This window comes from Lissotriton vulgaris, chromosome 5 (genome assembly GCF_964263255.1).
Source record: "Lissotriton vulgaris chromosome 5, aLisVul1.2, whole genome shotgun sequence".
Taxonomy (NCBI): Eukaryota; Metazoa; Chordata; class Amphibia; order Caudata; family Salamandridae; genus Lissotriton; species Lissotriton vulgaris.
Window position 1 is genome coordinate 1,112,858,664 of NC_141693.1, and position 144,179 is coordinate 1,113,002,842.

The following is a 144,179-nucleotide window of genomic DNA, read 5'->3' on the forward strand; positions in this document are numbered from 1 at the left end:
TTTCGGCTGGAGCCCTCATCAGGATGCCATGTACATATATGATTAGAAACCTTGTTTTCTCATGTTGGGTCATTTGGCTTCTTAGATATTTCTACAGGAACCTGTCATTCCATTTCTAAGGGAAATTTTGTAGACTTAAGACTGGACGTGATGGATCACCCATGTATAAATATAAATGACTGTTGTGGTGTTCAGAGCTGCCTATTCCTTTTATCGGCAGTTTCAATCTGAATGATAAAAATCGGAGCCTCACTGAACAAAAAGTTTGTCAAGGGATCTCGTGTTTGGCGTGGGCTATTTTAACGCTATGGACAGCAACACCGTTTATACGAAAATAAATTTCCAGACTCCTGAAATTTAATTACCAGGTACTCAATGTCCGAAGGGTCTATGTTCCGATTATACGCCTCCCGAGTGCGGACTGATGTAATCCGATGCGTGTCATCTGCCGTTAAATAAAATCCGAAATGCGGGCGTCTGACAAGCTAGACGCCATCCATTAGAATGTCCGTCCTCACAAAGACGGACATTCTAACGGATGGCGTCTAGCTGGTGAGACGCCCGGATTTCAGGATTTTGGAATTTCTGGTGACAGCGGACTTGAATGATTATATCATGGTGGAAACACCTAATACTAGGGTAAGAGTCCCACATAAGTTAATTGAGATAACTCTCCAGATGGAAGGGGACAAGCCCAGGAATGTTAGAAGTCTCTTTTTGGAGAACTTGAAGTTCAGCTATGACATTCAATTAGCGAAACAAGATTGGCCACCCGTACTCGTTATGGATTGCCCTGGCGGGGGGGAACAGTAATTTTGCCAGCCTTTTCCAACCTTGTTCCCAAGTATCTAACATACACAAATGCACAGGAGTGGGCCATGGCCCTAGCCCCTGGCATATATGGAAACCATGTTGAATGGAATGAGGATTCAACCCATCACATAATACCATTGAAAACTACTCCGACTCCATAGATTCTAAGGATTCAAAACATTAATGCTATTGAAAAATACTCCATTGGTCTTGTTCCTGTAAGGTGAAATATGGAAACCAATGAACATTATAATTCCTTATATTAGACACCTTCATTTTGTTATTAAATCACTTCATTATTCTACACAAGCAGGCAGGTTCTAGCTTCATTAGTCACCCAAATTATGTCATCATCCATGTGAAGATGGCTATCAGCTGTCGTATATGTGACACACCAATAAGATCTAAAGAGTTCATTATTGTCAATATGAATATGATAGCTAACTGCTCAAAAGCCTTGCATTGATACAGCATATTGCTAATGGTCAGGAATTGTTTTTAAATGATACTGCCCAGATTAGCCTTCTTCAATACCAGGTAATAATTCTCACATTGACTAAAATGGAAATAACCCAAATGGTAGAGTCAGGACAGTAAATAATGAGTACGTTTAAAGAGGATCTCCTTGCAGTCTCTGACTGGATGGTGGCAAACTGTTTACAGTTGAACACGAGCAAATCAGAGATTTTGCTGTTCGGGAGCAGTGCTGGCCGGATCGTCTCAAACCCACCCCAATCCCAAAGGAGGTTGTGAAGAACTTGGGCGTTTATGAGTAGTAAATGCCCTTTGTAAATACCGAAAGTCTAACTTTTTGTCTTTCAATATTCACAAAAGGCATTTACGAGTATTAAATGCCCTTTGTGAATACTGACAGTCTTAAAGTTAGACTCTCGCCTCACTTTACCTTAATGAATCAGCCCCATTGTTCTCAAGGAATGAAATAAACAAGTACTTTGACTTTCAATGGCTATGGGCCATATGTATCAAGATACCAATTAGCGATTCTGTAATAGCGATTTTTTAAGAAATCGCTATTTCAGAATCGCTAATTGGTATGTATCAAGAAAATCGCAATTTCTTGATATTCCTGAATTCGCAATTAAGGAATACTTTCCCATTCATTTCTATGGGCCTCCTGGCCCATAGGAAGGTATGGGAATTTATTCTCAATTTGCGATTCGCAATTTGCGAATCACAAATAGAGAATAATTTCAAGGGTGCAGGGGTTGCACCCCTGAAATTAGTATGGGTGCACATGTGGTGCACATACATGCCCTAAGGGCATGTATGTGCGTCACATGGCACTTAGAAAAAGGCAAAAATTGGCATTTTTCAAGAAATTCGCACATTAACACCAACTTGAAGTTGGCGGTAATTTGCGATTCCTTAGGGACAATTAGCAATTTTTTTTAGCTTCATACAATGCATTTAAGGAATCGTAAAATTTGCGAATCCTTAAATGCAATTGCTGGATAAGGAATCGCACATTTTTTGCGATTCCTTATTTTGCACTGAATTTTCATTCATACAATTCCATTTCGGCCTTTGCGAATGCGAATTTGCTTCATACTATGTTATTAAACTTAAAATGTACTAAACAATGGCATCCTGTAATCCAATCAGTAGTGAGACCTGAAAGGCATGGGTGTATCCATGGGCACAGCATGCATGATGCTAGAAATGTAATACATGTCTCCACTAGATTTGATCTTCTCTTGTCATTCAGCATAGTTGATCAGTAAAAGGCTTTTGATTGGATCCAGCTGGCATTGTCTTTGGTCTTCTATGACGGTAGGGTGCTGTTCCATAAAATATCATTACGAATATCAGAGTTCTGAATCAACCATCATCATCTACCTTATGTTATTCTCAATATGTATTGAAAATGTGTTTTTGATCTATTGTATGATATGATTTTTAAATGTGTACAGTTTGCAAATACCCCGAAATATGTCCTGGTGATAGAAAAAGGAAAATATGCACTATTCACAGCAGAAATAGATGAGTCTTTAATGTCTATGGAAAATCAGAATGTTGAGTTCTGCATGAGTGGCTGTCAGAAGATTGTTCCAAGTATGATTGGTCAAAACAGAAATCTCGTCGTCCTCGCTGCATTTGACTGAATTTAGGAATATTCACTAAGTGCAGCAAATTAAGGCAAAGAGGTTTAGTAGAAGAGTGAAGAGAGAAAGGAGATTTCATTTAGCTTTGTTCACCAAGCCATGTATGGCTCTGTCATAGAAAGAAAGTGTCAGAAAGAGGCAACATTTGCACACAAGTAGTCAATGAAAATCAAAAAGATCAGAAGAAATGTTATTACATTTACTAAAACCTAAATTCAGGCGAACTGCCACTTTTTGAATCAGTTGCAGCCTGAAAAAAAGGGAGACTAGAAAGTCTATTGTAAAGGGAATTACATTAGGCCAGTCTGCTAGTGATAAGGGACTGAAAAAATAATTTCCTAGATGATCGAGGAATCAGAGTGATAATTTTCTCAAAACCTTCATCATAAAACAACAGATAACCAATAGTTTGCTGATGAAATATTGTTTGGTATCTAAAAAGATGACTAAGCTGCACACATTAGAAGAGGGTGTGGGGAAGGCATCTAAAAAATCATGCCACCAATTGGAGGCCCAGATGGAAGAATTACTAAAAATCAACACCTCAGTTTTGTCTGTTATAAAAGTGAGAGACACTGAACACAGACAGCGTCTGAACATGTCCTTAAAAAGTTCACATTCACCATCTAGTGGCTGGATGGTTTGAGTAGTGTACATGTAAGAATGAATTTGAAGACTAAAAGATGCTACAAGGTCATCACGGGGAGGCACATAAAGATCAAAGAGTTTAGGGCTCAACAGGGAGCCTTGGGACACCTCACAATTTACTGTCCTAAATGCAGACCAAGAATGGAAAACAGAGACTGCCAACGTATGTACCTTCAAGAAATATGTAAACTACCTAAGCATGTTGACGTATAAATCAACAGCAGTTAGAACACCTGTTTAGAGTGTCACAAGAATCTGTGTAGAAAGCCATAGAAAGGTCAAGGAGAATTAGGGCGACTGAACCCCTGGCATCCATAATCAACCAGATGCCATTGCTGGTGGCTGTCAATACAGGTTAATTCCAGAGACTAGGATGGAAGCCAGATTGGTAAGTATTTAGATTACATCTATCTTCTATATACTTTAACAGTTAACAAAGTTTTAGACGTCAGGGTTAGTAAAAATATTGGACAATAGCTGGATAATATTGCAGGGTTTAGAGTGTTTTTATTTCAAAAGTGGAATAATAAGCACTGTTTTCCACATAACAGGCATGGCAAATAGATGTTGTTCCAAGAGCTTCATATAAAGCAAAGCTTTTTATAACCTTTTCCAGCCAGGTATCAAGAGGGGAGCATAAAAAATCTGGGAGATCTTAGGTCCTGATTACCAGTCTGACAGTCCGAGGACCACCAGACTTGCAGGGGCTCGAGAGTGGCGGTCCAGCCACCGCTGCAGCAACAAACCAACAGCCATATTACAACTTTGCCTGTTGGACCACCATTGCACCGCTGCAACCAGCAGGGGAACGTGTTCCATGGTGGCTCCACTGCTGCACTGCCGGGCATATTACGAGTTTCAGGACTGCCAGCCGTGTCATTGAGGTTCTTCCCCCATTAGACTGCTGGCAGCATTGGGGTGCATGCAGGTGGGCCTGTATGCACCCGGAGCTCCAGCACAATATGGACTTCACAGTCCATGCCATGCTGGAATGCGCTGTGGCGGTCCTGCAGTGGTGCCTTTCTAAGGCATATGTCGGTGCCTTTGACAGACACCGACAAGCCAAACTGCTTGCCCACCCGACCAATAATACCATGTAATCTGGGGGGTGGTTGGCAGCCCTGCTTGGCAAATAGTACTTCGGTGCAATTTGACCTATTGCATTGAAGTTAATGAGGCAGGACAGTATGACGTGCTGCCATTACAGTGATGTTAGCCTACTGGAGTCAGCAGGCTGCCATATCTGTGACTACTTTTAAATAAAGTAATCTTTTTTTAAATGGATCTTATGCCATCACAGTGATGATATCCTTTTGGGTCTGCAGACCAACATATCTGTGATTGCTTTTAAATAAAGCAGTTTCTCTTTTTAATACATCCTATTTTCTGTCAAGGAAAACTGGGTGCATTTAGAAAGACCAGTCACCTATTGGTATCGCTGGACTAAAATCAAAACATCCAGTGATTATACCAATTTTAATGTGAAACAACTGGCCCCGAATAAAGTCTGTTGAGGCACGGTTGTGATCTTTTATCCACACACTTTTTGCACTGATCACCACTTTCAGACACACCTGCTCCGCTGCACTTGCAGGCGTGGTAGCACACAGGAGGGGATAGTCAGCCCCCCTGTGAACAAACCCAATGATGAAGCATGTCACCTCTAGGGTGAGTGAGGGTTCTTTTAGAAAATAATTAATTTTCCCCTTTTTCCTTCACATATGCATAGATTTATGCACCATCTGACCACTCACTTTTAGGATAGGTTTTCCACCTTGTTTACACAGAAGAATAGGGTTCTTCATGGTTATAATGTCCGGGGCGCTCTTTTGTTGATTACAATGCATTTAGAAAGAAAAATGTATTTTGTGTGCATTTAATGGGAGCTAGTGGTCCTCCTTTTAAACATATAGGGCCTCGGCGGAGGGGAACACTCCGACATAAACATGACGTATATCGTGCCCGCCGTAATGTCATCACATTCTATTTGATGGGATTGTAATATGGTGGACGGAATATCCGCCACGTTTGTTACAAAGTATTCTCTCCGCTGACTTCTAAATCAGGCTGAAATCAGGCCTATAGTTTTTTACATTCACAAAGTGGAAGGGGTCTCAAAGGGACTCCTTCCCTTTTGCAAGTGGGTAACCACCTCCTTTGAGATTTTGGTAAAATATGATTGTTTTGCAACCGTATTTCGGTCACAGATTATTGATTCATAGCATATCAATTCAGCATTTGGAAGGGATGCCTAAAACACAGCCCATTCAAATACCAAATTGGTGTCCATTTCTAAAAACATTGAGCGATTTGACTTTTCCGAATTGCTAAATGCAACTAGCACATAGAAAATGTGGTTTTAGCATTCACAAACCTTTTGATCTACTGAACTACTAAAACCCTGCTCTTCTAATTGGGACCTTGGACCTTGGACACGCTCAACTCATCTCACCGCCTTGTGCTGCTGGCGCTGGACGAGGGACGCTTTCCTCTGCCTCACGAGTCCCCCCGCTGCTGCTTTCTTCACAACTGTGGCCGCTGAGCGGGAGACTCAACTTACCAGGATCCTTGGCGGCGGCGCTGCCTGATGGCATCATACCTGCACCCGGAGGCGCTTTAAACTTCGCGCAGCCCCAGTGAAGCGGGCACTGCTCTTCTAATTGGGACCTTGGACACGCTACACTCCTCTCACCGCTTTGTGTTGCTGGCGCTGGACGCCGGATGCTTTCCTCTGCCTCACGAGTCCCCCCACTGCCGCTTTCTTCACAACTGCGGCCGCTGAGCGGGGGACTCAACTTACCAGGATCCTTGGCGGCGGCACTGCCTGACGGTGTCATACCTGCGCCCGGAGGCGCTTTAAACTTTGCGCAGCCCCGGTGAAGCGGGCACTTCTCTTCTAATTGGGACCTTGGACACGCTACACTCCTCTCACCGCCTTGTGCTGCTGGCGCTGGATGCAGGACGCTTTTCTCTGCCTCACGAGTCCCCCACTGCCGCTTTCTTCACAACTGCGGCCGACTCAACTTACTAGGATACTTGGCAGCGGCGCTGCCTGACGGCGTCATACCTGCGCCCGGATGGGCTTTAAAGTTTGCACAGCCCCGGTGAAGCGGGCGCTGCTCTTCTAATTGGGACCTTGGACCTTGGACACACTACACTCCTCTAACCACCTTGTGCTGCTGGCGCTGGACGCGGGACGCTTTCCTCTGCCTCATGAGTCCCCCCGCTGCTGCTTTCTTCACAACTGTAGCCGCTGAGCGGGGGACTCAATTTACCAGGATCCTTGGCGGCGGCGCTGCCTGACGGCATCATACCTGCGCCCGGAGGCGCTTTAAAGTTCGCGCAGCCCCCGCATCGCGGGATCGCGCGCGGGCTGCGCCGGGCGAAGCCCGGGCAAAGGGCGGACCGTCTGTGGCCGTCCGGGGCAGGAGGAGGCAGGGCGGGGCCACCTCCCTGACATCGGATTCTGGATTAACAGCTCCTCACATGTAAGGACTTTGACACTGACTCTTGCTTATGGTCTTTTACTGAGAACCTATTGGCTGATAAATATTAGTAGTACATTGTCACTTTTACAGACCTCACTTCGGAAAACCGACCAATAAGGGATATGAATCGTCGTATAAGTGGTGGTAGGAAATCCCTGGTGGGTGGGTCCGTCCAAGGGACTCTTAACCAGTTCATTACAAGGGCAGCAAATGTATTGGAAAAAGAAAAAGCCTTAACCGAGAGGAAGTTATCCTTAGAACTACTACAAAATATTACAAAATAAACTCTCCTTCCTGGGTCTTATCTAACTCGCCACTAACCCCGATTCTAGGGAAACAGAAAGGGATGTAGATAGAGAGATTGGTATTCCATTGCAACTACAATATCAGTACATACTCTTCTGATTCTAGCAAGGAGTATGAAACTGACCCCTCTCCTATTGAACCGCCAACAATAACTATTACTGAGGGGGCAAGCCAACCCAAAACTGTTGCTCCCATGAAGGTGGACAATTCACTAAAGCCAGGACAGGGAGACAAAAGGAAGCGCCTGGGGACTTGTCAAGCGGGTAGGCGTGCAAAAACTACTAAAACTACCCTAGGTGTTACGAAGGCACCAAACCCAAATAATGAAGGTAGAGAAACTCCGCCCTATTGTCCACCTTCAGCTACACCCTCTAACTCATATCTAGAATTAATGGGAGCCATGGAACAGCTATTGAAATCCCTCCTGCTTCCCTTAGTAGAGAGAGTGAAATGGGTCAGTGACCAATTGGAGTCCCTTAAAGAAGTTATTAAAACCAATACTAACCGGCTTAATGTCTCGACCGCTCCCTTTTTAAATCCGATATCATCAGGGCAACCGATAGAGGATAAAATGACCACACCACTGGTTGCCAAAGATGGAATCACCAGTAGTTCACAAACAAACAAACAGGGGAGGCCCAGTAGGTTCACTAATTCCTAAGCCCATACAAGCTGTGAGGGAATACCTTTTGAATAAATCCACATATGGTACCTTACAACATATAGACCTCCCACCAGAAGCAGCACCATATGTTATAGCCCTGACTGGGGTTCCTGAATTAGCAGCAGGAAAGAAGGAAACTTACCCCGAACTTAAAAATAAGGTGATTTATTGGCTCCGCAACAACCGGCCCCTACCACCCAACCTAAATGGTGAGATACTGCATGTAAGACGACTGGGTTGGGTGGGTCAGAGACCAAAGGATAACAAAGAAGATGTCATCATAATAAATTTAAGGAACCATAGGGTCACTGCACACATGAGGGATTGGTATCTAAGTGGGGAGGGAGAAATATCAACGTATGATCTTAGTTATTTTAACCCTGTATCCCTGGTGGCAAAACCGCAAAGACCCTGGAACTTATACACAAGAAATCCAGCCGACAAAGGTTTCAATATCTCAATGTCCAATCGCTTTTCACTCCTGTCAGGATTAGAGGGGGTAGACTGACTTTCCAAGAGATTAAATGGCGAGCCCCTTCCTATAACCGAGGTAGCCATAGTAGAGGTCAGTTTAGATGAAGGGGAAGGAGATAAGGGAGATGGTAAGAGCCCACCCGCTCTAAGTGAACAACATCCCGACATTCAGGTGTTAGAATTACCGAGGGATCACAGGCTTGACGCACGCTGTATCGATCAGTGCAGTGTACTAATCACCGAAATAAGGAATAGAAACACGCTTCTTAATACCCCCACTCCCACCCTTTTGTAGGATACTGAGTGTCTATTAAATAAAATGCCAGCTCACTCAATAGTTTCCTGGAATATAGCAGGTATAAATAGTAAACTATCATCTCTAGACTGGATAGCATTTATTGACCATTATACGGTCATTTTATTCCAGGAAACCTGGCAGGTGGACCATCAGTTTAAGCAGGGCTACTTAAACTTTTTTGTTCCTGCAATTCGAACTACAAGAGGGAGGCCAATGGGGGGCTTAACTACTTGAGTCAAGCAGGATAACAGTTATATGGTTACTCAGATAGATTCTGGTTGTAATGATATTCTCATTATAAGGTTAGAATGCCCAAATGCCAGAGAACTGTATATTATTAACCCCTGGTCATGTGCTTATGACGAGCTGAGCTCGTCATGAACAATGGAAATCTGAAGCCTTCAGCACCGAGCGGGAATTGCTGTAGCAGTCAAGGTGTAAATGTATACGCGAGGGGAAAACCGGGTGACAAACAGTCAGAGGTGGTCTCTAAGCTGGGATTCCATTTGGATAAACTCAATGGCAAAGAACATCTGTTAATAGCGGGAGATTTTAATTGTTGCTTTGAGCCCCTTGATCAAAATGACATTAATTTAGCTAAGGAGGAAGATAGTGCATGGGATATTCCGCAACTAACTATTCCCCCAATAAAGCGCTGGACCCAGGCCGCACTTCAGCTCAAAGCTCTATGCCTAGAACAGGGGCTGCGTGCAGTTAATGGTAGAACCAGCGCAGACAAAGAAAGAGCACCAACGTTTGATAATGGGGTGCGTACCAGCAGAATAGATTATATATTGGTTTATCTAGAATTTTGGGAATCTATTCATGATATGTCTATCATAAAAAGAGCGGAGATTGACCAAAATCCCCTTAGTTTAACTTTGGACCTGAACGGTGTACCGCAGGTTGATTCCAAAATAACAACCATTGACCTATTTCAAACAAATGATCAACAGAGGGTGAAATGGTCCGAATGTCTAATGAAAGAGGATCACATCCTAGCTATGGGGGAACTAGCCGAAAGGGCATCCATGGAGTTCCAGGAATGTTTATTAAATCAAGCCTCAAGGCTGCCCCCATTCATTTAACAGCCTTAAAAGATTTTTTATTAAGGAAGTGACAGGATCTAGACATAACACTAAAAACCACAAACCAGTTCATTGGTATGATAAGAGTTGTAGGGTCACCTATAAAATACTTGCTGCAGCAGTAAAATCGAAAAATAGGGATGTAATCCGAGATGCTAGGCACAAGTATAAGAATGCTCAGCGAGAAGCAAAAATATTGGCAGGAACTATATGAGGCTAGTAGATCTAAAAATATGGTAGGATTTTGGGTCCTGGTAAAATGGGGTAAGGGTTGCCCTAGAGCCCAACCATAAAATAATGTCTCTCCTGAATTATGGGTGAAGCATTTCAAGAAGCAGTTTGCTTGCCAGGACTTGGATATGGGGATATCCCCTACCATTGTCCCTGCCAATTCTTCACAAACTCCCTTACAATTTAGTCAAAAGGAGGTAGAGTATGTCTTAAAAACTGTCCCGAAAAGCAGAGCGCCAGGTCTGGATACCATACCAGCGGACCTTTTCATTCACGGGAAAGACGTATGGGCAAAATATATAATGCAACTTGCAAACGCGATTGCTAAAGGTTCCCCAATACGAGATACCTGGAAGGGAGCCGAGATAATTCCCATATTTACGAAAGGCGATCGTTCTGACCCCCCTAACTATAGGCCAATCAGCCTAATAGACTGTATTCAAAAGGTGGTGGCCAGGCTAGTCCTATCAAGGATCCAATGCTGGATTGATGATGTAGATGCCTTGTCACCTCTACAAGCCGGGTTCCGTGCCACACAAGCACGGTGCACCAGGTTTTTAGATTTGTCACTATTTATTGGAGGTGGGTAGTTCTTGGTAGAGGCTTACTATATGCCGCATTTGTCGACCTAAAATCGGCTTTTGATTTAGTGCCCCGAAAGAAGTTGTGGCAAGTCCTTCAGGAACAAGGCATGCCACCTGAACTACTTGAGTTTTTAGTTAAACTTCATGACAATAACTATGCCCAGGTCCGGTGGGGACAACAAGGACAGGCAACAGACAGGTTCCCAATTCTGAAAGGCCTAAGACAAGGATGTGTCTTAGCTCCTACACTGTTTTCTCTGTACATCAACAGGGTTATCGACTACTACAAGGACTTTCCAACTGATGCTCCTAAGCTTAGTGGTGTGTCGATACCCCTGCTGATGTTTGCAGACGACACCCTTTTGATTTCCAAGACCCAGCAGGGCCTTCAGAGAGCAATTGGGCGTTTTAAGACCTTCTGTAATGACTATTGACTAATGACTAGTCCCCCAGCTAGACACCAACCCTATAAATAAGTGGACCGAGACTGCAATTCAACTGAAAGGCCTATGTTTGGGGCATCAGTTGAGGGCAGCCAATGGCCGCACACCATCGGATAGAATGAGTAAAGTAATGTTTGATAATGGCATTAGAGCAAGCCGTATAGATTATCTACTTGTTCCACTCAAGCTGTGGTACACCCTTCTTGATATGGAGGTAGTGGACCGCATCGAGAGTGACCATAACCCCATCTCCGCGGTGTTTAATTTGGGTCTAAAGATGGTGGATGAAACGACTAGGGGTCCCTTTAAGTCAAACCTAGTTTTAGCTAATGATGAGCGCCGCTTAAAGTGGTGTCAGATGGTTGAACACCAGGATACCATTACAGAAATTGAGGAGGGATTGGAAGGTGTCCTGGCAGCTATGGAGGTTGAACCTAAACATGGGCTCCCCTATAGAGCTTTTATGGAGGCCCACAATATTTATTTTACTAGTCTGAAAAGCTACTTCTGCTGGACTCGTAAAGGAAAAAGTGTGCAAATTTGAAGATCTGAGAGTTGGTATGATGGCTCCTGTCGTAAAGCCAGGGGGAGGCTATCTAAAGCACTAAAATCAAAGGACCCAAGGGAAGTAAGGGCGGCTAGAGCCAACTATAGGCACAAACAGTTTGTTGCTAAAAAAGCATGGGAAGAGTCTAGTTGGCAGGACCTTAAAGAAGCTTGTGAAGCAAAAAACACAAAAGCTTTTTGGGACTTCTTTAAATAGGGTAGGGATGGGCAACATGAGTCTCCTCAAAATAATGTAGCCCAAAGCGCCTGGGTTGAGTACTTCAAACCACAATACGCCGCTAATGAATCGGGGGGCACAGAGGGAGCACAAGTCCACATTTTCTACACTGAAGCAGTATTTACAGTAAGAGATGTGGACAGAGCGTTAGATCTGGTGACCGCGGGCCGCGCACCTGGAATGGATTGTGTCCCCGCCGATTTGTTTTTACACAATAAGGGAAGATGGCGACTGTATATCATGCATTTGGCAAATGCCATTGCCCAGGGGATGGAAGTTCCATTTTCATGGAAATGCGCGGAAATAGTTCCGGTGTTTAAGAAAGGGGACAAGTCGTTAGCAGGTAATTACAGGCCCATCAGCCTGATCGACTCTGTCCAAAAAATCATGGGACGGCTGGTTTTGGGAAAAATCCAGACGTGGATGGATGATAATAACATCTTGAGTCACCTCCAGGCTGGGTTTAGACCCAAGACCAGCACTATAGATCAGGTCTTCCGATTCATTATTTTATTTTGGTGCACTGTGGTTTTGGACAAAGGTACTCTTTACGCCGTCTTTGTAGACTTAAGGGCGGCTTTTGACTTGGTGCCCCGCAATAAATTGTGGCAAGTGCTGGAGGAATTAGGGATGCCCCCTGAGCTGCTGAGTTTGGTCCGGTTACATGAAGGTACGTTTGCTCGGGTACGGTGGGGGGGCCAGGGAGATGTTACGGAATCCTTCCCCGTTGGGCGAGGGGTGAGGCAGGGTTGCGTCTTGGCACCTACCCTGTTCTCGCTCTTTGTGAACGGGGTAGCGAGTTTTCTCTCCCTGGTCCCGACCGATGCCCCTGTGATGTGCGGTGAGCGAGTCCCGATCCTCATGTTCGCGGACGACACCTTATTAATTTCGAAAACTCCTAGTGGCCTGCAGCGTGCTCTTAAGCGCTTTGAGGACTTCTGCCTAGAACGGGGTTTGGAAATAAATATAGCCAAAACCAAGTATATGGTTCTTACTAACCGTAAATCAACTGGGTGCACCAAACCTTATAGAGGGAGGATATACATGAACAATTGCCCGCTTGAATAGGTTGAAGCCTTTACCTACCTGGGGGTTACCCTTCAGAAAGATCTGGGTTGGACTAGCCAATTAGAACTAGCAGCCCTTAAGAATCGCCAACAGACAGGTATCCTTCTCAAAAGGTTTAAATCTTCAGTAACAAAACCCATCAGTCCACTGTTAGAAATATATGGGATGAAGGTACTTAGTTCGGCTCTTTATGGAGCTGAACAATGGGGTTTTGAAAAACTAGGGAGCCTGACCCAAGCAGAAAATGAATTCCTAAGAAAAGCGACTAGCGTCCCGATAAGTACCCCGTTGCTACCCTAAATGTAGGATCTAGGGAAAAAAACTGTCCAAGATCTTGCTTTCCTGCGCCCGCTTTTGTATTGTCGCAGGATATGGACCACAGAAGAGCTTCAGCATTATGCAGAGGGCCTAAAAGAAATAATAGCCAAAGACTCCTCCCAAAAAATTCGTTGGCTAAAAGCCATAAAGGCTCTGCTAATTAGTTTAGGGATGAGGGAACTTTGGGATGACCCGTCTAATGCGGTTTTCCCCTCTAAAAAAGATTTAAAGATAAAATATTGGGAGATGACTACAGCAAATGCAAGAACGAAGGGCCTCTCCCTGCACCTTACAGGTCGCTTCCTTGATTTCAAGGGATACCCTAAGCTGGAATTGTTTTGGGATGCCATTAAAAAGCAGCTGGACCGTAAACTTTATTTTCAAACTAGAGTAGGCTCCCTTCCAACAAGGTCAGCCAATTGGGCAGGCAAAAATCATCATGGAAAATGCCCGAGGTGTATAGAAGAACTGGAGACGACAAGTCATCTCCTTTTTTTCTGTCCTCTCTATGTGGCCCCTAGAAAGATGTGGATCAAACCAATATGTAAATTAATAGGTATCCGCCGACATGAGGAGGCGCTACGAATCTTGTGTACAGACCCCAATCCCCCAATTGCCATAGCAGTGGCAACATTTTTAAAAATGGGCATGGATAATCCGGGCAAGAGCTCTATTAAATTAGACTGAGAATACCATCTAAACTGTTTATTTACATTGTAAATGCTGGGATGTAGCTGGGACATGAGCCTTGCTATATAGCACCTGACCCACACAACTGATGAGTTTTATAAATTGTAAGGATGTGTTTTTAGTTATGTGATATTCGACAACTGTCTCTTGGAGTTTAATTCTTTTTTAAATCTATTTATTGTATAATCTTTTTAATGATTTTCTAATTAATGGAAAATGTGATTTTATGTCTCGCTTTTATGACTTAATTGTCGAATAAAGTTTATTTGAATTTGACTATGGCCTTTTTATCAATGTGTCTAAAACCAAATTTATGGTGATGCATAGGCATAAACATGTGACAGGGAGAGTAACAATGAATGGGGAGCTACTTGAGCAAACCTAATCATTTACATATTTGGGCATTACACTAGGCTCAAGACTTGAATGGAAACCTAATATCAACCAATTGGTAACTAGACACGCCCAGTTGGCGGGAATGCTCTTAAGGGAATTGCGCTCCTCGGCCACCCAAACCCATAGCTCCAGCGCTAAAAATTTATGACACAAAAATCCGGGCATCGGTGCTGTATGGGGCAGAACTATGGGGGTCATGTAATATTTCAGCTCTGGCAATTGCCCAAAACAAATTTATTAGAGGCCTAGCGAGGTTACCTCCATCAACCCCACTTTTATCTCTATATTTAGACTTGGGCTGTCAGAGGATAGAGCATGTTGCGCAATTTAGACCCATAGCATACTGGCGGAGGATTTGGGTTACCCCTGAACTCAGCCACTATGCTCAGGCACTCCTTGAGGTCAGAGACATGGACACAGCCAATGGAATAAAATGGTTCGGAGACTAAGATGTACTGTGCCCTCATTACAATGTGAGTTTCTTGAGCTTAAACATCTACCAGCCTATGAACCCTACTGGGACCTTATTACAATCCCTGAGGATAGGAAACGGTTCCACCAATATAGGGTGGGCACTCTGCCAATTAATACCTTTACAGGCAAATGGGCCACTTGTGGGGGTGTTATGTGCCCCATTTGCATTAGAGCCTCGCCCACATCTTGTTTATCTGCATGGTCTATAAAATTCCACGACTAAGGTGGATCAGGCCGATTTGTCTCCAGAAAGGCATACAAAAAGGTACAGAGGCCCTTAGGGTCTTCAAAACGGACAGTTCTGAAAGTTTAATAATTGCTGTGTCTAAGTTCCTTAGCTGGATGTGGGCAATTCGTAGGAATAAACTGAATTCAGCAGTCGTCACCACCTTCTAGATAACTCCTACGTTTCATGAAATAATGTTTTTTAATCATATAAGGTTTCTTTTTAGATAAATTGTTTTAAATATTGTTCCTTTTAAATGTTTTTTAATCTATTTTAATGTATTTACGATCCTAAGTGGAAATTTTATTCAATCAAATATAAGGTATAGCCAGAGGATAGAACTGTATGCATTATAAGGTATAGCCAGAGGACATAACTGGATGCTCTTGATGTACTATCCGGGCATGAAAATGCTTACTTGTCCCGCTAAATTTCTTTTAAAACTCCTGTTGTGTTTTTTTTAATATGTTTGTCTTTCATGACATAAAGTCGAAATAGAGACTAATTGAAATTGAAATTGAATACTAAAACCCTTTGTACATTTGGCCCTAAATATGGTAAAAAATACTAGAGCAGGGTTTTTGCAGGGAAAATGTGTTTGCGAAAAAACTTGGCCCTGGCAGTTTAAATTAACTTTGTGTAGCCTTAAAGTGAACACTTGTACAATTGTTTATCCATGAAGTGATAGCTGCAGCACCATAGTCCTTTTGTACTTCTTTTTACCAAAGAAAGTTCTTAGATATGCCAAGGGTCAAATGAAGACATTCTGTGGGAGAATTAAGGTTTCAAATGAAGAGTAGTGCCCGGAAGTCCGTAACCTAGTCATCAAAAAGATCTAGAGACCTATTTACATCATAATGAAAGATAGAGTGCATTTTGTCAAGGTGAGAGACTAGTTTGGTACGCTGAGCTTGTACCATGGGTAAAGCAGTAGTTTGTACTGTTGAAGACTACTGGCTTTGTTATGATTTACATTATTGATAATGAACAAAATGGCCTTGTGATTAGTCCATGCCATCTCTAATGAAGAAAGAGAATGCAATTGACCATGTCAGAAATAAATCAGGTCAAGTGTGTAACCACTTGAAAAATTGGGAGAGAATGAAAATTGAACAAACATTTGTTTAGAAGCCACATTGTCATTCTTAACATCAACATGAAGGTTGAAATCACCAATAAGGCTGTTGGTGTTCAGATGGGAAGTAGAAATAAAGTTTTTCAGAGAAAACAAAATGTTTCAAAGGAAGTTGGGAAATCACATGGATGCTGTAGAAAGAGTGAGAGCCAAAATAACAGTATCACAAAGCTGATCTGTTGCCCATGCGGAAGGAATACTAGTGGCTAGATAAATCCAACACCAAAACCAGAAGATCTTAAATGATTAACTAGCTTAATGTGGTAGTTTGGTGGACTGGTTAGAGCAATGTCTGGAGCAGAGTCCTCATTAAGCCAGGTTCCAGCATTTAAAGGGCATGTCAAAGTTAGAATGGAGCAGGATATTTCTGTTCTGCAGGGCATGTTTCAGCATTGAGCGTGTTTTATATAAAATGCACTAAAGCTTACAAAGAATGATGGATGGAACGCTTGAATTAGTCTCAGCACTAATAATTACTAATTGCATCCCAAGTCTTTGTCATTTTGCACACCATGCCACCTTAGTTTGACCTAGTCATATGCAAATTATTATTGACCCTGCTCCAATGGGAATAGTCTGGACCAAACTGCCATGGCAGCTCCTCCCTGAATCGGACCGGTATTACCCTAGTTAGGGCTCATCTGCCAGGTATAGCTTGGTTCCAGTGACACAGCGTGTATGGGACCCTTGTCTGGGCATACCCATCCCTTTTAGGGCAACACACTAAAGCATACAAAAGGTGATGGATTGGATGCTTGGATTCATTTTAGCCACTAGTAATTAATCTGGCCGCATGCCAATCCACTGGTATTTTGCGCACCTTGCCACTGGAGTTTGGACACAGCCTTATGCAAATCAGTCTTGCCCCTGCTCCAATGCGAACAGTCCAAACAAAACTGTCAGGCCAGGACTGATTTCACCCTAGTTAGAGCTCATCAGCCAGGTATAGCTTGGTTCCAGTTACACAGTGTGCACGAGACCCATGTCTAGTCATACTCAGCCACTTAAGGTGAACCACCGTTAAAAATATTATGTGACTGATCATGCAGAACTGAGAATGTACCTAAAGAATTTGGAAATTAAACACAACATTTTAAATCCACTGTACATTAGACTGAAAACCGCAGGAACAGAGAAGGAGAAAATCAATGGGGCCTTACACAGCCTAAGGGCTACCTTAAGCGCATCCACTAGCAGATAAACCTCGAATGGTGCATAAAGAGGAGGGATGCCCTGAAAAGCCCTCTTGAAGAACACCAAGATGACAACATTATATGGACAATCAAGTCCCCTAGTGGCTCCAAAGGTGAAGGACGAAATGGACAGATTTTCCAACTCTGTCTCTTGAGAGAATGCCACTAACAAAACCCCTTACTAGAATCTGAGGGTGTAAGAAAATGCTTATTTGTGTTTGATTTCCCCCTTGTTTTGGACAGATACAGCTTGTTTTCTGACTCTGTGACTGCTAACCAGGCCCCAGTGCATGTGCTCTGACCCCTACCTACATGTTGAAATTGGCTATACTCCAAATGGGCATATTTAGCTTACCTATAATTCCCTAGAATATGTGGTACATATTGTACTCAGGACCTGTAAGATAAATGTCACTATTGCCCTGCAGCACATATTGTGCCACCTCTAAAGAGACAATGAAAACAAGACTGCAGACCTCTCAAAATAACCCCTTTTGATAGGCCTATACCCTGTTTTTAAATAATAATAAGTCACCCCTAAGTAGGCCCATAAGGCAGAATGCATGATATGTAAAAGAAGGACATATAAAAGTTTAATGTTAAACATGTAATTACAGTGACAATGCCCTAAAATCTATTTCCACTGTAGCAGGGTTAGCTGTTCCATGGGAAAACATTGGGATGCATTATTAAAGCTAATAGAGGTATCTCTGAATAGGAACCAGATAACAATTTAACTTTTGGAATTGTTAAAAATATTTATTACAAAATAAAGTCATTGGCAAAGTTGTAGGTGTAACATATAACAACATGTAGTTTAAAAAAATCACCTAAAACATGTCTACAGCCTCTAGAAGACCATTTGCATAAATTTCCAACTGTCACCCAGGGACTGAAGACCTTGATGAGGAGTGAAAAGAGACAAAGGGCTTGGGTGTGGGGAGGTATTCTGTTCCTCTGACAGAATGTCCATCTTGGCAATGATCAGGAACTTAAGTATCTTTAAAGGGGCATGCTCTGTCACAGGCAGATGTAGCTAACACCTGGGTTTACCTCACTATGTCCTTCTAACTATCCAGGCATTAATCACAGTGGAAGAGAAGCTGATCCCAGAACCGGTTTTTAGTGACAACAGGGAAGGCTTTACTCATTTCCTTGGCAGCACCTCTAGGGTCGACACAGTAGCTCTGCACAGGGGAAGAAATTGAATGCCATCCTGTTTTTTGGAAGAGAGGGGAACTGTGAGAATGTATGCAGTAGAGCACACAGGAACTGCAACAAAAGTGGGTAGGTTACCCATGGAAAATATGTCCCTATGGGTCACGGAGAGGCCAGGAGTCACCTTCACCCACAGGCTAATGCTAGGAGCAAATGGGACACACCAAGCCACCCTCTTCAAAACACTACTGGAACTGTAAAAGACAAAAAAAGGACTGGCCCTGTTGCTGACACGTCTGAAGAAAACCCTAAGGCCTGACTCTGCTCCAACTTGTACCAAGGAAAAAGAAGTAGGCTCCAATGGTCAGTTGGCTGACCTCCTGTTAGGCTACAGTGACACAAGAAGCAGAGTTTCCTGGAGGAGCCCAACTGACTAGTTTCAAATGTAACTGCCCGTGATTCTGCTGGTAGCTTTTGTTGGAGTAAGTCCTTACCCTTCAGTCCTGTTTATGAGTTTATGGAACCCTTGGCTGGTGTCAGACTGTAATCTTTCTGCTGAAACCTAAAACCCGAATACTGGGATCAATCTGCCATACTGATCCACTGCGGATGCATCACAGGTGTGCCTGATTTCGCTGTAGCTTCTGCTACGCTGTCGGTGGCAGTAAATCCATTTAGCGTCATCCTACGACAGCAAACCCTCTTCAGCTACAGCCTGCATCCTTGCCCCACTGAGGAAACTTTACTTATGGAAAAGAGCCAAAGTCTGAAAGAAGAAATGTTAACCAGGTCTAATGCCAAGCAACATCCAATTGACATTGACAGCTTCCTGTGAGTGAATTTTCCTGGTCTGAGCTTTTGCTGATTTCCCTCTGTTCTTCGCCAACCCATTGATGACAAGCCCATCTTTAGATCTAGCCTGCAGCATAGCTTCACTAAGGACTCTACCTCCCCAGAGATGTATTAGTCCAAAGGTAATTCTATTACCAGGACCAACCTGGTCCTTGTATCCAACTTGTGTCCCATTGTGGTGTCTTTTTGCTCACTAAAATATTCTTTATTTTTGGTATTTGGCCAAAAATATCAGAAACACAAATATCGTGGGACAGAATATTGTGTCAAAGTTATTGAGGACAAAAATGTTGTATAGGTCATTTCCTATGGGTAAGGAAAGTTTTACTATATATAACTCCACATATAAGCACCTTGATGATATATATATATATATCTTGAAGGTATGTAGATCTGGAGTTAATAATAGCAAATGTATACTTAGCTCATTGCATTTGCCTTCTCTATATTCTTGTCTTCAATATTTTTGACCCATTATTCTGTCCACATGATATTTGTGTTTCTGATGTTCTGTCATCGATCCCTATTTTTATAAACTGGAGTATGATTTTAATTGTGTTGTATTTTCACCTTTTTTAAGCCTGTCTACTCTGTGCCAAAGCTAACAGAGGTATAGCTCAGGTTTAAATTACTGTAACCTTTACTGGACTTAAGAAGAATAGGCATGGTATTACCTGTGATGGATTACCATCCAATTTCTGTTCAAAATATTTAAATATTAAAGACGAATCCCTCTTAAACAGATTATGGCCAGGGGCCAAAATGTAGCACGCAGATTTTTGAAGTGGTTGTCGGTTGATGGAGCGACTGCAGGAGCAGAGATCGACGGTGAGCGGGGCTACCAACTGAAAAAGCAGCAGGGGGAAAGCTGAGAAGGGAGGGCTGAGGACCCCGCCCAACCTTTATTTCTCTTGTGCCTACCTCCTCGTCTACTCCAAACAAACCATGCATACTGCACAATTGGTGAGATGCGGGTAGCAGAGACTGAGGCTAGAGCCATGGTGCCAACCGACCACATGGAGCTCGCTGGCGTTAGGCTGGTGTGGCTTGCGATTTGGTGTGGGCATCCGCCCGCAATCCCTCTGATTCTTACTCTACTGTGCTGTGCTTGCATTCGCCCCCTCCACCTGCCATCACCCCCTCCCCTGCGTGCGTAGCGCAGGTAGGGGGCTGATTGGGGTGAGTAAAGCAGCTAGGAGCTGGGGGACTGCAGCCGGAGCTGTACGCTGACTGGGTTCCACCCATCCCAACTGCCTACTTACCTGACCAATCCTTGCAGTCCATCAAGGTCTAAACCAAGGTCAACTAAGGACAACTGAAGTTCCAATTCTGGAGTAAGGTGAGAGAATGCAGCTAGTGCAGTGCACCCAGGAGTCCAGTGCTTGTCTGCCCTATCTGCAATAACCGCACAATCAGCAAGAGCAAGGGTAAGGGTAAGGGTAGAGTAAGGATAAGAATAACAGCAACTGTCAACTGCTGAAGCTATACTTTCACTTTTATAAAGTCTTGAAATAGTCCTGATTCAGTGCGATAATCACAATTATCACAGATAAGGAAGCAAAAAGCTACTAAAGCTGTGTTCATTCAAATATCTCGGCTGAACAGTCCTTAATTCCAACGACAAGAAGTGATTGTGTATCAAATGAGAAAATTTAGCAAGGAAAAAAAATGAGGTCGGGAAGAACTAGAAAACACAAATAACAAAAGTCACCAGGAAGTCCTAGGAGGTTCTGGATACATCGACAAACAGTCCAAGCCTCAACTTGCCCGTTAATATACCTTTCTAAAGGGTTAAACAACAGTTATCTACTCAGAAACAAGAGAAACAGAGGGTTTGCCGAACCCATCGATACCACAAAAGATGGCAACAGTCAAAATCCATGATTCCAATACCAACAATGACAATAAACAAAATAATAGCCAGCATATGGAAAAGGACCACTCAAGTAGTAGTCGGCTCCTGATTCAGGCACAGGTACATGCCACAGACTGCCCACATTCTACATCAAAATTCGTATAAAATTCTGGACTTCTTAAAATAATGTCAAAAGATGAGGACACAAAAGGAGTTGCCTTAAATACCTCTCAGAGCCAAAACGAGGATTACAATAGTTCATGGTCCATTCAATATCAATAACAAGCAATACAGACCTCTTACAGGCATTAGAAGTTAAAACTATTAATCAATCGGATAATTGGATGGAAAATGGAAGGAATGCAACAATACAAGTGTGAAAACAATAAGGAGGACCCCACTCTACATAGTAGAGGACGGTGGGGAAAATGTCATTAAAGAAAGAACAGACGTCCGGGTTCGTGGGACAAGATGTTGTCTCTTGGTATGGAACCAATGGGTATCACTTTTTATGAATGAGGGTATTTTTTACCCTGGGGAAGGCAAATTGAGTACACCCTTATTTCAACATTTACATTCAGTATTGAGAGAAATTCTGCTGTATAAAAATATTTATGTTTAAAATAATTTTAGGAAAATTGCACGTACGTGGGTTTCGAAAGGCAGGTCTAGGACATTGACAATGTTATGGGCTATTAGTTCTAATATATGTAATCAAACTAGTACATTCACTTATTAAGTGCACACATATATGGGAAACTCTTAGATTAAAAGCATATCAACACAAACGTTTGGTCACAGTATTAAATTTTATTACACATTGCACAATGTAAAAAACACATTAAAAACATTTATCCATAAATATGATCATCACAATGTTAAAAAATCAAAGAATCAAAAGGTCGACGCGGCGTTTCGGCTTTTTTCTAGTATGCCTTCATCAGGACTGATTCTAGACAATTAAAATCATAAAACACAAAGTTACCAAACGAGTAAAATACGTATTCACTGGGGGTCCCCGACAGTGGGGTACATAGGTCCAAGGGGAAGGCAAAAAGAGATAGTAGGAGATATATGAAAAATCTGTTAATTGCACTGTTTGAAAAACATAAAGAGAAAAAAATGCTTAATGGATTGCACTGATAATATGTATGTAAAGTAAGAAAAACTGATTATTTTAAATCAAGGGGCTTAGGATGTAAGAGTGCTCACTGAAAAAATGTATTGTACGTATTTTACTCGTTTGGTAACTTTGTGTTTTATGATTTTAATTGTCTAGAATCAGTCCTGATGAAGGCATACTAGAAAAAAGCCGAAACGCCGCGTCGACCTTTTGATTCTTTGATTTTTTAACATTGTGATGATCATATTTATGGATAAATGTTTTTAATGTGTTTTTTACATTGTGCAATGTGTAATAAAATTTAATACTGTGACCAAACGTTTGTGTTGATATGCTTTTAATCTAAGAGTTTCCCATATATGTGTGCACTTAATAAGTGAATGTACTAGTTTGATTACATATATTAGAACTAATAGCCCATAACATTGTCAATGTCCTAGACCTGCCTTTCGAAACCCACGTACGTGCAATTTTCCTAAAATTATTTTAAACATAAATATTTTTATACAGCAGAATTTCTCTCAATACTGAATTGTTGCAACAATACAAGGCCATTCACAGCCGGTAATTAAAATATCCAGCACGCTGAAACATTTCCCTCAAATTGAGACTAGGAAAAGGTTTAACTAGGAGGGAAATGAATTAAAAACTTTTAAAACAAACCCACGCAAGTCCTAAGGAAACAAGAACAATAGGATAAAAGATAATGATAAAAGTGAACAAGCAAGACGTAATCATGCAGGATCACACGGAGGAAGATGCTACAATAATTACAAAAGGGGAGAAACATCCAGTAGTGGTTGCTTCATTGTTAAAAGTTTTAGAAACATCAAAAACTGCACTTAATATGCAGTCGGATCAGCTTGATATACAGATCAATCTGATGAATATAATAGCTACAAACATTGATGGAATAGATACAAAGTTGGATAAACTGACAGATTTAATGACCAAGGAACAAGAGCAAAATACATCAGCAACCAGCGAGTTTGCATGTGGTCCAATAATAGACAGGTTGAGTACACTACAAGTGATTCTAAAAAGTTTTCTAAATGTAAGGCAAGTAAACAACAATGCCCAGACAAAAAATGCAACCAATTCTGATGGAACACAGAACTATAATCAACAAATACGGTATCAATGAAGCATCAACCAATAGACAGCAGAGTGTCTGGAGAAATGCTGACTAGAATGCTGATTACTTAAACCGCAGGTCCACCAGGAAAAGAGAGAAATGAGCACACATCTACCACATAGGGAAGGAGCTCTTGTTGCAACAAATTAGATATACTATTCAACTTAACTGATAATCTACTTTCTCACAAAGAAGGACACCCCAGAGCCTCAACACAGACAGATCAGATACCAGGGGAGCACAAAATATGTTTCTTGGGGAGACATGAAGAGGTGACGCAGGGCTTCATTTCCTAGAACACAGCAGTTTGAACACTAAAGCCTTAAGTTGATCACAGTCACATCTACACAAGTTATTATGAAAAATGTCAGCAGCATGGACCTTGTGACAACCCATGAGATGGAATAGAATTGCCCCTTCCACTTTTTTCAGGCAAGGAATCACTAATCCTAGAATCATAGTGAGATTGATAGTGAGAAATCCAGTGCCAGTACAATATAGAGGTTGAAGGGTCTTGTCAAGGCTTGATTAGTCAGATGCGATGCAAGAAATTGTGCCCATTAAGAGCCGAAAGCAAACAGGAACCCAAGGCACGGCTTACTCCATCACTAATTGATAAAAAGCAAGTGAAGCTCTAAACAAAATAACTCTGGTGGTTCAGGTAACTTGGCCTCTGAAGGTCTTACAAACCAGAATGGATGGTGAGCATAGAAGGCGATCCCAAGTTGAGGAATTAAGCCCTTCTTAAAGTATGGCTGACTAGGCCGATTAGAACCCTGACATGATTAGGAAAAGCACAGTTCATTGTTGAAACCCACCTAGCCACAGGTTCTGTCACCACTGATACCCAGCAATTGCATGTATCCACCAAGAAAGCACTTGGTGATGATATAAGGCTCTAACAAATGAGCAAGAAGAAGCACAGTCCAAAGCTGTTTCAAGCCACTTGTGGAATTGCCTGTCAGACAATATAGAAGAGGGCAACATAAAGGTGTATACAGTACCCCCGCATATTTTACAGAGATGAAATGCTGGTTCTGTGGACTTTGCCGATCCAAATATCACTATACAAATCTTGTAGGTGACCGCCAAAAGGGAGCTACAGGGTATGTCCCCTCAGCCCTGAACATTCCTGCATAGCCCCAGCATGTAAGCCCATTGGGCATACAGAAGACACCCTGTGTGTAACCTGTACGGGACTAACAAACAAGGGCACAGATATAGCCTAAACGGAAGCCCCAGCATCTGGTCCTGAGGAAGGCTTTACAAAGACACATCCTTTATATGTTCTGTTGCTCTGTTCACAAGTTCAAGTGAGCAACAAGATTCATCAAGAGCATAACTGTAAGTCTGTAGGGTCTGCAGCGCCCAACTGGCATAGATCCTTGGGGATCCTAGAGCAGAATCACAGCATGCACACTCAAATGGTTCACCAATTGAGGGTTGTGTTATACCCCACTGGCACCTCCTGTAAAACTTAGTATGCATCCCTGAAGAGAGCCTTGTAGAGAACAATATTGGTCCCATGGCACAAGTATGAGAAAGTTTAGGATGGAAAGCCTGACGGACAACGTCTACACACAAAATACCCAAAGGCTTTTTGTCTAACGTTTCAGAAGTCACTGGTGAGACCACTGCTGTTAGGCACCCAAGACTCCCCAAACTAAAATATCGTGTGACAAGAAAGGTGCAAAAAACACCACCCTCTTCTACTATGAAGACGAAATGCTCATGAATGCTTAGGCAACAGAACTCTTTTGAATAAGGGCAAAATCCCAAAAAAGAGGAAAAGCCAAGAGTGTAAGGTCTCAAAAAATACTTTTGCATGCAATCATGCCAAAAAGAGGGTTGTGATGTAACCTGCTGCGTCATGTACAAGGTTATGATAACAATCACCACACATATCTGGATGAATTGCTCACCATCACCTTTGACTCTCTGCATACCTGCAGCCAGGACACCTTCAGACTAGAGTCAAAGAAGTAGAAGAAAAAAGAAAACAAGCATTAGGCTTTCTCTATTGAGATATCCAGGAACTCGAACTACAACCCTGCATTCATCAGGAGCGCCTCACTCGGCCCCGCCTATCACAGCGCCTGGATACTCTCCTGGTGATTAATGTGCTTTACAAATAGTGATTGATTGATTTCCATCCCAATGCAGTAACGATACCCTTACACTCTCAGCGCAGCACCAGCCTGGCATGGTTTAGCCCTTATTAGTAAAAATAGCTCCTAATTTTGGAGGGCTGACAACCCGTGGCACTTGGGAGTACTTAAGACTATGTTAACACATAAAGCAAAACAGCATGAGGCCTGTGTCCTTGCAGAGATCTCCCCCAGCAGGCGCAAGAATATTCTATGTCTTAGCTTGGCATGGTTCACACATTACTCAAGACCGTTTGCTTAGATTACATAAAAAAAGAGAAGTCATCATCATTTCTGTACATCAGTGTCAAGGGGTTGGAATGTCTGTGAGAACCACGACAGTCTCGTTTCTCCAATATAAAAACAGAGCTTAAAAAACTCCATGTGAATGATGTGGTAGGACATGTTCCGCCTCCCCAAACATCGGAGTCGCCATATGGAGTGCGGGCTTTTCAAAGTTTAATTACAGTGGTTTTACACAAACATGACAGCCACATAAACACCGGCGACACTGAGCATTTAAAAACGGAAATATGATTATTAGCCTTCAGCCTTGTTTTCTTCCAGTAGTCAGGGCTCTCTGACCGCCATATATTCTAAATGTTTAATTACTCATAATTTGGCAAGGAAACGACATCTTTTTATGGCACCGAGCCGCTGAACATTATTAATGGCTGCTCGTAATATGTTTATGGTAGTTCCAAGTTCTGAAAATATTTGCTGTGAGCTGAGAGTAACGAAGCAGGGGAAAGCTTTTCCAATACGACTTAGACGGCTCATGGTATGGAAGCAGGGCGTTTGTCAGTATGTTCTCACAGCATGTAATTTATGTGCTAATTACTGTTTAATTACATGGATTAAAACTGCTTTACTTACATCTTTTGACAAGCTCATGAGAACGGTTTCAGTCTTCTCCCCAACCCAAATAACTCATCCCTGGAACAATCCGCCCTCCCACAGGATCGATCACCTTTGGAAGCCCCCAGCCAAATACAGACAACCCTTTAGTCTAGAGCTTTGCAAACTCGGGTGTTAATCATAGCAGAGATGTGTGTGGTGCATACCGGTACAAAGACTTATGGGCATATTCTCAATAAACTATCGCCGAGTTATCAGCACTTTATCGCATCCAAAGGGTGGAAAATGTACCGCCCCATTCACAAGCTGGTGCTAACAGCCGATATCACCAGTATACCTGCGATAGCAGCCATAAAAAACATTGCCACAGATGATCCCTGCAACTATCGCTGATGAGATGCAGAGTAGGCGTTTCCGTGCAAAAAGCAGCGGCAACACCACTTTGCAACATTCTCAGCGACCAGTCAGATCTTTAATAAGATCACAAAACACACGATAAGGCACAGTAGCAGCAGGAAATCAACACCTGCTCTGACCTGGTGTAAATTCAGTGGACAGCCTGCACCACAAAAGGGAGCCCAGCCCAGAGCCACACATGAAGAACAACAGAAGCCATGGAGCCACTAATCATGCGGCCCGGACACCCAAGAGGGCCACAACACCCACTGCCACCACCCCCAGGACCACCCCCGGACCCTCACCACCCCCCTCCCCAGACCAACACTGAGGAAGTGTAGACAAAGACAGCGACCAACAGAAAATGCACCAACCTCACAGACCCAATACCAGATAATGTCATTGCCTACTACAGGCAAAAAGAGACAACCATCTTCCGCATCCTAACCACCATTGCCCACAGGCTAACAGTAACAACACAGCGGACAACCAACATCCCACCTCAGACAAAGCCGCTGACCGTGCTGCACGTGTTGGCCTTTGGTACCCTCCAACCAACAACCGCCTGAGTCGGAGGAGTCTCACAGCCAGCCCAATACAAGTTCCTCACAACAGCCGTGGAACCCATCACCGGCTTGGTACCCCACAATCTTTACTTCCTCCATACTGTGCAGGAACAGCTGGAGACCAAGCAAGGCGACTACGCCATAGCAGGCTTCACGCACATGTTAGGGGCAATTGACTGCACACTGCCTACTTGTGGCCCCTGGCAACACTGCACACAATAACCACGACAAAAAGCACACATATTCTATCAATGTGCAGGCAACAGTGGACCACTGGGGAATCTCCACCAACATCTACGCCAACCACACAGGCAGTGTGCATGATTCCTACATCTTCTGACAGTCCATCATTAACCAGCGCTACCAGGATTGCACCCACGGAAATGCACTGCTCGTTGGCAAGTACCAAATGAACACACCACACACCTCATCTTCACAATCATGCAACTCACAACACTGAGAATGCACACATTACAAACTTGCATACAACATGCCAAACTACATACCCAACCACCAGACATGACAGCACAACTTACAGTGGGAACCTGGGCTAGCCATGTACATAAGCCATCAATGACATGGCACCACAGCCACACGAAAATAGATTGTGTGAAGAGGTGGGGACCAGGTATGTGCGAAGGAGGCAAGTGACCCATGAATGAGAATGTGACACAATGCCAACTTTGGCGTGGATGTGCTGGGCAGACTGCAGTATGCAGACCACACACATATCCATGTTGACATATACTGCTGGTGGTTGGAGTGCAGTGGACAGTGGGCGCAACCATGTCACCCCAGCCAGTGGGGAAGCTCGTGGAAATGTAGCTTGTTACGTCCCCCCCCCCGTAAGCGTGAGCGGAGTGGGCTGGCCCGGCGTATGCCAGACCAGCGTTGGGGTGTGAATAAAAAGCACGTAACTGGGTGTGGTTCTCTTCCGGAATGCTCAACGTCTCTGCCAGGGTGGCACCTCTCACCCCACCATGAGGCTGTCGCCTTCGCCATGAGTGGTGTTGCCAGCATTCCTGTGCGCCTGCTGCAGTGTGCACGGGGATCAAGGACATGAACCAGGGTCATTATGGGTGTACAGTGTGCTACCCATCGTTGTGCATGTTTGCCATTGTTCCCATCTCCCCCTGGTCCTCCAGCCCTTGGTTGTTACTCACCCTGTTGATTTAGTGTCATGTCCTCTCGAGCTGTGTCCAGACTCCCAACTCCTTGCCCTGTCTCCACACTGATGACTGTGGCCACCATTTCCTCCAGCTCCTCCTGTGGTGCTGGACTCCCACCTACTGTTGCCGTTCCTGCCTTCCTGTTGGCAGCGAGTTTGTGCATGGTTTTGATTTTCACATCATGCCAGCGCCTCTTGACCTCCTCCATTGGCCTCCTCGACACTCCAACAACATTCATGTTAGTCTAATTGTTGGTCAGTTGAAGGTGTTGTTCTGTCACCTCCATGACGCTGGTCAGGGTTTCCTGCAGAGTGCACCCCGTCTTTCTCTCCCTCGTCTCCTTCCCCAACCCCGTTGTTCCTTGGTGGTGGTCTGTGGGGCTTGTGGGGTTCGCGTTGGCCTCTGCACTCGGTCCGGGTGCATTCATGTTGCTGCGCACTTTGAAATATTTTTTGTGTGTTCTTTTTCTTGCTTTTATAGTTCATTTTTACACCTGATGAATGGGATTTGCAGGCCTGTCACTGGTTTCCGCTGCTTTTTATATCGCGATTGGCCTCATCGCAACTTTTTTTGCGTAGGTTTTTGGCATTTTTGCGGCCTCGGGTTGGCTTTCTCGGGGACATTTGACGCGTTGTCGTGGGCCTATCGCATGGTGCCTCTTTGTTGTGAATACTTAGTTAACACAGCATTATTTTCCCATGATAGACTGCGATATGCAAAGTTGTGTTAAGGTAATTTGGCGATGGTTATCACAAGTTCTTGAGAATATCCCCCTTAGATCGCAGTTTCATCTGGCACATTGTGCAAAAAGTGCGATTTTGATGCCAGTTTCATCCACAGTCCTGCATTCCATTCCATTAATGTTGTCAGTGAAATGTGGAGCATTTCATTTTCTGGAAATGTATTCAACAAACTCTTCTTTGCTATGGGAAACGGATTCCCTAGATTGCTCAACATTTTCATATGCTTGAGAACTGGATAAAAGTATACATATGTGTGCATGCAAAACTGATGGTGCACATTGACTCATTTGTGGGTTCAACAATATTACTAGACCATCAAATATCGCTTTGTTTAGCATGGGTTGTGCATATTGACACAAATTGCTAGCCTGTATGATTATGAACTCTCACCATATCCTCAAGGGACAGGCATTGGTAGAACCTATGTCTTAAATAGTTTTAGGAATGCTTTCAAGCAACATATTGAAATGCCTACTCATCACATTTAATTAAACAAGCAAGTCCGACACAATTAGATTTTCTGTGTCAACCACGAACTGTGGGGATACGACAGTTGCTACATAAATATTAAACTCAAAGATAGGATTTAAATGAAAACAGAAATACCTGGTTTTAAAATAATCTCGTTTAGTCGGAGTAAAGAAATTCTACCAGATAGAGTGGAATTGAAATGCTGGTCGAAAAAGTCATTACTATTGGATGCTGCTGATAATCTTCATGCAAGCTAATTCATTTTATTATGATGGGAATGATAACAAAACCCGGTATGCAAGAAAGAACTGAATAGAAGAGAAGCTTGCGTGAGAATGATATGTTGGTATTAGCAAGTATGTACCTTTATACTTGTCGGTGAAAAAAAGTGTTGGCAATGTGCAAAGACATTCCCTATTTCTGGTTTGTTTTTTCCCCTTGAGAAAATATTTTCCCAGTCTAGACCACAACTTTTAAAATCACACCCTTCTAAGTACACCCATACCACTACATAAGAGCACAGGTGAAAAAAGTGAACAGACCTAATCAGAAAGTAACTGGACTAAATAATGAACTAAAATGAACACAGTCGATCTGCATGAACACACAATGAGACTATGCCTTACAAATAATGATATCAAAATCGTCCAGCTCCATCAGATTTGCCTAACCGAGCCTTCTGTGATGTTGACAAAAATTCCAGTGTGTTTGTACATGGGCACACAGCAAGCAAGTCAACAAAGAAAATGCTTTCTGAAAGTGACATCAAAAATTAGAGGAGCAGTAAAGTCCAAGTAAACATTCAGTCCAACCAACTCACATGCTGCTTTTACAGTATAAACCAATCAGAAATAAATATACAACATTTGATATAACATCCTCTTTGTGCTTTGCCCAGGCTTACAAGGCATGACAAGCCACAGGGTATGGAGTCTATATTCAGGTAGGAGGTAAATCAATACTCAGCATGCAAGAAAGAAATGTGCATCCACATGCACATACATACTTTTTTCCAATACAATATTAGTACAGCCTGTCATTCAGAGTTCTAAGACCAAAGGATGATTATATATCAGTCACCCTACTGCCCCCGGAACCTCGCTAAGAACAGGTGCCAGGATCATGAAGTTGAAGTGCTATGTTAAGATAAGGTGTATAGTATGATAACCAGTGTTTATACACCATCTAAGAAATCAATACCTCTATAATAAACCGAGCTTAAAGCAATGGGAAATTGTCATGTGCTAGAAATTGGGTTTTTGATTAGGGGGAGAGAAAACCTTTTACAAGCAACAATCACAGTCCTTGTCAGAGTGAACCACAAAAGTCCCTAAATCAATCTGTGCTTAACGCTCTGGTACATTGGCACAAAAGCAGTCAGGTTTAACTTAGAGGCACTGTGTTAAGTATTTTGCTACACTCAACATTAATAAAGTGAAAACACAACACTAGAAAAATCCCACACCAATTTAGAACATATAGAACATTTTAATAAATAAAATGACTCAAGAAGTATTAAATCTAATCAGTAGAACGAGAGTTATGAATTTTTAAAGTTTTTAGTGAAAAATAGTACCTAAAAGATCAAAGTCCGAACTGCTTGCATCTGGTAGAATGACCCCAGGGCAAAGTTAAAAGTTTAGGATGACTGTGATGGCACACAGTTCAGATAGACGAGGAGGGTTGAGCTGGTCTCGAATTACCTTCAACCTTAGAAGTAATTTGGAACAAAAGTACAAGAAAAGGTAGAGTTCAGTGGGCTAAGTCAGCCAGCTGTGCCCGAGGATTCATTTTAGTCCCGGGGAGCTGTAAGAGGTGAAGCCATCTAACTTTGTGAGAAAAACCCACAAGCAGCAGAAGTCAGTTGTCCGAGATGAGGATGTTTTCATTGTCGATGGGGAACCTGTTGCCATCTAGCCCACTGTGTAATTTTATCTTCAGACTTAGACAACTTTTTACAAGTAGAAAATCTCCACTGGTGTGAAGTTGTAAGTGATAGCCGAAGAGGGCTTTATTAGGCCAGATATCGTCACTCATAGGTCCAGTTAAACAAGGTGCTGCGGAGAAGGACACAGGAGGAGCTAAAGCAAAGTCAGGCCGACCAGGGGCCAGATGTAGGTGGCCATTTACCGGCCGGTAACGGACGATTTCGGCCGTTACCGACCGGTAAATGGGTTTTTGGGATGTAGGGGGAAAATTTTACTGAATCAGTAAATTTACCTAATCGGTAAAATACCGAATCGGTATTCTTACCGATTCAGTAACTCCTAGATGTAGGTGGGACTCTTCTGAGTCCCAAAGGCCTTTCAGATTCGGTATTTTACCACCCAATCCAATTGGGTGGAAAATACTGAATCCAGGTGTGCATGCACACCTATGCCATGTGACAGACAGACATGCCCTTACCGCATGTCTGTGTGCCACATGGCACACATGCCTGTATTTGGGGTGCTAGAGGGTGTCAAAGTGACACCCCCTGCACCCTTGCTGGAATCGGTATTTACCGAATCGGTAATGCCCATTGATTCCTATGGGCTTCAATGCCCATAGGAATCAATGCAAACACAACAGGTGATGGACCGAATGTGGATCAATGTCACACACTCAACCCAGACCAAAGATCTGGGCCCAAATCCATTGTTTTTTTGCACTCCACACCACCCTGGGTTAGACAATGGCGATATGCAAATCAGCTCTGACCCTGTGCCCCATGGGAACAGTCCAGTCCGAACTACAAAAGCCATGTCCTTCCCAGAACGGAATCAAGCATCCGAGGACCGGACCGGTTTCGAGGTAACACCTGTCATCAGCCCGGCTAACTTGACTCCAGTGGTGTGGAGTGCCTGGGACCCACGTCTGGGCATCCCCAGCGCACTTAGGGCGGAATATGCAAACACAACAGGTGATGGACCGAATGTGGATCAATGTCACACACTCAACCCAGTCCAAAGATCTGGGCCCAAATCCATCGTTTTTTTGCACTCCACACCACCCTGGGTTAGACAATGGCGATATGCAAATCAGCTCTGACCCTGTGCCCCATGGGAACAGTCCAGTCCGAACTACAAAAGCCATGTCCTTCCCAGAACGGAATCAAGCATCCGAGGACCGGACCGGTTTCGGGGTAACACCTCTCATCAGCCCGGCTAGCTTGACTCCAGTGGTGTGGAGTGCCTGGGACCCACGTCTGGGCATCCCCAGCGCACTTAGGGCGGAATATGCAAACACAACAGGTGATGGACCGAATGTGGATCAATGTCACACACTCAACCCAGTCCAAAGATCTGGGCCCAAATCCATCGTTTTTTTGCACTCCACTCCACCCTGGGTTAGACAATGGCGATATGCAAATCAGCTCTGACCCTGTGCCTCATGGGAACAGTCCAGTCCGAACTACAAAAGCCATGTCCTTCCCAGAACGGAATCAAGCATCCGAGGACCGGACCGGTTTCGGGGTAACACCTCTCATCAGCCCGGCTAGCTTGACTCCAGTGGTGTGGAGTGCCTGGGACCCACGTCTGGGCATCCCCAGCGCACTTAGGGCGGAATATGCAAACACAACAGGTGATGGACCGAATGTGGATCAATGTCACACACTCAACCCAGTCCAAAGATCTGGGCCCAAATCCATCGTTTTTTTGCACTCCACACCACCCTGGGTTAGACAATGGCGATCTGCAAATCAGCTCTGACCCTGTGCCCCATGGGAACAGTCCAGTCCGAACTACAAAAGCCATGTCCTTCCCAGAACGGAATCAAGCATCCGAGGACCGGACCGGTTTCGAGGTAACATCTCTCATCAGCCCGGCTAGCTTGACTCCAGTGGTGTGGAGTGCCTGGGACCCACGTCTGGGCATCCCCAGCGCACTTAGGGCGGAATATGCAAACACAACAGGTGATGGACCGAATGTGGATCAATGTCACACACTCAACCCAGTCCAAAGATCTGGGCCCAAATCCATCGTTTTTTTGCACTCCACACCACCCTGGGTTAGACAATGGCGATATGCAAATCAGCTCTGACCCTGTGCCCCATGGGAACAGTCCAGTCCGAACTACAAAAGCCATGTCCTTCCCAGAACGGAATCAAGCATCAGAGGACCGGACCGGTTTCGAGGTAACACCTCTCATCAGCCCGGCTAGCTTGACTCCAGTGGTGTGGAGTGCCTGGGACCCTCGTCTGGGCATCCCCAGCGCACTTAGGGCGGAATATGCAAACACAACAGGTGATGGACCGAATGTGGATCAATGTCACACACTCAACCCAGTCCAAAGATCTGGGCCCAAATCCATCATTTTTTTGCACTCCACACCACCCTGGGATAGACAATGGCGATATGCAAATCAGCTCTGACCCAATGCCTCATGGGAACAGTCCAGTCCGAACTACAAAAGCCATGTCCTTCCCAGAACGGAATCAAGCATCCGAGGACCGGACCAGTTTCGAGGTAACACCTCTCATCAGCCCGGCTAGCTTGACTCCAGTGGTGTGGAGTGCCTGGGACCCACGTCTGGGCATCCCCAGCGCACTTAGGGCGGAATATGCAAACACAACAGGTGATGGACCGAATGTGGATCAATGTCACACACTCAACCCAGTCCAAAGATCTGGGCCCAAATCCATCGTTTTTTTGCACTCCACACCACCCTGGGTTAGACAATGGCGATATGCAAATCAGCTCTGACCCTGTGCCCCATGGGAACAGTCCAGTCCGAACTACAAAAGCCATGTCCTTCCCAGAACGGAATCAAGCATCCGAGGACCGGACCGGTTTCGAGGTAACACCTCTCATGAGCCCGGCTAGCTTGATTCCAGTGGTGTGGAGTGCCTGGGACCCACGTCTGGGCATCCCCAGCGCACTTAGGGCGGAATATGCAAACACAACAGGTGATGGACCGAATGTGGATCAATGTCACACACTCAACCCAGTCTAAAGATCTGGGCCCAAATCCATTGTTTTTTTGCACTCCACACCACCCTGGGTTAGGAATCAATGGGCATTACCGAATCGGTATTTACAGAATCGGTAAATACCGAATCTTAACGATTCAGTATTTACCGATTCTGTAATACCTACATCCCCCCCCTCTTATTTTACCACTTCTTAAATACTGAATCGGTAAAATTCGGTATTTAAGAAGTGGTAAAATATAATTACCTACATCTAGCCCCAAATGCCTGGTAGGTCCAGATCTTCTTAGTTTTTTTCTGAAACTTTTTGGTGAAAACTTTTTAAAATCCCAACTTTTAGTGTTAGTTATGAGCAGCACCTCTAACACCACTTCCAAGGGTCCAGGACCTGGGGGGGGGTTCACCATTTGGGAGGTGGGTAGGATTTTCTCCAGCAGACGCCAGATGCAGGGTTCAAGGTCTCTGGGGCTTGAAATATCTCTGTAGCTCACACAGGAGGTCAAATAACTAGCCCTTGGAGAACACTGTCGTAGTATTATGCTCATGGAGATGGTCCTCTCTCCCTCAAGAGCAAGTAAGGCCTCAAGCAGCAGGGCATTCCTCTGCTACCAATAGTGCAGTCCTCTGAAGAACAAGGCAAACCTTCAACAGCAGGGGAGTCCTCTGGTAGCAGCAGGGCAGTCCTCTGAAGAACAAAGTAGGCCACATACAGCCGTAACTTTTTATCCTGGACATGGAATCCGGGAATAAAATAGGATATTGGATATTCCTGAGCTAGATATAGAGTCTATAGTCTGCACTTAAAATTTTCCTGATTGATCCCTTCTCTTCTTTTTGTTGGTTTTGTTTTCCCCCTCCCTATTGCTTAACCCCAAGCGTTGGTGATTGCCTGAGGTGCAGTCTATGGATCCGTGTAATGGTGGCCAGGGTCAGTTGAGCGTTGATGTCTGGTGGGAACGTGGCACGAGAGGTATGTATGTACAGTGTTGTGGAGGGCTTTGTAGGCATGCGTGAGAAGCTGAAGGTGATTCTCTGGCTGACAGTAAGCCAGTGAAGGTCTAACAGGTGGCCAGTGATGTGGTTGTGGTGTGGGATGTTCAGGATGTGTCTGGCAGAAGCGTTCCAGACGGTCTGCAGTTTTTTATTAGTTTCTGGGTCGTACCGACGTAGAGTGCGTTGCTGTAGTTCAATCTGCTGTTGACAAGCACATGGGTGACTGTTTTTCTGGACTTGTGGGTATCCACTTGAAAATCTAAGGAAGGAGGCAGAGTACGTGGAGGAAGGAGAACGAAACGATGTTGATTTGGTTGGTCATTGAGAATGAGGAGACCGGATGATGCTGAGGTTTCGTACATGGTCCTTGGATTTAGGGGGATTCTGAGCACTGTGGACCACCAAGAGTCACCCCAAGTGGAGGGGAGAAGCCCCGGATGAGGACTTTAGTCTTGTCTGAGTTAAGCTTGAGGCAGCTGTCCTTCATCCAGGTGGCGACTGACTTCATCCCATTGTGGAATTTGCTCTTGGCGGATGTGGATTCTTTTGTGGGGGAGAGGATCAGCTGGGTGTTGTTAACGTAGGAGACGATGTTGAGTATGTGGCTTACAAATAGTAAGGAGCCAAAATTTCCAATCATGCCAGCAGAGCCACAGGAAATATGTTTCAGAAGATTTACCTCTGCAGTAGTGGTTACTAAATTATGCAGAAAGCTAATGAAAGATATGCTACATTTCTGCAGCACCTGTTTCTAGCAGAAAACGGGTATGCAATGAAGTATAGTGTGTTTTCTATTTTTATGGCAATGTCTCACTAGGAAGTGCTTTAGGATTTAAGTCACAGGGACAATAACAGAAATGCAGCATGTGATGTTTCTAAAATCTAAGTGCTTTGCAGAAATAACTCCATATTTGAGAACATTTGTGTAAAGAATTAAAAAATACATGATTGACAAAGATAGATTGCAGCGGAAGAGGAAGAACGGAGTCAGAAAGTCCGAGTCAGAGAGAGAGAGAGCAAGCCATTGGAGGTCAATGCTGTGCTTCGCACTCAGCGCGTCCTCTACAGCAGATTTTACCAGTGGCCCCCAACCGCAGCCCCTATCTCCCAGCAGCTCCCACCAGTGGTCAAGCGCCCCCTATCATCCAGCGATCTCCACCAATAGGCCGCTACAGAAGTTCTTGGCCGGGTAAGTGCAATGGCATTAGAAAGCCATTGCTAAGTGTGTGCCCCAGGCCTCGCAAAAGCAACCAGTTAGGTCTTCGAGCAGCTCGAGTGGTTCCAGTGAGCCTCGAGAGACCTCAAGATTTTCAGCACTATCCAGCAGTTGGACTTCGGTAGCCTGCCGGTCTGCAACCCTGCAAGCCAACCCTCAGTCCGCAGACAGCACTTCTATGAGCCCAAAAATGGAAAAGCAGAAAAGCTGCATCAGCAAGCCAAAAACCTGAGCAGCAAGCCTTGTGTACATTCTATCGCGCTGTTGAATCCACAGCAGTTGCTGCAGGTGGCGCACATCCTCGGAGACCCACTGACATCGGGACTTACCGGAGCACACTGCAGACCCCATACTACTGCCAAGGCATTGGAATATGAAGCATAATAATTCCTTGAAGTCACCATCGGCGCTTCTGATACCTCTCCTCTTATGCCCTAGCATACTGAACCATTTAAGAGGAATTCTCACCAATAATGAGGTCAGGTAGACATAGGGACACCCCTCTCTGATCCAGTGCAAAAAGAAGGTCCAAAAAGCATTAGAATCACTGCCCCAATTGCCCAAACATAAGCAAAGGCTCCAAACATCTTCACTTTCATCTTCAAAGGATAATCTACTAGTATTACCTTTCACCACACAGTCGACCAGTTTATTTACTCTTGGGCTCAAGGTTAAAAAAAATGAGCTGTCAAAATGTGCCTTTATGAAAGATGAGAGTGCCATCATTTACCCATCTCCAGAGGAAGTTAGAGAGGTGCTTCCGTTAGTGCTGTTGACTATGCCCACTCAACCCTGAAATATGAGATAAGGAAGCCAACCCTGCCCTACTGATACAAGCTAACAATTCAACTGACCTGGCACTCGTGGCAAAACCCCTCTCCCTCCAATCTAAACATATTTCTTGTGCAGCAGCTCAGAATTCCACCTGATTCCTCAATTCAAACTATAAATACTCAACAAGTTCATCCAGTAGAGCATCCAAACCTGCATTAAATTTCAACCTCGATCTCGCCCAAAGCTTACAGGAATAAATGCAGAGCACCAAAAATGATGTATCCGACATCTTCACATTATCCCAATTACAACTTTTTTAGCCTGAAGGGGGCTTTATGTATCCACTCACGGTCTCTTCCAAAACCCCTAAGATGTCTGCAAACATCAGACACAAGAAGCGAATCCACCCTCCTCCTTCCTCCGCAATAGATTTCGCAATCGCTTCTTCCTCACATGAATCAACTATCATTGGAGACTTTAAAGTCAAGGTTCTGATTCAAAATTGCAGTTTAAATTCACCCATCAACATAAGGACCTGGCAACAACTAATTAATAGACTTGATACGACTGCCAAGGCACTAGACGCACTACCCCAGTGAACATCATCTATCGACTCTCGCTTTGAACGTCTTAATGCCACTGTCAGGAGCCCCATATCAACCTCTTATGTGTGGAACTCAAGAATTGGAACCATTTTCCTTAATGGGTAAACTACTCCTGTTAAACATGCACATTCATCTGGCAGCCCCTGGGAAGAAGCATAAAATCAAGGAACTTGTGCTCCTAATCACAGACATCAGGGCTACCTGCCCAAAAGATCACCTCATCTTTACCGGAGACTTCAGTTTATATCTGCTTCGAAGCCCCTCTATCGAAATAGTGGACTCCAAATGGCTGTTCGCATTGCAGGCAACAAGTTCACAAAGAACCGATTACACAACACAGAATCTGACAGTTGCTCTAGAGGGAATGTCACTGTAGACTCTGAATGGACGCAACCCGGATGATAAACCAACCCAGCACATACATTTTCCCCTGAAAAGATCAGAGGTCTTAGACTACACGTTCTGCTCAATTCCACTGATCAAGGCAATCACATCTTTCTCCATTATTCTATGCTGTGAAAGCGACCATATCCCCCAGAGGATGTCCATAGTCCATTTGAATAAGGCACATAACATCCTAAAGTGTGCTGGCTCAAGTGGTAAGCACCAAAATAGGAAGAAAATCAAATGGTCCTCAGAAGTCGCAGCAAAATATTAGACATTGAAATCTACTTTATCGAACCAGAGTCTTCCACATGACTGAGAACCCTTTGTGCAGCATCTCCTCTTTGCCCTTGTCAGCCCTTGACCGCCTGGCTGAGGGTCTAGATACACAGGACCCACTCCGTCACGTCCCAGGTTCACAAAACATCCTAAAATCCTGAAAAGATGTTTGAAAAAAAGCTCAGATGATTGAAATCTGGATCTTACAACGTTTCTCTGGATAAAATATGCACTTTCCGCAGTCATTAGAAAAAAAAGAATTCGGCAAGCAAAACAGAGATGTAAGGAAGCACTCCAGTCAGAGCTCTTCATGGCATGTTGAACTAAAAACTCAGAGGAGGTCTGGGTTATCATTAATCATTTATACAGAGAAACTGAATCTGTCAAAAGAAATGTCCTTGCTGAAAATTGGACCACGTACATCAGCACCCTTTGCAAATCCAAACTGGATAGTTTCAACTTCTCAATTTGCCACCACAAACCCAATAAGGTACAGCGAAAAACCGAGGTTGTTGAAGCACAAAGCTATCAAAATTTGCTATATTTCATAGGCAAAAGAATAGTCACTCTGATTACAAAAAGCAGAGCCAACAGCTCCCGGACCAAATAGCATCCCTTCCTCGGTCTGTAAACAAGAAACTAACCATTATCGCCGCTTTAGCGGCAGTTTCCTGGTGATAATGTATCGCCCTTTCTTGATAATGTGGCCCTGAATTTTGGTCCTGATTAATAGAAAAGCTGTTCAGAACCTGCCTCTCCACCTACTCCATTCCCTCATCCTGGCAAGGATCAATATTACACCCTATCTATAAAAAAAGGCAGTGGCAAGCCCCAAGAGCTTTCGTCTTACAGCTCTTTTGGATCTAGAAGCCAAAAACTTTGCCTCACTACAATTGGAAGCTCTGGATGCATGGGTAAACTTGGAAAAACTGATCCAGTCAAACAAAGGGGCTTCAGGCTCATGCTGGGCACCACTGACACTCTAGTGCTGGTGAGACAGATGAGGAAAAACAGCTTCTTTATTGTTGCTTTACAGATTAGAGTAGGACCTTCAACCACTTTAATAGTCAGCTACTCTGGTCAAAACTAAAAAACTGGGGCTTTCCTGAATCCCTACTCAGGGTTATACAAATGCTTTATTCCCGAAACGAGGGCCCAAGTAAAACTGGGTAATAACTCATTAGTTTCTGGCAAGATAAAAAATAGAACAAGGCGTTAAGCAAGGGTGTGATTTATTCCCTGCCCTTATTAACCTCCTCATGTGTGATCTGGCACCTGTACTGGACTTGTTAATCAATGACACACCAAAACTAGCAAATCGCCCCATCACTTCCTTGTTCTACACCAATGATGTCGTCCTCTTAAACCAAACAGCGAAGGGGCTGCAACGTTTAATTTACTCTTTATAGCAGCACATCAGTGCAAATGGAATGACCATGAACTACGAAAAAACAAACATTGTAATCTTTGGCCAGAAAAAGAAAAAAGCTGGCACATGGTATCTAAGTAATCATCGCCTGATTGCAGCATCAAAATTCTGGCTGGAGGTCAACGGGATGCTGACTGGATGACAAAGTCAAACACTTGACACATTAAAATGAATTAAAACCCAAAGCCTCCTCACAAAAATTTGCCTTTCATACCATCTTCAAATGAACAAAACAGCCCACTTTTGAGCCCTTGCTAAAGATAGTAAAAGCCAAACTTATTCCTACAATAGGTTATGGCTTGGAAGCTTTTCCATGGAAACTAGGCACTCTTTTAAACACGACCCAGAGTTCTGTTTTTAGTTCACTGTTCAAGCTCCCTCAAAACACCTTTGCAGGCCAGATCAGGCTGGAATTCCCGTTGTGTAACCAATCTGTAGCACAGAAAGCCTGCCTCCTCAAATATCTGCAGTCAGCATGTGCTGCATGAGAAGGCTCTCTGAAGAATCTAATCTGTCTGGAAGTATCATCAGGAAGCAATTTAGCACCTCAAAATCCCTGAAGCTCACTCTTTCTGACGCCTTGGACCTAAAAGATGCAGCAACCTACTGGAACCAAAATCACCCCCACCAGTGTTTCAAATTTGTTTTAAACAAAACACTCCACAAAGAATCCTTCTAATGGGATCGCTGGACCGGTATGGGCAGAAAACATATGGACTTGGTATTGAGAAGCCACAACAAAAGAGTAGTGCAAAAATACATCACTGATACATTCTCCCTGTACTACAAAACCTAGGGCATATTCACAACTGAATGCCACAGCGCGGTGTTACGCCACAATTGGTAACACCATACTCTGACATTCTGAAAACGCAGGGATGCACCGCATTTACAATAATACAACGCACCTCTGCATTTTCCCTAGCATTGGCACTAAATTTACCTGCCTAGTGCCAATGCAGGCACCCTTGCACCATAGTGCAAGGGTGCCTGTGTTGCAGATAATGATTGTTCATGTGCCCCTTTCTGCACATAAACAATCGCTAATGGTGATTTGTAACTTCTATGTGTGCTGCGGAATGCAGCACATATAGAAGTTGCAACTCATCATTATTTAATGATTGTTTATGTGCAGAAAGGGACACCTTCTTGCACATAAACAATCAATAATGGCGATTTACTGTTTCTATGTGTGCTGCACAATGCAGCAAACATAGAAACAGCAAAAGCGAGGAGAAATTAATAATTTCTACTACTGGTGCCAGTTTAAGATCAAGTTTTTCCTGGTCTTATTTTAGAGCTGCCCCATTTTTACTCCAGTCTTGTAAATAGAGAGCAGCATCAAAATATATTGGCTGTTATGCATTTTTTATTAACTTTTAATAACAGTTATATTATGCTGTTCTCACCTTGATGCACTCAATAGTCTAAATAAAGTATTAATAAAATTGACAAAGATTGAATCATTCTACTCATTTATGTTTTTAGAATGTGTTTTCTATAGGAGATAAAATGTAATCCCCTTCTTCCATGGAGTTGTTTAAGATATCTGGGCAACATTGTCACCAATTTATGGTTTAAATCTTTTTATTAAAGAAAATGTCATGTATTGCAAACCTGCAAATCAGCAGAGCAACAAGTTGGGCCATGCACGGCTCCTGTGCAAACCTATGACAAATGCGAGTTCCAGAGGAAATAACTATAAGAATAAGTATGAGACCAGAAAAACAATCCCCCCTTACCCTAACCTAGAGATAGGAAAAAAGAAGAGAAAAGGAATAGAATGGCCCTCTCCCCCCTCCTCCCCGTTCCCCCCGCCCAGCTCAGCCATCAATACGAGGTAACTAGCCGGAGTGGTTCAGCCTGACTTGGAAGTGTCCTGGGACGCCAAGCGAAGCAGGTAACTCAGGCAGGTTAACTCCCTGAAGTCCTGTGCTAAGAGAGCCAGGAAAGATTGCCATAAATCCCTAATTCCTGAACCCTTACCAGCTGTGGTGAGTGAAATCTTTTCCATGCCAATATATGCCATAGGCGGTGAAGCCACCCAGTGAGTGTTGGAGTTCGTGTAGATTTCTAATGTGTGAGGATGATTTGTGTGGCAGAGCCCAACGCAAGCGCTATTTGTTTCCCCCTCATGGATTTCAGAGGATAGGTGAGTGGATTAGGAACCCCCAAAAGCACGTACTCTAGTAGCCGAGGGATTTCTGTGTCTAAAAGCTTGTCTACGTCGTCGAGGACTTGAGTCCAATAGGGTGTGAGGTGTTCGCAATCCCAGAGTAGATGGACGAGTGTACCTACCTTCCCACACCCTTGCCAACAATCCAGGCTGTGTGCGCTGTCAAAGTGGTGTATGCTCTCGGGGGTGTAGTACCAGTAGTATGCGAGCTTCGTAAACGTTTCGGTGAGACCAGTGTGAGTCACAGTATGTCACACCCTATAGCCCATCCCTTCCCATTCCTTGCTAGTGAGATCTCAACTCAAGTCCCTTTCCCACCGGGCCTGCCCTGCGTGGAATGTATGAGTATAGCGGGATAGAAGCATCCTATATGTCAGAGATTAGCTTCTTGTCTGAGGATCATGTGATCAGCCATCTCTGGTACTGGGTGATGAGTCTATGGGCTTGTGATCTATTATCTGGGTGTGAGGCCCAACTTCGTAGCTGCAAATAGTGCAGGCACTCAGATTCAGGGAGATCATAGTCAGCACGTGGTTGTGCGAAGGGCACGACCCCTTCAGCGGTGTAAAGGGTACCTAGCACGCAGCAAACGGTGGTTCTCCACAGAGGAAAGGAGGTCTCGCACATTCCCGGTCCAAAGTCAGCGTTGCTAAAAAGAGTAGTGAGTGGGGAAGGGAAGGTCGTCAGGCCATGACACTTGTTCATCTGATCCTAGACCAACATCCTAGCGCGGCTGACATGAGAAGCATATAGATTGGAATGGCGCTGGGCCTAAAGAAGCAAAGGGATCTTCATCAAGGAAGTGCCCATTATCCTCCAATCCTGGAAAAGCCAGGGCTTTCCGACTCGGCCAGCTCCACTCCTCCAAGTGCCGGAGCTGAGTGGCTTTATAGTACAATGCGAGGTTGGGTATCCCTAAACCCCCTTCATCAGGAGAGAGGAAACTGACCAACTGCTTCATTCTCGGTTTGCAACCCTGCCAGATGAATTGGGAGAGCTCTGCCTGCACCCGCTGGAGCCAGCCGGTGAGGGGCTGAAGAGAGAGCGTTTGGAAAAGATAAAGAATTTTAGGAAGGATCGTCATCCTGACTGTGGCGATGCGGCCCAGCCATGAGATAGGGTAATGTCTCCAACGCCGAAGATCGGCACGGATGTAAGATTGCAACAGGCTATATTTGACCACCTTTGTCATCTGTAGTGTGTTGGCTGGCCTGATTCCCAGATAAGGGACTGTGTCTTTAGAGTAAGGAGTGTTGAGCCTCTAGGTCCATCAGCATCTGGGGCAGTAAGGAAAGGTTGAGAGCCGTGAACTTGGTGATATTAACTTTGAACCTGGATGCCCTCCGAAAGGAGTCCAGCTCCTCCAAGAAGGTGCCCAGGGCTGTTGCGGGTTCCGCCAGGGTGACCAGTACGTCCTCTGCGTATAAGTTATTGGTGTGGGTATCGCTGCCAAAGCATATACCCAGGATCCTTGGGTGCTCACAGACTATTTCGCGCCAGGGGCTCCATATAAAAGGCAAAGAGAACCTCTGTCAAGTGACTCGGTGAATATGAAAGGGAGTCAACGCATGTCCATTCACCTGCACCAACGACGCAGGGCCGCCATAACAGTTGAGGATATGGGTCCTCATCTTGTCCCCCAAGCCAAAACCGATCAGTACCTGCTCCAGGTAGGGCCAGTACACGCGATCGAATGCCGTTTTAACATTGATGGCCAAGAGCATATAGTTCCCCAAGATACAAGAAGCTTTTTCAATGAGGTGGAGCACCCGCTTCGTGTTGTTGCTGGTCTGCCTTTGGGGTATAAACCCTGACTGGTCAGGGTTGATTAACCCAGGCATATAGGAAGTGAGGCGAGCCGCAAGAATACAAGAATACTGGTGTAAAGCTTCAGGCCGGTGTTTAAAACAGAGAGAGGCCGATATGCAGTGCAGAGCTTCTTATCCTTGCCTGGCTTGTGGATGACCACAATGTCTGCCTCGAGCATGGAAAGAGGGATCGCCCCCGAAGAAGCGAAGGAATTATAGAGACGCGTGAGAAGAGGGGTAAGCGTGGGGCAGAACTGCTTGTAAAAAGCCACTGTTTAGCCGTCCCGGCCAGGCGATTTAGCCACTTTTAGGCGCGAGATGGCAGAGATTACTTCTTCCGGATGAATCTCCCTTTCTATGTGATCTGCTTGCACTTGAGGCAGTCTGGGGAGAGAAACCTAGCTCAGGTTTGCGTCTATGGCAGTCGGTTCTAAATGCTGTGTATCGTACAGCTGTGCGTAAAAGTTACGAAACGTCTCAGCTATGTCAGATTCCTCTGTGTATGTGCAGCCTGCCTGAACTGTGATCTCCTGTCCCCCTTCACCAGCCGTGGTTCCCTCAGTATGTGTGCGTGTAGCCGGCCACACCAGTCCCCACCGATATAAAAAGAATGGCGCAAACATAGTGCCGTGTATTCAGCTTTATTGTTATCTATGGCAGCTAACTGGGCCCTGGCTGTCTTCAATTGATGCAAGATGAATGGCACTCAGGTGCGTTGGTGGATCTGTTCAAGCTCACTCACTTTCTGGGTGAGATCCTCCCTCTTGCGTTGACATTTCGCATTGTCCACAGAGGAGAGAGCAATGATTGCTCCCCTAACCACCGCCTTCAGAGCTTCCCATCTAGTAGAGACAGGCGTATCAGCATTGTAGTTATGAGATAGGTAGTCGTCTAGCACGTGCTGAATCTGGGAAACGGTGTCTGCACGTTGTAAGAGGGTATCACGGAAGCGCCACCGTCGGGTAGGATGCTGGACGGGGTGGCAGAGTCAAGGTGATTACTACCGGAGCATTTAAATGCCTAGTTAGAGTTCTCAAGAGCTAAAGTTAACTTTTGGTAAGTGCATGGTGTCACACTGCATCCACTGTGCAACAATAATAATAATACCTTTTTAGCCCTTCAAGCTAGAAACTCATTACTTTTGTTAAACTCTGAAGGTGACAGTAGAGTATTGCTATTGGCTCTGATTAGAATTGGACAAATTAAAGGAGTTACTATCACTAGCATGTACGCAGTGGTTAATTTTTAAGTCAAAGAGACTGAAGGTCACTTAAGTGTGGATTCCTGCACAATTGTCTATCTATTGTGGGCCACTCCATATCCAAGCCAGAATGGTCAACACATAACAACAACAAAAATCATAGGAGTTAGTACCACATGCCTAACCAAACGGAGTCAGGTCAGCATTGTCTACTGTATTAATGATGAAAGGCAGGCTTAGCACTTCACTGAAATATCTTATGAGGGCCTTTTTCCAGACATAGTGCCTAGTGGGAGAAAAGTGTCAAGACATTTCCTCTGCATGCATCACTATATCACTAGCTACATCCTTCCTTCCAGTATCTGTATGGAGTATCAAATGTGTGCCACTCTCTACCTAAACTGGATTAAGAAACTCTACCTTGTGTGCTTTATTGGCACGTGTTGGAATGCTCTGGGACATTTCTAACTATTTAATTCTGGTTAATAGACCTTTGTAGAAGTCTGAGAGGAAAAATGTAATCTTAAGGTACAGTGTGATCATTAGGACCACACAATAAAAATCTGAGTCAGTAACTTGAAGGTGAAAGGGTTATTACAAACTTAAAGCCAGACTGATATATATCATTCTCAAGAACATTGTTCTGAACTATAAAATTACCAGATGAATACCAAAGCATTGTACAGTATTGGTCCTCAATAGCATAGCGCATATAAGAATTTCTGCATTTAACCCCTTCTGTGCTGCGCGAATTTTGCTGCGGTGCTGAACGTTCCATTGGGCCTATGGAACCATGACGGAACGGTTCCGTCATAAGCACAGGCCGACTTACGCTCATGACGGAACCGTTCCATCATGAGCATGGAAGGGGTTAAGCTGCAATGCAAAAGATAAGGAAAATGATTTGATGATTAAATGAATGGGTTCAATCCTTCTCTCCATACATGGGAAAGAGTTGCAACATCTAGCAAGCCCTAAACTAAACTAAAAATAGGGGAAACCCTATTAAACCAAGGAAGCAAGAACGGCGTTAGCATCAGAACTTTTGCAGAGGTTCTATAGGTAAGGAATCATGTACAAGAATAAAGCCACACAATCAGAGATGTCAATAGAGATCTGTACCTCTACAAGTCTAAAGGAAATATCACTAACCACAAGGTGAGCTTATTAATTAAAATTCACAATGAACATTAGAAAAATATAACATTTTGCATATCACAGTACTTTTCAGTTCCCCAGAAAAAAAACTTGGTGCCTTGAATGCTAATCCCATATTCCAGTCTACGCTCCCAATGCATCCTTGGATTCCTCCCTTTGTCTGATAGTACCAACTGGTAACACTCCCTTTGTTCTTTAGTAAAGTTATTTGATCTTGCCAGTTATTCCTCACCTCAGTATCTCAGAAATACAATGTGCTTTTCACTAACTAATGAATGCCTTTGGTCTGCACCTGCAGAGAAAAAAATATACAGAAAAATGGCTTTCACTTTTATATTAAATGTCTCAACTGTAAGCTTAAGGGCCACAATCATGCTATCTTTTTCCTTAAATGGATATTCCTTCTACAACATACATATAATCCTGTAAATAAAAATTGTTAATTAATGAATCAAGCTATATAATTCTGTACTCGTCTATCAGGCACAACAAACTAATACATGTATTCTTAAACAAAAACGACAACTGGGGACAATTTATAAAGAAAAGATTGAACGCACATATGATTCATTCTCAGTAATCCCTAGTGAATGCACTGCATTAAATGCATTTTAGCACACTACCTTACAATCTAAACCTATTGAAGACTAATATCAGCAATCCAGATGTTTCTGAGAAGTAAAACATTAATATGCACAAACACATATATGTCAAAAACACACAATAAATGCACTTTCTATATCTTTGGTGCACTATATCTCAATGGCATTATTGCTTCACTCGAGTAAATAAGCCCAATGTAAATATATATGTGGCCTAACCAAAAGTAAAAGTATGGAGCCAAAATGATGCTACTCCATGTGTTTCTCCTTTGTTTGTTGACACATATTCTTGTGTTCTAGCCAGTTGACTGATGACTATTATATCTGGACAACTTGTACCTGAAGGAGAGGAATGTAGGCTGACGTTACTCTTATCCTACTACCTCTAAACCAGCTGCCCATATTAGCGCCAGCCATGACAGACATCAATCGTGCACTAAACATAGATATTGGCTTCTAATCACATCTGATTTGAAGAAAGGCATTGACATCAAACCATGATATTGTTGTTTGACAATATGGCCTGCGCGTGCATTTATATCCCAGGTTTTATCATGGCTGAACAGCAACATGGATCTGAGTTGAACCATTTGTTGTTTGTGGGATAGCCATATTTGAATTCAGACAATTAGTGATGCGATTCACCCACTCTCACTTAATGCCAGGCTATTACGTTATTTCCTATTTTTATGTCATGCAGCAACTTCTCCTAGGTGGACCTCCGCGCACCCAACTTGGTGATCGCATTCTTAGTGCTAGTGTATATGATTTAAGAGAAGGCACTTTTTGGAAAGCCTTGTGTAGCAGGTACTACAGGAGTGCTAAATAAAAAGTCGGACTGCTATAGAAATTATGGTTTCAATATTTTTAAATGCTAATATCTTTTTTGCAATCAATAACCTTTACAAAATGTGGAATGGGAGTCAGTCACTGTTTATGCAAAAGGATGGCTACGTTTCCTGGTCCTTCTGCAGCAACCTGAATTGTTAGAGGCAGCACATACGTGGTTGTGATTAATAAAATGGATGGAAAAGCAATTTTGATGTTTGGAAAGAGCTAGCAAGAGCTACAATTCCATGGTCAATGTATTGGAAAGAAAGCATTTATGATTAAGGTAAGATGGTAAAATGATAACATCTGTGACCCTTCTACTGTAATTTAAAACAATTTAATATCTAGGAGACTTTATCTGTAGTTTTATTATAAAAGTTTTAGCCAGTTGAGGTAACTGCACTTATAGCTCTATTCACACAAAGGTGTAAGAACAAGCACAGAAACATTTAAAATGTAATGTTCTGGTAAATGAGGTGGTAGACATCACGCCAAGATTGTATTGCGCCCTGGTTTTTGAAACCCACAAGACAATCAAGGCAGATTGGGACTGCCAGTGTGAAGTCTATCAACATCTCAAAGAGAATAAATGTCGAGAAGTGAAGTGGAAAAGCAAAATTATTGCCGTCCAGTAGAAGAGACTGGAGAAGGAACCCCATCCTTGTTCAACCGTATGTCCTGAAAAAGCACAGTAGTTAAATGAAAGGCATGGCAGACTGAAATATGTTGGAGGTTTATAGAACTGCTTTGGAAATACTTTGAGAGGATCAAACAAGTAAATGATCATTCAGAGGATATGTATCACCAATCATGGGTCTCGGTTGATTATGATAATGTTGGCAAATCCCTGTGAAGTGATCTGCAAGGCGATACACACACATCATTAATTTTTTATCTCATTTCCCCCGTCGGTCATCTGTCGGATCCGACCCAACCCTGCCCCACCGAACTTACCTGTCCAGTTGTTTGACCAGTTAATAGAGCTGTGGTGGGTTTAAGATTCAGGAAGCATCTTCATACATCAGTTGCAGAAGAGCAGCAGTTGTAAGTGTGATTGTTTTTCATTGACAAAATTAAGCAGGTCAGACAATAGGTCAGGCTGTGTTTGGAAATAACGTATGGGTTTAAAAGCTCCTGCTGCGGAGGTCCTTGTGTGTCCAGCAGTTTTCTGGCAAAAATAAAAATGTCAAGATAACTCTGATGGTTAATGTTACTGCTGGAGAGAGATCAGAGGTTTGTCTAGTGGCGATTTTGACTTGTCATCAAGTAGCACAGATGATTAATATGCCTGCTGAAAAGAAAATGTATCATGTAGATTACAAAACTGAATTTTTTGTGGATAGCTCGGTGCGTTGCTCCTTTTGTCACAGAGGTCCTTTTGTTACTTGAAGTTCATAAGTTTCAATCCTAGTAAATCACAGTGACCTATGAACTGCCATCAAAGAGCTGAATGCAAACTGCATGGTATAGGTTATGTTTTTTTTTCTCCCAGTCTTTCACTATCCCAATGTTGCTAAAACCTGATTGGGTAGAAATACATTCTTATTAGTAAAGTCAGCTCCAACCACTTTTGTACATTTTAAACCCTGAGTTTGTACTTCTCCAGACAATAGCAATCTTAAAATATACTGCCTACTGGTATGAATTACAAGTAAACTTCCACACCTTGTAATCCTCGTTGTTTTTATTAAAACATTTCCAATAGACTGATTTACAAACATATGATTTACTCTCTCTTTATGATGTGTGTGATGTAAAGCGCTCTGACACCCTGTTCTGTTATGAAAAGCACAATGAAATTAGTGAAATGCATTTGACAGAGAGGCTATGTGTGACCCTGTGGGAAGGTGGCAGTGAGGGAATCAGTGGAGAGGGGGGCGGGCACCAAAAAAAGATTGCTGCACTGGGCACCACCAGCGCTAAAGTCGGCACTGATTGTAGGTCACAGTGACCTTCAAGATTGCACTCATAGGTCTCAAAGCAGCTCTGCTTGCCACATTTTTATGTCCGATGTTGGAACTTGAAGGAACTTACAATGCTGTCAGGGGTTTAATTGGACAGAGAGCAGTTCTGTTGTTGATGGTTGCTCTATATAAATGTTTCAGGAATTTTTATTGCCAAATACTGTGTGACTTTTCCAAATTTCTATGATGGACAAAAGCTGTGTGTAGTCTTCGAAAAATATGTTATGAAGCATACTAAAATAATTACTTTTTGGTTTTCTATTGCCCAAGATGCAGACAAAGACACGTACGATGGCTTCATAGGCTGCAATACCTGCTGTAATTATTTTCCTTGAGTTAGTAACTTTTGGAACTTTAAACTACCCCTGCAATTAATAGCTCTTAGTGACTATGGTGTCCTCTGTACTATAGGAGAGTTATACTGCACAGCACGGTGTCAGAAATAAAAGCGTACTGAATGGCTTGAGCCATTTTTTTGCATGTGTATTTTATCATTATAATGTACCAACACTTCAACCGTATGTTATACATGCACAGTCAGATAATGCTAGATCCTTTTGACTGTTGATGACTAGTTAACTAATATTTGGTTTATATCAGGACTTTTTTAGATGATGTTGGAAGGGATACTATGTCAAAACATGGCAGATATCCTGTCGGCCATATTACAAGTGCCATACATTGTAATATAGGGGCCCTGACTTCCACCACATTTGTGATGGAGTATCCCATATGTTATGTTATGTTACGGTTTTTTATAGCTCACGTTCCCCAAAGGTTCTTGACGCTTAGATGGGCTAACCTGAACCAGCATAACTGCAAAAATGCCGTGGCAAACAGGTGGCCTTTTTGGAGCTTCCGAAACTTCAGATAGATAGATTTGAGTTTCAGTTTAAGGTACGGGGAGAGAATGCTAATGTTTAGGAGCTAAGTAGGAGTAACATCTGCTCCCTGTTCTTACTTTCTTGAAGTGATAAAGAGGCAGCAGGTGAAGGTCAGAAGATTTCAAAGTACAGTTAGGAATATAGGGCCACATGTATCAAAGTATTTTGCATTTGCAAACGGTGCGAATCGCTAAATTCGACCGTATGTAAATGCAAAATGGCCTTTCTGAATGTATGAAGGTTTTGGGATTGCGAATACAAATAGAGAATCCCAATTTGCTAATCCCTAATGCACATGCAAGAAGCCTTTCCTAAATGTGAGCTGTGCATTTAATGCACGCTATTACCATCAACTTCAAAGTTGATGGTAACCATGTGAAAACTTTGAAAAATGCACAAAACAGCATTTTTCAAAGTGCATTGTAGCTCACATGTGTGTGCTTTACATATGCACACTTTTGTAGGGTGTTTCGAGGGGGGGGCTTTAGGCCCTCGGGTACCCTTGGCTTTGCAGTAGCTAATTTGCAATTAACAATTGGTTAATCGCAAATTAGATATTGCAAAACCATTCTTACCTATTGTCCTTTTGCCCCATAGGAACAAATGGAGTAATATCACCTAATAGGGATTCGCTATTTGCTGAATCGCTATTAGGAAGTATTAAGGAATCACAAAGGCCCACATGCCTCAAGCATTTTTGTAGTCGCAAACGGTGCGATTACTTAAAATCGGCCGTTTGCGAATGCAAAAGTGCTTTTTGGGATGCATGAAGCAATTTTAGAATTCGTAACATTGTTGCGAGTTCTAAAATTGCGGGTGCTTTTAAGAAGTCGCAGATGTGCGATTTCTTAAAAGCAATGCATCATTATTTTAAAAAGTGAAAATTCGCAAATAGGGTGCCAAATTTACCGAGTGGTTGAACCACTCGGTAAATTTGGAAAAAGTGTTTAAAATGTTGAAAATGCTTTTTTTTCAACATTCATGTTACGGACACACATGTCCTTAGGACATGTGTGTGTGCAACATGATGCGAAAAATACATTTCAGGGGTGCATGGGGGGGTCCTTTGGACCCCCCCCCTGCACCCATGAAATTTTCTAAGTGCCACTCGCAATTTGCATTGACTCCTATGGGCCTTTTGGCCCGTAGGAATCAATGGGAATTGCGAAAATTAACTTAAGAATTCGGTATTTCTTTGGGATTCGGTAAAAATTGCGATTTTTACCGAATCACAAAGAAATACAGAAAAAAATGATGCATAGCATTTTGCACTTCTTAATTTGCGATTCCTTATTTTTCGCAAATTAAGAAATGCAAAATGACACAATGATGCATGTGGGCCAAAATCTTTGGTGATTTCTGCATACATAGCACTTTGCAATTACCAAATAGCAAATTGGTAAAAATCGCTATTTGGTCATCACAAAATGCGTATTTCATACATGTGGCTTAAAGTGAGAAAGCCTTTCATTTACAAAATCAAGAGCTTAATAATGACATGATTATAAAACAGTGCAGAACACCTTAAAATGAACTTGTGAAGGTACCAGTAACCAGTGCAAACTGCGAAGCAAAGGGACAGCATGTGCTGAATGAGGAGGTTTGAAAATGAGCCTGGAGTCGCTGTTCATAACCACCTGCAGTTTATGTAAAGCAGAGATCGAAAAGTCAAGTTAAGTGGTATTTCCATAGTAGAAGCGAGAGAGAATTGTTGCCAGAATCACTGTTAGTAATGCTTATGTTGACAGAAGACGGACCAGCTTCCTAGTAGAACAGAGCAGGCCAAAACAAGTGGGCAGTCAACTGTCATGCCAAGACTTTGGGCCTTGTTAACAGCTGGCCAGTAATGGTCCGATCGGACACTGTCTGGAGGCAGGGCCGGACTGGTAGTTCCAGGCACCGGGCAATCCCCTGGTAGGCTGGATGGGGTGGGGGCTGTTTATTTTACAGGGGACCGATTTTGACTCACAGACTAGTCTCTCTGTCCAGGTGACATCCACTGCGGAGCAGAGGTCAGACAGACTGTTACTCCGTGCCTCCGCTGCTCCGCGGTGTGGGTAAAAAGCACAAACTGCAGTGGTGCTTGAATTTGATAGTCAGTACCGGACTGCCGGTGTCGCGCAGCATGCAGATGTCTCCTTGTATGGCGGGCCGCCGCGTCTGCGCGCCACTCTTTAGTTCACCTTTAGGGTGGGGCATGCGCATTGGGGGCTTGCGCAATTCAAAGTGCGTGTGACTGCCTGGTGAGGTTCTGGCATCCATGATCCCAGAGACATCCGACTGAGACAGAGAGGCAATGTGACCATTGCCAGGGCCATAATTTAATTATTTATAGCCCCCCCTGTCTGCCGCCCACAGAGGTGAGTTTGTCCGGCCTGTAATCAATCGAATCATCATGGGCAGTGGGTACTGGGCGGGTCGGCCCGGGATTAGAAACAAAGCAAAAGCCAGGTATAGGCCAGGCCAGGCCAGGTTCTAATCAGCGTGGTGGATATTTGTGAGCAGGGCGGAGCGAGGTCAGGCGGCTTGAGTTGCTCCTGGCATCATCGCGGGGCGGCTGCAGACAATAAATCAAAAATGTTAATCATGATGATTGCCACCTTCAGAGACCATGACAATCATCATGATTAAAATGTCTGATTTGGTGCCCGCAACGGCTGTGATGCCTGTCACTACTGCCTGCTGTCGCCTCGGCCCCTGCTTCACAACTGTGGCTGCAAAGCCTTCAATGGAATATAAGCTGTGTGCACATCTATGTGCACAGCAAATGTATGACCGACCTTCTTGGGCATGGGGGTGATTAGATGGTCGCTGAGTTCATGCCAGTTGAATCCTAGGAGTGGCTGCAGGGTGTCCTGGTTTGGATGAGTTTTGTGCTGAGAACAGTGCTTTAAATGGGCCGGTACTCCCCAGCACTGTGTACCGGCACTTCTTCATTTTCTCCCCTTGAGTACCGGCACTTTTTTCTTGAAGAAAGAGAGTACCGGTACAAACTGGGATCTGACTTTAACCGAGGCAGCGCGCTCCCTTTATCCCTCAAGTTATACTTCGGCAGCACCTTTCAAGCACTGCACGGAATCAATCAATGGAGCTCATCACCAGGACCCAGCATGAGCTGCTTTGAGTCATTTGCTTATCCAAAGATCTTTCACAGTGGGCGCTAAGAGGGGGCTGTAAAATCTAATGGGTGGCGGTGGGAGGCACTATACAGGCCATAACAAAAGAACGTATGGGAAGGCTTTTACAGTCGCCACGCATCTGAATTGCTTTCTTGCACACTTCCACTTCCACACTCGCTGATTCCTTTTTCATCGACCTTGGACAGACCTTAAGAGCAATCAAAAATGTGGAGATTGGCACCTGGTTCCCCAGTACAGACGTTGTCAGCTCTGGCCCTAACGCCGGTTTACAAATGTTCCAGGAGAGACTTGTTTATTTATTTTATGCGTTTTTATATAGCGCAGACTTTACCCGAAGGTGTCAGAGCGCTTCACAATAGGAACAGTAATGAAACATGAGGAGAAAATTACAAGTGAACAAATTACAAAAGCAAACGGTAAATTACCTGAGGCAAAAGTGACAATTGGGAGCAAACAAAATACAAGAGGTAGCAAACGATACATTACAGGAGGAGCTGACTGATGTGTAGAAGAGACTGATTGAGTGCCCAATGGCCATGCAGAGTTTAAAAAAAAAACTTTATTTATACTTTTATGTAGATATATAACAACCAGTAAACCAATACACATTTATCATTTTACATCGGCGGCTGCAGGTATACGTCATGAAATGTAAAAGTCAACCACTTTTTTTTAATTATTTTTTATTTTTAAACATTTTTATTGAGGTACTTTGGAGTCAAAATAAACAATAACATGTATAAATTCAGTCAGCAGAAAAGAGCAAAATGATTTCTCAAGAATACTAATTAATAATACTAATTAACAAATACAGAGATAAAATCATAATATTCTATTTGGGCACCAAACATACAAATACACTCTAATCAGAATTCCAGATTTTATCTAACTTTCTAGTCCCTCCGATTCGTTGTGCATATAACAGTTCAGTCTTTCTTACTCTTTTCATTTTATCTAACCATTCCTGAAACGAAGGAATCTGTATTGACTGCCAGTTCTGGAGTATCAAGGATCTTGCTACAGCTGAGACTATATATAGCAGTTTAACCAAATGATCTTCCAGCCCAAGAGCAGAGTCGTAACGATAAAGTGTTAATTAAAGGGTGTGAGTGATCTTGATATTGTAATTAGAGCCAAGGAAATCAAAAATTTCGTTCCAAAATTCCAGGATTTTTGGACACAGTCAATCAATCAGTGACATTTATAGAGCGCACTACTTACCTGTTGGGTCTCAAGGCGCTTGGGGGGGGGGTGCCGTTACTGCTCGAACAGCCAGGTCTTGAGCTTCTTCCTGAAGGAGAGGTGGTCTTGGGTCAGGCGCAGGTCGGCCGGGAGGGAGTTCCAGGTCTTGGCGGCCAGGTAGGAGAAGGACCTTCCTCCTGTTGTCGCTCTACGGATGCGTGGGACGGTGGCGAGAGCGCGGCTGGCTGAGCGGAGGTGACGTTTGGGAGCGTAGAAGTTGATTCGATTGTTGAGGTAGCTCGGGCCTTGATCGTGTAGGGCTTTGTGTGCGTGGGTGAGGAGACGGAAGGTGATTCTTTTGTTGACGGGGAGCCAATGTAAGTCTCTCAGGTGTCCGGAGATGTGGCTGTTTCGTGGGATGTCGAGGATGAGTCTGGCTGAGGCGTTCTGGATCCGCTGGAGTCTCTTCTGGAGCTTAGCGGTGGTTCCGGCGTAGAGGGCGTTGCCGTAGTCCAGTCGGCTGGTGACGAGGGCCTGGGTGACGGTCTTCCTGGTCTCCGTGGGGATCCACCAGAAGATCTTTCGTAGCATGCGCAGGATGTTGAAGCACGCTGAGGAGACGGCGTTGACTTGCCTGGTCATGGAGAGGGAGGAGTCCAGGATGAAGCCCAGGTTGCGTGCGTGGTTTGTCGGTTTGGGTGCGGTGCCCAGGGCAGGGGGCCACCAGGAGTCGTTCCCAGGTGGTGGGTGTGGAGCCCAGGATGAGGACCTCCGTCTTGTCTGAGTTCAGTTTCAGGCGGCTGGTCGTCATCCACTCGGTGCGATGATATAGGACCAATGGGCAGGATCAAAATGTTTACATCTAAAGCAAGTAGCAGGCGTGTTAGCATACATTTTAGAAATTAAAGCAGGAGTACGATATAGTAACCATTTGTTGAAAAAGAGCATTCTGAGCCAGTTGGCCCCTCTCAATACACTAAAGTTTAATTTATTTAATGTTTTCCAAGTGTTCAAGGATATATTATGGCTCTCATGTTCCTGCCATTTTTTTTTTGTTTTTATATGAGGTCTTTCTCAATACTTTGTGCGAGACAGCGTTTCCATTCCCCCGGCTTTCTAGTCAGTGAGGTTACGAAGAGGTCAATCCATATCTGATTTGGGGTACTAATATGTTCAAAATCTAATAGATTCAGCGTTTTATAAAACCTAATATAGAAGCCACTTAGCAGGAAATTCCCTTGAATTAATTGTGACATCTGTGCTGGAGTTAGCCACCTGCCATCTCTACAGAAGTCTGCTAGTTTATGAAATCCCGCACAGTGCCAGTTACCTACAATTTCCAAGGTAATTTTTATCTTGGTATGTACAAAAACTTGACTTAAAGGTTAATTTGTGGAAGAGAGTATCTTTTAAAGATACCATCTCGTCTTTTGAAGAACCAGTTCATTGTCTTGTATCTAGTTTCGGGGATCTAGGCACTAATAACGGAGAGGGAATTTGAGCTTCAAGACAAATTAAATCCATAAAAAAATTAATAAATAACTCTGGACCTTGTATTTCGGACTTAAATCTGTGTAGGTATTGGGCCAAATAGGCGTTGTAATAATCTTTAACGTTAGGTAGCGCAAGTACTCCTTGCTCCGTAGCTGCATATAGTGTCCTTATTGCTATACGAGGAGTTTTCTTACCCCATATAAACCCAGAAAACAGAGACTCTGTCTTTAAAAAAAAGAGCTTGGAAGAAAACATGGTATTGTTGAAAATAAAAAATTAAAAAGTAGGAGGATAGACATTTTAATCAAGGCGACTCGGCCCAAAATAGACAACGGAAGTGGGTTCCATCTAATAAACATGGAGCGAACTCTCTGAAGAAGCGGGTCAAAATTGAGCGCGTACAGATCCGATACAGACATGGAAAACAGAACTCCTAAATACCTTTTAGGACTCGGATTAATACAGTTAATTAGGTCTGGATGTAATTCTGGATCTGACCTCCCCCCCCCCCGCAGACCAGAATCTCTGTTTTTTTGTATTAGTCCGATAGCCTCCCAGGGCTTCAAATTCTTCGAAAATCTGTAAGGCCTGGGTCTGGGAATGCAAGTCAGGTTGGATTAATAACATGATGTCATCTGCATACAATTTAATTTTGGACATCGAAGTAATCAGAGGCATAATAGTCAAGGAATTCCTAATTGCAGTGGCCAATGGTTCAATAAAAAATGCAAAAAGGATAGGTGATAAGGGACACTCTTGTCGAGTCCCACGTTGCACCACGACTGATCCCACCATAACAGAATTGATTGATTTGATTTGATTTGATTGTGGGTTTTATAGAGCGCACAGCTACCCTAGGGCATCCCGGCGCTGGTAACTATCATCCTGGAGAGTGTGCGATCAAGGGGGGTGGTGCTCAGGGGAAAAGGAGGGTCTTCAGTTTTTTCCTAAATCTAAAGTGGTTTTGTTCTTGCCTCAGGGAGAGTGGGAGGGCGTTCCACAGTTTTGGAGCATTATGATTATAATGTTAGCTTTGGCACCTGTGTATAAATTGTTAATAAAGGTAATAATCTGTAAAGGAATTCTAAAATGTATTAAAATAGAAAAAAGAGTGTCCCAAACTACCAAATCAAAAGCCTTTTCAGCATCTAAAAACAAAATCAGTGCGGGAATACTCTTTACCTGAAAAAAATCTAATGCTTCAATTAAAAAGTGTGTGTTAGTGATTAATTGACAACCTGCAATGAAAACGTTTTGGTCAGGGTGAATTAAATCAGCATCGATAGTGTTAAAACGAATAGATATTAGTTTGGTGATAATTTTGTAATCGGAGTTTAATAAAGTGATCGGTCTATATGAGCTGGGATCTTTAGAATCTTTCCCTTTCTTCAAGAAGCTCGCTACCGTACCTTCATGAAAAGAATCTGGGACTTGATCTCCATTTAACATAGAATGTAATAGTTTTAAAAGTAAGTCGGATAGAGAATTGAAAAAAACTTTAAAGAATTCTGAATTCAGCCCATCAGGGCCACAACCCTCCCAGAGCGGTAAGTCCTTAATTACCGATTCTAGTTCAATTTTAGTAAATGGACTAAGCGTTTTCTCCTTCTCAATATTCGAAAGAAAGGGAATTAGATATCTACCAAGAAAGTTTGAAAGCTTTTGAGAGTCAATGGTTTGATGTTTGCTATAGATCTGTTGGTAGTGTGAAAGCATTATGGAACCAATTGCCACCGGATCTGATATCTCAATATTTTGTACGGGACATTTTAAACAACGAATCTGGTTTGCGGCAGCTTGTTCTTTCGCTTGCCAGGCTAAAAGCTTGCCTGTGAAATTGCTTTCCTCATAAATTTTTTGATTATGTCTAAGAAAAATTGCTTCACTCTGCAAGAATAGTTTAGAGCAAAGTTCACGCTTGGCTTCATTCAGTTGCTTCTGAACCTGATTAGAAAAATCGGCTTGTTGTTTTAGGGTTAAAATCTGAATTTTTTTCCTGTAGTAAGTTTCTGTCTTTCTTAATATTCGACCATTCCGCTGCGTCCTTACTTATGACGATACCTTGGATAAACGCTTTCAAAGAGTCCCAGATGATATGTAAGGGGGCAGTATCAGAATTACGGACTATAAAATCCAAAATTTCCGTTTTAAGGAAATTAACCCAATCATTATCTTGTAGATATAGTTTATTAAATATCCAACGCTTCGGGGTTCTAGTATCTTCTCCCAGATTAAACTGGGCAATCAACATTGCATGGTCTGAAAAACCATTATGAAAAACTCTTTGCTGAGAAAATTATAATTGCCGAGAAGCCAGGAAAAAATCAATCTGTGAGGAAGATTTGAACCTGCCTGACCAGCAAGTAAATTCTTTTTTCTGTGGGTTCAGTATTCGCCAAGGATCACATAAGTTAAGAATAGACATGTTATTATTAATTGATCGGCACGATTTAGGTTTGAGCTGTTTCTTGAAGGATGTGGTAGAATCAAGCTTTGTGTCCATCAGAATATTAAAATCTCCTCCAATAACAATATCCCCCCTACCATAAGCAGTGATTGAAACAATTCTTCATAGTCTTGTGAGTTATCATCCACAGGTGCATAAAAAGTAACAAAGGTAATCGGCCGTCGTCTATGCCTAACTGAACATGTAGCCCAACACCATCTGCCTCCACTACCTTCCTCAGAATGCATAACTTTTGCGTTCAGATTTCTATTAAAAAAAGGGCCACCCCCCGTTGAGAAACTGTAGTGGACGAGAATACATGAAATGTGGTCCATGTTTTGAACATACTGAAGGCATCATTATTTGCGGCGGAGATATGAGTTTCTTGAAGCATAATGACCGCAGGGTTTTCTGTTTTAATCCTTAATTCGATGGCTCTCATTTTTTTCGTATTATTTAGGCCGTTGACATTAAAGGAGATTATCTTAAGCCCTCTATTGATAGACATTTAGATCTAATTTATTCAAACTTCTAGTAGCCCTTTCAACCATGAATATAACTGTTTCCAATTCAATTAAGTCACTCCCTATAAATGATATGTAACAGAAAAATTATTTGACCAACCATACAAAAAACATCCAAAATACGTCAACATTTTTTTTCCTTTTTTTTTCACCCCCTGCACCAGTGACCCCCCGTGCTACCCCTACCCCTATGGCCCTGTCTCCACACTGGCCATACAAGAACTCCCTTTTCATTGAGGCACCTTGCTGTTGCTCCCCCTTAACCTCTCTAGGAGTCCTATCCTGGTCTCCCAACCCCTGCCCTGAAAACAGAAAAAGTAAACTGAGTCAAAATATACATCCCTCAACAAAGCCAAGGCTGAATCAGAGAAAGTTAATCAGAACATAACAGATCAGAGACCACATCGGGTTTCGCTAATACTGTTAGTCTTGTTAGATCTTACGAAGCAAAGCTTGTGCTTCATCGATATCAGTCAGCATGTAAAATTTGCTCTTAACAAGAACTTTTAACTTTGATTGCTGGGCAATCATGGCTTGAGCACCCTTATCTTTAAATAATTGAAGAATTTTTACAAATTCCTTCCTTCTCCTGGCCGCCCCAGCGGACATGTCTGAGAAAATCCTACATTTCGTAGAAGCATTTGCTGCAAATTGCCTTTGTTTAAAGGCCTCGGAGAGGATTATCTCTTTGACACGAACATCTGCAAAATTCACCAGGATAGTTCGAGGGAATGTAGAGTTTGTAAGGGGCGGCGCTGGAACTCGGTGGGCACGAGTAATCGTGAGATCTCCTTTATATTCCGGAATAACCTCGTGAAGGAAAAAAGAAGTGATCCACTGTTTCATGTCTGATCCCTCAATTTTCTCAGGAACTCCAACAATTCTGAGATTTCATCTCCTGTTATAATTTTCAAAGTCATCAAGCTTAGATTCAAGTGATTTTGAGTTTATAGAAAAGCTTTTAACCTCCTTTCTCACTTCAGTCATGTGGTCTTCCAGACCTGAAATCCTTGTTTCAGCCTCTTGAATTCGAGCGGGGAGGGAAGACATAGATTCTTCAATTTTATCTAAATGTTGATTGATAATAGCGAGTTCCATCCTTTGAAATTGCTTCATTTCCCTCACCTCACCAAGTATCATATTTAACATGTCTTTGACAGAAATCTGAAACTCTCCTGTGGTCTCAGTTCCCATCTCAAAAATTGGGCTGAGAGAGTCAGTAGAAGGAGGGGATACGTGATCAATCTGTGACATTGCGGTCACTTGGTTTCCTTTACTTTTTTCAAGTTCCGCTACATCGACAGAGCTGGGTGTCAAATCCAATTTTTTAGAGGAGGATGTAGAAACTCCCGTAGTGCCCATGGCTCCAGTGGCATCTGCTGCAGAGGCTTCCAATAAGGAGCTAGATGGCATAGGAGTAAAACTCGGAACAATCCGTTTCCTGTCAAATAAGGGAAATTGTTTAGGAGTTTTGGTAGTTTTAGAAACAACCGAGGTCATCCCGTCTTTAGGTGTCTGTGCTCCAGTTTGAGGAAAGGGTGGTGGTTCAATCAACTCTATTGATGCATTTCCAAGGTTGTTAGTAGCAACCGCCGATGGCCCTGGTACTGAGTTGTTTCCTGTCTCTGGCTGAACAGTTTCTGGAGACTCCTCTTCTTCATCCCCAGAGTTTTCCTAAATATCGGCTCCGGTATCTGCATTTTTTGCAATATCAGCATCGTCTTTCATTTGCTGGCGACGAATTTGTGCCTTCGCGCGTGCGGTTAGTTGTTTCCCCATCTTCCAACTGCCAAGCTTTATACCACTGCAAAACTGCAAGGTCAGCTGGAACTTGAAGTTGGCTCAAGCTGCGGTCACTTCCTAATTATACACAGCGTCAGCGGCTGAAGCAACTCTTAAGGCGGCACTAGAGTGGGCCCCAAGGGTAATATGCAGACCTCCGCCAATTTTATCCACGTTATTAGAGGTAGGAATACCAATAGTTGAAGTCTTTTACAGTCGCCACGCATCTGAATTGCTTTCTTGCACACTTCCACTTCCACACTCGCTGACTCCTATTTCATCGACCTTGGACAGACCTTAAGACCAATCAAAAATGTGGAGATTGGCACCTGGTTCCCCAGTACAGACATTGTCAGCTCTGGCCCTAACTCCGGTTTACAAATGTTCCAGGAGAGACTTGTTCATTTATTTTATGCGTTTTTATATAGCGCGGACATTACCCAAAGTTGTCAGAGCGCTTCACAATAGGAACTGGTAATGATACATGAGGTAATGATACATGAGGAGAAAATTACAAGTGAACACATTACAAAAGCAAACGTTAAGTTACATGAGGCAAAAGTGACAATTGTGAGCAAACAAAATACAAGAGGTAGCAAACAATACATTACAGGAGGAAAAAGTGATATGTGTGAAGGTTAAAAAAGCATACAAAGTCAAGAAGAGGTATAGTACTGCAATAAATGGCAGACACTCCAGCACAAGAACAAACGTTACATGAGGCAATGGTGGCACTTGCGCAAGTATCTAAAGCAAACAAAATGTAAGAGGTAGCAAAGAGTATGTTACACGAGAAATGATGTATGCATGTTACAAAAGAGTACCAGTACTGGACAGATGGCTCAGTGGACTGTAGGCCACCGGTTAATTTAAGGCAGGCTGAAGCAGCATGTAATCCCTAGGCGGTTGATAAATTGTATGCAGATTTCGTGCATACAACCTTGACACGGTCAAAAAGTGAACCCCGTCCCTTGTTCCCCCTTAGCCCCGCCCTAAACTCCGCCCACTGGACCTTTTGGTGAGTACCTGCACTTATTTTTTTCCATTTAAAGCACTGGCTGGGAAGACACTTGTTTATTCCTCTTTACGATCGACTGATCCATCCCGTATTTTCTTGCAGAATTTGAATATAAGCCACAATCCTGAGCCCCTGGATTTATGGCGACCTAAATCTGCAGGAATAAGACATACTGTGGTTTACGCAGCATGCCGTGTTTTAACTTGTAAATTAGATGTACTTAGCATAATCTTGGGAGTTAAAATTCCCTTTTGGGGGGCAATTAACTTATATATAAAGCAACATCGAAGGTGGTAACGACTGAAGAAAATAAAGGAAAGTTTGTTAATACGACTGGAACTCTGGCAGTGAAAAATAAAAGGGGGTCAATAATTTTGATAATAATTTCTAAACAATTATATTTTATGTGTTACTTATAGATGTAAAGTTGACTTACTGTCTCTCCTCTTTTTTAATGTCTTTATTTTTATTTTTTAACATGTATTTTAAATTGTTAAGATTTTAATTGACCAAACAATAAAAATATACCTACTTACTTACTTAACTTATATATATACTTTTTGTTCTCCCTAGTTTCTATCTTCGCAGGCGAATTACTTACAAGTGTACTTACGGCGACCGAAGTCTGTCAGAATAGAACAGCTTGAGGTTTATGCGGCCTGCCGTTGTTTAACTCGGAAGTCAGACTGCATGGAGTACAGTGTTGAGGCTTCTAATTCCCATGCTGGGGGTGATGTATTTACATTTATTTTTTCCATCTTCCCCAGTTTTTATCTACACTGACGTTTTTTTACAATTTTACCTCAGCTCCATACCCCACTGGATGTAATCTGGGGTTATCTCCACGAGCGACTTTGTAGGTATGATTGAGGATCTCCTTCGTCATAGCCTTGGTAATATATGAGATTGGGAACACTAATTCATGCTTCCTTTGTCTTTTATCTTCCAATCCATATAGTGTCATTCACCGTAAGACCATATCCAGGACTGGGCTGTCCCAGGGGATCCTTGAGGATTCTAACGTGAAAGTATGCATGGCATTTCATGTCATTACCTCTTTATTTCTCCGAGTTTATGTCAAGATGATAGAGGTCTTCAATCGAGGTCTACTTTTGATGTAGTCGTGCATCCAGGGTTTTCAAGAATGCCTTAGAGCTACAACTGTTTGGAATTAGAACATACACGATAAGTAAGTTAGATGTCCCTTTATTAACACATTTTCTCTTCTACTTACCTTTATTATTTTTTCATTTATGTATCCAATTCTCGCCTATGGATATTTCCCCTATCACTTGGTTATTCATTTTAGCACTAGATGGATTATACATGTTTGGCGAGGGTGTTTCTTTCTTGCACTATTTCGGGCTATGGGACTCATGGCCTGGTTATCTTGCTCCATCTTTTTAACTATTATGAAATTAAATTAAAACATATATATATATATATATATATATATATATATATATATATATATATATATATATATATATATATATATATATATTACCTACTGGCGTCTCGCCAGTAGGTATATATAGTTAGGATTTTTTGTCTATGGGACTTTTGAAAATTCTATGTCTAATAACTTTGGCGTTTGTGGACGGAATCGGCTGAAATTTTCAGGAAAATGGCACATTTTGTTTCTGAGCAGCCCCTGAAAATTTGGGGGGGTTTCGTCAAGGGGGGGCAGAGAAAAAAGGGGGGTCCCAAAACGCGTTTTTCCCATGTTAATTTCCATAGGGCCTTTGGCCTCACTTTTAGCTCGAACGGCTGAATGGATTTGCACGAAACTTGGCAAAATTGTAGGGACTGTTAGCCCGATGTGCCTTTGCTAGGTCTCAATATATGTGCTCCAGTGGATTTTGAGAAATTAACGTTCAAAACAAGATATATATCTGTAACAGCGCTCCGGGCTGCGCTCCGGTCCGCTTACTTTTCGCGAAACGGAACTTTGCGATGCGAAGCTGATTGGCTCCCCGGTGTCTGTCAACATTCTAAACAGTCCTGAGCGGCCGCCATCTTATCTCTCGGTAGGATCGAGAGAGAAGAAGAGGTGAAAAACGAAGGGGGAATTTAATGAAAAGGGGCAATGTATACCCCTCTTGACCCCCTAGGAATGTTGTTGGGGTTATTAAAGGGTCCCGTGGGGAAAAAAAAAAAAAAAAATTTCACGGTAGAAGCGCTTCACGGGCCGCGAACTGGGCCGCAAACTGGTAGCGAAACTGGAATTCGCCATTTTGTGCTTCGTTTTAATTAAATTACTAGGTATAAGGGGGTGCGGGAGACGTATCCTAATCCCTTATGTTTTCTGAGGGTGGCCATGGAGGCTCATATATGTTGATACATGTCTTCCAGCGGCAGTGCGTGTTTTTTTTTTTTTTTTGCTGCGTGACGTCTGTTAACGTTCGATTCGATGGAAATCAGGAAGTGTTGACCGCCAATTTGTCACTGCGATAAAATATTTTGTTATAAATGAATCCTTATTGATAAACATTGTCTGCGACATCTTGCCTTTTTTCCAATGCCACAATTTTGTCGTGCACGGCAGCCATTTTAGATGCCAGGCTGGTCCCAGGCTATCACCTACCCCTGCGGATGTAGTTTATGGCCCCAGCTGTAGAGAATCCAGACATGCCAACCCTCCCGATTCAGGCGTGAGACTACTGATTTCAGTGCTAGTCTCCCGCCTCCCGATTTCTGCAAGCAAAAACCCGGGGGAATATTACCAACAACCAGCGATAATTTTTGTCTCTAACTTGTTTAGAGACAAAAATTATCGCCGCACATCGGCGATTTTTATCGCAGATAAACCTTGCTATTAGCAAGGTTTATCGCAAATGCGATAAAAAACGGCCGCAATGCATGAATATCGCTGAAAAGTCAGCAATATTCATGCATTATCGAGCAAATGCTCTTAGCCATGTTATCCACCTCCCATTGGATAACATGGCTAAGAACTGCTCAGGGCAGGTGTTAGCTTTTTGAGATATTCGCGCTTAGCGCGAATATCTCCAAAAGTTGGTAATAGGAGATAGCGATGTTAGTGACTGTTTCCAGTCGCTAACATCTTGGCACGCCCACTTTGCATGTCATTAGTGATAAATATCACTGACATGCAAAGCGGGGCCCAAGATGGTCGCTATCTCCTTTTAGCTGTCACTAACTGGTGTTAGCGACAGCTTGGTAATAGGGAGATAATTTTATCTCCGCTTTCTTGGCTTTTAAAGCCAAAAAAGCGGAGATAAACGTCCTTGATAATATGCCCCACGATTCCTCGGGGGTTTCAGGTGACAGGGCTTGGTATTGTGTTACGTGGTAATTCTTCCAGGAAACGTCAGAGGGTCGATGCAGGGGTTCTAGAAGGGGTGATAAACCATTTAAGCCTCATGAACAAGCGCATGGTCTTTTAAAGATCTGTGAAGTACTCGGGGCGGCGGTGTGTGTGTGTCCTCTTTCAGGAGCCAGCAACTTGCCAGGCCAGGCAGTGTTCAACACTTGCATCACCCTTTCTCTGCCTGCTATTGCGCTCCATGCTTCGGAAAGATAAGAAAAAGAACGTGCATTTGAGTTTGAAATGTCCGATCCTGTAGCAGTACACTTGCAAAGCCCACACATGACAATAACCCGATTCAAGGCCCCATTCACCCGATTTTTTAAAAATATATAGCACTCCAACAAAGTAGGATTATAAAACGTTATTAACTTTTAAATATAACGAACGGAACAAAAACTGTAACAAACATTTAAACATTTTTGACAAAAAAAAGCAACAATGGTCAGAAGCTGTCTTTTATGCGAATAGTCCCAAGGCAGCACAACGTGCTGAGTTCTGGACGGCACCCAGGTGATGTCACCTGGGTGCCGCACTGGTTTTTGGGATCCTACAATGCAGCTCAGAAAAACAGCGTGGGGCGTCCTGGGTGGTGCGGGGGGAGGCCTCGTCAGTAGCGGTCTGTTGTGCGAATAGTCCGAAGGCAGCAGAACGCGCTGAGATGTGGATGGCACCCAGGTGATGTCCAGTAAACTGCCGCACTGGTTTTGGTATCCTACAATGCTGCTCCGAAAATTGGAGTGGGGTGGCCCGGGGTGGGGCGTGGGGGAGGCGGCGTGAACGGGCCTCCCCAGGTGGCGGCCATCCAGCTGAGTTGCGCCCGCTCTTGCGGCTACAGCGTCTCGCTCACCATGTAGTTGAGTTGCTCCCACTCTTGCAGTGCAGCGATAGGCGGCTGCCACAGGACTCTTAAAATGGCGGCCGGCTCTTCGGTTTTGGGCCTGGTCCACTAAAATGGCCCTGGGACACCTTGGAACTCGGACGCTTGCCTGCTAGGGCTTGGGCTCCATTCTCGAAAGCGTCCCCTCAGCCGTGAAGATTCTACAAAAGTCTTGGGGGCCCTTGACTCCTGCAGGCTTCCGGTGGGGAGCGGCTGCCATGATTGCTCACGGAATGACCACGACGGAGCCACGAGATGGTGGTGCTCTCATGCTGACGCCAGCTTCAGTCTGAATCATCCAGAAACAAGGTGGGGCTTTCATCGTTTGGGAAAAAAAAATGTTCTAAACCAATGAAAAGTGTTATTTTTAGGTCATATGACCAAGCCTTCCATCTTTAGGAAACCAAAAGTAAAATGAACCAATGAAAAGTTTTATAAACAAGTCACATTACCTGTTATGCGGCATAGGGCTACAAAAAGCGTAGAAAATCCGTTGGCACGTGAGGCGGCGTCAGTAGCGGACCGGTGTGCGAATAGGCCGAAGGCAGCACAACGCGCCGAGATCCGGATGGCACCGAGTTAGTGTCCAGCAAGTTGCTGCACTGGTGTGGCTATCCTACAATGCTGCGCCGAAAGACGGCGTGTCCAGCTGAGTTCCGGTCACTCTTGCGGTACAGTGACTCGAACGCGCCGAGATCCGGATGGCACCGAGGTGGTGTCCAGCAAGTTGCCGCACTGGTGTGCTTATGAGGTGATGTCAGTAGTGGACCGATGTGTGAATAGGTCGGAACCAGCACAAGGCGCCCTGCACTGTTGAGCCTTTTTCAATGCCTGTTTTTGGTTGTTTCCCCTCCATCAAAAACAAAAAAAATATATAAAACTGTGTAAAAATACAAAAAAATCAAAAAATGTTTAGAAAAGCAGTGCTTGTAAGACTGTCTGAAGCTTATTTGCACCTGCTGCAGCTTCACTATTGCCCTGGTGTGGCCAAAGATCGCCCATGACATAGGCGGCCGGCTCCCGAGGTCCAGCGGAACTTTTTTCCTTTTCCTTTCTGCTTCTTGTCCCACAATCCGTTTCACCTGAAGACACGACCAGGTCCCTGAATGTGTGCAGGGGGACGCTATTGATTGAATGAAAATGGCGGCTTGACACAAAGCTGACTCAAGCGTTGCTGTTGATGCTATACAGACAAAAATTGGTTTTCAGTTTGTACATTCTTCAGGATTTTTTTTTCCATCCAAGGCTGATTGAGAGTTTGTAGAAAAATGGCTTCAGATTTTCCACTTATTACTCTTCAACATTCTTCCTAAATGTAACAATGTGAGACTCACTAGGAGAACGGCTGTTTATCTTTCCTTTCAAAATGCTGCCAACAATATTTTCTGAATGGAAGACACCATCTTGTAGCATAAAGGGCCGAAAGGGGTTCTGGTCTGGCCGATGGTTGGTGGAGACATTTTGACTATATCTTGGACCTGCCCGGCCTCGCCCAAAATGGCGCCGGTATAAATGGGACTCGTAACTCCTTGTTGTGTACTGGTTGAACAACCTTGATATCACGAGATATGAATGCAGTTTTGATGCTCATGGCGGGCGGGGACGAGAATTGATTGAATATTTCGACATCCCTATTGATTTTAAGTTCTGATGTGTTATTTATTACTGTACTATTGAAAGTTCGAATTAACGTCACCCATGGTACTTGCACGCAAATGTATATTTAGATAACTTTTTTGTAAGTGGCCCTGTCGTATTTTAATTACAAAATGTACGTCCACCGATTCCGCAACTGTTAGACATCTTAGTTCTTGCAACCTAATGGCTCGCTCGTTACGTTCCTCTATAATGTAAATGTCTCCTCATCATATGCGATTTCAGTTTGCCTCGTGGCCGGCCCACGTGGTTATAGGCCCGTATTTGTATACTGACATTTTCACAATAAAGGTTTTTAAAACAAAACATGGTAGTAGTATTTACATTGGTAAAGTTTTTACTTTTAGTCACTGTTTTCGAATCAGTAAAAGGCAAGTGAAATAAAGCAGTCCAATTACATGACGGATAAAAGGTATAATATGTAGGAACGCAGTAAAGATAAATGGTCAAGGGCAGTTGTGTTTTCTACTCCTGCAACATAAAGTGATCGATAAGAATCTGATAATCAGGCGTATCGGCGACTAAGACAGCAGGCCGAGTCTCTTTTACTCAACGGCTCCGTCATGGAACGAAGAAACGCACTTTTTCTCGAAAAAGGAATATATTTTACTTGCAAGACAGTTGTAAATTTTCCGGGAAAGTACATTAGCCTGGAATATTATAACATATATGTTTTAAAAAAAAATAATGTTCGAAACCAATAAAAAGCGTAATTTTTAGGTCATATGACCAAGCTTTTCATCATTAAAATAACAAAAGTAAAATGAACCAATGAAAAGTTTTATTAACAAGTCACATGACCTGTTATGCTTACGTTACGCGCTGCGCGCCGCGCCCCGGATCACTTCCGGGTGCGCTAACGCGGCGTGTCATATAACGCATTACGCGACAACGTAGGTCAAGAATATAGTCAAAATGTCTCCACCAACCAGCGTTCGGAACACAACCCCTTTCAGCAGTCCAAAAAGTTCTGTTAAATGACAACAGAGGGGACAGGCAACAAGAACCATCAGTCAAAGAGGGGAGGGCAAGTTCTTCTCTACCGGGTCATGTTGGGGCGCTACCGGAACTGATCGAATTGGTAGTCTACAGTGTTTCTGGATGTTTCAGACTAAAGCTGGCGTCAGCATGAGAGCACTACCATCTCGTAGCTCCGTCGTGGCCATTCCACGAGCAGACATGGCAGCCGCTCCCCACCAGAAGCCTGCGGGAGTCGGGGGCCCCAAAGACTTTTGTAGAATCTTCACGGCTGAGGGGACGCTTTCGAGAATGGGACCCAAGCCCTATCAGGGAAGCGTCCGAGTTCCAAGGTGTCCCAGGGCCATTTTAGTGGACCAGGCCCAAAACCGAAGAGTCGGCCGCCATTTTGAGAGTCCTGTGGCAGTCGCCTATCGCTGCACCGCAAGAGCGGGAGCAACTCAACTACATGGTGAGCGAGACGCTGTGGTCGCAAGAGCGGGCGGTAAACAGCTGAATGGCGGAAAAGGCACAGTGTAGCAAAAGCGGGCGGAATGGCAACTAAAACGGTAAAGGGGCGCCCAACTACAGCGTGTCTTCAGGTCAAACGGATTGTGGGACAAAGTCCAGAATAGAAGAGTCATCAAAAGGCAAAAAGTTCCGCCGGACACCGGGAGCCGGCCGCCTATGTCGGGGGCGATCTCAGGCTACACCAGTGCTATAAGACTTGGGGAGGGGGTCGGAGCCAAGCGTCTTCTCCGAGTCCGTGCCATCACACCGCCCCTCGGGGGCCTCTGTCAAGCGGTTTAGGGAGGTACCATATAACATTGTTTTCAAATGCAGTCAGGTCCACAAACGACCCTCACTTACTTTGAGAATAGTGAAGCTGCAGTAGGTGGAAATAAGCTTCAGACAGTCTTACAAGCACTGCTTTTCTAAACATTTTTTTGATTTTTTTGTATTTTTGCACAGTTTTATATTTTTTTTTTGTTTTGGATGGAGGGGAAACAACAAAAAACAGGCATTGAAAAAGGCTCAAACTCAGAACTCTGAACTATGGCACCCAACATCCAGGACTTGCCATCCGGATCTTGGCGCCTTGTGCTGCTTCCGACCTATTCACACATCGGTCCACTACTGACATCATCTCATAAACCAACGTAATGTAAATAGTTATTTAATAAAATGTTTTACCCTGTTACTTTGCTGGTGTGTTGTCTATATTTTTAATATTTGCATAGGGTTTGTCGGTATTTTGGGCGGGGTGGGTGACGGAGCCGAGCTGTCTTGCAGCCCTCATGGTGTGGAGCTCAGTTCATCTCACTATTTTCGTATTTCTCATGAAGGGTTGTTCCTAATGTTTCTATTTTAGCGAGGTCAAAAAGAGATCCAATTAGTGGCCTACTCATTTTGCTCGATTACTTTTATTTTTTTACACGATTTTTCACGATTTTTCACTATCTGCAAAGACTAAACAGAGTATTGCGACTTTGTGCTTCTTTGTAAATAGAGAATGAACCAAAGAGAATCAATTGTAAAACAGTAAATGCTTGGATAACAATCAATCAAATGGAGAGACAAGCAGGCACGACGGATTACAACGGGGGTAAAGGCCTGCGTTAACTACTCTTCACTATCTGCAAAGAGAGAGTACTACTAAGAGAAAAGAGGGGAGGGGGGCAGCGTTCAAAGCACATCAGCGTGCATAAACACGAAAAAGTTTTTACCTATCACGTACTTGACATTTTACAGCTTTTGATATTTGCTATTAAAAAACCAATGAAATTCACTGAAAAAACCATAGGTTATAGGCCATATATAGTTAGGAATTTGCATTTACAAAACCTTGAAAATTCACTGAAAAAACCATTGGTTATAAACCATATATAGTTAGGGATTAGCCTTTTCAAAACCTTATTTTACTCACACAAAACCATTGAAATTTCATATATAGTTAGTTCCACTAACTATATATCGCGCACCCGCAATCCACTGCTGATGATGTCACATATTACATCATTCATGACATGGTTAGTGACATCACTGATGACATCACTGATGACATCTCAAATGACATCACTGATGACATCTCAAATGACATCACTGATGACATCTCAAATGACATCACTGATAAAATCACTGATGACATCTCATTTGACATGACTGATCACATCACTGATGATATCATTCATGTGATAATACCATGAACCTCTTCAGACTCTAATATAACCTTAGATACAATCAGTGTAAACAGACAGTCACAGACTGTCACTCATCCATGGAGTTACTCACACACCTAGTCAGTTATGCAAAAAATCAATCACACCTCCATTTTCTCAACTATACAGTTATACACACCTTACTTATTCAAACATATACTAACACATATTTACTTTACTCTCTTATACAATCCCTGATACATGTTCACAATGATCCATACAGCCACTCACACATTCACTGGCTCTTATGCACAGTTATTTATATATGTCAACTCTCACATGTACTGTGTTTTACATATGTACTTACTTTGACATGTAGCACTGAGATATCCATTCACTCACTAATACACTCATGCACAGTCAACCGCCCATACAGCTGTTTCCACATGCACTTTTGAACCCATACATATAGTGAATCAACTACTCACACATCTATGTACAGAGTCACACACCTCCCAGCCACCCATACACACACACTCAGTTTCCCATACAAATACTTGGACAACCAATGAATAACCCATACAGTTACTCATATAGCTACTGATCAACATATGCAGCAGTTTGTAGAACAACAGATATAATGATGCACAAATTAAAACAGTTTAGTCACTAACCCATGCACTCAGTGAGACACATTTAATCACTCACTCATACAGTCAGTCATGCACCTACTAAATCCTTCATCCAGACACTTATACATCCACTCATTCTTCAATATGTAAGACATATTTTTACTTTACAGAAACATACAGTCACTGGATGTTGTCATCAGTGATGTCATCAGTGATGTCATTTGAGATGTCATCAGTGATGTCATCAGTGATGTCAATAACCATGTCATGAATGATGTAATATGTGACATCATCAGCAGTGGATTGCGGGTGCGCGATATATAGTTAGTGGAACTAACTATATATGAAATTTCAATGGTTTTGTGTGAGTACAATAAGGTTTTGAAAAGGCTAATCCCTAACTATATATGGTTTATAACCAATGTTTTTTTCAGTGAATATATATATATATATATATATATATATATATATATATATATATATATATATATATATATATATTGTTTTGCTTGTCCCCACAGTTTATTGTGTTTACATTGTACAGAGCCAGGTGTACTACATTCATTGGTCTTGTTGATACATGAGCTACAAATAGTTTTATGACCACTGAACAATCTATTAATTCACCGCATGGAGTTCCACGTCTCTGTGTAGCCAGGTGATCCTTGACTTCGCCCCCCCTGCAATGACGTGTTGGAGGAGCTTGCTGGCGTTTGGCTCTCCGTGAGGCTGCTTGGTGAATTTCCTGGCAAGGGGATTGCTATTTTGGATTTTGCTCTTTGTTTTCCAAGCGCTGGCTCGGAACTTGTGAACTCTGACTCTCCGCGCCTCCCAAGGGAAATACGAGCAGGCAGGTGGGGCGAGGCGATGTGACACTGCTAGCAGCATTCCTGCGCCCGAGTGACGGAGAGCGAGGGAGTGCACCGGTTTGGTGGAAAATTAGTGGAGCAAAGCCAGTCTCTCTTTGCACTTGCTGATTTAATCGCGCAAGCAGTATTGGAGCGAGGCAACAGATTGAGAAGGGAATGGATGAAAATGAAAATCATCATAAAAAAAACACAGTAAGAAATCAAAAGGTTTATATGGGGAAGTAGCAAGGTGGTAGGCTTTAACTTGGCTGGACTTGGCTGGATTTGGGTAAATAATCTTTACAGTGTATGCAGATGGACACTCCAGTGAGGGAGGCAGAGAGGGTGGCAGAGACAGTATCCTTCACTTATGTATGATTCTGCTCTGAGTTCAAGCTGGGGGGGGGGTCTCTGGAACTTACAGCCAAGGAAGATTAAAGGTATTCTCTGCCCATACCCACCCAGTATCACAGTATCACTGTAACTGCGATTTACAAAGGGGAAGGAGAAGAGCGCCCCAACTGATATAATCTGTGTAAATCTGTGTAAATCGCGTCAGCTGAATTAAAATTGTGTTCCCCCTGCTGGGGTTTATAAGGAAGTTCTTTTTTTATACAAGGAATCAATCTGCTCCCCTGTGAGAAGAGCTGGGAAAGAAATGTTGCCCTGCAGAGATATCCGTGGAGGGAAGTCAGGACATTTGTGCAGATAACGGTACAAAAGGGGGTGGTGGTGGACGGAGCATCTGAATCAATCAAACACTCACACCCAGTCGAAAGATCTGGGTTTAATCCATCACCGTTCTTTAGCCCACTCTGCCACCCCAGTTCAGACATGGCTATATGCAAATCAGTCTGACCCTGTGCCTCATGGGAACAGTCCAGCCCAAACTGCCAAACCATGTCTTCCCTGGACCGGAAACAAGCTTCCGAGGACCGGTTTCTGGCATTTCAGCCATCTTCAGCCCGGCTTGCTTGAATCCAGTGGCAAAGTGAGCAAGGGACTCACGTCTGAGCATACCCTGCCACACTTATGGTGGCCAAAAGCGGTAAAAAAGGGGGTGGGCAGATAAAGCAAGAGAAATTAACTTGAGCGGAGTACAGAAGTGAGGAAATATAAATTTTATGGTCAAATTGTGTTCCCTAGCATGTACCCCACCGTCTCCATGTACCAGCTTAAAGTGCATGTAACTTCCCTCCTGTGCCAGCTATGAAGACGCAAATACATTTGCGTCCAACGTTAACATGTCCTCTTTCAGACCCACCCTGAATGGGTTAAATAGTCTGTTCCTAAGTATGCTATGCCAACGTCTTTTTGTAGTGTACCTTACACGTTTTTCAGCTCTGGCAAAGTAGGCCCTGAATTTCTGCCATCGAGCCTTTTTCTCTGGCTTCTGACTCTGAAAGCCTCAGCCCAGGCAGCCTCTGCACCCGTGAACTCTGACTTACTCCCAGCGCGGCCCACCGCGCTCAGCTCAGCCTGCTGCCTGCCAAGACTGACTACAACCTTCGAATTATCTGTCCCGCTCCTCGAAAATACATTCCTGCCTACTGGTTCCAGTAAACATCCCCCTCAGCTGCAGAGCAAAGGGCCGACCTGTCTCCATGCAAGTAATTCATAGCCTCTGTTACCATGCTCCCCTGGAAGGCCCATGCCCCCACGTTTCTCATGCAGACACTTAGGCGCTTATACACGCATTCATAGTCAGTATAGAATAGCTTCTGCCCCAGAGACCTTTCCCGTCCAGATAATATGGTTCCCAAACATCAGATATCAGATATGATAGAAGTACGAGTTGATCTGACATGCCAGACTTCTGTCTCTTTCCGTCAGTGTAAATGTCAAGCCCCTGCACCCTCCAGTTTCACGTCAATCACACGTCATGCAGCTGCGCGCGCATCCAAGCTTCCGATTTCTGCTGACATTGCAACATTTCTGTTTAGTGCCACCCCTTTTGTGACACCTACCTGTGACGTTTCTAGCACACACCTCTAGTCCACGCCTTCTGATTACGTACTAGTAACACGTGGATACTGTTATCTTGTCTTCTCTCAGCTGTTACGCCTACTATATTGCTTTCTATGGTGTAAATTAAGTATATAAGCTATGTATTGTCAATAAAATATTGCTCTATCCCTTCTTCCACCCTTGTGGTGGGAAGAACATGATATCCAGGTCTTGACCATTCCTTTTAAGGAATAAAACCCCTAAGAACTCTAACACCACGGACTCTGTTTTTTTCTTTCCGATTTGAGTTATTATTGATTAAGTACTTACCTGCATAGAAATTAAGACGGTAAATTATATATTTACAACATTTTGGCGCCCGAATAGGGACCCTCCCCCACCTCACGCGCCGGTTGGTGCGTTGCAAGCTCTGTCCCCTGCCATCAGTTAGAAGGAAACTACGCGTACCGGCAGGATTTCCTGCATCTCCCTCTGGCCCACGGAGGTGACGAAGACTGCGATCAGTACCCAGACGAGGCGGTGAGGAGTGCGGAGGATCCCGACCAGAGCCTAGCCGAAAGAAGCAAGGTCCGAGGTGTCAAGAGGCCCACCAGTTTTCCGAAGTTTTCCGAAGTTTTCCGAAGTATCCACGAGTCGAGTCCAGTCCAGCCGAGTTTTCCGAGGCCTTCTGTTTCCGTGCTTCCCGGTGAGTACCATTGCTGGGACGTATCTAGACGGGTTTGGGTACACAAGTCCGGTCTGCACTGTTTTTAGACAGTGTATCTGTACTGTTTAGCAGTACATCCGTTATTTCAAGTTTCTGCACTGTTTTAGCAGTGTATCTGTGCTGTTTAGCAGTACATCCGGTATAGAGGGTAGTCATATATGTCTCAAATGTCTTCTTCATGTGATTAATGTCGTGGTATGAGTGTGACTGTTTTTTTTTAATGTGCATTATTGTGTTCTTGTATAACTAGCTGTATCCAGTATTAAATAGCAAGGATTGAGCATTCAGTATTAAGTAAACAAGATGCCGTTTTTCAACAAGTTAAAGCAAATAGGAACTAGGAAAGGGATACTAGAGGAAGAAATTCCTATCCCCCCTAGGGACACTCCAGGAAATTTTATGTACCATAAGCATGGCTTAGATGCCATATTGTATCTAGATTTATGGGCCGACTATACTAAGCACCTAGACGAAAGACACAGATGGCCCGTTACCGGAACATGGGATGCTGAGTGCATCATGAAGGTAGAGGAAGCACTGTGGAAAAAGAAAGCCAGACAATCTCAGAAAGACGCCATAGAGTTTTGGCGTAAAGAATCACATAAGCGTGCTGAAAAAGCACTACGTAGAGAAGACAGACTTAAAGAATCAGACAAGGCCCAAGAAAACGAGTTAGTTACCGAGGGGATCCGAGTAAAATCAGAGCAAGTAGACCGCGCCCGAAACAATCTCGTGAACGGTATGTATCTCGCGGCTGAGGGTTCGCCTGAGGCCATCTCAGAAATACCGAAAAATCTGCCGCCACCATTGGTTCCAACTAAAGTAACTCATAGGACCACTAAAGACATATTCCTGAATTCCTATCTAGAGGATGTAGCACCCGCTTACACCAATCTGCCTGTCCGCGCCCTGCCTAACGACAGGGACGGGGGTGGTAACCCGCCCCAAGATCATATTCCGCCAGTACCACAACAGAATCCTCCTGTTCCACCACCTCCACCACTTCCCGTACCTAAAGTTGATCTACCGAAACCACGTCTACCTGACCCTACTAAAAGACAAATTCAAGTTCAGGTACAGACTCCACAGAGAGATAATGTTCAAGCTTCCGCCTCAGGGGGTGCGACCGGGGGTCTTCACACCCCGCCATTAACACGCAGGTTACAGCTCGGGGATTTGCGGAATCCTTTTACGTTCAAGTCACCCCGCCTTGACATATTCAAAGAAAACCTTTCAGTTTGCAGATATGATCCAGTACCCGGCAAAGACAATATGATGATGATGGCATCACTACGGTTAAGATCTGCTACTGATTTCCTGCTGTACTATGCAGGAATGAAGGAACGCCTAGATAGAATATATGAGTTTGTTCAGACTGGGAAAGACCCTGACAGTATTAAGGATGCCATGGAGCGTCAGAAAGTTGACGTTCAAGCACAGATACTACGTTTTTTCATAAATTGCCTAATAAGAGAACGAGACAGGCCTGAGACAGATCAGAGTGAGTTAGATGCACTAAACAAGTGGGGTCAAAATATATCTGAAGGAAAACACGACAAGGGGACTTGCATAGCCAGTATGTACAAGAAAATTAGAAAGACAGTGATAGAAATACACGAAAAAGAGAAAGAAAAGGCTTCCTCCGAGGAGGAAGAAGGACCTGAAGAATCAGAAAAGACTACAGACACTATAGCGTATGTAGGTAAGGGAACTTACCTTAGGAAAGGAACTCGTCCAGAAACCAAGAGAGTATTCCTCTCTGCCTTAACAAACCCGAATTCTTCTGAACATCAGTTCCAGGAGACTGATAAAAGACTCCGAGAGAGAATGGGGTACCACGTACTCAATTCTATGGATGAACAAGAACTAGCCCGGTCAGCCATATTATGGTCTGAAAATCCAGACATATACAATGATGACACGGTAGCACAGACATTTCTGAACCTTTCCCCAGACGAGCAGAAATTAGCAGGTGTATACATGATTCAGCACCTCCTCACGAAATACAGAAACCAACATTCTGATCCAGGTCCCTTACATGAAACATTAGAAGCACTACTCATGGATAGATGGAGAGGTCTCAGTACCAAGTTAATACAAATAATTCTAGAACAACGACATAGATATAACACTTTTATAAGCTCTGAATATGTTCCCGCTCCGCACCCAGAAAGAAAAATGTATCATATGGAACGCCTGAGTGGCATTGAAAGTCAGAACCCCTTACGAGAAGTACACCCAGTTATGGGTGAGGATCATACCTTGAAACGTGTGTATGTACACACGCCTCTGACTAAGTTAGAACTGTTAGAAATGAAGAAACTAGTCCCGTGTCATGATAAAGACCCTGCAGGTTTTCACAGAGAACTTAAAGACATGTTACTGATGGGGGATTACACATATGAAGATATCATGAAAATGTTAAAGGTACTGTTGCCCACGGGCATCTACGAGAAATTAAAGTAAAAAGAATGAGAGGTTGGAGAGAAAAAGATTGCATGGGCAGAAATAGAAGATGAAGAGAACAAACGTGTCCCAGGGCTAGGCCTTGGGGAGAAAACTAAAGCATTACCAGGTTTGATAGTACAGGTTCTGCCAAGATTATTGACAACTAGAAAAGAAGACTGGGATGCAATCTCAGCATGTAAACAGAAACCCGACGAAGATACTAGTGACTTTTATTCAAGATTCGAGAAATGTTTTATTATTAATAGTGGTCTTAAACCAAGTAGCGAGTCGTACCCGCATCTTTTTGTATCCAAGTTAGTTGAGAATTCCCTGTTAGCAGTCAAGAATCGTGTATACAAGGTTGAGAGTACATGGCAAGCAAATACGCCATCCCAGATGTTACAAATGTTACAATACCATCAGAATAGAATTAGAGAAGAACAAGATCAGGAACAGAAACGTATGAAAGACACGAAAATGAAAATGTTAGTAGCCCAGTCGGTCCATACCGACGGAAACAGAAAGGGTACGACCCAGACAAATCATTCTGCAGCTCCCGTTAAAGGGACATGCAACTATTGTAAGCAGCCAGGTCACTACGTACATGAATGTCCAGTTCTGAAACATAACATATCCACAGGTAAAACTAAAGAAAGACCGCATCCACCAAGACAAGATCAGGCCCAGCAACAGACCTCACAGAATGTACAACCTATGCAGAACACACAGCCTATGCATGTTTCACCTCATACAGCACAGACAGTAGCGGTATCACAGCCACAGCCCATTGCCGCGACCCAACAAGTTTCTCAGCAGATGTACCAGTATGCCCAAGGTACTTACCCCGATTACCAACGATACGCATGAAACAGCCTAGAGAGGGAGATGGGTTTGCCTCTTATTGAAATTCCTGTAGATCAAGAAGGTCCTTATGTACACAGTCGAGTATTGGGAAAAGACAGAAAGTTTTTAATTGACACAGGGGCAAGCCGCACCACTATAAGCCATGACGAAGTCCCAGGGGCACCCCTCTCAGGCTCACAGAATGTTTCCCTTGGTTTTTCAGGACAGCCCATTGTAAATGAAGTATCTGAACCAGTCCCCCTGGCTGTGGGTCCATTATCACGAGTTACAGACTTGTTACTTACGAAATCATGCCCAGAAAATCTGTTAGGAATAAAAACATTGAAGGCTCTAGGAGCCGTAATTTGCTGTTCCCCGGAGGGAGTTAGACTCTTTCTGCGGGATTTCAAGGGTCATTATGTGTTGCGAGAATTCGATGTCAGATTGAAAAATGTACCAGATCACTTGTGGGCAAAAGGCCCAACTGATGTAGGTTGTATGCATATCACACCATACCGTGTTACACTCAAGACAGGAGTTGTTCTACCACGAATCAGACAATACAAGTTACCACCCGATGCTGTAGTGGCTTTACTGGAAATCATTGAAGAGCTCATTGCCCAAGGAGTGGTCGTAGAGACCGACTCCAATATCTGTCATTCACCCATCATTCCAATTCTTAAACGTACTGATCCCAATGCACCGCCAGTATATCGGCTGGTGATTGATCTGCGAGAGCTGAATAAATGTATTGTACCACAGTACCCTGTGGTCCCCGATATCTCTTCCTTATTGACTGCTATTGATTCAGAAGCAACGTTCTTTACTGTAATTGATCTCAAGAACGCCTTCTTTAGTGTACCTATTGACCCAGAGAGCCAATACCTTTTCGGATTCAGTTTAAATGGACGAAGTTTCAAATTTTCCCGCGCACCTCAAGGATTCACAGAAAGCCCCAGCATCTATAGTCAAGCACTGAAAAGACAACTAGATTGTATTCAAATGCCAGTTAACACCTCTTTACTGCAATACGTCGATGATCTGCTGATCACCGCACGAAGTGAGCCCGAATGTGAACAAGCATCACTGACAGTCTTACATTTTCTGGCCAACAAGGGACACAAGGTGTCTCCTTCGAAGCTACAATTCTGTGTTCAGCAAGTTGTGTACTTGGGTCACTTGCTGTCCAAAGTGGGGAGACAGCTCACTCCCGATCGCATTCAGTTAATTGTAAATATGCCACGAACCCAGACACAAAAGGAAGTGCGGGCCTTTATAGGCCTCACCTCGTACTGCAGACGATGGATTCCTCAATATGCATTTTTAGCTAAACCACTCATCCAGTTAACGACACAGGAGGCAGCGACTTCGGCTGTCCTCCCTTGGACTCAGGAACACACACAAGCCTTTGAAGAATTAAAGAAAACGTTATGTCGAGCACCAGTTTTAGCGACACCATGTTACAGCAAACCGTTTACACTTTTTGTTACAGAACGTGACGGTACAGCATTGTCTGTCCTCACTCAAGATCAAGCAGGTTCACATAAGCCTTGCGCTTATTTTTCAAGTACATTGGATTCAGTAGCCCAGGCACTCCCTGCGTGCTTAAAGTCAGTAGCAGCAACAGCACTAGCGATCAGACAGAGCGATTCAATTGTTTTAGGCCATCAGTTAACAGTACAAGTTCCACATTCTGTAGAGGTTCTTTTAAACAGAACCCAGACTCAGCACTTGACCATAGCACGACTGACAGGTTACGAATTAACGCTATTCCAGCCACACATAGAAATCAGACGCTGCAGCATTCTGAACCCCGCAACACTGTTACCTACAATTATGACAGATCCAGCCCCGCATGATTGTATAGAAATCATTAATGCAGTAACAAAGCCCCGACGAGACTTAACAGATGTTCCACTGACAAATCCAGACCTGACACTTTATGTGGATGGTTCATGTATGCGAACAAGTACAGGAGAATTAGTGGCCGCATATGCAGTGACCACTGAAACCGAAGTAAAAGAAACACATCGTATTGACACACTGTCCGCTCAAGCGGCAGAGCTTATTGCTCTGACCCGAGCCTGTATTCTAGCCAAGAACAGAAATGTTAACATATACACTGATTCCCGTTATGCGTTCGGAGTTGTACACGACTTCGGCATGTTATGGCAAGAACGAGGTTTTCTGACCTCTCATGGTGCCAAGATCCAACACGGTCCCCTCATTCAAGCACTGTTAGAAGCAATACATCTGCCTTCAGGCATATCCGTCATGAAGTGTAAAGCACATACTAAAGTTACAGATTCTGTTTCCCAGGGTAACGACCTGGCAGACCAGACAGCAAAACATACAGCATTGACTCACACTCAGACAACTGACATGACAAAGACAATAGGACCGACAAATTGTATGACAGTCAGGGATCCCACACTAGATGTTATCGATATTCAGACACATGCTACCCCAGATGAAATAAAGAAATGGATTGAACTAGGAGGGATCCAGACAGATCAAGGTTGGATGACGAAGGGAAAATCTACATGGTTTCTCCCTGATTCTATGGTTCAAGTCATGATCAATACAGCACATAGTCCAGCACATCTAGGAGAAAAAGCGATGTTAGACAGTTTACAAAATCTTTGGAGCAATAAACACTTACGAGCAGCAGCAAAACAGAAAGTGCGTACTTGCATGATCTGTTGTCAGTTCAATCCAGGTAAAAGCGTCCCTGTAGAGCAAGGTGGATTTCATCTTCCCGATCACCCTTTTGAAGTCCTCCAGATGGATTATATCCAGATGGACCGTTGTCGAGGATTCAAATATGTCCTCGTAATTGTTTGTGCACTGTCCCGTTGGACCGAAGCATACCCAGTCCCAGATTACACTGCTCCGACCACTGCCAGGCAGTTGGTTCGTGAATTCTTCCCACGGTACGGCATGCCTCGTGTCGTGTACTCAGATAACGGTCAGCCATTCTCATCCGAATTAATGAAGCAGGTTTCCTTGCTGCTAGGATATCAATGGAAATTCCATTGTGTCCGACATCCCGAAGCCGCAGGCCTTGTAGAAAGGCATAATCAGATATTAAAGACCCGCCTTGGAAAAATATGTCAAGAGAAAGGGGTCGACTGGATAGTCGCCCTGCCAGTGGCACTGTTCTATATGAGAATGGTTGCCCATTCAAGATCAGGACTATCCCCGTACGAAGTGGTCTTTGGTAGACCACTGAATATGTGGGGGACGCCCATTCCTAAGAAAATTACTGATGTTGATTGCAATATGTTGACAGATTACCTTGCCTCCTTGATGTCTGCACTCCAATCATGTCGTTCACAGGTTGCCGCAGCCTTCCCTGACAACACTGATGTAAAGCCGCATGATGTCCGTCCAGGGGACCTGATTCTAATAAGGAACTTCGACAGGAAAAGTCCGCTGGAGCCCCGCTGGAAAGAGCCGAAGACCGTTCTACTTACTACGAGGACAGCGGTGAAAGTGGAGGGCCGAAAGGGGTGGATCCACACGAGCCATGTTAAACTATGCAATGAACTGAAATCCGACCCAGGCTCGTCCACCCCTTCCAAAGACTGTATCGAGCCCAGTGACTTTAAAGTTTCCGAACAAGAGAAAACTACACAAGAAGAATACAGATCAAAGCTCCGATCTAGCAAGTCAGACAGTTTAATTGTTTAAGTCCTCCCCTAGGTGAATCGGTTAAATAGTTTCTGACATGTATCCCCTAGATCGAGATAGAGAGAGAGAGAGACAATTCAAGAAACATACATACTGCAAATCACTGCGTAGTCACTGTATAGTGACATTATTAATCATGTTTTTTCTAAGTCTTCTAATTATTGTTGCAAGCATACTTCTCCCTATCTATTACCCTATTTTCAAGCGTGAACAATCTGCTTACAATGTATCTGCTGAACATTCTTTTAGCGAGTTACCTCCACATGAACTTTCTTACAGACTTGCGCTGCGCAACAACACATTCATTAGTATGCTACATCATTCCCATCAGACTAATAATGCTACAAACTGCTGGATATGTGGCCGACTCCCTCCCTACCAAAATTACAAGGGAGCTCTGCCCCTCTTTCCGTACCCGTTCACTCACAATGGCTCCTGTGGTGCATGGTTTAAAATAATTTAATTCCTTGGATCCTGATATTGCTGTTCTCGACGGGAGCTGGGTTTGGGGAAACCTGAACTTGGTCCTGCTCGACGTCTGTAACCCTGATAAGGAGGGACTCCCCATTAGAATAGGAACTGATCTAGAAAATGAAGTATATGGATTAGGTAATTACACAATTAACCTTATGATTCTTACTGTTGAATCTGAAGCTGCACCAGTTCTGCCCGCTATGTCAGTATTACCCGTCACTGGTGAATTATGTGTCAGTAAGAAAGGTTCAGTACACTTGGGTCATAGTAAATGTACTACTGTGGTCGAATTCAGTGATCATGGTAAATCGTCCTTCAAAGCTATCCGTCATTCCTATTTTGTTTGTGGTCATACCGCATACATACGCTTACCTCCAGATTGGGATGGTACCTGTTATATTGCATTCCTTCTGCCACCTGTCTTTCTAGCTCCTCCTGATTATCACAGAAATACAAATCTAGTAAAGAATAGACTCAGAAGAGATATCCCACTTGTCGACTACACTGAAACGGCATGGGAACAGTACACCGATTTTAATAAAGGATTCTTTTTCTTTTTTGGCCCTGACCAAAATAGTAAACTAATACGCAGATTAACTAGAACACTTGAAGCAGTAGTGAATGAAACTGCCTCCGCCCTAGGTAACTTAACAGAAGAGCAGTCCGCCATGCGGGTTGTTGTCCTTCAGAATCGTCTTGTTATTGACGTCATCTTGGCAGATAGAGGTGGAGCCTGTAAGGTCATCGGGTCAAGTTGCTGTGTTTTCATTCCACAAAACGCACCATCTGTATACAAAGCTATTACACGTCTTCATAAAATTGCTAATCTGATACATCAGAATCCAGGCACCTGGACTTGGTCCGGTTGGTTCTGGACAACGTTAACCGCTTGGGGATGGAAGATCCTATCCTTCCTAGGCATTGGCCTAGTCCTAGTATTCAGTTGCTGCCTGTGCTTGCAGTGTGGGCCAGCGATTTGTGGACTGTGTGCCACTTCATGCATTGAACATTCCAGTTTCCTTTCAAGACGTAAAAGAAAGAAAGAAGAGCAAATGATGTTACAAGAACAAACTGATCGATTCATGAGGATCGATATATCATGAAGGGTCCGTAGGGAACAAGGAGGGAATGAGGAAATATAAATTTTATGGTCAAATTGTGTTCCCTAGCGTGTACCCCACCGTCTCCATGTACCAGCTTAAAGTGCATGTAACTTCCCTCCTGTGCCAGCTATGAAGACGCAAATACATTTGCGTCCAACGTTAACATGTCCTCTTTCAGACCCACCCTGAATGGGTTAAATAGTCCGTTCCTAAGTATGCTATGCCAACGTCTTTTTGTAGTGTACCTTACACGTTTTTCAGCTCTGGCAAAGTAGGCCCTGAATTTCTGCCATCGAGCCTTTTTCTCTGGCTTCTGACTCTGAAAGCCTCAGCCCAGGCAGCCTCTGCACCCGTGAACTCTGACTTACTCCCAGCGCGGCCCACCGCGCTCAGCTCAGCCTGCTGCCTGCCAAGACTGACTACAACCTTCGAATTATCTGTCCCGCTCCTCGAAAATACATTCCTGCCTACTGGTTCCAGTAAACATCCCCCTCAGCTGCAGAGCAAAGGGCCGACCTGTCTCCATGCAAGTAATTCATAGCCTCTGTTACCATGCTCCCCTGGAAGGCCCATGCCCCCACGTTTCTCATGCAGACACTTAGGCGCTTATACACGCATTCATAGTCAGTATAGAATAGCTTCTGCCCCAGAGACCTTTCCCGTCCAGATAATATGGTTCCCAAACATCAGATATCAGATATGATAGAAGTACGAGTTGATCTGACATGCCAGACTTCTGTCTCTTTCCGTCAGTGTAAATGTCAAGCCCCTGCACCCTCCAGTTTCACGTCAATCACACGTCATGCAGCTGCGCGCGCATCCAAGCTTCCGATTTCTGCTGACATTGCAACATTTCTGTTTAGTGCCACCCCTTTTGTGACACCTACCTGTGACGTTTCTAGCACACACCTCTAGTCCACGCCTTCTGATTACGTACTAGTAACACGTGGATACTGTTATCTTGTCTTCTCTCAGCTGTTACGCCTACTATATTGCTTTCTATGGTGTAAATTAAGTATATAAGCTATGTATTGTCAATAAAATATTGCTCTATCCCTTCTTCCACCCTTGTGGTGGGAAGAACATGATATCCAGGTCTTGACCATTCCTTTTAAGGAATAAAACCCCTAAGAACTCTAACACCACGGACTCTGTTTTTTTCTTTCCGATTTGAGTTATTATTGATTAAGTACTTACCTGCATAGAAATTAAGACGGTAAATTATATATTTACAACAGAAGTACAGGAGAAAATGGGCAAATTGTTGAATGCACAGATTAAAGCCAGAGCTCGCCTGCTTCAGACAAAAGAGGTAAAAGTGGCATCCAGGATGACGGGCAAGGAATCCTCCAAGAAGCCGCCCGGGTTTAACTCCACATTTGAGAGTTCAGATGAGCAAGAGTCACCCTCCATGGAACCTTTAATTCAGACCAGTGTTTCACCAAACACGACACTGGACGATATGAACGTGATAATTGCCAGCTGGAAGTATCTCAGGCGGACAATACTGGATCCAACGGCCCTAAAAAAGAAAAAACTGCTGCTGCCAAGGAGCCAAAGCAATTCCCCCTCTTTTTTAAAAGAACGAATGCGCAACCTCCTGTAAGCCCTGCTCGAACTTTACAGCCTTCAGGTGAAAACTTAAGGATTAGTCAACCGTTGACTATTTCATCCCAAACAAAACCTGGGTTAAATGTTGCATCACTGCCAGGTCTGATACTCCACCAAGATGAGGAGTCATCGCTGCTGATTGTGCAAAAGGACCCCTGTCCTGGAAACATCGAATCAACACAAGTCTAAAACCAGTTTAAGAGTATCTCTAACACCCTCGATCCCTCAAAATCAAAATCCTCTTTGGCTGAAACCCAGATACAACCTCAATCCGCATCACAGAAGGCTGCCTCATCACTGTCTATGAAAGACCGCATAGATAATCAACCACCTTGCACAATCGATCCCTTTAATCCCATTCTCAGTCTGGAAACGGAATCAGCAAGTGAGGTCCAGATGACGGTGAAAGATATGGTAAATTTAATCTTGGATGAAGTTCGGGAGCTGAAAAGATTTCAGAGAGCTGAGCTAGCCTCCATTTATCTGCGACTGGAGAAGATTGAGGATGCAGTCCCAAGCTTTCCACTTAGACTTCAAGATGCAGAAGCCCGAATCTCAACTCGAGGACCAGATGACAGAGGTCAGAGAAGAGGTTAAGGTGGTAAATAAAAGCAAACGGGCGCTCGAAAATAAACTGGATGAACTGGAAAATTATACATGAAGATCCAACTTCCGAATAGTTGGAGTCCCCGAAGGGGCTAGAGGGCTCGAACACAGTTCAATGGGTGACGTCATTCATAAAACAAAAAGTAATCCCAGAGTATGAAGGGGACCGGACTATAATTCGGGCGCACCTCGTACCTGCCCACCCCTTTCCTAACTCTACGCTGTCACGTACAATCCTTCTAAATTTTACGGACTTTTGCATAAAAGAAACAATACTATCTAAAGCGATTCAGCAAAGACAGTTTGCAGTTAATGAAACAACTAAGGCCAGATTTTCTCGGATATGTCAGCAGCGGCGGCACGCAGGAGGAAGGAATTTGTGAAAATTCTCCATTTATTCAAAGCTAATGGTTCCCAGGCCACTATTGCTCAACAATCCAAATTGAAAGTGTTGGTGAAAGGCAAATTCTATATGTTGTCAGATTTAGATGAAGCTCAGGAATTACTGAAGGAAATCTCACAGGGGTATATGGAAGGAATGGAAATAGAATAGAGCTAAAAACCATGGGTGCTTAATATAGGAATGGTCAGTTAAGCGACTGCGTTCTTTTACTTTGGTCCTAGACAGAAGGTGTTCATAGGTATTATAGGTTGTAAGCTCAGTGAAGCGCTAAGAATTTAGAGTAATCAATTCCTTACTAAATGTTTTGAATGAATGAATTACTAGATGTTAAGTATGCCAAGGTTTTTTGCACACTATGCACTGTGGGGGGCGAAGGAGGAGGGTTCCTAGGGGTGTAATAACAGGACACCCGAGTTGCTAGGGGAAAGGGAACTGTGGCTGGCGTGGGGGAGGAAGGAAAGACCACAATTCAGGAGGAAGGGACACAGGGGTAGGCAAAGGGGCACTATGGAGGGGGGTGGGTTTTAGGGGGTGGATTGGGAGCAAAGGAAGGGAAAAAATGAAGTCCTTTATGTTTTCTGTTTGGTTAATTTTTGATCAAGGTTTTGCACACTGTATTAAGAGAATGAACCCGCTACAAAATTTGCCAAATATTTCGAATGTCTAGCAAGGAGCAATTGTAAGTAGTGTCATTCAATGTCAATGGCTTAAATAATAAAAAGAAAATGCAGGCCATAGAGATGTGGATTAAGACGGAAAATCCCTCGGTAATTCTGCTACAGGAAGCTCATATTCCATCCGTAAAATGATCGAATTTTTCCATGTTCAGTGCCTGGGCCTCGTACCGAGGTTTTTCCTCGATCTCGGAATCTCAGACAGGGACAGCCATCTTTTTAAACAAAAACATTCATGCAGAGATTATAAATTCTAGGAGTGATGACCTAAGGGCGTTGGTGTTGGGCCACATGCACAATTAAAAAAAGACAGAGACCTATTACTTTTGTAAGTTTATACACGCCAGTTAAAAATAACTCCATGATATATGAAGAGCTGTTTCAATCCTTATTGACTGTTATGGGCAATGTGGTTATCGGAGGGGATTTTAATATTCTTATCGACCCAATATTAGATTCCACTACCCAGACAAGAAGAAAACTAAAACCAAAATCTTTTAAAGTTCTCCAAAATTACAAAACAACTCTTGATCTTCATGACCCGTGGCACTCGAACCATTCAACTAAAGCAGAATTTACGTGCTGGTCAGGAAGATTTAAGTCCTCATCTCGTATAGATTTTTTTTTGGCCTCTAGGAAACTACACTTTAATCAGCAGAGATTTATTAACAACAGATTCTCTGATCAAGCTATGCTGGTTATAGAGTTTCTCCTAGAAAATTGTGTGAGAACTCCCAAACGGTGGGTTTTTAATAGACAGCATCTGAGTGACGAAGCATGGGTTAATTCTATGAAGATAGAGATTAAAGAATGTATTTCTCGAAATCATGAATCCGATCCACTTAATATCAGTTGGGACTCCTTAAAGCCCTTTATCCGTGGAATTAGCATTGGTAAGGATGCAGCTAGCTTAAAGACATCCAGAACTAAGAATAAGGTCCTAGAGCAAAGAGTACAAGTACTGAGCACTATTAGGCTTCATAACCCATCCAGTGCAAACCAACATCAGCTAGACCAGGCCAAACGGGATCTTAGCGCTAACTATTATGCCCAAAGTGAAGATGTTTTTCGACAACAATGTCAGAAGATATACGAAGAAAGCAACTTCACAGGTAGATTCCTAGCAAGCAACTTCACAGGTAGATTCCTAGCCTGGCAGGCTAGGGAACAAGCTGCTGCTAACCTAATCAAAGTTTTAAAATGTCCGCTCAGCCACTTAGAGACAGATCATCTGGTTAAAATAGGAGATATAATGCTTAACCACTATGGTTCTGTTTATAGCCAGCATCAAAGTGTAGATCCTCGAATGCTAGTAACTTTTTTACATAATTATACAATGCCCTCGCTCTCTGAAGTAGAACAACTAACCATGGCTAGTCCATTCTCTATGGAGGAATTAGAGAGAGTTAGCAAGGATCTCCCCAATGGTAAGGCCTTTCGGCTCAGATGGGTTTCCCTCGGAATTTTTTAAGGTATTTCTTTGTGTTTTTTCAGATTTTTTTCTTATTTTTATAAATTCTATGTTAGAGGGAGGCACAATACCGGATTCCTTCAGACAAGGCAATGTGGAGAGCTTTCTGAAGAAGGGGAAGGACGCTAAAGACCCAAATTCCTATCGCCCAATAACGTTATTAAATTCAGACTACAAAATAGTAACAACATTTTTATCAATTCAATTCAATTCAAATAAGTCTTTATTCGATTATTACATCATGAAAGACATGCATCACAAATTACAATAGCAAAAATACATGTGTTGTTTTTAAAATATTATAAAGCAGTATTAAAACAATCTAAGACCATATTAAATCATTTATGCGAAACTTCATTTGAAATTTTTAAAAGGTTACAATAAATCCTTAGTTGAATAACCATAGTAGCTCGGGCACTATAGGTAGTTACACATTAACACACAGTCAATAGAGAGCCTAAAGTTTTAGGCTAAGGCCTAAGTCGAGTTAATGAACCTTGCTCTTAAGATCCAAGCCCATCCTAAGTATTTCGCTACACCAGTTACAATCCCAGGTGACAGATCTGTCTTTAGTATCCTACTAGCATTTGCTGCTGAACGTGTTCCCAAGCTTCTACAAACTGGACTTAACCACTTTAATCTAGGGGCAGCATACAGCGGGCAGACAAAAAGAAAATGATTTATACTTTCACCCTGTCCTGGGCACCTGGGACAAAACCCAGACCCACCCTTACCCCACGTTTTAGTGAACTCCCTTAAAGGCAAGGAACCGCATCTATATTGGTGAAATAATTTACGGTCCAGGTGCTTGGTTATAGCATCCCAGTATTTTTCAAGGCAGGGGGCATCCTTCATAACAACAAATGTACCAGTGAGGTTACTAGCAGTCAATCCCGAATGTCTCTTATGTACAACCCAATCCCAATATTGTAACTTCAAATCCTTTTTGGAGGGGAAGGTTGCAGTAGCGGGGTTTAACCAAAGTTCTCCAAGCCCCAAGGCACACAAGGTAGTTCTTAAATCCTTGAACCAACCTATGTTATACGTACCAGGAAGATCCCTAACCTCAATGCATGCTCTTGCATAGAGTTGGAGTTTGGGCTTTTTCCAGAGGCGGCGCCAGAATTCTAGTGGTCGCAATCTGGCTAGGTCCTCCACAGGCTGACACCCAAGATACTACAAAAGTGGAATCCGCGGTGTTGACTGTGGGAGACCAGTGGCCACCCTAAGAAATTTATTTTGAGCAGCTTTCAGGGGATCCAGATTACTGTAGCCCCAGAGCTCCGCCCCATACAAGACAGAGGGTAGAACTTTCATTCCATAAATCTTCATTAAGGGGGACATGGGCCGGGTAAAGGAGCTTTTATGTTCTTTGATCAGGGCTCCTCCTATCTGCGCATGCTTTAGTGCTATTAGGTCAACCTGTTGAGACCAACTAAGGGTCTCGCTAAACGTTACTCCAAGGTAGGTAAACAGTTTAGTCTGTTCCAGGGATGTGCCCCCCATGGTAACCCTAGCTGTAAACGGGGTGTGTCCTCTTAGTACCATGAATTTTGTTTTTGACGCATTCACCTCAAGCTCATGCTCGCTGCAGAACAGTTCAAACCTTGTTAGGGCCTGTTGAAGACCCTGTCTGGTCTTGGAAATTAAAAGGGTGTCGTCAGCGAACATGAGCAAAGGGATTTTCATTCCAGCTAGGGACGGGGAGTCAGTGGGGTGATTGGCAAAGTAATTAGTAACCCCATTTATATATAAAGAAAAAAGGGTAGGGGCTAAAACACACCCTTGCCTTACACCTTTAGCAACTGGAAATCTATCCGTTACCTCCCCTGGTTTACCCCAACGTACTTGGGTAAAAGATTGAGTGTGTAGATTCACCAAGAGGCGTACAAGAGAGGCTGGCATACCCAACTTTACTAGACAGTTCCACAACCTTGCCCTTGGGACAAGGTCAAATACAGACCTTAAGTCCACAAAGGCTGCGTAGAGGATACCTTTACCTAGGATGACAGTCTTCCAATAAAGGAGAATGAACCGAAAAGCCTGGTCTAGGGTACTCACATGGGACCGAAAGCCAGCCTGGAGTGGTGTAAGGATGCTAAACTCACAAATCCAGTCCTGAATCCAGCCAAGAACAAGGCGGGCTGAGATTTTTTGTACCGCATCTATAAGGCTGATCGGCCGGTAGTTGGAAGGAACCGACCGATCGCCTTTCTTGTAGATTGGCAGGATTGCTGCCCCAAACCAGGACTCGGGGACCTTAGCACCAGAGGCTAGAGCATTTGCCAGTTGGACTATATAGGGGACCCAGAGATCCTGATCATGCTGGAATAAATCAGCTGGTATGCAATACGGGCCTGGTGCCTTGCCCCTCGGTATAGATTGCAAAACGTGTTTGACTTCACAACCCGTAAACTTGAGAGGAACAGCCAGCACAGGACAGAGAATGTCAACCTGGGCACTGCTATAGTTCCTAAATTGTTCCTCAAAGTAGCATACCCACTGATGTTGGCCAACCGAAGCAGGGCTTGGGCGGTCTTCCTGGGATATACCCCATTTTAATAAATGCCAGAACTGTCGCATATTCCGAAAGCTACATGCTTCGGTTAGTGATAGCCACCGTTCCTCATCCCAGTTGGTCTTGGCTTTGTGCTTGGCATCGTTATAAGCCTTCCTACAAGAACTAATTTGGCTATGGTTCGTTTGCTTTATTGCTTTAAACAAATCCCTGTGAGTCCGACGACACTCCTCGTTAAACCAGGTTATAGTTTTCAGTTTCCCCCTCCTACCCTGCTTGGAGATAGACTTCACAAACAGCTTTTTCAACTCCAAAAATAGACTGGTGTGAATGTTGGTAATTGTTGCATTGATATCGTCCTGTGACTCACATTTAAAAATTTCTTCCAAAGAGTTAGCTACCAGAGATCTAATCTCCTTACGTGCCTCTACATTAACAGAAATTTTTGGCCAACGTACCCTTCTCATATCGTTACTAAGTACGACTTCATCCTGAACAGCATTTGGCCTACAACTTTTGGGCCCAAGAAAACTATGGTCCCTTAGTTCCACCACCAGGGGGTCATGATCACTTTCTAGGCGGGTCATGACCACCATATCCTCAACTGCAGCCCACAGCTTAACAACGACTAAAATATAGTCAATGCGACTACTGTGTCTGCCGTTGCTGAAGGTATGTCTACCTGTCCTGTCTGAACGCACTCTACCATTTAGAGCTCGCAGGCCCTGGTCCAGGCACAACCCTTTAATAAATGTAGCGGATTGTGTCCATTTCCCAATCGAGGGCAACTCAAGCTGGGGAATCCTCCAGGCCATATCTTCAACCTCGGTGAGTGAGCCATCATCTAAACTCAGGGGTTCAAAGCAGGAATTAAGATCCCCCGTCACAACTGTAAGCCCGTCTACAGATGCACCTGATAGGAAATCATCCAAAAGGCGGAGGGTAGGAGAGACCCTTCCACCCTGGATGCCCCTAACATAAATATTAATCAAAAGAATGTTAAGGCCTTTGGTAGATTTTATACTAACCATTAATATATCGGGGCTATCAATTGGTACCTCCTCCACTCTTACACCCTCATACTGGCGAACCCAGGTAGTCAAGCCTCCCATGGCACGCCCTCTGTGTCCTTTAGTTGCTGGTTTGCTGAAATTCAAATAACCAACAAAGAACACCGGTGAGAGTGCCCAGGTTTCCTGGAATGACCATACATCACCTTGCTGTATAAAATTCACCCAGTCCGGAATACACATACAGGACTCAAGGCCAGCTATATTCCAACTACCAAACTTGGTGCCACTTGAGACCGCCAGGACAATAGTTTTGGCCTTATAGTGGGAGGATACTACATCCTGTGATAGAGGAGCTACATTATCATCAAAAGTCCCCCTATAACTTGATGCATCCTGTAGGGGTACGTCGTCACTCCTTTTATCTGTTCTATCTGTTTCTGCCACACCATAAACTACCAGCACAGGTTCCCGGCAACCATAAAGGGCCCTCCATTAGGGCCAATCACCTTTTCATCAACCTCTGGAGTCACTACAGCCTGAACCTCAGCATCTGTTTCCAATTTCGTACCCCAGGCTCCACCAGGAAGGTCAAACTTCCCATTTCCACGGTGCAATGACTTATCCTTTACTGCTTCAACATAAGGAAGAACATTATCTGGGGTAAGGAAGATACCCGTACAATCTAAGTTAGCCTCTTGATCTGGGAATGGAAAAACAGGTCAATCATTATAGTCCAACCCTGAATAAGGTTCATACAAGTTGCGCAACGGGATGTTCCAGTACTCGTTGTATTGGGTATAGTTATTATTGTTGTTTGGTATGGGAAAGTGGCTAGGGGAATGACGGCGGGGATGAAGAGGAAAGGGAATGTTGGGATTATTGACAGGACGGGAAGAAAGGGACGTATAATTAGCCAAATTCAGGGAGTGACTGTTTCTATTAGATCTGGGGTAGATAGGGGGTCTAAGCAAAGCCTCTGGGTAAAAATAGCTTAGATTTCGAGTAGAAATACCTCCTTCCTTGTTTCCTGGGTACCAATCACTTATATGTGAAACAACTCTGTGGTCCTTAAAGTTGATAATCACAATGTCACCATCTATATCTTTCGGACAAAGACCCACCCAATTGCATCTTCTTACCGAGATAATGTCTCCATTTAAGTGAGCAGGGAGGGGTCTATTTGTTCTCAGCCAAAAGATGACTTTCTTTTTCAGGTTTACATTGTGTTCAAGGTTTCCATTTGTGATCGGGGGGACACCAGTTAAAAGGATCACAAAGTTTGCCGAGCCTGGGGGTAAGTCCACTATGTTCCAACGGTTTGGTAATGCTCTTTGGGTTATAGTTTTTGTTTTGTCTACCCCTGGGAACATAGTTGACTTGTTTTTAGGTGGGATTAGTTAATTTGGAGCCGACGAGGGCTTCTCTTTAACAAACTTGGATACAAACATCGGTTTAGTTGACTTTAGGGGGGCATTAGTATTGTTAGAAGTTATGTTTCCGTTATTATTTTGAGGTTTACTTGGGATCAAAGTGGTGGTACTAGGCTGGCATTTCGGTTGAGACTGAACCTTGGAGTTCGTTGAGTGGGGAATTGTGGTTGAATCGGCAGTTGCTAGGAGGCAATCCATTTTTTCCCCCAGGATCCTAACTCTCTCCATTAGTGGGAGCATATAGGATTTTAAAAGTTTATCGAAAAGTTCAATAGACTCTTTTTTGGACATGGGTGGTATTTCTTCAAGGGAGGATGGTAGGAGGTGGGTACCTAGTGGTACCTCCCTCATGGGAGGAGCAATTGGTTTGGTATTGGGGTTTACTAGAGGGGGTGGGGAGCCCAGGTGGTTAAGGCCTTTTCTTTTAACACCGCCCTTTTTCCTTTTTTTCCTTGGCGGAGAACAAACAACCCTACGTAGATTCATGGGCTTAGTTCCGGTATCACTCTTGGTGTGTATCGGAATTATCTCGGTGGGAGCTACACTATCTATTGAACGATTAGTGAGAGTTGAGTGGAGTTGTGGGGCTATGATCGGAGCAGCGGGGGTGTTTAGGTCAATAAGGCTATTAGAAGCAATAGGAGGGCTATTTATATTGCCCTCACTATTTATGACAGAGTGAGCGGAAGATGTGTTAAGGACGCGAAAAATACTAGGAATTTGATCAGTACTGAATAGATCAATGTCTCTGTCCAGCCTACCAGTACTGCCCAATTCTTGTGTAATATTTAGATCTAATGGGGGAGTCATTGTTTTTTTTTTAAGTTGTTCTATAGAGCGACAACGCTCAGCAGTTTCTCCGCTAGTAAGAGTTCTTTGTCGATTTCCTTGTTTGCCTTCTCAAAATATTTATCGAGAGGCCCAAGGATCGAGACTCCAACACAAGAAGGTAGTGAGCTAGACATGGCTAGGGAAGACCTTAACATATAGGGTACCCCGAAGGCTGACTAACCTGAACACAACAGTAGGCAAAGTATGGATATTAGGTACCGGGCCAGCCCAGCCTCCTTTGGCCCCTGACGGCCACAGACGGCCCGCCCTTGTCCCGGGCAGCGCAGCGGTAATGTGTCTTGCTTATTTTAGATGTGGCCTAGTTAAAAGCGGGCTTTTGCTGGCATCCGATGCTTTGTGGGGCGGGGCTAGCAGGGAGAGCAGGCCAGGTGTTTTAGATTGGCCAGCAGGGACTCCTGGGAGTTGGAGTCCCCACGCTTGCTCGCAGCCCTGCTCTGCCCCTGTACACCCCGGTAAGGTTCACAGGTCACACCAAAGTCCTCTCCTCGAAGCGGGACCCGCGAAGCGGGTACCGCGAGTCGTTGCGTGCAAAAATCCTATAATCCGATTCCCCGGGTTTAGAGGTCCAGTGACACGCAGTACAGCCCAGCAGAAGGATGTGCGGCACAGAGAACACAAAGAACTGAAGATCCCAACGGTTGGTGTTGGAAGCGGGCTTTTGCTGGCGTCCGATGCTCAGGGGGCGGGGCTACCAGGGAGAGCGGGCCAGGTGTTTTAGATTGGCCAGCAGGGACTCCTGGGAGTTGGAGTCCCCAGGCTTGCTCGCAGCCCTGCTCTGCCCCTGTACAACCCCCGAAAAGGTTTACATGTCACACCAAAGTCCTCTCCTCAAAGTGGGACCCGCGAAGCGGGTACCGCGAGTCGTTGCGTGCAAAAATCCTATAATCCGATTCCCCGGGTTTAGAGGTCCAGTGACACGCAGTACAGCCCAGCAGAAGGATGCGTGGCACAGAGAACACAAAGAACTGAAGATCTCCAACATTTTTATCATTACTTTCAATCATTGTACAGCAGAATTGATCCTGGCTTTATCGCGTGCAGGCAGCTCGTCACAAATACTCATTATTTATTTAAAGCCTTGGACTATTTTGAGACATGAGGGATTTCTGCTTTGGTTTTGTTATTGGATGCTGAAAAAGCTTTCGATTTGGTAGTTTGGGACACACTGTTTATTATTTTGGAGCACTTTGGTATCCCTGTTAAAATTATATCTCTGATTCGTAATTTGTATACCAATGCTAAAGCTAATGTCATCATTATTACCTCAAAGGTCCGGTCAGTCTTAGTTAAACGAGGTACAAGACAAGGGTGCCCTCTATCGCCAGTCCTCTTTGCTTTTTTTATCGAGCCCTTGGCAGTCGCATTGAGGAACTGTGTGGAAATTCTACCCTCGATTCCATCAATGGCCAAAGTGAAACTGTATGCAGATGACATCATGCTTATTATTAAACTCGAATTACAAATTCAAGCAAAAGTATTTCAGCTCTTTGAGGACTTTGAAGTCCTGGGGGGATACTGAATAAATAAAAAGAAAATGGAAATACTGCTCTGCGGGGGTAAAGCTCTGGAATTGCATTCCGATATTCGCAGCTGTATTAATACTAACCCTGGGCGTAGTGGGCGCAGTGGGGCTACGCGAAGCTTCGTGAAGTGGGCATAAATCTACGCCCACCCACGCGCTTCGCTTAGCCCCACTACGTGCCGCCCGCCTCCCTCCCGCCCTCTTTTACACCCCTAATTTGGATTTTTAATAAGTTAAAAAGTAAAGAAAAACACCTACCTTGTATGCGGCGTCCCGGGGCTCCATCTTCTTCTTTGCGCCGACTTCTTCCAAACCAAATGCTCATGCACGGGCGCCCAGGTATGCGCATTTCTCGCAAGAAATGTTCATTTGGTTGGATGAAGTCTGCGCAAAGAAGAAGATGAAGCCCCGGGACGCAGCATAAAAGGTAAGTGCTTTTCTTTACCTTTTAACCTATTAAAAATCCAAATTAGGGGTGTAGAAGAGGGCGGAAGGGAGGTGGGCGGCGGGCAACTTTGCTCCGTCCACTGGTGTGCGTAGTGTTGCCTACTACGCCTACTTTGCGAATCGCGTAGTAGGCAACACTACGTGCACTCCGTGGGCGGAGCAAAGTGCTCTGCCCAGGGTTAATTAATACTAAGCTCAAGTGAAATTTTGAAGTCTTTTTCTCGGCATCGGTTAGAGACCTATACGACCTGAATTTTGATCCCCTTCTTCGGAGAGTTCAAACATTGTTTTCACGTTGGAATGCTTTACCATTACCCATTTTAGGTCGAGTGGCATTGATACAAATGTCTGTCCTCCCCCTGTTTAATTTTTTGTTTTCAACTATTTCATGCTTTCTACCGGGATTTTTTTTTACTCGGGTAGAATCGATGTTTACTGCCTTCATCTGGGCAAAGAAAACACCTTGTACTGCACTAAGCACTTTATATGAGGATTTGGATCAGGGAGGGCTCGCCCTGCCAAATCTCAGGGACTATTACAGTGCATATTTTGCACAGTTCAAGATTTAAATGTCAAACTCATACTAAAAAATTATATATTAATTTCTTTATTGATTTATTGTGTAAAGGAACTCAGCTAAGATACCGGCCCATCTGCAGGTGCTTAAATCCCCCAAATTAGTTTGCTACAAGTCTTTATTATGGTTTTTTTTTAAACGTCAGGCTCTGTTTAAAAGATACTCGATTCCCTTTTTTAAGTTAACAACTTTATTGTTCAGCATTCTCCCATTGATTGGGGTGGTACAATGCCTAGATCTAGCAGGTAATTGGACTGTGGCGGGATTTTTAAAAGTTTCATACTTTCTGAGAAATGGGGATTGGAGTACCCTGGCGGAGATGTCACAATTAATCCCTAGAAATTTAATTCTATTAGGGTCCTAAAAAAGTGTGTATAAGTTTCTTGTCCAATTGGATACTTGATAAATGAACTCTTAATTAACGAACCCGACAGAAAACCTGGGGTTTGGAAGCGTCATCTCGCCCAAAGTAGGAAAGTTGATCTAAGTCAGAAGGCGATTAAAAAATGGCAGGATCAGGAGAATCAGGCAATGCCCTTGAATATTTGGTCAATTATTAACAGATTTAATTTCAGCATTTACGAGGGGCTAATTGGTGGAGAATGTTATTCTTTAGTAAATGGTTACTCTATTGCACTCCTGCCTCCATCTCTAAAATGTATTCTAATCATCCTGCACACTGTTTCAGATGCACTCATCACTCTCCAGCTAACTGGTCACATGTCATTGTTCATTGTGCCAAGATTGGGAAATTTTGGAAGAGATTTTTATTTATTGCCAGACCGAATGCAATGTCATGATCGCAGTGAATGAGAAACTAACACTGCACGGTTTTGACCCTGATCTCTCTTCACCTGACCAGATGGCTAAATTACTATATATTGCTATGGCAGTGGCTAGATCTCTCCTGCTACAGCAATGAGGCACAGAACAGGTTCCATCTTTGTATGAATGGTTACAAAAGATGAGACGAGTTAAAACCAGTGAGCGGACCTTCGCATTGAGGGTGGGGGGGATCAGAAGATTTGATAGGATCAGGGGGAGATTTTTTGATTAAATCTGGAGGATTTTTTTTATTACGAATGACAGTGATTCATATAAATACTATATGATCTGAGCATTGAGGTTACAGTAATTAACTGCTTAGTTACAATGATTGGTGTATAGCTTCTTTTTTAATTAATAAGGCTTATGTTAACATTTTGAGTTTAAGAAATAACAATGGATTTTATAGTATTTATAAATTTGGAATGGCATTAAGGACTTCCATAAAAATATATATAAAAAAATAATAATAATTCAGCGCCCTGATGAAGGATGATTTAGATAACAGGGTACTTCCGAAATGCACGCCAGCGCTTTCCTTGTGTCGTTTGTACTCTGTGTGTTAAAATTGTATGTATGTTATGCATAATTGTTTTGTTCTCACACTATTTGGCTGTTTTCTTGTTTGTTATTGTTGAAGACATGAACACACTATGTATAGTTTCTTTATAAGTTTGTTTTGGGGGTCTATTGTAACTTATGTGCAATATCTATGATTGTTTTTATTTACACAATGTTTGACAACATTGAGGAGAAAAAAGAAAAACATGATTTTTATAAAATGAATAATATGTTTTCATAATAAAAGAAACAAAACTGCAAATCTGTGGGGCATGTTATTTTGGTTATTTTGGATACACTACCGAATTTCAAAAGGTTAAGTAGGGGGGAAGTGTTTTTCTGTTGTTGATTGTTGGATGAGTTGTGTTACATGGAAGTCTTATAGGGCTTGCGCTATAATCCGTATTCTTTTTTTCTAAAGCTCTGCCTCACAGTTTGCTGAGTTCTGGGGTGCTCACCTGTATTTGTTAAATGCTGCATGATGAGATCCAGCAGGCTGTGCGTACATTTGTAGCACGATGCACGTGCCAGAGCCCCTGCTTTTGAAGAGCTTTTTTGTCTATAGCAGATGCGTGTGTGCCCTGCACATTGCACGTGGCAGGTGTGCTTCACATTGGCAGGTAATAGTCTATTATCCTCAGCAGCAGGTCTTCCCACTCCACGTATGGCCAGCTGGGAGGAGGTGCAGTGGATCACAGTATCAAACTTGTGCCCTCCTTGCGGTGAAGGAGGCATATAGGCTGAATTCTTCAGTGGGGGCCCCCTAGGATTGACTGCCCGCATAAGGTGGTAGCACTGCGGGGGCGCACATTGGTGCCACAAGTCACTCACGCGACACAAGGGCGGCACCACATAGATTCCTCGTCGCCATTCCCCCCCCTCCGCGCCTTGAGTGTGCTAAGAAGACACATTCTGGCATTAGAGAATCAGGACTCGTAGCGCTTTGGGCCTACGGTGATAATCAACACAGTGGATAGATGAGTTGCTCCTGGCACCGTCGCTGCAGCTGCAGGCTGTGACAATCATCATGATAAAAATGTTGATTTGGTGCGCACAGCGCAACAGCCGTGATGCCTGTCACTACTGCCTGCTGTCGTCTCAGCCCCTGCTTCACAATTGTAACTGCAATGGAATATAAGCTGTGTGCACAATTGCACATCTGTGTGCACAGCAAATATATGATCGACCTTCTTGATCGTGGGGGTGATTAGACGGTCGGTGAGTTCATGCTGTTTGAATCCTAGGACCTCCCTCACTACTTATGTCTATTTTTGGTGCTCTCTGTAAGATTGTCTATGGGTACACATGATTGGGTGGGTGACCTGGTGCTCTTTAAGGTCATCATCTACTATTTACTGTGCTTTCCACGTTGATACAATTAAATATGTAATGAAAATTGTGCTGTAAAATTCACCATTTTGGTCTGTTTGTTTCCTAAATTTTCTTTGGGGCAGAACCCCACCAGACCCCCTTAGTAGTAGTCCGCCTCGCTCGCTCGCTACGTGCCGCACGGGGGCTGGTCTTGCAAAATTTGCCAGGGTTGCTTTCAGTTCCCACTCCGACCCTGGCTGGAGGGTTAATTATCAGGTTTGTCTGGATTGTCTTCGAGTTGGGACATCCAGATAAAAGACAAGCTACTTGTCATCGACATAGTTGTAAACTTTGCATTCCCTGCAGGCTAAGGCAGCCATCAGTAATCTTCAAAATATAGCCCTACATCTGGTAAACACAGTCATCTGTGCACTCATGGGCACTTCCCTACAGTATGTCAAGCCTAGGCCACTGCAGCTCTGAATGGAAAACGTACCAGATCCAGAGCTTACCCTTTTCTCATGAGTAACTCCACATAAATAACGCTCCCCTAAAAACAAATGCAGATTCTGGGGCAGATTTACAAGCCTCTTGCAACAACTTTACGCATCAATGGCGATGTGTCATGTTGTAAAGCCCTGCACTACATTATACCTGTGTCAGGCATAATGTATGCAGGGTGGGCAAAAGTGACACAGTGAAATCTACAAGATTTCACTAAGTCATTTCCACAACAGCACTGCTTGAAGCAGGCATAAGGAGTGAGGCAGCAAGATAGGAATAGGCATTCCTGTACATTGCTGGAGTTATGTTGTGCTTGCGACACAACTTTAGCAATGTGCTGCCTTTCCGCCTAAAGATGCGTCATGCACCTGTCTTGACTTGCGCCATGGTGCGCCTCTATGTAAATGCGACGCATCCATGGTGGCGCAAGGCTTTTTTTTGTCACGCAATTTCAATGACGCACCTCTGCTAATATGCAGAAATGCGCCAGTTCTTGTAAATCTGCCCCTTTGCTAAAGATGCACCCTATGCACAGAATGATTTACTTTGTGTAGTTTATGAGGTTTTTGCGAGAATTTCATATACTTGATGACGAAAATGGTGCGCAACTTTGCACACGTCTAAAGCTGACCTGGGGAAATTGAAAGGCTCAGCCAGCTACTGTGACGTAAACATAAGACACTACTGTGGTAACCATGAATCTTTCTCTGATTACTCTGGGTCAATAGTATTGATTCACCTGCAGGAGGGATTTCTAGAGGTGTGGAGGCACAGGAAGTTGTGTGTTTGAATGTGATATTCATCGTGCATATATGATAATATTATAAATTGAAAAAGAACATAATAAAAGATCATGTTAACGTACACTACTTGAAATCTGAAGTGAATTGAATGCCATGGGCCTTATTCACAAAAATGCCAGAAGTTTACACTTGTGCAAGTACTCATGTGCATGGATGTAATTGTCCAAAGTTGGTGAATTCACAAGAAGTATGCCTGGAAAGCAGTGCCAGCCAGTCATTCCCCATTGCTGGATGTGGAGTTCCTCAAGCCCTGTTCTGGGATAAATCTCTAACTGTTTTCAGAGTGGTGAAGTGCTAGAGAGCAGAGCGAATTTCAAAAAAACCCTCACGTTTGTGGCCATTGGCAAACGTTTTAAGCAAAGCACGTCTTGTTCCACACACCCATTTGCTTGGGGTTTAATAGTGCTTCATTATATGCAGTCTTGGAGTGCAATAACACAGTAGTTAAACAGTGTACGCCTGCCAGCAAATATTTTGTCAATACCTGACATATGTAACTGGAGCTGTTTTTGTCCACAAACGTAGGTTTATTGCCTAAAATGGCTTATTGAATAGGGCGCAGTGAGGTAATTTTAACGTTTATTATGAAAAGAAATAACACTTGTCTCTGTTTGGTTACCAGGGTGTAATAAAGGTGAACAGGAACATAACGTTTTTGATGTATCGCTCATCTGCGAGGAAGCCACTGTGATCAGAGCGTATAATTCGATACTTTTTTCACTTTACACAAAAACAAATTCTATTCTTCTATCCCCTTCTGCTTCTATCTGTCACTCTTCTATTCCTCTTTTATATTTTAGTTACAGATAGGAAAAATAGTAACCTGTTGGTGGGGGTGAGCTGAGGGTGAAACCCTACAAAAGCAGCAACAACAATTCTTATCAGGGTGAAACTTAAGTAAACCACAAATTAACCTGTGTTTAACCCTTTAGTATCTTGGTGATAACGTAGTCAGGCTTAACATAGAGACAATGAGTAAAGTTCTTAATTAGCACTTCAAACAGTAATAAAGTGAAAACACAACACAAGGAAAAAAACCTGTACCAATGATTGCATTTATCTGGTCACACTAGACTGGGACAACATCGCAGGTTTAGGCCAACTGAATTGGAGCGGGGGCTGGGTACACGGAACAAGATAAGCCCACTGAACTTAGTGCCTTAAATCTGGGTTGTGGAGTGTTATAAGATCCCATGTGGAGGATGCATTGTGCAACAGTAGTTCCGATGAGCTGCAGGCAGTGACGCAAAATCCTATGTTGAGGATGCATTGCGCTGCACCGCTTCCAGTGAAACCGTCTGCCCCGGTTCCAATGAAACAGTTGTCAAGGCTTGCCTGGTATCATTATCGAGGCTGCTTTCAACCTAGACTTGCGATGCATAGTTCTGTGTCAGGTGCACCTCGCTCATCAGCCGTTCTGAGAAACTGTAGTCCACGATATGATGTCCTGCATTGGGGATGCATCATGCATCAGCGGCTCCGATGTGGAGCTGTATTGAGATGCATTGTGTGCATTGGTTCTGCTCAAGAGAGAACAACTGGGCTGGTAAAGCACCTTCAGCCTCTCCTACAAGGGTCCAAGACTGGGGTGGCACCACTTGGGGTGTAAGACTCACAGTAGGCAGAGTTCAGGTTCCGGGTGTAAGGCAGTTGGATCCTTTTCTGTCCCTGAGGCCCTGATCAGGAGGCCAGCTAACTAGTCCTTGGAGTTGCTCTGGCAGTCCTGAGTTCAGGATGCAGGTCGAGTCCTTCTCACTGAGGCAACAGGACAGCAGAGTAGCAGGGTCTTATATGTATACCAGATGCCAGCTTTGAAGTAGGAGAAGGTTCTGAAGGTTCCCATCCCAAGAGGTGTTTAGGATTTCCTGCCTCCCTCTCCTGGCCCCAGCTCATCCGGCGGCACAAAATACTAGTATGAAACCCTTTGTGAGTGTGTTGAGGCAGAGCCTTTATGATTTGCAAGTATGGTAGGTGACAGCACCTCCCCCTATCAAGTCAGAGATTGTCCATCCTGCCAACACCTATTTCCCTTTTGTCTCACCCTCTGGGAGCAATACACAAAGACCAACTGCCAGCTACACATACTGATGTGACCCAGGATACAGACTGCAGGTACCAAATGGCGGGGACAAGAAAATAATGATTTAAAAGTGGCATTTTCAGAATTGTGACTTAAAATCTAGCTTAAACGCTAAAGATAGTTTAAATTACAATTGTTTAGACAGCAAACTCAACATTTGTACCGGAAAGGCTGCAGTGGCAGGCCTGCGGCATATTTGACAGGCTATGTAAGTGGGTGGCACCATTAGTTCTACAGGCCCTGTAGTAGCATTGAATTCACAGGCCCTGGGTACAGGTAGGGACTAGGGACTTACACATAAATCAAATGTGTCAGATGGGTGTAAGCCAATTTTACCATGTTTTAGGCCGTGAGCACACATATTTTAGTACTGGTCAGTAGTGCAGTGGCGTAACAAAACATGAGGGGCTCCCCTGCAAGGTACATGGAGGGCCCCCCTCTGATCTCAATAAGGATCTCTCCCGCCGAAGTACTGTGCTGAGGAGCCCCCCTGGAGCTTGGACCCCCGCACCGCGGGTGCTGTGGGGGCCTGTGTTATGGCCCTGCAGCAGTGAAAAAAGTAAGGAGAGTCCTAAATCCAACACAAACGAAACCAGCAAAAAATGATGGAGTAAGGCAAAATGTTTGGGGGAAGCTCAACCTAAGACTGGCAGGTCTAATATTACCCAATAGACAACATTAGCCAGACTCTACAATGCATTAATAGATCATTCCTTGATTTACACATCATTGCTTAAAGTAGCCTCCCCCTATCATACATATGATTATGGATTTTAAGTATGGTTACTTTCATGTATTGAAAAATCAAAACTACAGGGGTAAGGACAAATCTGTTTTTTTTACACAGAAACGAAAAGTAGCATGCTAATAAAATCTCTGTATTGGGAAGTTAGCCACAGATTCAACCAGTGGCCTGGAAGGCTAAGGGAGAAAGTTGACCCTGGCACTTCCCTCGCTAATTACCATTGCGTGGTGCAGCGTGACTTCACAAAATGATCCAACCCATGACTTCGCCTCGTGGTGACGCAGCACTGTGAGAACAGTTGATTGCGGAGAGCAACATAAAACTGTCTGCCATGAAAAATTGGAAAATAAAGCAAAAGCAGACAGAGCTATAAAAGTCATAAAAGAGGAACTGGAAATATGTGACCCTCATTTAGCCCGTGTTGAATAATCCCCAGGACTGAAGCCAGAGCACTTTTGAGGATTATGTGCCAGCCTGCCATATATGCACGAGAACAATTATATTTCAAACCCTTTCAAGCTGTCTAAAGTCCTGCTAAGAAATGTGTGCTTTAAAAATGCCCCGAGAAAAAACAAAGTGGAGTGTTTTTTCTCAGTGTCATCTATTTTAATAATTCATTGGTCTGGCTTCACCCCCTGACTGGTTGGCGAATATTTGTTTCAGATGAATCACTTGTGCAGATGATGTTGATGTGAAAGAAAAGCACTGAGAAAATGCGTGAAAGTATAAAAACATGAACCTGAAATGTCCCAGAAGAGTTGATTTATCATGCTACTGTCTTTCTTGAATTTCACCATATATAGAAATCGCACGTCTTGAATATTAACCACTGCCTACGAACTGGAAAGTGAAGCACCCATGAACCGCTGTATGTCAGCTTCAATAAATTAGCCCTTTAAATGTTGGCACCGTTCAGTCATTGGATGTACTCGTTTGCTAATAGTTGCAGTGCGAACCTGCGAACCACTGTATAGCATAGCTCATACAAAACAGAAATATACAAATACATTTAAATACATTTCATCCATAGCTGCCACGTACCTGATGAGCATCGCTCTGTGTTCAGAACTAGCGGACATCTGTGTATCTAAAGTGGACTGTGCGGTGATATAAACATATGGGGGAGTGCGCCACAGGGCAGTAGGAGGCATGAGCCGCCATAAATCTAAGCTGTTACTGTTTGACAGGTGTGTGCGAGGGAGGGGGGTCTCTGATGAATACATGTTCACTGATATCCTATTTTACAAATGTATGTTTTAATACCGTAACAGTGAGAAGCCTAGTGGGGGAGGGGAAGGGCTATCAGAGGTTGCTGGGCCCTAGTTGTTTCAATGGGGATTTTCTGCCACTGATGTCCTGGGGCCTCTATAACTTGGATACTCAAGCTGGGCACGAAGCACCCTTTTAGAACGTGATGCTCTGGCTAGTGGGGCAGAGCAGTCCAAGGCTGTTTCAGGCAGGTGCTGTGAGCTAGAAACTCACAACGCAGCAGCACACCCAAGAACACTCAAGAAATCAATGTCCAGACAACGTACTTTAATGCACACGCCACTAAGTACTAGGCACACATGTACAAATATTTCAGGAGATATTGCAAATTGGAATCCCTGCTAAGGGAGGCGTGGCAAAATAACATGGGTACAAATCACATGCACTTAAGACATATCACATGGGCAACTAAAGTTGTAACCCTGACCGTGCCTGTTATCTGCCCCGTAGCATGAGACAAACTGAACATCCAGAGGCTCTAACATTAGAAACAAGTGTCATCCCTTTTTTTACAAAATACACATTGTTTGGGTTTTCACAATATTGAAGTTAGATCTTTTACCTTTGTCAAGCACTTGTAACAAAGAAAGGCCTCCTGCCTTTTACAATACATTTCACCCTGCAGAAAAATCATGGAGCATGTGCTTACTAAGACACCGTAAGAGCTTAGCACAAATCCCAGGCATACCTAACATAGTCACCTCAAAGCAGCATCTACTCACACAGTAACAGTCAACTGTCCAACTCAATATATCTATGTTTGCATTATCACAGCATCGGCTCTCCATCGGCACACCTAAATATTCCTGTTGCTAAACAACATTTTTGATTGCTGGGCCTACAGGCCACAGCCCATTCTATTTGTAGACCAAAACATTCCTATTTTAAACAAAATTCTTGATCGCTGGGCTTACAGGCCACAGCCCACGCCATTTGCAGAGCATTCATATTGCTAAACTAAATTCTTGATTTCTGGACTAACAGTCAAGTTCAAGTTCAAGTTCAAGAATTTATATAGCGCACTACTCACCCAGAGGGTCTTAAGGCCTTTGGGGAGGGGGTTCATTATTTATCGAATAGCCAGGTTTTAAGTTCTTTTCTGAAGGAGATGTGGTTTTGTGTAAGGCGGAGGTGAGTGGGGAGTGAGTTCCAGGTTTTGGCCGCCAAGTAGGAGGAGGATCTACCTCCCATGGTGGATCTTTGGATACGCGGAACTGCGGCGAGGCCTTGATAGGAGGATCTTAGTTGGCGGGTGGGTGTGTAGAAGGATTGTCGAGTGTTGAGGCATTCGGGCCCTAGTTTGTAGAGGGCCTTGTGTGCGTGGGTGAGGAGACGGAATGTTATTCTCTTGTTGACGGGAAGCCAGTGGAGGTCTTTCAGGTGGCTGGTAATGTGATCTTGGCGAGGGATGTCCAAAATGAGTCTCGTTGATGCGTTTTGGATGCGTTGGAGTTTTTTCTGTAATTTAGCCGTAATTCCGGCGTATAGGGTGTTTCCGTAGTCTAGTCGACTCGTAACCAGAGCGTGAGTTACAGTTTTTCTTGTCTCGGCGGGGATCCAGTGGAAGATTTTTTTGAGCATACGAAGTACGTTGAAGCAGGAGGATGAGACGGCGTTAACTTGTTTGGTCATCGAGAGTGAGGAGTCTAGGATGAAGCCAAGGTTACGTGCGGTGTTTTTGGGTGTGGGTGCTGAGCCCAGATCCGAAGGCCACCATGAGTCGTCCCAGGCAGAGGGGGATGGTCCTAGGATGAGCACTTCCGTTTTGTCTGAGTTAAGTTTTAGGCGAATGTTTTTCATCCATACGGCTACTTCTTTCATTCCTTCGTGTAGATTGGTTTTGGTGGTGTTGGGGTCTTTGGTGAGGGAGAGGATCAGCTGGGTGTCGTCTGCGTAGGAGATGATGTTGAGGTTGTGTTGTCGCACGATGGATGCGAGGGGGCTCATGTAAACGTTGAACAGGGTGGGACTGAGCGATGATCCTTGTGATACGCCGCAGATGACTTCGGTGGCCTCTGATTTGAATGGGGGAAGTCGGACTCTCTGAGTTCTCCCAGCTAGGAATGAGATGATCCAGTCCAATGCCTTTCCTTTTATGCCGATGTTGCTGAGGCGTTGTATGAGGGTGCTGTGACAGACAGTGTCGAAGGCGGCGGAGAGGTCGAGTAGAATGAGGGCCACTGTTTCTCCGTTGTCCAGTAGTGTTCAGATGTCGTCTGTTGCTGCGATGAGGGCGGTTTCGGTGCTGTGTTTGGCTCGAAAGCCGGGCTGTGAGGGATCGAGGGAGTTGTTGGATTTGAGGAAGGCGGCGAGTTGGCTATTGACGGCTTTCTCAATGACTTTGGCCAGGAATGGGAGGAGGGATATTGGGCGGTAGTTTTTAAGTTCAGTGGGGTCTGCTGTGGGTTTCTTCAGGAGGGCGCTGACTTCGGCATGTTTCCAGCTTTCTGGGAAGGTAGCAGAGTTGAAGGAGCAGTTGATGACATCACGGAGATGGGGTGCGATGATGGAGTCTGCTTTGTTGAAGATGTGGTGGGGACATGGGTCGGTTGGCGAGCCAGAGTGGATGGAATTCATTAGGCGGATGGTGTCTTCAGTGGTGATTGGGTTCCAGGCGCTGAGGTTGTTAGAGGGCGGTTTAGGATCTGAGGGGGGTGGAGAGGATTGTTCGTTGGAGCTGTTTTCGAAGCTGTTATGTATGTCGGCAATTTTGTTGTAGAAGAAGGAGGATAACGATTCGCAGAGGTCTTGGGAGGGAGTGATGTTGTTTGAGGCTGCGGTGGGGTTGGTGAATTCTTTGATGATGTTGAATAGTTCCTTGCTGTTATGGGCGTTGTTGTCGAGTCGATTCTTGAATGCTGATTTCTTGGTGGATCGAATCAGCTGGTGGTGTTTGCGGGTGGCTGCCTTGAAGGTGGTCATGTTGTCGGTGGTTGGGTTTTTTGTCCATGTTTTCTCGAGAGTACGGCATAGCTTCTTGGATTTCTTAAGGTCATCGTTGAACCAGGGGGCCTTTTTGCTGTCTTGTTTGGTGTGATGGTTTTTCAAGGGTGATAATTCGTCAGCGCTGTGAGTGATGGCAGCTTGGTTTGGGTCCGATGAGAGGGTGGGTGGGTTTTGGTTGAGCGATGTGAGGAGTTGGTCAGTGGTGATTTTGTTCCATTTTCTTCGGGGAATAGGTTGTGGGGGGTTGTGGGTCGAGGTGGTTTTGTAGCTGAAGTGAACACAACTGTGGTCCGTCCAATGGAGAGCTGTGTGCTATCGAAGGAGATGTGTTTGCTGGAGGTGAAGATTGGGTCGAGCGTATGTCCGGCAACATGGGTGGGGGCGTCAACAAGTTGATTGAGGCCGAGATTGGCCAGGTTGTCGAGAAGGGTGGTGGTGTTGTTGTCGTTTTTCTTTTCCAGGTGGAAGTTGAGGTCTCCTAATAGAATGAAGTTCTTGGAGGCTAGGGCATGTGGGCTGATGAAGTCAGTGATGTCTTCGCTGAATTGTTTATATGTTCCTGGGGGTCTGTAGATGAGGGTGCCTCTAAGTGTGGTCCTAGGGTCGGTGTGGACCTGGAAGTGGAGGTGTTCGGCGGTTGTAAGGTTATCGTCGGAGCTGGTCGTGACCTTGATGGTGTTCTTATGGACGATGGCGATGCCTCCTCCTGTTTGGACGGTGCGGTCTTTCCGGATAATCTTGTAATTGTCCGGGATGGCTATGGCGATGTCGGGTGTTGATGATGCGTTCATCCATGTTTCAGTAAGTAAGGCAACGTCCGGAGATGTAGTGTCGAGTAAATCCCAGAGTTCGGTGGCGTGTCTGTGAACCAAGCGGGTGTTCAGCAGGATGCACTTCAGGTGGTTAGAGTCGGAGCAGCTTATGGGGTTGGAGGTCTACAGCCCAGGCTTCAGTCTACAGCCCTGGCTTCAGCATATCTTTTGGTTGTCTGCCAGCATGCTCCGAATATGTATGCTGTACCCAGTGTCTCTCTGGTTGCATAGCCAACAGGATACCTGAGCCCCAATATGTATTTTTCCCTCTGTACCTTTCCACTGAACCACCACGTGAACAGGGAGCTCAACCTGTCCCAGGTGACCATGCCCTCAATGAGACCTTGAGACAGAGGGTTCGTGGCCATGCAGCCACTCATCTTGTGCCACTTGGCTTCAGGAATTCCTGCACACCCTCCTTTGCGTTGGTTACTTCTCGTTGTATTAACCACACATTGTAGCTAGTGAACACCAGTGCCAATAGATGCCTGGGGTGATCACCGGACAACGTTGAGAGATTCTCCTTGAAAGGAGTATGGTATCATCAGCCTCTTTCAGTTGACTAAAGACCCACGTTCATCCACTAGCTGCCCAATCATGGCACGCTGGATGCTGGTACCCTTGAACACAAAAAACAGCACGAGTCAGTATATCCCGGGATGGGATCATATAATGAAGCCCAAGCCCATGTCAAAGGGCTTATATTAAGGAGACCACAATCGGGTTTTGATTGTGCTTCAGGCCCACAGGAACCAATTGATGAAGAAACAAATGGCATGCACATATAACAATGTAAGACTTGAAGATCTTTGGCACTCCTGGTCCAGTTTCGAAAGGATTTGGCACCTTCTGCTCCTAGTGGCTGGTACCACCAGCAATGCTATGCTTCTTTAGCCTTCTGACAACCAGAATTCCACTTGGTTTTCCAGAAGGATGGAATTCTACAAGGTATTCTTTCAGCCTTCTCACAGCCTCTTACACTACTTCTTCTTGCACCTTCTTTTTCAAGAGTTTTATATAGCACAATTCTGTCCCGAAGGTATCTGGTATCAGAGCACTTTACATGAGCACCAGTTGCATTACACAAGGACACATTAATTTTTGTTAGGCATGGAGTGATTAAGCAATTTGTCCAAAATCACTGGATGTTGAGAGTTGTTGCCAAGACTCTAACACAGTTCCCCAGATTTGAGGTTGACAGCCCTAACCCTTAGGCCACATCCTCTCCCCAAAGTAGCAGCTCAGCTGCAGGGCCCTTGGTTTCATTTCTTCACAGCCATAGTTATCTCCTTACCTGGAGTCTTCCTCAGAAACAGACAGAAGCATTTTTATTCTTATGCCAGACAACTCTCCTTGCATTCAATCCCCAGACACCCAGGAATGCAGACTCTATGTGCAGCAACGGTACTCTACAGGGCATGCCCCTGAGGAACCATAGCAGAACTTGTCAACAGTCCCCCTAGGATTTAACAAATATGCTAAAATTACCTTTAAAGAAACTAGCATTTGCAATGCAATAGGCCACGCATTTACGCAAGTTTAAGCTATTGGCATTGTAAATGACAATGCGTATTATTTTTGTTTTAAAAACCAATACATAAGACAAAGGCATTGCCATTTACAATGCCAATAGCTCAAACTCGCGTAAATGTTAGACTATTGCATTGCAAATGGTAGATATCACGGATAACGGGACCGAGGGTGGGTGGCCAGGCGGGGATGGGAAGGAGAAGGCACGGACAACGGGAGGGAGGGCGGGGGCGTAAAGAAGGCAGAGACAATGGGAGGGATGGCGGGGTTCTAAAGAAGGCACCAAAGCACGTTGGAGAAACTGGATAAAGAAAATAGTGCTTAAAGACTAAATAACAGGTGCTATGTAACAGCTGAAGTAAAAGGGCCAGCTGCCATGGGAGGTGACAAATGAAGAGGAGGCAGTACTAAGGAGGGACTAACAAGCCTATTTATGAATCAGAAGCCAGCATTTTGTACGGACAACGACACAAGCCAATGGCAAATATTGGCGAGGCTTCTAGTGCCAACTCCACTACAACTAGTCTCCAGAATTACCAAAAAAAAGAACAATTCATAAGACTGACATATTTCTAGGTGTTACTGGAGGGCATGTGGGTTTTGGCAAGTACTGTTAATAAAATGATACTTATTCTGGATGGGATATCATCCACATTGTTTAGTTTGTTCAGGTTTCATTAAGGCCTTTATTAAAATTGTACCTGTTCTTACCCTGGAGAATGATAGCTTTAGATTAACTTTTGTCTCTCTGGTAGTATGTCATAGTGTATTCTTTATATCTTTGCTTTTATACCTCTTTGACTGAAATTGTATTGATGACTGACACTGCCTTGCCTTCCATCCTAAAGTTGGGAGATGGTTGGCTGCATCTCTTTGTTATAGATATGTCAGAAGGCTTTCATGGGAATGATGAACGCATGGATCAGTGGATTCCAAGAATAGGCAAGTAAACTGATATTAAAGTGCAACTAAACATATCTGTAAATTCACACCTTTGTTTCAGTTGAACAATGACTGTCAAAGACACCAACTCTGCTGATGTTTTTTGTGTGAATAATATTGAGCATCTGCTGTGTTGTTATAATCACCATTATCATAATTACTAGGCTCTCAGCTCTACAGTTAATATCTTTCATTAGCATTCACTTTTTTTAATTAACCTCAGAAGGATAAAAGACTGAGTCAGTCCTGTGAGAAATCAAACCAGTGGTCCACCAGTTACACATGAACCTCTGGAGTGGGCGCTGAAGCAACTGAGCTGTACTGCTGAGTGGAGACTTGGGTTTCAAGCTCGGAGCTAGGAATGTCTGCCCGTTTCACATATGTCACTGAAGTCGCTGACAGAGGAGAGTAAATGCTGATCCTTCTGAGGTCTGACTGGTTGTTCAATGGCAGTCAAGATTCGAGTGGGTCTCAAGTCTCTCTTTGGAAGAGTGGGTAAGTGGCTATGGTCAAGACCTGTGTTTTACAATCCTGGCTACTCTACTCGATCAAAATGCGTTATCCGTGGTAAATCACTTCATGTCCTTGATTTAGCTTTTCTATCAAAAGCTAGGAGCGCCCTGAAGTGCCTGAGTTGAGAGTTGTGTGCTATAAAAGAAAGTTAATTCATGCTGTTGCTGAACTGAGTTTACCACCCCCCTCGGACTGTGCCGCTTTTGGCGGGGTCTGTTCCAGCCCTGCCCAATGCTGATGTGACACTGAGTGTACGGGAACAGAACTGGACGTCAAGCACAGGTACACATTAGGCTTCAGGACACAGATCACTGTCAGAGAGTCTTACACACATCACAAGATCAAAGACAAGACAACAAAGAGTGCAGATCACCACTATCTGGAAATCTCCAAACTTCTAGGAAAATCTGCATCTGGAAACTAAAGTGACATGAACTTAGAGGATGTTGCGTTGTGGCCAGAGCATTGGAAAGGGGAAACCTTGTTCAATCCCCAGCATCAGCAAAACATATTGTGAGACTGGGCAGATTGCTCAATCTTCCCCTGCCTAAAATTAATAATTTGACCCTGTTCAATGTAACAGGTGCTCATATAAAGTGTCACAAAGCCTTAGGGTAACTGGCAGGCGGGTGGGCTGTGGGGGAGAAGGCATGGACAACGGGAGAGAGGGGGGAGAAGGCACAGACAATGGGAGGGAGGGCGGGGGAAAGAGGACACAACAATGTGAGGGAATGGGTGAGTAAAGAAGGCAGCAAAGCATGTCATGCCTGCAGTAGGAGAACCTCATTACAGAAAATAGTGCTCACAATCTAAATAACACATACAGTGTAACAACCAAAGTAAAGGGGCCAGTTGCCAAGGGAGGTGACAAATGAAGAGGAGGTGGTACGAAGGAGGGACTATCAAGCCAATTGACAAATTAGAAGCCAGCATTTACGACGGACAATGGCACAAGCCAATGGCAATTACGGGCGGAGAGTGGACGGGGCTTCTATTCCCCACTCCTCTACAATAAGTCTCGCAGAGCAGCACATGCGCGGTAGCAATAGGCTTGACCTAAAAAATTCCTGGTGTAATAATAAAGGTAGATGCAGAAAATAATGTAACAATGTGATTACCCAATATCTATTCTTGATGATGGACCAAACGAATTTGGGTGAGAAACTAACTTATTATCTGAGTACTCTATACAGTGGTTCGAAGGCAAATGTGTCAGTAAACTGAATTATGTCATACAAACGGCCTATAAAGTAAGGAACAAATCAAGGCGGTCAATTATCACTACTTCTTTTCAAGACTTCAATCAATATTTTAGTGGAAGCATTTAGAAGACAATAAGAGCACGCCCAACACAAATTTTTCTCAAAAGATTTGAAAGTGATTCTGTATGCATATCATATAATCTTGCTGTTAGACCTGGCATCTTATGGCGCTGATTACCCTTTCTTTTTGCCTCTGACCTTTTGGCTGGGCTGGATTTCGTTTTTTCTGGTTTTAGGACTCTGGGCACTTTACCTCTGCTGACCAGTGCTGAAGTGCAAGTGTTTCATGTCGCAACTGTAATGGTATTTAGTTTCTCCATGATTGACCTTTTTGATTTACTAGTACATCCCTAATTCAGTACACCAGGTGTGCCCAGAACCACCAAGTCAAATGTTACTAGTGGGCCTGCAGCACCGATTGTGCCACCCACATGAGTAGCCCTGCAAGCATGTCTCAGATAGGAAACAACCCTTTCTACACAGTGATAACTACTGGTGACCATTACCACGAAGCCTTTACCACGAATATGCCTTTACCATGCATTTCTTTACCACAAGTTTAGTGTAAAGGGATGAATGATAAAGGCATATGCGTGATAGGCTTAGGATTAGTGTTTAGGGTTGTTTTTTAGATTTGGGTTTTAGGGTTAGTTTTTAGGTTAGTATTTTGGGACATGCATTTATTTCGTCCATATAGGTTTCCGTATAGGTTTTAGGGCAGAGGTCTTCAAACTTTTGGATGCTGAGACCCCCCTGTCAACATTTTCAAACGTAAGGACCCCCTCAGACAAAAATTTCTAAACCTCTAGGTTATGAGGAAGGTGAGGACCAAATTATGCGACAGGCTTGACTAAATTGTGTGAGTAGAAAATGTAAATAATGTTCTGTGATGCTGCGTATTTTGGGGTAGCATTGCTTTATTATTTAGAATTTTTTTAAACACAGTAATACTGAGGAAAGATTTCACCCCATCAGTACCAGTTCATAACCAAAATACAGCAATTAACATCAGAAAGATGTCTAGTCAACCTCTGTGAAGGACCTCCCAATCCGCAGGAATACGCGCTGCCACATTAGAAGCTCACCTGGCCATGGCCGGGAGCAGCAAGGGTGCATTCAAACCGTGGCGGTCTTGTGCGGAGTTAAACAGTTTACCCATGCCACTTTCCTCTCACCCCCTTCCTTCCATCCCTCTCTTCTCTCCTCTCTCAACCCAGGATCCCTCTCTCACATTGCAGGCAGATGGTTATTAGCCCCAGGACACCTTTTGGTAACAGTAGCGCACTACAAATGTAAATAATAGGCAGAAGCAGGGGATCCAGTAGACCCGAACTTCGGGGGGGAGGGGGGGTTAACACTCCCAGCCAGGGCTTGTTGAAGCACTGGTCGCACACAGTGCAAAAGTCTTTCCACCTTCTCCATGAATTCCCTCACTACCACTCACCAACAATACACCTCATCTCTCTATAGCACCTGTCTGACAAACATTTCATTTTTTATAGCGTTACTCATAGTTTACTCACACTCAGTTCTGTGATGTGCATGGTACATCTTCTTTGTACCAGGCACTTTAACCTTCTGCACTCTGTGGGTGACAAGAGTTCCCATGTGACTGCATGGTGAGCAATGCAACAGTGTGAGAGTAGGGTAAAAGTAGTGACTGCAGGGTGAGTGAGGTGACCATATGAATTTGGGTCGGCTGTAAGTGCAGAGTGGGACGAATTAGTGCATGGTTAGTGATGGCCTTGTTTGAGTGAGCTACAGATTGAGCAGTAAGGGGGGGGGGCAGGTGAGTGGAGTGTCACATGAGTGCAGGGTGAGAAGTGTGCTCGTGTGACTGCAGGGTGAGGTACAGAGTGAACAATGCAAGCAAATTTTTAGTGCAAAGTGATCACTGTGAGAGCAGGGTGAGCGGGTGAATGGTGTGAGTGCATGGTGAGCACTGTGAGTACATTATGATCACTGAGAGTTCAGGGTGAGCGGGTGAATGGTGTGAGTGCATGGTGATTGGTGTGAGTGCATGGTGATCAGTTTGTGTGCATGGTGATCAGTGTGAGTGCATTGTGATCACTGTGAGTACATTATGATCACTGAGAGTGCAGGGTGAGCGGGTGAATGGTGTGAGTGCATGGTGATTGGTGTGAGTGCAGGGTGAGCGGGTGAATGATGTGAGTGCATTGTGATCAGTGTGAGTGCATGGTGATCAGTGTGAGTGCATGGTGATCAGTGTGAGTGCATGGCGATCAGTGTGAGTGCATGGTGATCACTGTAGGTGCAGGGTGAGTGGGTGAATGTTATGAGTGCATGGTGTGAGTGCATGGTGATGAGTGTGAGTGCATGGTGATCAGTGTGAGTGCACTGTGATCAGTGTGAGTGCACTGTGATCACTGTGAGTGCACTGTGATCACTGTGAGTGCAGGGTGAACGGGTGAATGGTGTGAGTGCATGGTGATCACTGTAGGTGCAGGGTGAGTGGGTGAATGTTGTGAGTGCATGGTGTGAGTGCATGGTGATCAGTGTGAGTGCATGGTGATCAGTGTGAGTGCACTGTGATCAGTGTGAGTGCATTGTGATCAGTGTGAGTGCATGGTGATCAGTGTGAGTGCATGGTGATCAGTGTGAGTGCATGGCGATCAGTGTGAGTGCATGGTGATCACTGTAGGTGCAGGGTGAGTGGGTGAATGTTGTGAGTGCATGGTGTGAGTGCATGGTGATCAGTGTGAGTGCACTGTGATCAGTGTGAGTGCACTGTGATCACTGTGAGTGCACTGTGATCACTGTGAGTGCAGGGTGAACGGGTGAATGGTGTGAGTGCATGGTGATCAGTGTGAGTGCATGGTGATCAGTGTGAGTGCACGGCGAGCGTGAAAGTGAAGGCGAGAATGAGAAGTGAGTAGTCTGAAAGCAGGGTGCATTCCCAGAAACTTGAAGCGTAGGGTTTCAGATATAAGTTAAACTATTGCTATAATGGCATTAATCAGGGTTCGAGGGTGGAGGAAATAAATAATGTGCTGATCCTGCAACAAACTTCCAGTCTAATGATTAGGGTTACCAGCTCATTATTTTGATGGCCCAGAAATCCTACAGCTGTATTTTTTGCACTTTATCTGTGAATACGTAGAACAGCAAATATGAATAGAAAGCACTTTTTATTGTGTTCTAGGGATGCCTCAATGATCAATGACTAATAATTAAAGAGAATAAAAACAGAAAAGTCACATAACTAATTAATACATACTTTTTTTTATTTATAACTCAATTTAGTGTCAAGAGCAGGTCTCTGCAGGATCTTTAAACAACACATAGCAGGCATGTTTCTTTTGGCAACACAACTTTATATTTCTTTTCATTAAATACATTCTCACACTTCAGCAGTAAGTGTAAAAATACAAATGTAAGGAATAGGTAGAGTGGGCGCCCAGGGGGTACTGAAACCATAAAAAAACGAAGCGTTGGTAATCAGTTAACAAAGGCATGTAAATATGCTAAAGGTGTTAAATGACCTGTGAAAAACTCAGGCCGGAGATAAGACTCCAGAGGAGGAAGGGGGCTGAAGCCCTGGAGGCCCGGGCAGAAGTGACACTGTGAAGGCGGGACCCCCTTTGCATTGCTTCACGGCCCCCCTGGGGGTCGCGCCCCACAGTTTGAAGACCCCTGTTTTAGGGGGTTGTAGTGGGTCAGTGTTCCTGGGTTTTAGTACTCAGGGCAGGTCTTTCTTTCCTCTATATAGGTTTCATTATAGGTTTTAAGGGGTTGGTGTGGATTAATATTCCTGGGTTTGTAGATCTAAGGGCATGTGTTTGTTTTGTCCATATAGGTGCGAAGGGGGAGCAGGTCTTTTAAAGCGGGCAGTAAGGGAAATACACACTGCAGTTCAGGGAGGGGGGAACTGAGGGAGAGGGCTGTGTGGCTGATCAGGCGCTCACCAGCTCCCACTGCTGCTCTTTCTGGGAAACAGCCATAGCGATACAGAAATTTGGAAAACATTTTGACATTTTAGCCATTTCCAGATTGTTGCAGATGGGCTCAAGTTTGTGCTGCAGGACACCAATTGGTTTCTGGTGGGCCAATCACATTCAGTGAGTGCGCACATAGTTTATGGTAGGATGGCCATCAGCTCTCACATTGCCGGTATAGGATTTTTTTTAATCTCTTCAGCAAATTGCACACCCACTGAGAATCGGGCAATTGCATTTGTGGTTTCATCATACAACCATCTCAGACTTGCCACTGTGGTGTCTGTGTGTGCAGGTTAAACTGCCATTTCGACCTGGCAAGTGCACCCACTTGCCAGACCCAAACTTTACCTTTTATTATAAGTCAGGCATCCCTAAGGTAGCCCATTATGTATTGTTGTGTTTTACATGTCCTTGTATTAAAATATGGCTAATTTCATTTTTCACAACAAGGCCTATCTCTCCCATAGGTTAGAATTGGAACTGCTTTGTAACATCTTAAAATTGTATCTTCCCATTGGGAGCTGACAGAAAACTGGAGGTTGGTGTTTGTACTCACAATTTAAAAATGCCTCCTCTAGTGAAGTTGTTTTCTAAATTGTAGGTCTAAAAATGCCACTTTTAGAAAGTTCGCATTTTCTTACTTTAACATTTCTGTGCTTCTGCCTGTCTCTGAATACACGTCTGGTCAGGGTGACAGTTGGACTCCAGTGCATTCACTCCAGGTAGTCACACAAATGGAGCTGAGATGTACCCTGCATATCCCGATGGCCAATTACCAGGCTGATGTGCCTTCCTGACCTAGAGTGGTTGGAGGAGTTGACATTGACACATGAAAAGGGCTGTGCCTGCCCCCACACAAAGACATCTCCACCCCTGTAGTGTGTCTGGAGTCTGGACAGAAAAAGGCAGGGTCTACAAAGACCTTTCTTTAAAGTTTGCCTACCTCAAAGGCTAACATGGTTATAATTACTGGACCACTGACACCATATACTCAGGAGTGAGTACATTCTGCCAGGAAGAAGAGCTGTGTTGCTGTCAGGAGGTACTGCCACTTTGCTGTTTGCTTTGCTGAGTTGGCCTGCTGCTCCCTGCTTCTGTCCTGGAGTGAAAGGACTGGACTTTGCTTTCTACATCCTGCTCTCCAAGTTTCTCCAAAGGCTTGAATTGAACTTTTCTCTGGTTGAAAGTCTCCGGGCCATCAACGTCTTCATCTGCCAGTACCTGGGCTAGTATGCTAAAAGCCCAGCTCTGCAAAGTGGCACCAAATCCTGTTCTTGGGCCTTTGGAAGTGAGTTCTGGTGCAACAAGAAGAAAAATCAATGCATTGACTCATTCCAAATAGGCACATCTTCACAAATCAGATGCATAACCAATGCCCTCACCATCCCTGCTTGATGCAACTACCTCAGTTTAGAATGTAGGCCCCAACTTTTCACCGCAGCACCTCCGAAGAACGGCCTCAAGCACTGCATCCCTGAAGTCCATAACATACAGATCCGTCTCTGGGCCTGCTTGAATACTGTTGAATTTCTGCAGCACTGTTCGGAATCTGTATATCTTCACAAAAATTGACGCATCGCCGCTGCCAATGCAACAACCGCGGATTACAATGCAGTTCCTTACTTTTTGCCACAACACCTCTTAAGAACCACTGCTTTATGAGTCTCAGGCACCGCATCACTGAAGTCCATGATTCACCGCTCAGACTCCGAAGCAGGGCATGCTTCAACACTGTGGCATCGACGCAGTGTGACATGAATTTCATCGCACCATCGATGCATCTTCTCTGGGTGCCCTTCATCGTCGACACTGCAATGCAGTAATTAGCCCAGGTATCGTGCCCATAAATGATGCGTCACCTCTCCTGCACCACGCATCGTCCCTGGACATGGATGGCTCAACGACTCTACACCACCATAAGGAACCAGTGCATCTCTGTCTACAGCAATGCACTGTCCCTGGGTGTCACCATGTCAATGACCATAGCAGTAAGGAACTGATGCATCACTGGCTTTTCTAACTCATCACCTTCCCTGCACCACTCATAATCTTTGATTTTTAAAAAATTTAAGTGCGTGTGGGCGGTAAGCTCACAACTCGGAGCACAAAGTTGGGCGAAATCTCCCCCATCTGCCACATGGTGGCGTTTACCGATGCCCACCTCTACCAATGGTAACCCCAGATCCATGTCATGGCCATTTCACACTTGTAATCATTGGTTATTAGATACAGACAGTGAGAGAAATGGAAAAAGAACTCTGGGGTGCATGACAAATGCTACTCACCAAAGAAAAATCCAATCTAACCTTCTCACATGCCTTGCTCACACTAGTAGCAGTGTGATTATAGGAAGAGCCATAGTCATCATTGAGCAGCACTACCTCTCTTGACCTGATAGGTCACTGAGGTTAACACCATCCATGCCAGTAGGAGCTTCAACCAATTGCGCTGCCCGATGTCAACCTGCAGTCCATGTGTCTGCATTTTCTGGTAAATAAGAGCATCATTTCTAAAAGTGTTTTTATTTTTCTGCTTGGTGGCTCACTTGGTAGTGAAGGAAGTTTTTCCCTATCTCACGTCTGCCTCTTCTTATTGACCACAAGGAAAGACCCTGTCACTTACTCTTGAAGAGAAACCATGGAGTAAACGGTGGGTTTCCAAAATGTAAAGAGAAAGTCTTGCTAAATGTATTTTAATGCTGTTGAAGGCACGGAAATTTGATGCACTATGGTGCCCATTAGGATGGCGGGCGGATTGCCCCCACCAGGCTGGCGGTAGCCACTGCCGGCCTGGCGGGGGCAATCCGCTTTTGGCCGCCATAAGTGTGGCAGGCTATGCTCAGACGTGAGTCCCTTGCTCACTTTGCCACTGGATTCAAGCAAGCCGGGCTGAAGACGGATGGAATGCCAGAAACCGGTCCTCGGAAGCTTGTTTCCGGTCCAGGGAAGACATGGCTTGGCAGTTCGGGCTGGACTGTTCCCATGAGGCACAGGGTCCGACTGATTTGCATATAGCCATGTCTGAACTGGGGTGGCAGAGTGGGCTAAACAACGGTGATGGATTAAACCCAGATCTTTTGACTGGGTGTGAGTGTTTGATTGATTCAGATGCTCCGTCCATCTCCGCCCCCTTTTGTACCGCTTTTGGCCACCATAAGTGTGGCAGGGTATGCTCAGACGTGAGTCCCTTGCTCACTTTGCCACTGGATTCAAGCAAGCCGGGCTGAAGACGGCTGGAATGCCAGAGACCGGTCCTCAGAAGCTTGTTTCCGGTCCAGGGAAGACATGGCTTGGCAGTTCGGGCTGGACTGTTCCCATGAGGCACAGGGTCAGACTAATTTGCATATAGCCATGTCTGAACTGGGGTGGCAGAGTGGGCTAAAGAACGGTGATGGATTAAACCAAGATCTTTTGACTGGGTGTGAGTGTTTGATTGATTCAGATGCTCCGTCCATCTCCGCCCCCTTTTGTACCGCTTTTGGCCACCATAAGTGTGGCAGGGTATGCTCAGACGTGAGTCCCTTGCTCACTTTGCCACTGGATTCAAGCAAGCCGGGCTGAAGACGGCTGGAATGCCAGAGACCGGTCCTCAGAAGCTTGTTTCCGGTCCAGGGAAGACATGGCTTGGCAGTTCGGGCTGGACTGTTCCCATGAGGCACAGGTTCAGACAAATTTTCATATAGCCATGTCTGAACTGGGGTGGCAGAGTGGGCTAAAGAATGGTGATGGATTAAACCCAGATCTTTTGACTGGGTGTGAGTGTTTGATTGATTCAGATGCTCCGTCCATCATCACCCCCTTTTGTACCGCTTTTGGCTGCCATAAGTGTGGCAGGGTATGCTCAGACGTGAGTCCCTTGCTCACTTTGCCACTGGATTCAAGCAAGCCGGGCTGAAGACGGCTGGAATGCCAGAAACCGGTCCTCGGAAGCTTGTTTCCGGTCTAGGGAAGACATGGCTTGGCAGTTCGGGCTGGACTGTTCCCATGAGGCACAGGGTCAGACTAATTTGCATATAGCCATGTCTGGGGTGGCAGAGTGGGCTAAGGAACGGTGATGGATTAAACCAAGATCTTTTGACTGGGTGTGAGTGTTTGATTGATTCAGATGCTCAGTCCATCACCACCCCCCTTTTGTACCACATTGTTAAAAATGCAGGATGCGGCCGCCACTGTGGCGGGTGCATTCTAATACCCCCCACGGGACCCCGGCCCTTATGGTGGGCGGTCCCAATCCCCGGGAGGATGGCTGGCGGATTTTGTCCGTCCGCCATCCTAATGACCCCCTAAGTGTTTACTGGAGGGATAAATCACACCTTTCTGAAAAAAGGTTCATTGACACAACATTGATGTAAAAAATCTTGATGTTAAAAATATCTAGTAAAAAATATAGACAACAAAATATCAACACCTATACTTTAACAGGTAAGTACAAAAATATCAATTAAAAATACTGATGTAAAAAATCTAGATGTTTAAAATATGAACTTTTATATAAATATAAAATAAAATAATATGTATTAAATATATTAACAAAATAAAATAAATGTAATATACATTTTAATAAAACATAAAAAATAAACATAATAAAAAAATTAGCATGACGTGGAGGCAAGATGGCGTCCACTCTGGACGCGTGAGTGTGCCACTCCTGCCGGACCTCCCGGGATATGTGGCTGCATGGTGAAATCCGAAGCGGTTAGGCAAACAAACAACCAGCGATATTTACCTCCATCTGTGGCTGGGCTAAGGAGAGAGGATGAAGGCTGCTTTTTGATTCTCGGAGGCTTTCCGTGCTCCGTATGATAGCACTACGAGCAGCTGCGGCGCTGGTCACCCGGAGCACGTTGAGAGCACAGTGGGCGTTTCTTTGGAGGCAACTGACTTGGCGCACATGGAGTGTATCGCGCGTTGGCCGGAAGTGAAGCGGTGTACAAGCCGAGGTACTACGGGGGCAGAAGGCGTCTGCTTGGAGGATGGGGCCGAAAGGAAGAAGAGGTCGGGCACAGGGTGCTGCTGCTGAGAACACAGAAGGAGTGGAGAGTTTGAAGGAGGCAGCCACGGCATCTATGGCACCCACAGCATCCACAGAGTCATCAGTGAGTAAGGTGGTGGAGCGAGAGGGGTGCCGGTTGCAGCACGGACTAAAGAGGGGGAGGCTGTCAGTGTAAGAAAGAAAATACCAGAGATGTTCTCTGCTACAAAATTAAAGGAAGCAGAAAAGTTGCAGCTTAGTAAGCAGAATGAGACTCAGCCAAAGGCTTTTGAAGGTCAGGGAACGGGAGCGGAAGAGTTACACAAGACTGCATCTATTCAAGAGATTACAATCCCAGCCCCTGTCCCTGTATTGGAAGTGAATGGTGAAGAAACGTATATGGAGGAGAGTCTGAGTATTACCCCCTCCCAAGACGCTACAGTTTTGGATACTTCTATGCCTGATATTAGTGTGTTGCCTGACACTGTGTTGTTAACAGCCACGAGGGAAGAGGAAGGCGATTTGGCCACTACATTGAACTCGAATTTGGATCTGCCAAATAGCGATGGGATAATGCTAGCTGCTGGTCGCGAAACAGGTTCTTCCGATTTTTACTCTATCAGACCGATCTATGTCAACCTCAGAGGATTTAGCGGAATTGTACGCTACTCGTATGAGCATGGAAGACGGTTGTTTGGACGAAGGGAGTGACCATAGCAGCATGAGTGCTGACTTAATGGAGAAAGAGGGCCCAGAGCATGGTACTATACGAAAACTACAATTAGGTTCTAAAGATAAAGACAGTGGTGCTCAAGAAGATATTGATGGTACTGAAACTGCAGCGACTGCTTTGGACTCAGAATGGGAGGATATTTCTTTGGGTTTGATTTATCAAACGATGATGCAACATAGAGATGAGACACGAGAAGACAGCTTGAGAGTACAGAATTCGTGTAAGAAGCTGCACAATTCTGTCAGACCGCTGGTGAAATCACACTCTGAATTTTTGACAAGAGCAACAGAGGCAGACTCGCGCATTTCGTCTTTAGAAGACGAGGTAGCTCAACAAAAAAAGACTATTGAAGTACATATGGCCACCAAGGAAGACATCAATTGGAAACTCGTTGACATTGAGAATCGCTCTCGCAGAAACAATCTGAGATTTTTACAGATCCCTGAAGGGAAAGAGGGATCTGACACTCAAGGGTTTATTTTGTCATTTTTAAAGAAAGCAATGCTGGATATTACTAAATGGGATTGGGACCGGGAGGTGGAGCGGGCCCATAGATTCCCATTTAAAGTAAATCAGCGTGATCAGAAACCTAGAGCCATCTTAGTGGCCTTTAATAGCTTTCTGGCTCGTGAGGAGATATTTATGGGGGCTCGACCTGATAAAAAGTGTAAGGCTCTAGAATGTGAATTTTTTGTGAGACCTGATCTGTGCGTTCCCAATCTGTTGAAGTACGATGGCAGCTACGGCAGCTAATATCATAATTTCAAGCAAAAGGGGTGCAGGTGTATCTAATGTTCCCTGCTAAATTAAAAGTTATACATAGGGAACGCACAAGATTCTTTATGACTGCCAGCGCTGCTAAAGAATTTTTGGGGTCATTGTAATCTGCAAGAGATAGTAATACTGGACGTTGAATATAGATAGTAAAGAGCCAATAGCTTTTGTATAACCATTCTTCTAGCTTCGGACCATCATCGGGAGCTGAGGGATTACGTATGGTGTCGAATTGATGAGGGAAATCCTGTGGGGGGACGGCAGGGGGTTTGGGGGCAAGCTTGCATCACAGGACCAAAAGTCCTAAAGCCTCTATTAAGCGAGAAGGGAAGGGAGGGGGAGGGTGGGTGGAATTAGAGAGGGGGTGGGGGGGAGGGGTGCACTGGGGGTGTAAAAATGTGGGGAAAAAGAGTTCACAGCAAAATACATGGAGGAGATGTGAAGGATAGACCAAATAAAAAAAATGATTTAGCATCCACTTTAGCTTTAATTGTGATTTTGAATGGGAGGTTGGTAAATAGATTTGGGCAGGTAAAGGATTTACATTTACAATGGCGAATAAAGGGGTAAGAATTTGCTTGATGAATGTGTCGGGGTTGAACAACTATACAAAAAGACAGAAGTTAGCTGTGGAATTGAAATTTATTCGACCTGACATATTGTGCATACAGAAAACACATATCCCATGGTCAAAAAGGGGAATATTAAAAGAACTAGGTTTCACTCTAGTGGCCGCTTCTGGTCAGTCAAGTATGATAAGAGGGGTAGCTATTCTTGTTAAACAAAAATACTCAAATGTTGGCCGTAAAGTAGAGGATAAAAATGGACGATGGGCTATTGTAGAGTGTAGGGTAGAAGGAAGACAGCTAACACTATGTACAGTATATGGAGCTAATTTGGATTACCCGGCTCCTTTGAATGAAATAAACTTAGAATTGGCTAACTTCCCACAACCAATAGTGCTTTGTGGGGATGTGAATATAAACATATCGAATAGCGCAATACAGGATGGTTTTGGTAATTATAAAGGCCGGAAACCAAGAGTTTATAAAGCTCTTGTTAACTTATTGCAAGATCAAGGCTTAATTGATGTATGGGGAAGACTCAGGGGGGAAGATAATGGATTCACTTTTTACTCACATGCTCACAAAAAACTGGTTAGATTAGATTATTTTTTTTGCCTCAGAAAATCTGTTGGAAGGGGCAATAATCAAAACCTACCCCAGGATTACTTCTGATCATTCCCCTATAACGATGGAAATGCAGGGAAGGGTGAAGAATATAACACACTCCAACTTTTCATATGATCGAAAATTGGGATTGAATAAGGAATTTAAAATGCATATGGATCGGTGGATTCAGTGTTTTTTTAGATACAATAAAGGGACAGCTAAAGACTGTATAGTGTGGGACACATTTAAAGCGGGATTCCGGGGCGAGTGCATTAGTTTTTCAATTTGGCAGCAAAAGACATTTAAAAAAGAATTTGTTAAGCTATATGAGCAGTTGGCACAGGCTGAGACCCTTTTAACGAGGGAAGTAGTCAGGGGTAGAAAGGAGCTTTGGGAGGTTGAAAATAAGGTAGCAAAGGCAAGAGCTAACATTCTTGGATTTTGGAGTACGGAGATTGCGCGGAGATTTTTAACTTCTAAAATGCAAAGTTATGAGTTTGGGGAAAAGATTGGTAGAAGGCTGGCAGTCAGACTGCGAATAAAGGAGTCAGCTAGGAACATTACTGCAATGAAAGACAGCCAGGGTGTATCTCATTCGGAGCCGCATCAAATTCTTAACATATTTCAGAGGTTTTATTCTGAATTATACACGCAGGAAGCTGGGCTAGATGTGGCCGTTGAATGGAGTGATAGACTGGATACAGGCTTGAAAATTTTAGACCCTAACATTGCTGACCGACTGCATTTACCGATAACGATGTCAGAGTTAGAACTGGCAGTAAAGAGCTTGACAGTTGGTAAGGCGGCAGGCCCTGACAAAATTCCTGCGGAAGTTTATAAACAGTTTTTCAACAACATTAAGGATGAAATGCTGATTGTAATGTTGAAAGCACAGCAGGGAAATCCTCCTAGCACTTGGTCAGAAGTGACTATCGCGGTCTTCTGTAAGAACGGTAAACCCTCAGATACGGTGGGATCTTATCGGCCAATATCCTTATTAAATGTTGATAATAAAATCTATTCAAAAATTTTGGCCAATCGCTTGTCCGATGTTGTAACATCCCTAGTTTCTCGGCAACAGCATGGTTTTATACCAAAAAGATGCACGGTAGATCACATAAACAAAGTCATTACGCTATTTGATACTGCGGCTGTAAACAATAAGGAATTAGCGCTTTTTTTGCTGGACGCAGAAAAGGCGTTTGACCGTGTGTGCTGGGACTACTTATGGAGACTAATGGCCAAAATGGGATTTGGCCAGAAATTTATTAAGTCAATTAAATCTCTTTATTCTACACCAACGGCCAGGATCTCTGCTCTGGGCTTACTCTCAGATTCTTTAAATATTACTAGAGGGACTCGCCAAGGGTGCCCTTGTTCCCCGTTATTGTTTGCTTTGTATATCAATCCTTTTATAGAACAACTAAATCAAAATCTTGTCAAAATCAAGGCGTCACTTGAGTGGTGGGAACGATTGTACTTTACTATTATTGGACGTACTAATATCATAAAAATGAATGTTCTACCTAAAGTGCTATATTTATTTAGGTCAATCCCTTTAGAATTCCCCAAGCCCAAGATACAGGCTTTGCAATCTTTATGTGGGAAATTTATTTGGAGCCCCGGAAAACCAAGACGAGCTATGAAGTATATGATGTTACCAACTGAGAGGGGAGGGTTAGGGGTTCCAGATTTTTTTCTTTACTATATAGTTTGTTTTTTATTGAAAATTAGGATTTTGATAATAGGGGGGGCAACTGAACATATGTTCAATCATCCATCAATATTTGAAATTTTGTTAGGGCCCTGCGTGAAGCAGAGCTTATTTATTGAAATTGATGGTAGCTATTATAAGCGAACTCGATTTAAGGTGTTAGTGGGTGCTTATAAGACCTGGAGATGGTTAGTTCGAACAATGGCTATCGGGAAATTTTCGTACTATACTCCCTTTAGCACATTTAGGATATTGCCTATGATATTCTTGGATGCACAAAACTGGCAAAAAAAGGGGGTTAGGTGGTTGGGTGATATGTGCATGGAGGATGGCAAGTGTAAATCCTTTGAGGAGTTAAGAGACCAGTTTTCTTTTCCCAGAACTTATTTTTTTTAAATGTTTACAAATTCGGGACTTTTTTGTAAGACAGAAGTTAATTCTACAAAAGAATCAAGCTATAGAAGGGATTAATAGACAGGTGAAAATAGGTATTTTGTATCGAGTATTACTAGAGGGGAAAACGGACGATCTTGAGAAAGTAAGGGTAAAGTTGGCCAACAGCCTAGGAGATTCAGAAATAGTAGTGGAAGATCTTATTTTATTGTCAAAAGAGGCATTAATGTCTGCTAATCTAAAAGGTCAATTTTTCAAAACCTTGTTTGATTTATATTATACTCCTGAACGTATGTCCAAATGGGGCGAGGGTTTTCATGGCAAATGTTTTCGTTGTAAAGCTGACCACGCAGACAGTATATATATTTTCTTTTCTTGTCCTAGGCTTGCTGGATTTATAGGAGGAATTGAAAAATTAATTTCTTTAGTGTTTAATTTCCAGGTAACTGTCACACCTGCTATGTTGCTTTTGTGGAAAATTCCTACAGGTAGCTCTGTGGAAAGGCTATATCCTTATCGCCACTTTATCTTTTTTTCAATGACTGTGGCACGATTGTGCATTGCCAGTTAGTGGCTTCAGGAAAAGCCTCCCCTTTTTCAACAATGGCAAGCAAGAATGTATAGTTTATATAAACTGGAGTGGGGGCTTTTTTCAACTACTGGATCTAGGAGGAAGAAGAAAATGGGTTTAAAAATCTGGGGTGCTTTCTTAGATTACTATGAGAATTGAGAATGTAATTTATCTTTACTCGAATTTTATTTGTTAATAATGAATTTACATAGATTTACTATTTATTTGCGCATGTATAGTATTGATTACGTTGTTGCCATTGGATGAATTAAGTCATTGTATACATGGTTTATTTGATGTTTTGATTTTATCTCACTAATTTTGATGTATTCATGTATCGCTGTGAACCAATAAAATAAATTTAAAAAAAATTAACATACAAACGTAATATTTTATGCATATATATTTACTTTAAAACAATAAACTATTATTTTTAATTTATGTTAAAAGTGTAAAATAATATAAAAATAAAAATATATATTACTGGTTTAAAATATAAAAAATGACTATTCCCACTCCACTGAGTGCAACACTAGGATAAGTGTTGGATAGCAGATCAATTCCGTTGGCCATGATTAGGAGGGCATATATCATTTGAGAGTGTGTGAGTAAAACCCTAGGCAATCAAAGACAGTGGCAAAACAAGTAATATCAAATGACAGTAAACACTAAAAGTGAACAAAAGGAATTAAAATAATCAAAGTTTTAATATAACCAATTAAAAATCCTACAAATACATAACATTTTCATGAACATCATATAGTGGACATAGTAATTAAAAAACATACATTTCATTCCTAATAATACATTTGAAAATACAATTCATTAAATTAATAAAAAATCACACTGTGGCGAGTGTAATTCGACGCTCGTTTTGGCGTGATGACGCCTTCTTCAGGAGCCACCCAAATGTGTTGATATCTAAAATATACATTAGAAAATAATATCAAAACCATATATTACATATTCCATTACCTCATATACAATTCATGAAAAAAATCCAGTCTAACATTTAATTTAAAATATGAGAATTTAGACACCTAAGTGATTACTGTCAAGAGAAACAATAATATATCAAGTAGCCACAATCATTTGATGTAGTTATAAGCAAAGTACTGTGCCATACTCAAATCGAACAAATATCCATTATCTCATTCAAAAGAATCATTGGAATGACCTACCAAGTTGAAATTATATGGTCATGTATACGAAGTATTTCAAAACAAGCTGTTTGCTGAACATAGACTTATATATATGTACCAATCATTTAATTGCCTCCAATGTATACATATTCATACATGGACCATGACCAACTGAAAGGATCGTATCACAATTGGCTATTAAGATCAATATGAACATGAACAAGTGATAAACAGTCTGTGTTACTCACTGTTATTAGAAGAATATCTTAAACCCTATATGTTAGGGGGACGATCAATTTATTAGATGCTCAGCTGATGTCTGGGTCATCACGTCATAGACATTCCTAAAACATACAAATTGTCAAATGGTCAAAAAGTGGTATCGTTTCTGGGCCCAATGAGCACTAAATACATTTAAATGATCAGTCTTACATCGGATGATATTGACATGTGAGTACAGTTAATCAAATTCAAAGATAAATTTAGGAACATAAGAAAAGGACAATATTTAAAAGATAAAGTGAATCAGTGACGAAGAAGACAAATAACGGAACACTGCCCACAACGATATTCCCTTCACACACCTACAAGGGAGACTATAATAAAGTATAACCAAGATGTTTCTTAGATTTCAAATAATGCAACAAAGCCTACGTATCAGGCCAGACGCATGGCTGAATGAGGCCAAACGTAAAGACTTGTCAACATGGACAGTTAGGATATTGCAGGGAAAATAAAACAGCAACCTTACATACCTTCCGGAAGAACATCAGAGGGCTGTAGGACGCTATCTATATATGGACCTGCACAAGTAGATGGTATAGGACAAATAGAATCCCGGAGCAAACTAAGCAGAAAAGAAAAAAGATACCCAAATGATATGCGGTTCGTCTAGCCATGCAGTATCAACTTACTGCGTACATATCTGTGGGTGCTTGTAATTACCTTTAGAAGAGACAGGCTTGTGAATGATAAGCACAACCTGTGATCGCCGGAAATTTTCTTTTTTGCTTATAAGGCCAGATGGTTGGCAGTTGCAGAACAGATGCCTGTGTAAATGTGATTAAAGATTGGAATTTAGAAAAACTTTCGATTATATAAGATTATCAAAAAACGCTGCATAAAACGGCGGCGCCTACCTTTCAGAGCGCAATTCGAAATGTGGTAATAATAGGAAAGGGTCCAGGTGTCTCTGATAAGCAAGCCGTCAGTCGATCGGCCACTGAGGAGGGACAAAGTAAATAATACATTCAAAGCGATGAATACGACGGTGAAATCACACAAGTAGATAGATAATCTACCGACGAAGGTAGCGGTGGCAGCGCTTACCTTAAAGTATCGTGGATAGTAAAGGCAGGATAATGCCCTAGAGAGAACGGCGGGATAGCGTCCGGCGGGATAGCGTCCGTGTCCGTCGTGTGGTCAGGATAACAAAGGAAAAGTAAAGCTTACCTGCCAAGGCGGAAGTATAAATACAGCGTGGGCGGGCAGGTAAGGAACTAACGAGATGCACCTGTGGTTCCGCGGAAATTCAACGATGGACTATGAAGCGGAACTAAGGAGTGTATCACACGGCACGGAAGTAGTCAGGCTCACCGTGTAAACAACAGTAAACATAAGTGAAGGACCAAGGGGATAACCCACGGGGCACCACAATGAACAAAGAAAAAGGACTGAACGACTCGTTTACAGAGTGAATTCTGGACAACCACAGAGGGGTGTGTAGTCGTACCCTATTCATCAACAAATATAAGGAATAAGTATAAGATATATAGGATATTAATATAAGAATTAATCATGAGAAAGAAAGGAAAAAAATATATAATAATGAATATGATTACCCAGTAAAACCATAAACAAACCAAATGTGGTGTTACATTAATTACGATATTCGCGATAAAATACGATATTCGCGATAAAATAAAACTGGAAACTAAACTAACTAGGCATAGATCATTTGAGAAACATTTGGAAGCGGCAAGACACTGAAAGTGTAAACTGCTCTGTAACTTCTTACCTATTAAAGGATGTTTTGTATTTACTTTTTGCTTCTACAGCAGTTAATTGATTGATGCTGGGGGTGAGGTAATATGATTGCATTTTCTTGCTATGCGTATGATACAGAAAGCAGAGCAGAGTGATTACTGAAGGATTTGACACACAATAGATGTTTATAGTTTCGATCTGGGTCATGACCATGTTTTGAGTGCTGGAAAGAGAGGTTACATAAGGAGTGTTAAGGTATAGATGGAGAGGCTTGCATCAGTTAGACACCACATGGACGATGACAGCTCGTTGAAGTGCAAAATCATTTCAAGAGTCAAAAACATCAGCACTATTTGTGTGCAAAGTCAACAACATTTAGGCACCCAATCACAATTAAGGTGTATAAATTACCCTTGGAACACATGTATATGTAACCTGGTACCACAATCTAGCTGAAAAGTCAGATGAAGGAGTAGGACTACAGTTGATGTTGAAGAAATCACATTCAGATGCACAAGTTACTTGTGATACAAAATCAGCAGCTGTTTCCTATCAGAATCAGTCCACCACACTAAGAAGCATAGTTATCATTGGTGCAAAATCATCAGTGGTGAAAAATCACAGTTGTGGTGCAAAAATATATTAGACGCTAAATACATGGGGCCTCATTTATGACTTTTTGCCGTAGGGAAGCGCAGCAGGCCTTCCTGCTGCGCTTCCCTACGGCAAAAGAAAAGGGCAGAAATGCGCCGTATCTATAAGATACGGCGCATTCCTGTCCTTTTCCCCTGCGCCGGCGCACAATGGGCTGCCTGCGCCAGCGCAGGCACCCTTGCACAATGGTGCAAGGGTGCCTGCGTTGCGGGGAAGATTATTTTTGTACAGGAAGGGAAACCTTTCTGTACAAAAATAATCACAAGAGGCTTTTCCTCTTTCTATGTGTGCTGTAGAATGCAGCACACATAGAAAAAGAAATACGAGGAGAAATAAAGACATTTCTCCCTGTTGCGCCTCCCTTACGCCACCCCTGGGGAGGCGTTAGCTTTTGGCACTGCTTCAGAGTTACGATTTCTCGTAAATCTGGGGCAGTGTCAAAAGGCCATGGATGTTGCTGGGAACGCCCCCAGCAACACCCATTGCACGCCCCTTTAACGCAGAACACTGCGTTAAAGGGACTGATATTTATCAGGCAGCAGTACGCCACAAAAACTGGCGTACTGCTGCCTGATAAATACCACGCAGGCTTCTGCGCCACGGAACTTCCTGAAAAATGAAGTTCCGATGGCGCAAGGGGCCTCATAAATGAGCCCCATGGTGTAAATCGGAAACAGCAAGGTACTGCAAATAAGGTGCAATGCAAATTATTCTTTAATGATACAGTTGCCTACTTGATATACCATCTTAGTAATACCTGCCATTGCTCTTTCTTCTGTAGTACTCGTGTGATAGTATTCCTTAATGCCTAAATTAGACTGAGAAATTGCCATTAGTTAAGCAATAATTTAATTATACCTCGTTTACTCTGCTGAAAATTATTGAAAATGATAGAAAAGTATATTTAGGGGTGACAATATCAGTGGGGTCTGAATAATGATTTTCTGGCTATCCTTAGACTCAAATAAATGCAAGCAATCAAGTAGCCAATTGTCTTACTTCCTTCATGGGAACCGAGGTGTGGATGCCCTGGACAAGCCGGTATGTTGAGGTGGAGGGAGAAACTTTCTTCAGTCAGCGGTCTAGAGGATCGCAGTAGGGACCTTTCCCTAAGATGGCTGTCCACTAAAGACAACGCCTGACCGTCAAAAAGTACAATACCTATTTACCTCTAACCTTGGGTTCCAAAGAAGTGCGCTTCTGGTTGCAAAGTGCTTTGGTGCCTCTTCAGGGGCAGCGAGCGCTATGTAAATACAATTTATAATTAAGAAGTAGGCACAAAGGTCCAGCCCAGGCCAGTCAGGTCAGTGGCGAGCACTGGCCCTTTCGGGAGTCTCGTCCTCAACCCGGCTACTACATCCATTTCGAAGTATCACGTTATTTGAGTGCTTGAATAAAAATCATGACGATTCTTCTTTGAAAATCTATCGCAGCTGTATTTGAACCTCTTGCAATTTCCGTCTTCTTATATGAGAAAGGTTTGCTGGCAGCCATGGTTATATTAAACACTAGCATGCTGTTGTAGTCCCAGATGGACAAATGGTTTTCAGTAAAGTATTTATGCTTGCCTGTCTCGACACATCTGCAGCATATGAAAAATATGCAATCCTATTGTGTTTTTCACTTTCCTTAATAAATAATAGAATCTTTTGTCAAGGCAACAATATGAAACATTGTTCCCACTATCATAATACATTAGTTAAAGTATAGTGCATGTTCTAGATGAAAAGAAGTAACCCTGTTTGCAAAGACTTGTTTTCCTGTTTGACTGTAGGCCAGGAATAGGCACTTTAATAGCAGCTAAAACTGAACACATAAGGGCCATCAATAGAGTCAAGGCATATATGCATTGAGATTTCTAAAGCTCCATCCTAAATGGGAAATAACAGAGCACGGTACATCAATTTGAGGAAAAGTTGACAGTACAGATTCATATTAAATGGCAAATTTACATATTTGAAATATTCAAACTCAGTGCATTTTACATATTTTAGACACATGATTTGAAGCCTGTTTACAAATGCCCTGTTAAATTGCAATCCCTGCAGAACCTCCTGCACAGAAATCACAATTATAATAGGTGCCACGTTAAACCTGGTAATTACTGAGTTCAGTAAAGCTTACACCCTACTTTAATTTCGACAGGCCCAACTGGCGGAAGTTTGTGAGGGGAAAGCGGCCTAGTGTTTGCCAGGGCATGCACATTTTAGAATTGTAGACACCAAACTCTACCTGCTAGTCTCTAGAAAGACAGAATAGTGGATAACTATTACACCCTGTAAATGCTGAACTCCTAGGTAGTGGAGTTCATCCGGTGTAATAATGATCACATTCAAAAAGGGTTTCCCTTAGTCAGGCCCTAAGGGATTTGCACTGGATCACACCATTTCAGTTAAGGGCAGAGGATGTGTTCTCACTGCTAGTCAAGTCAGTAGATTTATATAGCGCGCTACATACCCATAGGGTCTCAAGGCGCTTGAAGAAGGGTTGGGAGTTACTTGTCAAATATCCATGTTTTGAGTTGCTTTCTGAATGCTAGGTGGTTCTGAGTAAGGCGAAGGTGAGTGGGGAGTGAGTTCCAAGTTTTAGCTGCTAGGTAGGAGAAGGATCTACCTCCCATGGTGGTTTTGTTGATGCGAGGCACAGTGGCGACGGCTTGGGTGGAGGATCGCAGCTGGCGGGAGGGGGTGTAGAAGGATAGTCGTGTGTTGAGGCATTCGGGTCCTATTTCGTAGAGTGCTTTGTGTGCGTGGGTTAGGAGCCGGAAAGTAATCCTCTTATTGACGGGGAGCCAGTGAAGGTTTTTCAGGTGATCAGAGATGTGTTCTCTACGCGGGATGTCTAAGATGAGCCTGGCTGAGGCGTTCTGGATGCGTTGTAGTTTTTTCTGGAGTGTTGCGGTGATGCCGGCGTAGAGGGTGTTTCCGTAGTCCAGTCGGCTCGTGACCAGAGCGTGGGTGACTGTTTTTCTAGTTTCGGTAGGGATCCAGCGAAATGTTTTTTTGAGCATGCGAAGAATGTTGAAGCAGGATGAAGAAACGGCGTTGACTTGTCTGTTCATCGAGAGTGAGGCATCCAGGATGACGCCCAGGTTCCGTGCTGGTCCGTCGGGATGGGTGCTTTTCCAAGGGCCTCTGGCCACCAAGAGTCGTCCCAGGCAGAGGGGGAGGTACCTAAGATGAGGACTTCTGTTTTGTCTGAGTTCAGTTTCAGACGGCTGTGCTTCATCCATTCGGCTACTTCTTTCATTCCTTCGTGTAGGTTGGTTTTGGCCGTGTTAGGGTCCCTGGTGAGTGATAGGATCAGTTGAGTGTCGTCGGCGTAGGATTTGATGTTGAGGTTATGTTGGCGTGCGATGGCCACGAGGGGGCTCATGTAAACGTTGAAGAGGGTGGGACTGAGTGAGGACCCTTGGGGTACGCCGCAGATGACTTCAGTGGCCTCTGATTTGAATGGTGGGAGGCGGACTCTCTGCGTTCTTCCGGAGAGGAACGAGGTGATCCATTCCAGTGCTTTTCCTTGGATTCCGATGTTTTTGAGGCGCTGTAGAAAGGTGCTATGGCAGACCGTGTCGAAGGCTGCGGAGAGGTCGAGGAGGATGAGGGCGACTGTGTCTCCATTGTCCAGTAGAGTTCGAATGTCGTCTGTTGCTGCGATGAGGGCGGTTTCGGTGCTGTGCTTGGCTCGGAAGCCGTATTGTGAAGAGTCGAGGGATTTGTTGGTTTCGAGGAATGCGGCGAGCTGGTTGTTGATAGCTTTCTCGATGACTTTGGCCGGGAATGGAAGGAGTGAGATAGGGCGATAGTTTTTGAGTTCGGTGTGGTCAGCTGTGGGTTTCTTCAGGAGGGCGCTGAGTTCGGCGTGTTTCCAGCTTTCCGGGAAGGTTGCGGAGTTGAGGGAGCAGTTGATGACATCTCGGAGGTGCGGTGCAATAATGGAGTCTGCTTTGTTAAAGATGTGGTAAGGGCAAGGGTCTGTGGGGGATCCTGAATGGATAGAGTTCATCAGACGGATGGTGTCCTCAGTGGAGATTGGCTTCCAGTCAGTTAGGATATTCAGGGACGGTGGGGGTCCTGCAGTGGATTGGGTGGGTTGGTCTCCGGGTTGGTTGTCGAAGCTGTTGTGGATGTCTGCAATTTTGTTGTGGAAGAATGAGGCTAGGGAGTCGCAGAGGGCTTGAGAGGGGGTGATGTCGTTGGAGTTGGCTGAGTGGTTGGTAAATTCTGGACTGCCGACTTTGGAGCTGCGAATCCAAGGTCCGAACCACGGGTCGACTCCACATCCTGTGATTCTGGGCATAATCTATTCATCTCCCCGTGCCAACCAAAAATATGATGTGTCCTTGTGTAATGTAACTATGTGCTCATGTAAAGCGCTCAAATACCTTCGGGTCGAGTTTGTTCTATATTAATCTGAAAAAAAGAGCCAAAACGGTTATTAGACCCTAAGTTTTAAAGTTGGCAGCTCGGCCACTTGACCACATTTCCTCCCAAAGCAACATTACCTTGTTTTTGATGGCTTAATTCCATGTTTCAGTCCAATAATTACCTATGTTGTATTAGACAGTAATGGGAATGTCTTCAGAGGTAAAAAGGTGAAGAATTTCGACTGTCTACATTTAAAGAAGAGATGCGTGTGGTTGCTAAAACATTTGCCTTATATGATATATACTTGCAATAACATATATCTTTTGTATACGTTGTGTGCAGATAGTGACTACTGTGAACTACGCGAGTGGAGATTTTTCCTGTTCAGCTAAAGTATGCTAATTAGTTGAGGAAAGATTCTGCTTTGGGTGGGGTGGTAATCCTGAAAGAGGTGTGCAATGCATATGTTTGAATTCTAAGTGGATCCCCTTACACTCAATTCCAGGCGCATTTGACTGTTCAGCTTGTGAAACAAGGCGCAAAATTGTCATGGCTACAAAGATAAGTGCGCCACCATCTATATGTTAACCTTGTCTTGAATCCCTAACAGGATAGTCGTTGGGGTTAGCTCAATGTCCGGAGAAAGGACTTTCCTTAAAAAATCCTGTATTTTGGCTAGGAGTGGAGTTAGTTTCGGACATGTCACGAACATTTGCACTGAGTCTACACTGAACTCCGAGCATCTAGGACACCCTGCTAGGTGTTATAAACAAGAAAAAAGCGTTTTAATAAAATTGCGCCTGTAGTTTAGCCGATAGCAGATCGTTCTGGGCAGATCTCAAAGCGCTATAAAAGATATTATGAGGAACCTCCAACTTCGAATGCCATTTGTTTGCTACTTTGGTCAAGTTATCGAGCATGTAGCTATTCAGTGCGGAGTAGATAAGACCAATCCGAGGCAGGACGGGGGCCTTTAGTTTGTCAATAAGATCTATCTTCGCAAACCCGGCGGGGCCACCAGCCTTTCGGGGCAAGAAATCTCTTATGGCAATATAGTAAAAAGCATTTTGATTCCGCAGGCCATACTGATTTTTCAGATCAGAGAATGACTTGATTCTTTCAATAGAGATTAAATCGCCCAATTTTAATATTCCCGCTTTATACCTATCTTGCAAATAAGATCTCCCAAAAATAGCTGACAGGTTGGAGTTCATGTTGATGGGAGAATAATAACTCAATCTTCCCATCTCATAAATCCTGTGTACTTTGGAAAAGACTCTGAATACACTTATCAGGGTCTTAAATCTGACCTGTTTGTAATACCCAAAGGTCACTTGCCGCCAAAGGCATCCACAGGCCTCCTCCCCAAGTAGTAGTTGAAAGGGAGACGGGAGCCCAGTGATAGGCATATAGGAATGTTCATGTAGCAATTCCATATTATACTGCAGGACCGAAGCCCAATAATAAAGTCTTATATTAGGGAGTGCCCAACCACCCCTCTCCATAGGAAGAGAAAGTTACATGAAAGCCCGCCTCGGCTGAGAATATGCCCAGATAAATAGTGAAAAAAGGTGTTCGAAACTCTGAAGCAGGGTTTTGTTGACCTCTAGAGGGATAGCCCTAAAAAAATAAAGCAACTTAGGGAAATAGGCCATCTTGATGACATTGCATCGCCTCACTATGGTCAAATGCATGTTGTTAATCCGGTTAACACAGCCTTCTCATGGAGCCCCAGAGAAACTGCCTGGAGACCCGGTCGAATGCTTTTTCAGCATCTAATAACATTAGCTACATCGGGTCTCTTGATACCTGAGTGGCGTCAAATAAAGTGATAGTCCGTTGGATGTGGTTAGTAGTGCCTTTCTTAGGAATGAACCTGTGCTGCCATTCCAACACCAGGGGCTCAATTCTTGAAGATTATGTAGCTGCAAGAATTTTTGAAAATATCTTTGAATCACAGTTAATGAGAGTTATCGGCCTGTGCGATCCCATTTCCAGTGTTAAGTTGTCCCTTTTAGGGAAGATTACAATTTTAGCATTAGAACAGGAAGCGGGTGGAGAAGCTCGGTAGAAACTACCAGTGAGGTGAAATTAGCCTTTATTTGTGGAGCAAAGATTTTATAGAACTTTACCGGGAAACAGTCGGCCCCTGCGGCCTTCCCATCTGGCAGACTAGCCAGAGCTTTGGCAATATCCTTCCAGATTGGAGGATCCTCAAGTTGGTCATGATCTTCAGCACTGAGTTGGGATAAGGTGATTTTACCTAGATATTTGGCGATCTCGTCCTCTCTCAAATCTACTGGGGTGCTGCTCTCCTCAGAATAAAGATTCTGATAAAACTCTCGGATGCTTACAGGTCATTTGTAAGCTCTCCAGTAGAGAGTTGGATCGAGAGTATTTCATTAGCTGAAACCTGATGTCTACTTCTGAGAGCCAGTTGGTGGCCGATAAGTTCACTACACTCATAGCTTTTCTCCTGTGTCGATGCCCATTTGGCTGCTACTTGATCGGCAAAGGCTGTCCCAATTTCTGACTTGAAGACTGTCACTTCAAGTTGTTCAGTTTCTATTTCTGCCCTTATGTGGATGCGTGATTCAGTTTTTCCTCTGCTTTTTTTAACTTAAATTTGAGTTCCAAAATCTGTGTCTTTTCTTTTTTATTTTTTCTTATTGAGTTCCTGAGGGTCTCCCCGCAAATGCCCGCCTTTAATGCATCCAATACCATCATAATCAATGCTGACCAAATGTTTAACTCAAAAACTCTTGGATCCATACCTGCATGTGCATTTGATAACTATGCAAGTAAACAAAGAGAAGAAAGTGATAGAGCAGTGGCTTTAGCAATTTCTCAAGATGCGGGGGAGAATCTTCTACAATTTAACTCAAGCCCTATTTTGCTTTGATTTCTCCGAGGTATTCCCCAGCCTCGATCTCAGACAAAAAGATTTGCAAAGCCCCATTTAAAATAACTTTCAATCTGGCAGGGTTCATTAAATACACTTTGGCTCCTAATTGATGGAAGGAGGTGATTAGTTGGCGCAAATGCCACTTCCGCTCTACTGTGGAAAGGCAAAAGTCAGGTTTAGCAAAACACATTACACCATTAGAGTCCTTCTGAGAGGTCGATCGAGCTTGGTCTTAGACCAGCTGTCTGAGGAGGAAGTACCCAAAAAACACCTGAAAGCCCTTGGTTTTGCTCTGGAAAAACTGCTGCTGTTGCATCGTTGTTTTAGTTTGAAAGGGAAGCGGTGTGCCTGCTGGATTTCCCGGTCCCAGTTTGATTGGTCAGGGAAAGACTATTGCGGGAGTTTCTCTATATACTGCCTTGGTTCCTCCCCTTCCATTCCTTCTGGTATGCCAAGAAAATAAAGATTGTTTCTTCATTGTCGATTTTCCTGCTCTTCCATCTTCGCCATTAAATTCGACAGGCATGCAGCATTAGAGCAATCTTGTTTTTTTACAGAGTAGACTTCCACTTCCAAACTCTCTGTGCAGCCTTCCACCATGGTGACACGATCACTGATGTCAGTACAGATTTTGTTTAATTTCCTCATGCCCCCTTGTAGTTTTTTGGCAGCCCCTTTAGCTGAGCGACTGTCGGAGTGAACCTCCTCTTGAAATTCCCTTTTAGAGGCTAAGATAGAAGCTAAAGAGGGGTCTGCCATGGCCATGGCATCTGGTGTGGTTTTCTGCTTCTGCCAGGATGCTGCCTGAGCCGTATCCTCATTGAGGGGATAGGACATCTGTGAGTCTGAGTAATCCCACTTGAGTTGACTGCGTCTTTCTAATTTGCTTCTAGTCTTCTTCAGGCGCTGTACTGTACCAGTGTCTTTCGATAAATCAGTGCTACTATGTTCCATTTCCAATGAGTGCAAAGGTAGGGAAAGTGTTGGAAAGCCGAGGGGAAAAAATGACTGTCCCCACTCCGAAAGGAGCAACAGTAGGCAAACTGTTGGCTAGAGGAGGGGTAAAAATTACTATTCCCAGCCCACTGAATGCAACAGTAGGATACGTGTTGAATTGCAGAGGAGTAAAACATTGTATTCCCTTTCCAGTGAGTGTAAAAGTATGGAAAGTGTTGCATAGCAGAGAGGTAAAAATTACTATTCCAGCTCCTGTGAGTGCAACAGTGGGGGAAGTGCTGGGTAGCGGAGGTGTAAAAATTACTTTTGCCGGTTCAGTGAGTGCAACAGTAGGGAAAGTGCTAGATAGCGGAGGGGTAAAAATAACTATTCCAACTCCAGTGAGTGCAGCAGTCGGGAAAGTGTTGGATAGCAGAGGAGTAACATTTTCTATTTCCACACCAATGAGAGCAACAGTAGGGAAAGTGTTGGATAGCAGAAGGGGAAACAACTTACTATTCACACTCAACCATTTAAAAAAATATTAAAAATCAAAAAACAATATTTAATCAATAAAAATTTAAATATATTAAACATATGAAAAGAACATGTTATAATATTAATTGCATATAACAAAATCCTACAAATTTATATAAAATACAATAATACATACATTTATAAAAAAAATATTTTAAATTAGAACAAATGTATGAAAAAAACTAATTAAACATACATTTCTTTATTTTATTTCCTACCCTGAACACCATACTAATAACAAAACACTTCAATATGTTCAATTAAATGTATTTCCATAAATAACATAATTAATAATCAATTAAAAAGTGTTAATAATAAAAAAACATGAATAAACATGACTTAACTACAGACTTTAACCACAATACACACCTGAATTATACTATAAAATAATAAAACACAATTACAACGTATTTTTAAATTAAAAGCTATTACTATTAACAACTAATAATTAAAATATATTTAATACCTACACTTTTCCCATTTAAAAGTAAAAACAGCACACAAACAAATAAACAATTACACCAAATAAATATCAAACAATTAATTAACAACTATATATTAATTAATTGAAAACAAATTACTTCCCACCCTTTACCCCTATAAACACAACACACACCTAAAATTAATTACACAACTAACATAATTAATTACCAATTAATTAATTCAAATTAATTAACAACCAATTATTAATTCATAAATTGTAAATATATTACTTCCCACCCTTTACATCTATAAACACCACAACACTCACCTGAAAAGAATTACACAACTACCATAATCAATTACCAATTAAATAATTAAAATTAATAAACTACCAATTAATACTTCGTAAATTATAGATATATTACTTCCCACCCTTTACACCTAAAAACACTGCAACACACACCTAAAATTTATTGCACAACTACCATAATAATTACCAATTTATTCATAAAAATGAATTAACAACTAATTAATATTTAATATTACATTATTTTACACATTTAACTCTAGAAAATCTCAGCTAAACCAATATTAATATATAAAATTTACTATAATACATAAATTTACTATAATTAAATTACTACCCACCCTAATCCCCTATAATCCCACAACCCGCTAAGGAACTAGAAATGCAAAATAAATAAAAAAATAATAATCACTTCTTTTAACCACTCTATATTTGCAAACGATATTAAACACTTCGATATTTTTAAAATCGATATTACTTACATTCAATCGATATTCTTGACCACAATATTCTTGCTGTTCATATTTCTGACCTACGATAATAATGACTCAATATTTGTGCAACTCGATATTATTTACTCGATATTCTGTCTCTGCACCATAATGTCTTGCTGTACTAGTGGCTGTAGAATACAAGCAGGTGATGGTTTAAATGTTTCAGAAAGTAAGTAAATGTATTGAATTTGATTAACTAAAATCATTACAATCATTACAATACAGGATAAAAAGAATAGCCTAAACAAAACAATACACCAATATTGAAACGCCAATTACAACAATTTACAAGTATGAATATAATAAGCATCAATCACTTGTTTTAGAGATAATTAGAACATATATCCGAAATATTCCTGGTGTTTAAGCTATATTTTAACACATCTCTACATCTTGTAATTCTCTTAATAACACAAATCTGTTCTTATTTAACTCCAGGGTAGCATCAGAGCAAATGGAGATTAGATTTGCTTTTATAGGTGCACAACTTATATCTTAAATCATAGTAATATTGATTAGACCAGGAGGATCTTAGTTCTTTTATCGGTAACAACAGAGCTCATTCTTATTAAATTTAGTCGCACCATGTTGTGTATTGACTCCGTTAAGTAATATTGAACAGATGAGTGTTGTAGAGTCCACAGTGAGGCTGGCATTTTTTATTTTAGTTAGTTCCATGTAGTCTGTAGTGTGACTAAGCAGCATATTCTTAAATTGTATTTGAGAAATGAAAACTCGCCTTGTTGTGTTCTCACTACAGATACTTTCTGCAATTAAGTCATGAATAGCTTCAATTAAATAGGCCACCCCGGGATTAATGCCACAATGATCAGACTCCAATATTGATTTTTTATAAATGTTCAAAGTGTCTGTTCTTGTGTTCTTTACCAGATAACATTACTTCAAATAAAAGGCTTAACAAACTAAGTTTTGTCTTAGTAGGCCAAATTCAAAATGTTTTTTTGGCACAAGCCTCCTAAAAGCATTATATTTATTAAACCCAGAGTCGGAAGAAAGCCTCCAGAGAATCCTTGATGGCCATATATAGGGGGAATACGTTTTGCTTTTGTTACTTTTAGTATAGCACTGGCAGAAGGACTGTGTAATTTTGCATTCAATGTACACAAGCTGAACGTTAGGGATGCACCTCTATGTTTTATAGTTGTTAGTTGGTATCCTGCTTTTCCAATCTCTGTTTGTCACAAACCTCAATATTTGTATGTTGTTGTGTAGCATAGGGCAGATTGACCTGACTGCCGTGTTTTTTGGATATGTTATGATGTTTTCCAAAGATCATCACCTTCGATTTTTAATGGTTTAATCCATTATGTTTTAAATATTAAAGTGATGTAGTGCATTCAATGTTCTCTGCAGACCGATGCGAGTTAGATCAAGGATGACAATGTCATCTACATAGTGTAAAATGTTGAGTTGGTGAGTGTCAATCCTAGGTGGAAAAGGTCTGTCAATACTAATACCAGAAGTATAAATACTAAATAATAAGAAGGAGCCATTACACATACGCACCCAGTAGGTATATATTTGCTTTGAAACATAGTGACCGCTGTCAACCTTTATTCTTACCTAGGCTTGTGAATATAATGAGATAACTGCATTTAACAAGTGATCTGGAACACGTCAAGCTGCTAGTTTCTTCAAGAGGATATTGCGCACTACATTGTTAACAGTGTTTTGAATCAATAAAAGAAGAAAAATTGGGACACTTTCCCTGTAATTGCACAGTGTACCAAATATGATAGTAAGGTGATGTTATATATGGTGCTACAGTATGACTTGATTTTTTTATAAAGGAAACAAGCAGTCCTTAGCGTAAACAATTAAAGGTAAACAATGTTATATAGATCACAGTAGGCTGCTATATATTTCTCAGTCCTTTGTCCAGCCGGACAGGGAGTTTAATGATCAAACAAATCTTTCAAAATAAGGGTACATGTTAGAAACAAGTATTAAGGTAACAGTAGGGCACAGTCCTGTACCGTACAAAAGAGGGGAAAGTCTGGAAGTAATAGAGTGAAGGATTACCATGCACACAAGGTGAGCTTACAAGTTACTATTTGCAAACCGGCGTGTAGACTTAGATCAAGTGTTCCAGCTTTCAGTGATCTTGCTTGACCACAGTTATTTTAAGTGTAAATTTGCCATATACGGTTCACTCAATCAGGTAGGCTTACCCTATTTTCTATAGCCCAATTGGTGCTCTCTTCCAAGTTGATTATATACCTCCAAAAGTTTCCTTGATCTCTAGATTTCACGATTGTGTGAAAATGATGACATTGAGATTCATTATATAATCTTTTTGCTTCCCACATCCTCTTCCTGTATTTTGATTTCAACAAAGTTAACTTCTCTGTAGGTCCTAATGTCTGTTTCTTCAGTAAGATTTCAATGTTCATGATCTCCGCTTTGAGATGCTTTAAATTTGTAGGTGAACCAGCATTCTTGTTGGGTTTTAACATACTGTTGTAGCTCACCTTGG